General features: G+C 44.1%; 5 protein-coding genes and 1 long non-coding RNA gene across 21 annotated transcripts; 2 read left to right on the plus strand and 4 right to left on the minus strand.

Moving 5' to 3' along the window:
- Nucleotides 1–10,635: 10,635 nt before the first annotated feature.
- Nucleotides 10,636–11,657, plus strand: LOC124482238. Its single transcript, XR_006957720.1, has 3 exons — nucleotides 10,636–10,726; nucleotides 10,879–10,967; nucleotides 11,082–11,657. It is a non-coding gene; the product is annotated as an uncharacterized LOC124482238 (long non-coding RNA).
- A 487-nt stretch (nucleotides 11,658–12,144) lies between these two features.
- Nucleotides 12,145–16,443, plus strand: btbd10b (BTB (POZ) domain containing 10b). Of its 4 annotated transcripts, XM_047041472.1 has the most exons (9): nucleotides 12,145–12,349; nucleotides 12,576–12,720; nucleotides 13,701–13,894; nucleotides 14,070–14,382; nucleotides 14,614–14,716; nucleotides 15,245–15,365; nucleotides 15,504–15,701; nucleotides 15,788–15,898; nucleotides 16,033–16,443. In XM_047041472.1, the coding sequence occupies exons 2-9, from the start codon at nucleotides 12,623–12,625 to the stop codon at nucleotides 16,362–16,364; spliced, it is 1,470 nt and encodes a 489-aa protein (XP_046897428.1). In that variant the 5' UTR covers nucleotides 12,145–12,349; nucleotides 12,576–12,622; the 3' UTR covers nucleotides 16,365–16,443. The 4 variants fall into 4 exon arrangements, with proteins under 4 accessions (XP_046897428.1, XP_046897430.1, XP_046897429.1 ...); XM_047041474.1 differs by lacking the exon at nucleotides 12,576–12,720 and having other exon boundaries at nucleotides 12,146–12,349; XM_047041473.1 differs by lacking the exon at nucleotides 12,145–12,349 and having other exon boundaries at nucleotides 12,632–12,720; nucleotides 13,675–13,894.
- A 1,436-nt stretch (nucleotides 16,444–17,879) lies between these two features.
- arntl1b (aryl hydrocarbon receptor nuclear translocator-like 1b) lies at nucleotides 17,880–29,996 on the minus strand. 6 transcript variants are annotated; one of them, XM_047041467.1, is made up of 21 exons: nucleotides 29,894–29,996; nucleotides 27,996–28,127; nucleotides 27,413–27,595; nucleotides 26,187–26,246; nucleotides 25,843–25,972; nucleotides 25,406–25,426; nucleotides 24,505–24,543; nucleotides 24,342–24,377; nucleotides 24,018–24,175; nucleotides 23,448–23,527; nucleotides 23,238–23,330; nucleotides 22,971–23,088; nucleotides 22,362–22,511; nucleotides 21,914–22,160; nucleotides 21,255–21,361; nucleotides 20,675–20,825; nucleotides 20,262–20,350; nucleotides 19,888–19,996; nucleotides 19,421–19,514; nucleotides 18,714–18,807; nucleotides 17,880–18,493 (listed from the first exon to the last, which is right to left on the minus strand). In XM_047041467.1, exons 4-21 carry the CDS (start codon nucleotides 26,197–26,199, stop codon nucleotides 18,336–18,338), a joined length of 1,887 nt encoding a protein of 628 aa, XP_046897423.1. In that variant the 5' UTR covers nucleotides 26,200–26,246; nucleotides 27,413–27,595; nucleotides 27,996–28,127; nucleotides 29,894–29,996; the 3' UTR covers nucleotides 17,880–18,335. The 6 variants fall into 6 exon arrangements, with proteins under 6 accessions (XP_046897423.1, XP_046897424.1, XP_046897422.1 ...); XM_047041468.1 differs by lacking the exon at nucleotides 27,413–27,595 and having other exon boundaries at nucleotides 20,268–20,350; XM_047041466.1 differs by lacking the exon at nucleotides 27,413–27,595.
- Nucleotides 29,997–57,822: 27,826 nt separating this feature from the next.
- On the minus strand, nucleotides 57,823–59,977 carry rassf10b (Ras association domain family member 10b). Its single transcript, XM_047041936.1, has one exon. The coding sequence runs from the start codon at nucleotides 59,674–59,676 to the stop codon at nucleotides 58,291–58,293; it is 1,386 nt and encodes a 461-aa protein (XP_046897892.1). The 5' UTR covers nucleotides 59,677–59,977; the 3' UTR covers nucleotides 57,823–58,290.
- A 2,203-nt stretch (nucleotides 59,978–62,180) lies between these two features.
- Nucleotides 62,181–106,111, minus strand: tead1b (TEA domain family member 1b). 8 transcript variants are annotated; one of them, XM_047041568.1, is made up of 15 exons: nucleotides 105,936–106,111; nucleotides 105,367–105,493; nucleotides 90,971–91,223; nucleotides 74,959–75,023; nucleotides 73,446–73,508; nucleotides 73,291–73,353; nucleotides 71,222–71,233; nucleotides 70,123–70,257; nucleotides 69,771–69,808; nucleotides 69,422–69,483; nucleotides 69,117–69,241; nucleotides 67,848–68,021; nucleotides 66,470–66,610; nucleotides 66,222–66,374; nucleotides 62,181–65,233 (listed from the first exon to the last, which is right to left on the minus strand). In XM_047041568.1, exons 3-15 carry the CDS (start codon nucleotides 91,125–91,127, stop codon nucleotides 65,120–65,122), a joined length of 1,302 nt encoding a protein of 433 aa, XP_046897524.1. In that variant the 5' UTR covers nucleotides 91,128–91,223; nucleotides 105,367–105,493; nucleotides 105,936–106,111; the 3' UTR covers nucleotides 62,181–65,119. The 8 variants fall into 8 exon arrangements, with proteins under 8 accessions (XP_046897524.1, XP_046897523.1, XP_046897526.1 ...); XM_047041567.1 differs by having other exon boundaries at nucleotides 69,771–69,817; XM_047041570.1 differs by lacking the exon at nucleotides 73,446–73,508 and having other exon boundaries at nucleotides 69,771–69,817.
- A 6,450-nt stretch (nucleotides 106,112–112,561) lies between these two features.
- Nucleotides 112,562–120,639, minus strand: parvab (parvin, alpha b). The gene is made up of 13 exons (XM_047042336.1): nucleotides 120,319–120,639; nucleotides 117,787–117,876; nucleotides 117,517–117,587; nucleotides 117,327–117,429; nucleotides 117,094–117,234; nucleotides 116,183–116,298; nucleotides 116,037–116,095; nucleotides 114,880–114,899; nucleotides 114,693–114,754; nucleotides 114,546–114,614; nucleotides 114,339–114,440; nucleotides 114,167–114,239; nucleotides 112,562–113,476 (listed from the first exon to the last, which is right to left on the minus strand). The coding sequence occupies exons 1-13, from the start codon at nucleotides 120,452–120,454 to the stop codon at nucleotides 113,400–113,402; spliced, it is 1,119 nt and encodes a 372-aa protein (XP_046898292.1). The 5' UTR covers nucleotides 120,455–120,639; the 3' UTR covers nucleotides 112,562–113,399.
- Between the last annotated feature and the right edge of the window lie 1,257 nt (nucleotides 120,640–121,896).

The following is a 121,896-nucleotide window of genomic DNA, read 5'->3' on the forward strand; positions in this document are numbered from 1 at the left end:
CGGGTCGTGGGGCTCATGTTTGAAGCTAGTCATCGAAGATATGCTGTAATTAAGATGGATTAAACAACATTGGGAAACTTACTGGCCACAGAAGACAAAAATCAATGACACAGTCAATTGTTTTCCAAAGGCAAACACGCTGATCAAAATTAATTACGAACAGAAACTACCTACACACTGCTTCCTATGAATTTCAGTTGGGCTCTAACCATAGTGCCAATCATGTTAAATCATTTGGAGGGGAAATCAATAAGCGATGCAGAGCCCTAGGAGCTATGCAACACCAGTCTCTCAATGTTTATTTTATGAGATATTTTTGGGAACCAAACAATACCTTACCCTGCTGAGCCCCAACCTCATATCTGTCTTCTAACATTGCTGGTGTATCTTTAGAGTAACAAAAGGAGGACCGTTATTATGGGCTGTATTCATGTTTTTCATGCTGAGGAAGATTAGTGACTTAAATTGCATTTTGAATTGCTGCTCAGGGATTCGTCGGAGGCCTAGAGAATGAATGACTGAGAGTGTTGAGAGGCACCTCTGTTGGTGTGGATGTGGGCCTTTGTTTGCCAAAGCCCTTAAGAGGGATGCGTCTGTCTCTAGCATACTGTAATCACAACGCTAACCTCTGAATCCCACAATGCCATTTCATCATTTGACAGGACTCCCAAATCACCCTATTCATTCTGCAGCCGCCAATCACAAAACACGGGTGATTTTTCAACACTTACGAGACTGTTATTCATGCATTCTATGGGGATTGTAGGTGCGGTTCTCCCTTCGACAGAAACTTGATCATGTCTGACATTCATTGCTGAGGTAGTTGAGTGTGTTCTTTCTCCCACTGATGCAGTAGCAGTGGTTGAGAGGTTGCTGTGTGTTCATCTGAGCTTGTTGATCATGGTGATCATGGTGATTACTGTAACACCACTGCTAGGGTGCATGGTTAATTATCCTTGTGTGTTAGAACAGAGGGAGAGTTAAACCCCGTGGGCCTAGACCCAGCCTCATTAAACCACCAACCCACGGTACCAGTCACCTTGCCAATCTCTGAGCTGTGGGACAAGTTGAAGTGCCCTCTTGTACATTTACATGAGGTGAAAGTTAATTGAGTTTTCACGCTTGATAAAAGCGACGCATGAAAGGTCCAGAACATTCTCAAAGCATATGAAGGCACGGTGGTAGTCTTTGTGGCAGGGGAGCGCAACTTCAAAGTGCAAAATACCCTCCAGAAAACAACCACAGTCCAAATGCTCAGACAAGCAACTTTACAAAGTTGGGAATACAATAGAATGCTGTGAGAAACAACCGCTGCACTCTCCTTATTCCCTAATGAACTTGGGGAGTAATCAAAGAATGGATAAAAGGACGTTCTCTCCACTCTGATGGCACTAGAGAGATTCAGTCATAGGGCTTTCGTTATATCTTATATAAAAAATAATGGATTAACGTAATCTTGTCAACTTTCTTAAAATTATTCATTTTTGTGTATTTTTTCTTTTTGTGTGTGATTAATTTTGTTTATTGTAAAATATGATTTGTAATCGGAATAATGTTGTGTGTATGGTGTGAAATGTGATGTCGTAAATTGTATTGTCACATGATAGATTGTAGGACCCCAGGAAGAATAGCTTTCAGCTTATGCTGAAGCTAATGGGGATCCAAATAAAACAAATAAACCACTCTGTATTGAATGAGTCACCTTTGTTGGTGTTTGTGGAGCACTATGATAGGTAGAGGGCTCATGTTTTCTGCCATAAAGCCCAGCTCAATATATTCAATGCCTGTCCATCCCCCCTCTAGTGCTGGGGTGGGCACTAACAACAGAAAAGGGGATTTGAGTGAGAGGCAGTTAATGATTTCTATGTCCTTGAAATATAAAAACAACAGCACACGCTTTAACTCTGCATTCCCTAAAATGTCTCTGGAGAGCCACTTTCAGCGACAAACACATGAAAACGCCTTCAGCTCCAAAGAATGACAGCTCTTCCACTCCAGCCCCTGTGAAGTGAGTCAGCTGTAGCGCACGAGAATAAACAGTGGTTCACTGTGATTTTAGCATACTCACCCCATCGCCACTTGGTTCTCTGCGGAGCTTTCAAGGGCAAAGCAAAGCAAGTACCTGGATAGAACACTATCTGGTATCACAGTTATCCACTGATGAGACTGCTGCTTTGCAAACCTGGATAATGCGTTATGAAATATCAAACAGAGGGTATTATTTGCCAATATTATTTCAAAATGGATTTGTCACCTCTGACTGCACCAACATGGCCATTGATCTTACTACACAGTAGCCGTCCATTTTATTCATCCCAAGAATACTTGCTGGTATTACTTGGTGGTGATGCAGTGTGTTATTTTGCATGCCTCAGGCAGTCACCCTTGGTGAATAGCCAAGCCATAAAAGCAATTCATTATTTAGATTGTTAATGACGTGTTTCTCATGTTTAGCTGTGCAAGGATGACAAAAGCAGTTGGAATCATGAGACATTAGATCTATGCAAACTCAGACACTGCAGAAAGTGAATGGCTGAGACAGTTTGAGGTTCATTTCGGATCACCTTCAATGAAAAGAGTTCCGTTTCATTTCATTTCTACTGTGGTGAGGTTATGTCAGCTCATCAATCCACTGTCTCTCTCCTCAGAGTTGCTGTATCACTGCAGACAAAATGCCAGATGTCCTGAGTGCATGACACATTTGGAATACACATTTGACCAATATCATAACAGCTAAAAAACATGAACGCAGTTTGAATCTCAGTGTTCACAAGTGCGTTCTTCCTCTGCAAACTCTGCAACAATGTTTGTCACGCCAGCATTCCACTGCTGACCTCTATTGACAATGCATTTGTCACCCTGAAAGACTAATTACAACTCATTGACTACACAGTGAAGACTGGTAATTAGTGGCTCTGTATAGAAATATATCTGTATTTCAGTTGAGCCTACTTGCTGTTAAACACATTCATGTTGCATGTTTACCTGTGAAAAGAATTGTGAAATAGACGTCAATAAACAATTGTGAAATAGACAGGCTTAGTTTCGGTGACGTGGGCACCCAAATCAATAGTATGCTGGTATAAATCTGGGTCTCACTTCTGGAAGAATGTTTGAGTAATATTTAAAGCAAAATATGAAATTTCTGGGGTTGTAGGACACATGAATCATGGACATTTTTGAACATGACATCCACAACTCAAGGCTAAAATATTCAGTCCCATCTAAATGAGGTCAGTCTGCAGCAAGCTAACCTAATTTGTAGCCCAACAGATAGGCATGATCAAAGGCATGCAGATCACTGTATTTCCTTCCTAGCACCTTGGTTACTGAAGGCTCCCCGTGCTCTCTCTCTCCCTCTCTCTCTCTCTCTCTCTCTCTCTCTCTCTCTCTCTCTCTCTCTCTCTCTCTCTCTCTCTCTCTCTCTCTCTCTCCCCACCTCTCTCTCTCTCCCCACCTCTCTCTCTCCTCGTCTCCATCTTTAAGTAGAATCCTGCAATGTAGTTTTGAGCACAGGATGAGTGGTGGTCTATTTGCTTCTAAATACATGTTCTATATTCATTCAGAGGTCAATTCATTCAAATCATACATTTTCAGAAAGAAAGCATTACCTCCTTGAACTGATTGACCCTGATTTACTTGCTTCTTACTCTGATTTTGCTAAGTAGCGAAGGTCTCGGAGCAGGCAGCATTGATACTTTAGCCATAATTTCTACCATCAACCTCAAACTGACACAGACACCCAACATCCCATCAGGCAGTGGCTTCTTGCTTGATCTGAAAATCGGTGCCATCACACTCCTGTTTCATTTTGATTGTCTACAGAGTGTGTGTCTGGGTCTCACTGCCAATGCCCCAGACAATGGCCCTCTGTGCTCCGACAGCTCTTTTGAAATGACCGTGCGTTTACGAACCCCTTTCTCACCAGAGAATGAGTTTTCTGACTGTGGATTCAGAACTTGATCAACAAATTCACCTCTCACATTTTTACCTCCTTACACATCTCTGGTATAAAGAGTGTATGTTGTCAAACAGTGTATGAGTGCACAGGGAATTCTACAAGTGTGCTGAGTAGTCAAATAATATAGACTTCTGCGTCCTGATCAGCATGTTTTATTACTGTTCCAAGCAGTAACATATGATTCATGTTTGATGCTCAAATTGCCAAAGAATGTCGCGGTGTCATGGTTTGAATAATTAATAATATAAATATAGTTACAGGTTCTATAATTATTAGCAACCTACTAGACGCTTCCCACCACTTAGACTTAGAAATACTCCCGTCCAGAGTCCATACACAGTGTGCTCTGTGAAATTCAGGTCACAAAGTCATCAAAGTAATGGTTTGTAATAAACGGAACAAAAAAGCTCGTGCTGCAGTCAGTGTGTGAGGCAGCTTCTCAGGCTCAGTATTCCACACACGCCAGCAAACCCTTCCCGATCAATATCTAGAGTTTAGACCCAGTCATAAGATTCAGTCCACAGCTAATATCGATCAAACACCACTTGACAGCCTGGTATTAAATTCTAGTGTCCAGAGATGGCACATTTCTCTCTTTGCAATTATGGATAGCAGAGAAGATTTCACTCTAAATGTAAAAACAAGAAAATACAAGCATGCTTATCACACACAAAAGTAATCTTTCCTGCTACATTCCTTGCTTTCCATGCATTTACATAAACATTTTTCCTAAATAAAACTTGTCCTTGTTCTTAAGCCCAATCTTCAACGATCTCCTAACACCATTATGGCTTTCTATGCTTACATTTGAAAGAAAATGCCACTCTGCTGCCCGACTTTTCCATACAGAAGTCAGTTAGCCCAGGTGTTTCTAAGTTTGGATACACCAGCGCTTCAATCAGGGATCCATTCATATTGGGTAACTGAGGGAGATTAAACAGCCACATCTTTCAATCATGATAGAAATGTCCCCTTCATGATGAGCCACTTAACTATCAATCTGACATGTGTTCGTGTCACTAAGCTGTGGGGCAATTTGGCTCACTTTGCTCTAAAGTGACAATGGCTGATCTGAGGAAACGTATGTCTCTGTGTAACAAATACTTATATATATACTTATTATATTTACTTCTTTTTTGTATTGTCTGTTACTCATCATGTCACACCTAAAGTGATCTCTATCCAGAATATTCACTGAGAGAATCTATAACTGGCGAGTTGTAGATGTATCTATTGTGAATGGGGATGATGTAAGGGTTTGTATATCGAAATTCACCCCCATTCGTGGAGAAAAGGTTATTGGGCGAGAGTTTTTTACAGATGAGTAACTTTGGACGGGTGTAGGTGTAGTGCAACTGTTGGAAGGCAGGTCACTCTGTCAGGTGTTTGACAGGCCATTTCTGTAGAGACTGAATCTCCATCTCTCAGCCTACTGGCTGTCAGAGAGCCTGCCTATCATCATTCACCATTGTGTGTGTGTGTGTGTTTGTGTGTACGAGTGCATCTGTGTGTGTGTGTCTTTGTGTATGTGTGTGTGTGTGTGTGTGTGTGTGTGTGTGTGTTAGTCCTCCACAGGTTTTTCCACATTTCAAAAATCTCCCTCACACACTTCATCTACAATGAACCAGGGATCATCAGGGCGAAGCAGAACTCCCAGATGTGCAGAAATAAAGTGCTTCATTCATACAGGTACTTTCTAACTTCATCTCTTTCATGCTTAAAGCAGCAGAGCTTGAGGGCTCTTTTAGTTCAAAAATAGCCTTACTGTCATTATACTAAAGCCTAAATCAGCAGTTTGAATTGCAAATGATCAATATAACAATCATTCAATCATTCGTATCGCTTTAGATCTTTGGAGAAAGTGGAACCTGTATGGAAAAATTGAATGTAATTTTTGTCTGATGGGATTTCTTACTTACATTCCCACATGGCAAGATTGCTAATTCATTTGAAGAATGAATGTGGGGAGAAGATCATAAATCTCACAACTACATAATGTCTGGACTCCCAATCGAAACCAAGCGAGCCGCTTTCCTCACCCACAGAATTCCAATTACTGAACACCTATTGATCACAAGTACCTCCCCTTTACATTGACATAACTGAAATCAAGCTATAAGTGTGCGGGATTGGCTTCAACCAAGAATCAGAGAAGCAGATATACTGATACACAGAGAAGAATGGATCTTATTTCACTGATATGACTGTCCATCAGACATTAAGTTCTGTACAGTTAAGGTCATTCTGTAGACTCATAGGGACATCTGGTGACTTCAGAATGGAATTGCATCTAAATACGCTATATATACATTTGTGCTTGTGTGTTCATCTTTTGGCACGAAGATGATGATACATCATTGGGAAATAAAATATTCACCACAATCTTTAATACAGTAAGAAATGGATGAACTCCATTCGTTCTTGTCATATCTGATTGGCGTTATGCAGGACGGCTACGAGCACTAGAATAGAGGATCTCTCTGTTTTCTAGAGATCCAGCCCAAGGGATCTCTTTCTCAAACGGGTTCATTCCCATCCTTAAGCCCCTTGGTCGTGTTCCTTTTCATATCACATCTAACAATTCACAGGGAAGCCCCAGGTGACAAGTCTAACACCCCTTCACACAGGTAGCTGAGAAAAGGGATCTCAGTCTCCCAGAGGTGTCAGCCCTTTCTCCGTACAGAGCAGTGTTGTCTTTGTCATAGGAACCTGATAAGGACATCAGCCTTCGGGTCATGAATGGAAAAACACAAATCTAAGTTCGGCAGTATTTTGTGAATGTAGTCCATAATAATCCATCCATAATCCTTATAATTTTACACAATTTAGTCAGGGATGAACCCAGTTGTGTTTATAAATCCATGCTGTATTTCAGCACTTTTTAGCATTTGTTTTCATATGTAATTCCATGATTGGAAAATCATCTTGGGACCACTGTTGTTCACCCCAAGTCTGCAACTTTTAATGAACCCCCCCCCCTCCCCTCTCTCTCTCTCTCTCTCTTTGTAGGCTTCTGTATTTTAGAGTCTTGTATCTATGTCTGTATTATATGTCTTCCTGCAAATGAATTGCCCTCAAGAGACAAATCAAGTGGAAAGGTGAATCATTATATTTTTTGAACCGCCCTCTTCATTATGAGTACCAGTGCTCTTCTGTTTCATTATCTCACAGACATGGTGAGAAGCTACTCCTGGAAGACATCCATGCTCACATCAGTGCTTGAGCACTGGCCTGTTTGCTTTTCTATTCTTCTTATGGTAGACAAGGCTTTCTTTGCAGTTTCAGCAGAATTCTAACATAATCTAATGATGGTGCCTGAAATGCAGATTTACCTCAAGAAGCAGGGAACAGAGAAAACATGAGCCCCGAATACAAAGCAGAGGATTATATTTTATATTAGATGTTGCAATTTGACAGGAATTACAAAGAGGAAAGAGAGGGGTTTTGACTGAGTGGTGGCAGTCAGGAAGCTGTGGCAGAGATTGTTCAGCAGGCCTATTATTATGCATCATATGTTATATTGGATATCCTGTGTCTTCAATTATCCTGTTGAAATTAACAAATGGAAAATACTCTAAGGAATAAAGAATATAATCGAACACTTTATACTGTTACAGAAAGGTTGCTCATGTTTAATAGACAACACATGTACTCTCTTTCTCCATCTCACATGTAATTTCAATGTAGGTCTAGTCTGAAATCAACATGGTGAACATTGTTTTATGAGATTTTTGACAAATATATTTATGATCCCAGAGCAATAACAATATCCCTAAAAGCCCTGAGTCACTTGAGTCCATTATTTCCAGACTCCTACAGAACAATAACTTTGACAATACAGTATCACACTGCCACCCTGTGGTAATTCACACAAGCTTCAAAAAGCATGAGCTGGATTGCTAAACCGTTTTGTGAGTTTGAGATCTGTGACAGCATAATAAAAATGATAAGATGAAAGCTTTGGCAGAAATAGGCACAGCCCACAAAGCAGTCATCTTCCATTTAATTCCCTCATACCAAAACAGGGTTCAACGCCCATGTTGACACTACAATTTAAGTGGTCTCTTGAGGTGAAGCAAGCGTGTGTGACATAAGTGTCATTAGTGTGTCATAAGGCCACATAGGTCCCAATGTCACTCTTCCAGCACCTGTGGTCGACAGTCAGATAGCGGGGAACAGCAGATAGGTGTGATGGATGGAAGTTAGTGAAGGTATCTCTCTTCCACAATGAGGAAATGTGGATCAGGCAAATGGCTTTCTTTCTGAAGAAGAGGAGGCTTGACATGCTGCTGGCAGGGCCTAAAAGAGTTTGATATATAAGTGTTTTATAATGTGCTGCTGGTCATTGCAGGCCATTGGACTCTTACCTATTCAAGAGATACATTGTTACCTTAAGAATACACTTGATACATGTACTAAGCATTCATCATGCAGGCAATACTGAGCCATGTGATACAAGTGATGATACAAGTGAAGTGACCTAATTCATGACAAAATAGAAATCCATTTATAGGTTTCAAGGAAAGTGTTGTATGCCCTTCCATACCTTTGCAGATACAATGGGGTTAGAGCAGTGTTTATGTGCTGGGAACAGGCACCATGAGTACTATATCAGCAATGCAGAAACATACATCACAGAAGACCTGTGCATCTGTACATAGTAAAGCTATGTTATGCATGTTACAGTAACATTTTGATGTTGGTATTTTAAAATTTGAAGCTGTCTGACAAAGATATTGACTAAATAATTTCAGATCAAAATTCCAAAACATGCAAAACTAAGTTCTTCATTCAAGTAGTCAAAGCAGTTTTCATCAAGTCATTAACAATTCACACAACTCTGAGGAACCTGAGCAAATGGCCTGTTATTTAAAATAATGTTAAATGGATAGTAAATTATATTCTGCTTATGTAGCTCCCAGATACAAATATAGAAAGGGACCTGCGTGATTTCCAATGGCATTGCTGTCATTGTGACATGAGGGTGACCCAAGTTAATGGTTTGTAAGCAATTCTTCACCTTAATCCCTTTCGAGACCCCCGGCCCTCCACTGTAGCAGCATACCATTAGTGGCATGATTCACATTGTGCCCACATGAGCTAGTCAGAACAACTTGGTGGTCTGTACCACACGTGAGAGAGGCCTAGCCTATCCAGGAGAACACACAGGTGCAGAGCACTTTCAGCTGTTTACATGCAAGATGGATGGAATTTGGAGAAACAGCTCTCCATTGGCTCACTCTGTGGTGTCTTACCTCCTCTCTCCTGCTGTCCCACGACCTCTCTTACCCGACGGTAACCCCAGGCAGGACAGCATTGTATCAGCACTGACAGAAGATGCCTGTAGCATGACAGCAATAACACCTCTGTTACAACCTCTGACCTTTAGAGTATGGGGTGCCTGTAAACCAGTGCTGCCTGCCGTTCACGCTTCCACACACTACATCCGCAATAGAGTTCCAAAGGGTTTACGTCCGTGCAGAGGAGTGACTGAGTTGAGGACAAGTCAAAAGATCTATTCTGCTCACATTTAACACATCAGTAGCAGCATGCTAACGAATAAAAGATAGAAGAGGACACTGTTTAGAAGGAAATCCGTCCTTTGCATGCGATATTCTGTGAAGTGCCATTGGGACAAGTGGATCTGGGTCCTTTGAGGGACCCGCTCCTTCTGTCATGGCATAGCCATTCCTCTGCCACATTTAGAAAACTTTGCTCATGGTTACCTAATGTGTCCTGTGACAGCATGACAAGGTTATCCACTGGCCATACATCATGTTAGGCGCAGGTAGGCCCGGCTCCAACTGCTGACCTACCAGCAGCTATAGATATGGTGCCTAAGCAGCTCAGTGGGATGGATATGCAGCACTTAACCTTTTCACTGCTGCTACCAAAAGTAAAGCCAGTCGAATGTTTCACACTGTGATCGTAAGCTTTATCGGAAATACGGTTTACGGTGCGGGAAAACTGCAGGGTACCTCTTTGGACAGGAACGTTTAAGCCTGAACTCACGGTGCAGTTTGGACGTCATAGACTGGGAACTACGTTCCCCATGAAGTCAGGGTGCTTTTTGGCATGTCACGGGCCAGGGAGTGCACTCCTTAGATCCTTTCCTTCCTAATGTGTCCGAATGCCAGTCGTGTTCTCCAGGGTGATGTTGTCCTGGCCAATACTGACCATATATTTTCTCTTGAAGGTTCCAATTGTGCCTCTGCTTTGGTGTTGTCTATAAACAGCCCTTTTCAAGACCTCATTTACCCCTTTCAGCCATGCAAAGGAGTGAACCATATCATGAACAATGTTCTATAATTAGATGACAGTCAGACACTGTGATTGACTGTGATTACACTGATTGACAGCAGGCTGAATGACTCAGTTCACGTATCCTTGGTTCAAAGGAAAAAAGCTGTATTTGTTCCCCAAAGTTCCCCCTGGGTTTCTTCAGTAAAGACCCTTTATACAGTGTGATGGACGGACATGGAGCAGGTTCAAAAGGAGTGTGACCAGCAAGGCACTTGGCAGAGGTGTTGAAAACTGAATTAGTGGTGAGTGTTGGTGGAGGTGTCGTCATGCAGATGCCATTGAAGGGGTGACATCACCATCAATAATGAAAGTGGCTCATCAATGACCAAGGGGAGGGCAACGTATAAAAAGAAGAGAGACTTTGTCAAAGTACATGAAAGACTGATCAACAGGTTAGACTAGACGTCCTCAGCGGAATACAACAGAAGCAAACATTCTAGAACTAAGGACAGAGACAAACTGGTGAGATTTTTCTTTAGCATTTACTAGCAATGTTAATAAGCCGTAGAACTTTCTTTATGAAATAAGGTATACAATATGTGAATACGTGTTTTGAATACGCCTAATATAATCTAGTATTTACTATGTTCAATATTTTCTCCAAATGTTTGCAGGAGATCAACATGCTTTCTATCAGATCCTTGGACACAATTGTTTTGATACTATTTATCTCCAGTTTACGCACAGATGCAAGGCCCATGAGGTATGTTCGCATTTAAATTACCAAAACACCATTTTATTTGACTGCTGCTTCTACAGAATTTCTGACTCTAGACAGGGTGTTACTAAAGACTCGATTGTTTCAACTTATCAACAGAAAAAGGTCCATCAGTGAGGTGCAGCTCATGCACAACATGCAGGTGCACAAACAGGTGGGGGAAAGACAGGACTGGCTGCAGTCAAAATTAAAGGATATACTTGCTGCCTCACACGCCAAAGCCCAGCATGGACGATCAGGGAAAATCAGTAATCTCTATCTTGATGATCTTATGGGAACAAATCTGGTCACCAGTTGAACCCATTCAAGGGGTTTGTCTTATATTATTGTAAGTCTTAAGCCACACAAGGAAATACCTCCTACTAAAACTGTGCATCTTACCTTGAAACTTAATGATTTATAACATAGGAGTCTGTTGAAGGTTAATATTTGATGACTCCCACTATGTTTCTATTTTATGTATTTATTGATTGTATTTATGTATGTATTTTTTGTCTTTTTATATGATTATTTATTATCTTATTTATTGAGTTGATACATCTTTTTCAAGGGATCTGAATGAACACAAATGCCTGAAAATATGTTCTATGGACACTGCAAGGACCAAAAAACAAAACAAAACATTCAGAACAGGTAGCTCATAAAACAATTATAGATGACCTCTTGCTCTTTTGCAACGACCACATGTCTCATGTTACAATTTGTCGCCAGTGTTTCTTATACTTTTTTTATGTACCACAAGTTTAGTTGTAAAAGTTGTGAAAGCTTATAAATGTTTTTAAATGTGGGCCACATTTCCTAATCATAAAGTGATAACTTTTTTATGTATCCCATCTTGATATTTTTTACTTAAGTAATAAACAGAATACAACTGTTTAATTATCATGTGATTTGTTTTTGTTTGTTTGTATTACAAAGTGAAACTTTGCACTGTGTAGTAGGCTACCGTAACGTCTGATATTCAGAAAACCTGTTGGAGGACTTCATCGCGTATCTACTCATCTGACAAGATGCTGTCAAGTACAGGATGGCACAGTGTTTCTTAAGAATAAAACTGCCACTTTGTAAATAAAATGTGCCAGTGTTCCAGAAACAAGGTCAGGACAATATATTGATATGAGGAAATTTAAACTGGATACACGTAGGCGGAAACAAATGTCATATCGCGAGAATAGTGGTCATCTCGGGGAACGACAACAATTCCTTTTAGGGGAAAATGCTCAAGGCAGACGCATTCTTCAACAAGAGAATACGCTGTTCTTTTAATATTCTTCATTTTCAAATGACAATTTGGAGGATGTGTTCGTTTTTTGGCTTTGTATGACTGACAGAATACCCGAATTTAAAAGGCTGTAAACTTGTTTTAGGTAAGTTTGAAGGGGATACATGTCATGGTTAGCTAGCCTCCTCAACTAGCAAGCTAACGCTCGCTAGCTAGCCCATCCCACTGGTTAGCTATTTTACTAGCTAGCGAAGCTAGGACCGTTGCTCGTCTAGACTAGCGTGAGTGAAACCAGGATGTCACACTGGACATATTGCCTGTAGCCCACTCGGTACAAACCGAGCTAATCCGCTGAATCATTGTTTTGTCAGGATATGAACGGTAAAAAATCCATACTGGATGTCTCAGTGCACGGGTGATGGCAGCACGTTTACAGTCCTATGATAGCAACTCCAGTGATACAGAGAACTGGGAAAGAAAAACCTCCAGACCTCGCAAACTCTGCAAGCACCCGAGGTATGTAGCCAACTAGCAACAACATAGGCTGTGGAGGATATGAAATAACTCCTATATGCTCCTTTGGGCTTTCATCATCTACAAAGTGAAGAATCCAGTTACTGTAATCGTGCTAAAACTGGTATTTAAAGCGTTTTCAATGTGACGTGAAATGGTACTCTGGCTAATAACAATTTCATCATGATAGCTTTAAATGTATTGACACAGACTGTCATGGAATGGTATAGCAGTGGTCCATCTGGTCAGTCTTGGTTCACATTTTTCTTGGAGGTTATATTGTGTAAAAACACAACTATTAGGGAGTCCTTTTGACAACATTATTAATATTTGAATAGTCTGAGTGCTGTTATTTATTCTCGGACACGCAGAGATCGTGCTTATAAAGAGAACATGTCGTGGAAAATCAGTTTTCCATCTATTCCAGCATTTTCACCGCTATTTCCTTTATAAATGTAGGCAGTAGAGTAGCTGAGTGGTCTGCCTACGCAGAAAGGGCTTTTTAAACTCACTTTAATATTCAATCTCTTCACTACCGTCGAACACGGTGTATCTTTTACTTTGCCTTACATGGAGGCTTTTCTAGACATGCTCTTTCTCACCGTGTAGACAGTAGTCTTTGCCTGATCTTTTGGTATTGTTAATTTTCCTGTGCCTAGCCGACATCTAGGCAGTGTGTCATGCTGGAGGTGTCGCAATGGCCATCTTTGAGATGTCAACAGGGATTTTTAGGAATATGCCAGCCCGCCGGGAGACGCTTTCATTGCTGACAGTCAGGCTGCTCCCGAGGGGTCTATCCAATGACAGCAGACTGGGGGTTTGAGTTTCACTGCTGCCGCAGAGATCTTTGTGACCTGCAGGCTGTAATAGTAGGACAACACACAGGCCGAGCGGGGGAAGAGAGAGAGAGAGAGGTACTGTAACTTCATTGGAGGCCTTATCTGCCGTCCTGCTCAGAGTGCTCTCCCTGCCGTCCCGCTCAGCTCCCAGTCCCGCTCGTCTCGGCCGGAGGACCTTGGGCAGATGAGCCTGCACGGGGCCAGCGGGGGCAGCGATCTCTCCCGCGACCGCCGGCGCTCCAGCGACCGCTCCCGAGACTCCTCGCACGAGAGGGGAGAGAGCCAGCTCACGCCCTGCATCAGGAACGTCACGTCGCCCACACGCCAGCAATACAGTGGTGAGTAGAGAAAACACCGGGAAAAACACAACAACATCCTTTTTCGAATCCTTCTACCCGGTAGGGTTTGAAGGTGCACATTTTCAGTAAGGCGACATCCGTTTCATGCAGAGGAAGGGAGTGCCCCGGGAGAGTCCTCACTGTGCTTCTATCTCCCCCCTCCCCCCGTGTCCAGAGCGGGAGGGGGCCCCGTCCTCCAGGCCCAGCAGCCCCCGGCCTCAGAGGCTGTCCCCCAGCGGCTCCAGCTGCAGCAGCAGCAGCAGCGGGGTGGCCAGCAGCCGCCACAGCAGCCTGTCGGGCTCCGAGGGCACCTTCAAGAGCCTGAGCCTGGGCCAGGGGGAGATGGTGTTTGTCTACGAGAACGCCAAGGAGGTGGTGGGCACGCGCAGCATCAGGACCTCGGAGAGGGTCACTCTGATCGTGGACAACACGCGCTTTGTGGTGGACCCTTCTATCTTCACGGCACAGCCTAACACGATGCTGGGCAGGTGAGGAGACACCCCCCCTCACCTTCTGCTTCTTTGGCCTCACATTCATGGCTTACTTTCTGTATTCAGCTCATTGTTAAAAAGGATTTATTTCAAAAATACTTGGGGATCATTTTCAGCCTTGTGACCTGGTGCCTTCCATGTCCGTGGAGGGCATCGTGACGTGAGAAAGTGTTGGGTGTGCTCCAAACTGAGACGTGCCCTCTTTGTGTGTGTGTGTGTGTTTTCTAGAATGTTTGGATCGGGAAGGGAACACAACTTCACGCGGCCCAATGAGAAGGGAGAGTACGAGGTGGCGGAGGGCATCAGCTCCACGGTGTTCAGAGCCATCCTGGTCAGTCCCACTTTCTCACTCAACACACACCAGCGCATTCAACCACTAACCATCGGCATTCTACCCATGAGGAACGCCTCGGGCTTGGCTTCTTGTCGGTCTATCGTCCTGGCTATGCATTGTTATCCTGAAGTGATAAACTTAACGTGGACGCAATTCGAAACGTGTGCAAAGACACAAGGAACGAGGCTGTGTTCATGTGTTCATGTTCACGGCTGATGTGATCATGGAGAATGAGATTGATTGGAGTGGGGACTGTTTCCAGTGGGGCAGCTGCAGAGCGCAGGCTCCGGTCCTGCTGCACCTCTCACTGTGTAGTCTGCAGTCCTCGGGTAGCAGAGATCCACAGCTTTGAGCGGTCACGGCCCTGCCTCTTTGTTTTTAGGAGAGGACACATGGAAAGGGCTGCAATTGCGCAGGTAGACTGTGGGTGTGTGTGTGTGTGGATGCGTCACTGCATGCGTGTGTGTGTTTTAAGTAGGTAAAGCCCATCTGTAATGGCTGTTTGTTTTTCTCTCTAATTGACAGGATTACTACAAATCTGGGATTATCCGTTGCCCCGATGGAATCTCCATCCCAGAGCTCCGGGAGGCATGTGACTATCTGTGCATCTCCTTTGACTACAGCACCATCAAGTGCAGAGACCTCAGTGAGTCACTCTCCCCTCCCCGGACCCAACAGTCCCCTGTCAACCCATTAGGGGGCACTCTTTTCACAGAGAATATGCGTGTGTGTGTGTAAACGTAGTACACATCACCTGACTGCCCTGCCGTCGCGCTGTCTCCAGGTGCCCTGATGCACGAGCTGTCGAACGACGGCGCACGGCGGCAGTTTGAGTTCTACCTGGAGGAGATGGTGGTGCCCCTGATGGTGGCCAGCGCCCAGAGCGGAGAGAGGGAGTGTCACGTGGTGGTGCTGACGGACGACGACGTGGTGGACTGGGACGAGGAGTACCCACCGCAGATGGGAGAGGAGTACTCACAGAGTCAGTACGCACGCACACGCACACACACTGGGACTGCACTCAACCAAATGACTTTGTTCGATGTTCCGTTCTGTTTGTCTTTTCAGTCATCTACAGTACGAAACTGTATCGGTTCTTCAAGTACATAGAGAACCGAGATGTTGCCAAATCCGTTTTGAAGGAGAGAGGACTGAAGAAAATCAGATTAGGCATTGAAGGTACGATATAAAAAACGTGTGTGTGTATATATATAAACACACACCCACATATATATTATATATATATATTAACTCTAATCTCTGTATGTCTGAAGTTGTGATCTGAGTGTCTGCGCTGCTTTTGTTCCTCCCAGGTTACCCCACGTATAAGGAGAAGGTGAAGAAGCGCCCGGGGGGTCGCCCAGAGGTCATCTACAACTACGTCCAGCGGCCCTTCATCAGGATGTCCTGGGAGAAGGAGGAGGGCAAGAGCCGCCACGTGGACTTCCAGTGTGTGAAGAGCAAGTCCATCACCAACCTGGCGGCGGCAGCCGCAGACATTCCCCAGGACCAGCTGGTGGTCATGCACCCTGGACCCCAGGTGGACGAGCTGGACATCCTCCCCAACCAGCCCCCAGGCGGCCAGCACTACAGCAACAACTACAACAACGAGCCTGACCCCGACGCCCCCTCGCCCGGTGTCTGACGGCACCTTCCTCCTCCCTCGTTTCACCTGGACCCCCCTCCCTCCCCTGCTCTATGCTCCCTCCCTCCCTCCACCCTGGCCTCTCCTCCCCCTGATACGTTCCCTCCTCCATCCCTACACCACCCCCCCCCCCCCCCCTCCATCCCCACACCCCTTCGTCCCTCCAGCATGCTGCAGCATGGAGCACCAGGGGCACCATGACCGTATTGCCTTGACTCGTTCTCCGCAGCCTTAGAGCCTCACAGACCTGGTTGACTGAAGACAAGGAGGAAGAGCGACCACAACACACCACTCATGACAGGGAGGGCAGACGGCTCTTTTCTTAGATTCTTTTTTTTTTTTTTTTTTACTTGACCAAAGGAATTAATTTGACATCAATTAAGCACACCCACTTTTGTAATTATTATTTTAAATATTATTAATTGTATTATTTACAATGGTTAATGTATCTCATTTGATGAGTTGGGCTGTGCACTGTGTGGTGTGTCCTATGTTCTCTCCCTGATTGCACTAGTGTGGTTCTTGACTTGTGTTCTACGAGGCCAGTCTAGTGAACCTGGTTTAGGGAGTTGGACCAGGGTCTTCACTTGGCAATGGAGCCTAACTCCTGATCATATTACCACCTCCTTAAGAGTGAAAGGATTTCCGGTTTCAAGTCCCTCAGATAACCTTTGACTCAAGTGAAGAGTCACAGCAGGTGGTCCTCCATCAGTTTGGTAGTTGAATGCCAGGCTCTTTCCTTAGCCAAGATGTTCAGCAGAACATAGAATGTTGTGGTCCTTTTGTTCAAAGGGTTAGGGTTAGGGTCAGAACATAGAATGTTGTGGTCCTTTTGTTCAAAGCTTGAAATTCATTGTTACAAAAACAAACATGGAAATCATGAAATAAAGACATCGAACTGCATAATTGTTTTTTTTTGTTTATATCCATGGAATGCTACCATCTACAGTAAATAGGACATTAAGTTAGACAATGGGATTGCTAGGCTGTGGATGATTTTAATTTGGTGACATTTTCCTTAAGGTAAAAGATGTGCGAAAATAGCAGCCGTAACCTAAGATGTGTTACTGTGATACTGTGCCAGAAACCAGAGAGTCAAATAGCATTAACCAGTTTGGCAAAGACTGTTCTCTCTGAGTCATTTGGATCAGAGATTTTGAGGGGTTCTGATTTGGATTAAGTTATCCGTTGCTAAGAAACACAATTTTCCAAAGGGATGTTAAGGGATGGCTCAAAAAGAGTATCGAGTGGGTGGGTGTCCTTGTGGATATGACCTGTTCTGTAAAGTAGGCAGCTGAAGGGGAAGATGGGTCTCCACGAGGCTCGAAGGCTTCAAGAGGTTACTAAATAGTCTCCTGGCAACACCTCTACAAGTACTTCAAGGACTGTCTTCATCCCACAACGCATTATCAGACACACACTGGTGACTGAAGCTCATGTACACTGGAGTGGATTCAACCTCATTTCCAGCTATTCTCACAGCTCCCAGAAAATGAGTAAACATAGAAAAATAACTGAAAATCAAGATAGGGGTTTATTCCCAAAAATATTTCACCGCGGATACAGTACACATGCCATATATACTCATCATACAGTTTAGAATAAACAGAGAGGGTGCAAGATTGTTTTCGAAATATTAACACAGATGCATTTGTCGTGTGAAAACAAATGCCTGTATAAAATCTTGGGCAATGACTGTACAGTGAGTGAGAACAGACATGGTAAAACCACAGAGAACTGGTACGCTTTTCTACTACATTACGGGAGGCAGTCTCACTGCAGTTCCACGGAGGCGTCCTGTGCACCCTGGCCGACACGAGCATCCTCCCCAGGGTGTGCCTCCGCGTGGCCCTACACTAGGGCTGGAGCCACCACCCCCTCTGGTACTGGTCCCAGAGAGCCAGTACAGTCCCGCTGCTGTATGCCAATACTGTGACACCTCGGGAGGCTTGACGTGCGAGCTCCCGGCACTCATAGGGGCCAGGGCAGATCACTGAAGTCCACGGGTCCACCCAGGCCTGCGTCGGCCTCCAGGAGGCTCATGATCACTGCCATGGCAGCCTCGTCGTTGCTGGGGCTGCTGGAGCCTGGCTCGTCCATGATGTCCAGGCCCATGTGGGAGTTATCGCCTACGCAGAGAAACAGAGAGATGGGGAGAGAGAGAGTGAGGGTTGGGGGGGCAGTGAATATGTATTCTACCATCAGCCTTATTATACAGCTGCATACAAAACAGTCCATCATATCCTAAGTATTCTTTTATTTGCATGCGTTATACATAGATTTCGTATCTTAAATCTTATATCGTACACTAGTCAACCACTGACATTTTAGAGAAAAAAAGATACATACTTAGTATGGAATTGTTGGAGCAAGGATAGCCTATGGAGTCAGGGCCTGGGATCATCCCTACTGAGGGAAGATCTGGAGTTCCACCGTTCTGTATCTGAGAGGGAATGGAAATGATGATGTTACAGTCAGGGTCCACCACCGTACCCTCGGCCCAATCATGGTTGACGTAAACAAAATGTACAACTGACAGTGAGTCCATTTAGCTATTTCACACAGATGAGCAGTGAAGAGAGAAGCAGACTTCCGCTCTGGTAACAGGGGAGAGGGAGGGGGGAGGGTTGGGGCTAAGGGGGGTGAAGGAGGGCTGGGGGGGATGATGGAGGGCTAAGGGGGGTGATGGAGGGCTGGGGGGGATGAAGGAGGGCTGGGGGGGATGAAGGAGGGCTGGGGGGGATGAAGGAGGGCTGGGGGGGATGAAGGAGGGCTGGGGGGGGATGAAGGAGGGCTGGGGGGGATGAAGGAGGGCTGGGGGGGGATGAAGGAGGGCTGGGGGGGATGAAGGAGGGCTGGGGGGGGATGAAGGAGGGCTGGGGGGGATGAAGGAGGGCTGGGGGGGATGAAGGAGGGCTGGGGGGGGGATGAAGGAGGGCTGGGGGGGATGATGGAGGGCTGGGGGGGATGAAGGAGGGCTGGGGGGATGAAGGAGGGCTGGGGGGGATGAAGGAGGGCTGGGGGGGATGAAGGAGGGCTGGGGGGGTGGGTCTGACCTTCTTGCCTCCTGGGGAGGAGGTGTCTGGTGGAGGAGTGCTGGTGATGTTGTGAGGACTGGAGCCACAGCTGGAGGGGGAGGAACCTCGCATCCTTGAGTGTAAATAAAGAGGTCAAATCAGCAAGACACAAGATATAGGTCCGCACAGTCACATACAAGCACACCGACACTTCTACTGCCCTCCAGGTGTCCAACGGAAATAACCCGATACACAAAGATCTTTCACTACAAAAGGTGGAAAAGTCTTTATGGTGTTTAGTAAGTATGAACATGTGTTTCTAATGTTTACTGATGACTGCACAAAGTTCAATTTAAAGCTCTTCAGCAAGAGCTGTGTTGATACATTTGACACTGTTACAACAACATCCAGAACCTCTTTTAAGTGTGACACTGAAACCCTCTACGCATAAATCCTTTCATGGCGCCGGTTTTGATGTCAGCCCTATTAAACGACCATACGCTCACCTTTGGAGTTCCATGACCTCTTCTGCAATCATGCGCCCAATCTTCCCCGCCCCTGCTCTCGTGCCACCTGGGATGCCGGGCACGGTCTGGAGCGCCCGCTTCCCCGTGCCTGCGCCCCAACACGTCACATTTAGGATACAAAACACATTCACTCAAGAGTCATGTCAGTCATGTTTTTTTGTCAAAAAAATGACAAAGTTGAGAAGGACAATTTTAAGTAAGGAACAAAATGGTAAAATGTAAGAGTCCACTGCAAATGTTACCCATCGTTTCCTCACTCAAAATGGTCCTTCTCAACGTTTTTTTTTTTAAAAGGAAAGAAAAAGTTGCAGTGGTCTCTTTAAATGTTTCCAGTGCTGTAGCTAGATGCTCACCGTCACCTGTTGTGAGTACGCTGTCCATGCTCTGCGGGGAGCTGGCGAGCTGGGGGTAGTTGGAATCATCCTCATCGAGCACACTGCCGCTGGGAGGAGAGGAAGACAGGAATAGAGTGAGACATTCATCACTGATCATCTTTAGACTGCGTATTCATATTCTTTTGAAAGGCACAGACCATCCATTATCTTTTAAGCTGGACAATACATGATGGAAATGTACATCTTGGAACTATAACTTGCTGTTTATAATGCCAGTACTGTTCAAAATGCCATGAAATAGTCAGACTTTACTGTAACAAAATAATAAATGAGAGTAAAACGCAACAAAACATTAGCTAGCCATTGCTCCTGGGTGTTTCCTGAGAGCCAAGTCCCACATAAGCTCTTAGACCGATGTTTCGAGTACTTACAAGACGACGGTGTTGGTGGAGACAATGTACTCCACCTCTTTGGTCCAGGGGTTCATGAAGCTGAACCAGCGGCTCCTCAGAGTGATGAAGGAGCCATCTTTGATCTTGAACTTGTAGCAGTTTGTGTTGATCTTCTCTCTCATCTGCAGGACTGAGGGGAGGGGGGGAGGGAGAGAAGAGGAGAAGGCAGAAGGGGAGAAAGGACGGGGGTGGAGGTGGGAGGGGGGGAGGAGGAGAGGGGAAGGCAGGACAGGAGGGGAGAAAGGACAAGGGTGGAGGTGGGGGGTGAAGACAGCAGGCCGTGTGAACCTCCATCTGCAGACATGGCCTCTCGGTCACATACCAACTGCTAGTCTGTCCCAGCATTTCCTTCTGTGCACTAGCCACAGTCATATCTCACTCTACTTGCAATATAGGCAGATCTTAATTACAAGAAACACAATAAAACATGATGAGAGCACATAACTTGAAAGGTACAATTATAATTGCACACATACATTTACATTTAATCGTAAATGATTGTATTAGATGCATTGAAGAATTTGCGATAGTTTAGTGCACTTTAAAAGTGTACACATACCTTGTCGATGGCATTCTGCTAGATGCCCAATGTCATCTTGATGGAAATATTCATAAAATGAAGTACCCAGCAACTCTTGGGGGAGATAGGTCAAAATAGCAGTGGCCCTGTAAATAAGATTGTCTTTTAGATTAATATGATCTACTATCTAATATGATCTTAATATAAAATTAGGTTTAAAGTGCTTTTAAACTACACTGCTAATGCTCCAATTGTCCATGATTATTCTGCTAACCAAAGCAAGGATGATCCACTTTGTAGAAATCCCATGTACAGCATTCAGTACTGAACAATATCGGTGCTGCATTCAAGTTCTGTGTGACAGAGGTCAGTGGATTATTTTTAGTTGACATATCTACTCTGCCCTCTGGGCCTCTATTTCACCAGCTGGAACATTTTGCTGATGTTATTTTGGTACGTTGACATGACCTCACAGACGCTGTCGGCCCAGATCCAATCCCTTAAAACCAGGGACTTCCTGTCCACCCACTGGTTTGTTTGTCTGTATTTGTGATTGTAGGTCGGGCACAGGTACTTTCTCATATTACATTTTCAAATCATTCAGATTTCCCCTTTGGATGAAAGCTATACGGCTGACAAAAGCTATACGGCTGACTTTTCCATGTGTCTGTGTTACAGTGAGTACGTCGGTATCTCACCTCTGATCCACAAAGACAAACTTCCCATCTATGGCGTGGCGGGAGACATACTCCGTGGGCTTGACGTGGATGTCATTGTTCATTGGCTGAGGGACGATGTGGGGGTGCAGCCGGCCAATGGCTACAAGGCAGCTGAGGTTGCAGCCCTCGTTGTCGGGCTCGTTGTCCTCGTCCAGGCCCATCTTGGTGGGGGGCCAGCTCTTCAGGTAGCCCGTGCTGTGGATGGTGCAGAAGCTCTTCCTGTCCGCTGAGAAAAAAGGCGGGAACGTCATACGTCAGTGTTACCGGAACAGTCTGCCCTAAGAACTCTCACGGCAACATCTACTAAACAATCCACTTCATAGTATTCCGATGAGTAGCTGTGAAAATGGTAAATCCTTAGTGAGAAGATCAGGTACCGATCGTCGACATGCTCCAAGGTGTGGCAACGTCATATACAGCGGGGTACCTTTCTTCTTCGAGCAGGTGGAGGTGTAGTCCTTGTCCTCCATCTTCACCAGGGGCCTGTTGCACTTCATCCTGCAGATGAAGGAGCGTCTGGCCCCGGAGCACAGCCTGGATGGCCCGGGGCTGATGTCCGTTTTTACGGGGAGCCCAGCTGGAGATCACAGAGCTGCAGTCAGCCACAGCCATCACAACTTCAAAAGATTCATGTAAGTCTATGTGGACACATGGGGCCTTTGATATTCCAACTTTCTAATATTTATATTCTAATCATACACACAAACCAAACTAGTCCAATGTGAAGAGATAAAATAGATCCTGTGTAACCTCACATTTAGATTTACATAAAACAAATGGCGCCTGAGTGAATGTCTAGCTGGCAGCATGGGGGAGGATAGTCAGCTGATGACACAGGGATTCTGGCTGCTCTACTGGACCCTCCTCATTCAGCTGCAGATGTGGCCTGTTGAGGAGTTCTCCACGAGTCACCCAGTCAGCCCCCAGCTCTCTCTAAGGTCCATACACACACAAGCCCAGCCCTCCTGCTGCCTGCTAGCCCTCAGTCCTCCGCCAGGGAACATGCAGCTAGCCTTGAGGCTGCTCGGAGGATTACTTTTGGCATCGATAAGCCTCTCCCGCGGTGCCGTGTCTGACGAGGACAGCTGCTCCTTGACTTTGGCAATGTCTTTAGGATGCAGGTAATCAAACAGACTCTGGCCAATCAGGTCATTCTGCAACACGAGGACATATGACACATCAGACACAGTACTGCCTTCTTAGAGTGTCTTATTACACACACACACATACTACGTCTTTAGCAAAGTCATTGCTGGCCTCGAGTTAGCAATTCATGGCCCAGAGCAAGTGGTGGAGGACGTACTTGACTGTAGTTTAGGATTTTGAAGACGGACTCGGAAACAAATAGGATCTTCCCTCGGTCACAGCCGACAACAAACAGAAAACCATCAGCTGCCTTGAGAGAAAGAGAAAGAGAGAGAGGAGAGAGAAAGAGAGAGAGAGATGAGACTCAATCTGAGGTATATTCATCTGTAATCCAGTCCCAAATAAATGACACTCTACAGAGACTCACTCTCAGGATCAAATGCTTCAGTTCGTCATCTGACAGGAAGGCTGGTTTGTAGTTGGCTTCTGTGTAAGGGTTAGCAGCACCTGTTTGATGGAGAGAGATAATGACTCCATCTACCGTAATATGCACTTGGAGGGAGGCAGGCAGGGTATGAATTACGGGGGGGGGGGGTTTGACCCCCCCAATTAAGACTTGGACCCCCCCAAAAGAGGTAAAACAACAGGTCGGGGGGGGTCGATATACGCCCTGGAAAAAGGTTGACCCCCCCGACTGTCATTGTATAATTTGCACTCTGGAGGCAGGATTGGAAGACTGTCATCCAAAACTGATGGAAAAAGTTTGGAATATTTTAGAGAGGGCTTTGTTTTCAAAGGTGCATCAGCTATACACTCTTTGCATTCTTTCTCCCTTCACACAACTAACAAGTATGCTCCATAAGAATCTCAATATAAGCAATCATGAGAACACCTACTTTCTCAAATATGTAAGACATTGTACGTATATATGTATTACATTGGGCCATATTCTAAACTGTAATTCCATGGTTCCATCAATGAATACAATCCTGATGACCTCGTAGTGTCTTCATGTGCTGGACAGCCATGCGCAGGACAGTGAGCTTGTCCAGTTTGCGGGACATGGCGTTGCAGGTTGGCACTAGTGACGCCAGCACATCTATGAAGCTGTTCATTTTGTCCCTGCGCCTCTTCTCAATCTGACTGTGAGCCTCCCTGGTTGACAAAACACATGGAAAAAAACAAGACCTGCTTCAAACTCTCTTACATTGAAACACATCTTCAATACAAGCCTGAAGTGGCTTTGTCAAATTCAAAACCACATTCTTCCCCACAACTAATAAAGCAGAATGTATTATTGTCATGTATAATGTATAATTACCTGGCATTCTTAATGCGGCCTTGTGGATCGCAGTCTCTGTAAAAAAACAGATCACGGTTTCATTGAGTATGTGTTTAGTTTACTTGCGGGTGATGCATCACAACACAGTACCGGTAGCTACAATGTCAAGACTTGAATTGTCATGAATTGTAAATGATTGTACCGTCCAAGCTGCTTGTCCATGTCGGTGTCTATGCTGTCCCTTTGAGAGAAATCACATTGAAAACCACATTCTTAATGCGGCCCAATACAACATCGGATTTATGAATAATACAACTGATCTGATTTATGACTGTTTAAAAAATATATGACTGCATGATACCCCTGCAGTATGATCAATGATACGGAGTAATGAAACCAGATTAAATGTACGAAATGATTTAAAACAAAGAAATGCTACTCTGGATGCTTTGACTGGCATGCTGCAGAGATGCATTAGCGGTGAGATTGATTGAGTGATACAGGCCATAGGTTCTCATCTCGTCTGGTGAACAGCTTAATGAGATTTTCAAGCAGAAATGTATCGGTGCCCGGTGTTCGCGTGCAAGTTCTTCATCTAACCATCTGTCCAGAGCTCAACTGCTCTACTCCGTGTAGTATAGCGTGCTCATTTCAGATGCTTTTATGCCAAGCAATGTTTTGAACCTGCGACATTTTGATCTGCAGTCAAATGCTCAACCAATGAGCGACACCCATCCCCACGTAAACAACTGGTTTTGCCCAACCCGACTACAAACTATCTACTGTACCCATACTCACTGACCCGTCACTGTCGCCAGCGTATTCATTTCCGTGTGGCATTAATTTTGATTGACCTAAGTGGGGGATGAGGAATCTCATCCATGAAGCTTCAGATCTAAGGGGACACAATTCAGTTTGTCTGTTGTTGTTTGTTTTTTTTAAAGCAGATGAGGAGGGGGAAATCAGTGCATGGTGCCTGTAGTGAACTTTTAACAAAGGAATCATAACATATGTCGCTAATCATAGTGTATGTGTGTTTCTACATAAGGATAACAGAGGGGCAACTAGCTAAACAGGGTAGTGAAGATTACTTTGATACTTACTCAAAAGAAAATCCATCAATTCTGTGAAGGCAAGGACCCATGTATTACAATAAGCACTGACATTGCATTTGTGTTTTCTAAGTTAGTAGATACGGTCAGATATGGTCAAACATGTACCACATTTTCATCTAAACGGTAGGCAATCTATGATTGAAATACGTGTTCTATCGAGGACTGTATTTTGGGAGGGAGAGTATGCAAAGTATGGCGATGGAGGACAAACCTCGCTTTTCGAATGACCCAACAACAATGAAACAAGCAAAAATCACAGCACATGTAAACACTATAAAAAGCACAGAATACCACAACGGGAACACCAGCATTCACTCAAGCACAGGCAGCGCCTGAAACATGGGTGACTGACAAGCAGGGTCCTCAGAAGGCGGGTGGGGGTGGGCTGGGTGAGGTGACTCTGGGCTGAAGTCAGTGTTCCTTACTGGTAGTCTGTGGTGCTGCCTTTCCTCTTCCGGGTGTAATCCATGTTGGTTGTACCAATGGAAGAGCCAGGCGACATGAACTCATTCATTGTGGAGGAAATGTCCATTCTTTGGTCTGCCATTAGGTCATCTATGGGAAAAATTACATGTAACATCTATATATAACGCAATACAGTATTATACCGTAAAACAGCAGCTGTGTCTAAATGAATACAAATTGCAATCTAATGAAACCTTCAGAACAATGATCTTAATTATCTTATGACTGTAAATGATCAAAATACCAATGACCTTAATCAAATTTACAGTTGGTTGAAAAGGGTAATATTAGGTCAAGCACTCACCACAAATATTCATAGGGGCAGTTGTTACATTTTATTCCATTTCCTTGCAGTTAACTAAATCTGAAAAGCAAGACATCAGAACAGAGCCATGCAGGGTGTTTAGAGGAAACCGTAGGCCTTTCATCAGACAATACAAAGCCTTCTGACCCAACACAGTACGGGAGAAGATGGAGAGATAGCGGGAGTTATCTCTCAGGCACAAGCCTTCTTTCAGGGATCAACTTCATTCATTTACATTTTGCTGGATGCGAATGATGTGAATCAGCAGGCTGTTGACATCCATAGACATGATCTAGGCATCATCATGTTGAAGACATCGCCTTCAGACAGCAAATCAGAAAAGAGGACTGAATGCAGGTAGAGCTCGGCTAATGTTACCCAGAGATTACCGAGCAGCCTTTTCATTAAGCACCTTTCTATCCACCAGTGCCATTATCCAGACCAAGCAGGTGGCCTCTTCTTCACCTCTCTTGGAAAGATTCAATTACCTGCACAAAACCCAACACTGAGAGCTCCCTGCCTTTTCCAACATAATGTCCTTAAATGACAAAACATGCCAATCCGTTTCCTTTTAAGCCTACTAGACTGAGTTTTTTTTTTTTTACCAAACAATATGTTTCCCAAACCCGGAAAGCCTGTTGTGTATATGTTCCTCTTAGGTCCCTCAGAGGACCTTACCGCCCTGTTTATCACCACAAATCACAGTGGTCCTGTGACAAAAGCACACCAGAAATAATGTTCTCTAAGGTTCTTTACAACCTTAGATTCTCCACTGACCCAGACCCTCATTTTGTCTCGAGTAACAACAGATAATGTGTCTATAGCCATCCTTAGGGTCATCAAGACAAGAAGACCAAGGTCCATGTACCTGCTACCACTGCTCCGTGGTGCCATTTCTGCCCCGAGGCTGTCTTTACCGCTTGGAATAACTCTGTTGCAGATGTCCCCAGGACATGTCTAAAAACAGAGAAGGGGTAACACTGCATTCATTTCAGATAAGCTAATGACTGGCACTCGTCCAGTTCCCTAGGCAGGAACTCCTTGACATCCAGCCAAGGAGGCCTGTCCAAGCTCCCCACTGAGCACACAGGTGCCAGGCCACATGCCGTACTGGACAGCCAAAGTCAAACCAGAAGCGCACAACAATACAAATTGTGAGTAAACCTTTAGGCTAGGGGCTGTATCAGTTGAAGTGTTCTCTACCAAAGCTCTGCAAAAACACAAACCTTTACTACACCTGCATTTAGCCACTGAAGAGGTGAAGCAAGGAGAGATTAGTCAGGGCCAGGTGTGACTTTCCACGGCACCTGTGATTCATCTGCACGCAGCACTAAAACTGCTATCCTCCACAGTGCTTGTTGTGCCACTACAACCGACTCTTCCCTCGAGCAGTTCTGCTTCCGTCAGACCTACAGTGGCATCACAAGAGGGATGCTGTGTCATCCAAGCATCGCACGTAGCCTCGTGTGAGTTCAGAATTTGCTCCAGTTTTGTCTGAAAGTCAAGCTTCAGTCGGGCAGAGCATGCACTTTACATAGCCAAGGGGTGATTAGAAGCACTCTCTGAGGTAAAGACACTGAATTCCGCACGCACACACACTCACATGCGCAAACACACATTTCATTATATGGACCAGTATCCAAAAAACACACATTATTGACTGCAATACTGAGTCAAGCATGACCATGCCTGCATCACAGTATTGTACATCATTCATGTCCTGTGGAGATGGATGCGAGTCATAAATGTCACGGATGACTCATTTAAACCTAACTCCACTCATCCCCGATTCATCATCAATCATTCTACCTTTTGTTTTGAAGAAGTCTCAGAATAACCCAGGGCTCTTTGTCCACCAACCGGCCCTGGGTACTGAGTGGGCTGGCCTTGTTGACTCTGCCAGTGTCTCCCTCTAGATTGTAGAAACAAGCCTGACAAGACCTGGGGAAGGAGATAGAATGACAGCGAGAAAGACAGAAAGAAAGTGAAAGAAAGAGCAGGGGAAAACAAGAGAGCATGATCCATGGGGTCCGATCAGTCTGTTCAGATTGCCATGACCAGCTGGGCCAGGCTTACATGGGTGACAGATGGGGTGATCAGGAGATGGTGGACTGTGAGGTACGGGAGACTCAGTCACAGCTCCACTGCTCTCTGTCTGACACCCGCCGCACACCACAACGAACAGGGTTCCTGGTCTTATGGCTAAGTCGAATTGGGATTCTAGACAATGACAAGGCTAGTAGGAAAAATGCCCAGAATGCTCCATTGTAAAATACACAACTTCATCTTCATCAACGCACTTCATCTACATCTTGTGAACAAGTCCTCTTTCCAGTGTAAATGACAACAAGGTGCTGCCCTCCTTCTCCACATTGTGACATTGGTGTAGCCTTGTGAGTAGGGCTGGTTTAACCTTACTGAGAGAAGTTGTCAACACCGGACGCAGCTACTGTACCGTCAACAGCAATGTACAAGGAAATAATGAGAGGATACTTCCCTCTGCTTGTAAACATTCCCCTAAGCATTCCCCTTTGTGTACACAAACACATGTGACGTGCACCCAGACACGCTGTATAAGTTATACAGTACACTACATTTTTCTGTTTTCGTTTTTTCTTCCTGGTCATATCCGAGCATTGGAAGGCAGGGACACCAGCCATAAAGACTGAACACTACAATAAATGAGCATTCAATTGATGATGATTCACCTGATTCAATTGAATGGGTTGTTATCAAGCTCTGTGGAAGCCTGGTAACGACCATTCATTCAAATCAGGTGTGCTGGATCAGGGAAACATCTGACACATACAGGACAGTGGTCCCTGAGGGCCAGGATTTGACACCCCTGCTCTAGATAATAAATTATACCAAATTACGCATTTACTGACTTCATTTTCGAGATGTTACTCTTAACTTTAAGATATTACAGATGTGTTTAGGCTACTATGGACACAAGTGGTTGAACTATTAGGCTATTGATTAACTGACTGATAGTGAAATTCACCAAACACTAATCAATCGTTGTGACAAATTATGACAGCTAATTACTGCTGCAGTTATATATAATTCAAGACATTCTGCACTAGAACGTGTACTGCATATAAATGTAATATGGGGAAACCCGCTTTCTTTGACGTTGACCGTGGATGTGACGAGCGACATTTTTTAAGACAATATTGCCTTCAAGTCGTTCACAAATCGTTTAGGCAAACTACTAGTACATTGACTGGAAATTATAACAATGACGTGAACCCGGTGTCGTGCATGTATTTGTGTAATCTTGGCATAACGCCCAACAACGCATCAACGAATAATGTCCAAATGTCACATTTTATTTTATTCTATAGTCTGTCACAGACTACGCACATTCTGAGTTTAACAAGGCTGTTCTTCCCGACCTTACGCGACATTTTAGAACGTATTTGAGTGTCTAGATGACCTAATCATTATTATTAGATAATAATTAGCCTACAATTAACTTGCTCTATTGTCTCACTGGAATAAACGATTGCTGCACTTGATCACGACTTTAATGGTATCGTGTGCCTTTAAAAGTTAGCCTGTAAACCGATGACTACGCCTGTACTCGAGAACATACAGTATGACTGAAAGCGAATAAGGAACATACTACATCCACATCATTGGCTAATAACTTAATAAATTAAACGTTATAGATTACATGCCATTTATCATGCTGAAATACTTACGTTTGATAGGGCAGCACATTCACTTGCACGCGAATAGATCTCTTGTAGACAGAACAGGCACACTATGACCTACTTTCCTCTGCCTGTAATGATTGTTGCACCACTAACCTACTTTCTGAACCAATAGGCAGCTCCGGAGATCAAGGAGCTTGGATTCTGCCAAATAGGAGCCAACCTGTCTCAAATATAAACCAATGAACAAAGGAAAGATGACATTTTTGCCCAATGAAATGTATTTGGCTAAAACAATCCACCAATCGTAACTGCCTAAAGGAATTCTTTCCACATGGGCATGTCAATAATAACAACAGAAGAAAGTGTTGGACTGCAATATCGCGGGTAAAAATGCTAGATAAACATATGTTTATGATGGATCTGATTATCCAGTTAAATGTTGCTAAGCATAAGCCTTTTGTTTGTTCTCCATTGCATATTTTAATAAAATGTTGATGTTGTTCACAGAATGGTCTCGTATACCAGTACACATTTCAGTAAATGGCCTACCTTAATACTATCAACTACCTGTTTACCGATACAAAAATCTGTTATGTTATCTACTTGTGCCTCGTAAAAACAGCTTTCTTTCACAGTAACAGGTTTTCGCCACTGGTCGGCAGCAGAGTATCTCATTATGCACGCCAGAAGGGCAGAGAACATAGCCAGGTCCATTTACACATAGCTTGTCTCATAAAAAGTAGACTTTGACATGGAAATATTAACTGGATGTTTCACGTCTCACACAGAACCACATAGTGTATACAAAATCTATATTTGCATGCAATATCATTGCTTTGACTGGAGAAAACATCCAAATATGCAATAGGACATATTTTCGATGCTTTAGAATCTCCGAATGCAATTTTGTATTTTTAAGGATTGGGGAAGGTTGAGTCTGATTATGTGGTAGAGTAATAGGCCAATGGTAGCTGTTACATTAGGTTCAGAAATGACAGATTTGGTTTGGCATTCCTCATCCAATGCAATCCAAAGATATTTGCTTTGATCTCATGTCTGTGCAAATATGACATATTAAGCTGCACCTGCGGATCAGTTCAGGGTGTATCAGCTGCTTGAACAGGGAGCTTGTGTCACAGCTTGACTTGAGGCCTGTGCTGCATCACCACTGAAGCGACTCTTTTCATCCGGTTCTCCTCATGTGAACCCTGCACCCGCTCACCCCTCAGTTCTCTCTGCCACGCAGAGAGGTAGGCATCTCGTCATCTCCCACCCAGGAACTCAGCAGGCACCAAAGCTCTCCCCAAGCAGAGCCTTGCTCTTATCGCAAAGCCTGCAGCTGCCACCTGGCCACATGCTCCACATCTGAAACATAACTCAGAAGAAGATCTATTGTTTTTAGACTACGATTTGCTGTAATTGTAGAATATGTAATGGAGTAAGGGGGCTCTAATTCCTCTCCTATCTCCTCTGCCCTCCTCTCCTCTGCCCTCCTCTCCTCTGCCCTCCTCTGCTCTCCCCATCCTCTCCACTCCTCTGTCCTCCTCTGCTCGTCCCTCCTCCTGCCCTCACTCTGTGCTCAGGGCAGCTGTATGAGATGGGGCCTGGAGTGTGAAATGAATGTTGTGTGCCACATAGACCGGCGCTGTGAAGCAGAGCGGCAGCATGGTCCCAGTGAGACAGCTGTGTCCAGTGAAAGGGCTGGTCATGCAGAGACTGTACGCTGGGCGTAGATGGAGATTCTCCTATTTCTGTATGATGGAACAATGGTTCACACCTCTGTCCAAGGCTCTTGCTCCTCTTGCGGTCGTTCAGTTACACACTCATTTTGTTTTGCACAAAGATATTTTGATCTAGACAAGAAGATGAAGGCTTATTGCTGCACTGACTGACCTTTTGAGGTAAGATGGCCGTTCTCCAAGGGCCTGCAGTAAAAATAGCCCGAAGATACATAAAGGGCCACCCTGACTGTTTTTTGCTTTTTTCTTTGCAAGCTGATCTTGTAGGAAGTGATGGTGAAAGGACGGCGTAGGACAAAAGGTTTTGGTGGCATCAAGAAAACAAAAGCTTGACGCATCACGTGTCAGTGAGCACAGCGGCCTGGTCAGCCATCTCCCATTTTCAGTCAGCCAGTCTCCCTCTACTGACACTGGAATCCCAGGAAGTAGACACTGCTTCTCCCGCCAATCATCTGCCAGCGTTTCTCTTTCCCATTTATGCCCTGAGAAAGGTTGTGGTAATCTGCTCTGAGGCTCAAGGGTCAGGTCATCTACCGTGAAAGCTATGATTAAAAAGAATAATTTAAAACCATCCCGCACATTTTAAATCCATGCCTGGATGTACAGTAACATCATGACTCCAGCAGTACCTTTGTTTCTCATTGTATGTTTTAAAACAATGTGTGCAGTGTTGGATGATATGTGTTCATCATGCTTCACTGGCCTGTTGAACAACCGGCTCACCCTGGGCTCAGTTTTCTGTGCCACTGAACTCAGTTCGGAGCTGTGTGTGTGTGAGGTGTTAAACACTGATTTCAGAAAATGTGTGCTATGCTTACATTTTTTCATTATCATCATCTGCCAAGGGTGAAGTACTCAAACCATGTATCCCCTTTGGGCTGCAACAAAGCCTGGATGTTTTCCATTGGAATTTGCCCCCACCCTATCCAATTACATTCGGGCACTTTTGTGGCCATGGGAGTAGTGAAAGAGAGAGTTGATGAAAGAAACTCACAACAACTCTAGTGCACTTAGTTGTGCCGGCTTTTATCTTTATCTGAGACTTGCCTTTTTATTGTACATCCAACATCAGTTAAATCTCCCTCAAATTAGAGGTGCCCTGTAGAGAAGCAGAAATTAGGTCTTGTTTGGTTTGCTTGCAACAGTGTTTGATTTCTATGTCTAAATTGTGTCTAAAGTCCACAGTTTGAAGCACTGGTGAAACTCTTTCTTGAAACAAACCACCTCTCCTTTCCTCTCATCCTTGCTCTTCTCTTCTCCCCTTTCTCTCTTTTCAACAGCTGGTCAATGACAGTGTCTTGTATCTAACTTAATATTTTTTTTCAGGCAGAATGATGAGAACAGACACAATTATGATGTTATTTCATTAGAGCCACTCCACCCATCTGGTCTTTTCTGAGTGAACGTGTCATATTACTGCTCGTCAGGATGAAGGTGAAGTCGAAAATGTAGAAAAGCTCTTTAGTTTGTGATCTGTTTAAGGTCCACGGTCATTTTTTTACATCTTGTGTAAGAGGGTGTTTCTTAGCAATATTTAATACCGGTATTTCCTTAGTTACTGTTTAAGTAAGTCCATTTACACTATAAGCTTTCCCAATGCATTGGGAGGTTCGGGTTTACACAACAAGCCAGTCAACACAAAACAGTGATTGTTAGCTTCAAGTACTGTCTTTTGGGAGACCAGGACTGACGGAGCACCATTGCACCTCTCCCATCTTCAGTTTCTATTGTTTCCTTTCTTACCTGGGTCCCTCTCGTGTAAGGATGTTCTGAATGAATAGGCAGGTCTGAATGGTCTCATGCAGGTCTGAATGGTCTCATGGACTAAGGAGCCCTTGCTTTAGCCATGTTCTTTTGCTTGCATTGTTCATTGATCATAAAATGTGGGTAACAGTACCTCCATCTCAAACGACATGATTTAGTGCTGGCATGAGAGTTTAGAGATTACTGAGGCACACAAAGTTATGTGTAGAAGATACACATTAATCCTGATATCTCAACCTTTGTGCCTGAAATAGTGACGACTACCTTTGTCTTTGATTGGCCCTTCTGTCATCCTATGGCAAGCCTGGATGAAGCAGTTTGTAGCCTGTCAGTGAATTCCAGGTGAACAGCAGGAGCTCCAGCATGTGTAGCCTGATCCCTAACATCCAGACAGAGGGTCAAGTGTTCTAGTTAGTTGAGTGCAACTCTAGACGTGGTCTCCTGTCCGCACCTTTGTCTCTGGTGACCATGCCTTGGCACAAGTTGACCAACTAGAGCACTGTGCTCAGCATGCTCTTCCTTTTCTCTTTGTGATTCTTTTTTCCCTGAGAAATGTCAGCGTATTTTTTACATAACCCCCTGGGAGAGAGGGTACAAAATGACTCGATGTGTTCATTTGTTTGGTAACACCCACCAGTACAATCACAGTAGATTCAGAAAAAAAGCATTATCCAAAAGATTGTTGTGTTCGACTCTATTATATTATATTGAACATTCATCAATACCTTTTTCCCCCCCAGCCAGGTTCATGACTGTACTGATATCATAGCATGCACTTTTTTGAGTTGGCCTTTTAACACATACAACCTGTCTGGACAGGTAGACCTATCGAACCCTTTACTTCTCCAACTGCTAGAAGTCCCAAAGACACGAGACCTCGACCTCCTCCAGAGACATCAATTAGGAACCATTTTGTTGGGGGAATTAGACAAGTTGTCAATAGAGCAGGTCTCCAGGAGGTCTCCGGCGACACTCATATTTCCCTGACTCGACATGTCAGCTGCTGAGGGGTAGTAGAGGCTCACAATGCTGCCTTTCTTCTCCAGCAAGACTCCCTGTAGTCAGGCTCACTTAGTACCTGTACGCTAAATTGAGTTGTACAGTATCCATGGCAAAGACGGATGATGAAAACGTTTTTTTGGATGAAAATGCCCTAGAGCTGAATATTAGCTAGAAAAAAAGCTGAAAGAAATGTGTGTACTTTTTGTTACTTTCAACGTGACGGAACGTTTATGTAAGGAGTAAAACTATTAACAGGGCAAATTACACACCCACAACATTTAGCCCATCTCACTCAGAAATCCTTCAACACAGATGAGATTATGTATGAGCCATTTAATTATGGTTTTGCTGTTCAGAAACTATGACAGGAGAGATTATAGTGTCACACAGCTTAGTCTTATTTGCTACTGGCAAGCCTATTTGGTTTCCAGAAACATCCATTTACTCTCAGGATTTTCGCTTTTTTGTGCGAGGATTGGCAGTATCTTGCCATTCAGACAAAATGTAAACATTCCTTGAAAGTAATGCAGCATATTCCAGTTTATGAGAAGGACGGGCCTGAATTCCCCTTGATATCATTGTTGCTTAATCTTCATTGGGAACTGCAGGGCACGCACTGTCTGGCAGAGGTGAGTCACAAGACAAAGGAAAAACTCCCTGAGAGGCCCCCCTTAGAATCCAAGGGCATGTTGGGATTGTGGGTCTGAAAAGGTTGTGGTGGAAGAGGAATCCTGGTAAGAGAGAGTTGAATCTTGAGAAAATGCCAGATCTGGCAGCTTGTCTCAGAGCCTGGTGAGTAAGGTCTGCCTATTGTCTGCCTGGATGGCTGTGGGAAAACATAAAATGAGAAGGAAAATATTGCGGTAAACCAAACCTTAAATAAAGATAGTCATAATATTCTCCCAAATCAGATTGCAGCATTTGCTTCGACATGCTGGCGTTTTTTTCTTTTTCTATGACGTTATTTTCAAAATAAGTATTTTCGTAGTCACAGTAAATGGAAAGAAAGAAATTTGCTGTATGTTTCGCATTTTGCATTAAGTCCGAACCTCCGTAAAGCATTGATCGACATGTCCGTCAGAACAAGAGGATTGAGAGTGGTGACGTTTCCAGAACAGTTTTCTGATGTCTTTGTTCTTTTGCTGTTAGAAGGCATCCAGCTGCCAGCCTCCAGTCCACTTCTCTGCTAATGGGAGTTCCAGGATGAGTGTGTGCGTGTGTGTGTGTTTAGGTCACTCAGTGACCCTTGTCCAGCTTTCATCAGGCTGATTACAGGCAAGTGTTACCTGCTGGGAGATCTACAAGTCTGTGATGCCACCTGAGCTCCTGCTCCAGTGAAGTGGTGACCCTGTGCAGAAACAAGTGATCCTTCTCATAGAGGTATCTCACACACAACAGTTTCTCACGCACAACTATGACTCAAAACGAAATAGGTGTTTGTCCAAATCAAAATAATCATTCCCCATACATAGACAAAGAAAAGAAAATGCACACAAAAAACTCCCACATTGCACATATTAAACCAATTATACCAACACATCCTGGTTTGAAGGAATTGGGGATTCTGTCTGGCATATGGCGGCTGGAACAATTCGATCATTGGAAGGGCTTAAAGCCTACATTTAGATCAGCAGAGGCCAGCCGTGGTTTTGTAAAACTGATATACAGTAATAGGGGCCATTTTCTTACAAACCTTATGTTTCTGTCTAGGTTACGGAAATGTCCCCTGAGAAACACACTGTCAATTTAACTGCGTTGTAATGTGTTTATATCGTTTGTGCACATGACAGCCATTGTTGACAGCCGTAGCCTATTGGTCGGGGAATTTGACTGGAAACACCACCACAGCATTTTTGTTAATTCCCACTCCATGTCAGTCAACCCTCTGTGTTCTGTCACAGGATACTGAATGCTACAAAACACTCAAGATGAATCTGACTGCAGAAATGCCATGGTCACATTTAGATCTCATGCACTAAATACTTCTCCACAAAGTAATGCTGATTTAAGTATGGGACAAACAGTTTTTGTATAGGAATTCACTCGGATGCCTGGACAACAGGTTGCCGGGACAACCCTTTCTATGTACCTTTCTACCTCAGAGGAGGCCTCGGATACTCATGACATCAGAGTCCTCAAGGGCCCTTTTCCCCTCTCCACATCAACCTGGCAAAAGCGCTCTCTCCTTCTCTATTGGAGATGAAGGTTGAAGTTGAGTTCACTGTATTTCTATACACTCTCATGCAAATGCCTCACCCGCTAGATCGTCTGCAAACACATGTTTTTGTGTTGAGCTGGAGAGTCTGACTTCCTTGATCATCACAGAGCAGCCTGTGTGGGAAAGACCTGGACTGTCCTTGGCCCTCTGTGATTACGTAAGGCTTTCTCAGCAAGGACAAGATAAGATACAGTGATGTGTGGGACTACTATTCCGATAGCCATGAGAAACCTCCCCATCCGAGAGAGAGAGAGAGAGAGAGAGAGAGAGAGAGAGAGAGAGAGAGAGAGGGACAGAGAGAGAGAGAGAGAGAGAGAGAGAGAGAGAGAGAGAGAGAGAGAGAGAGAGAGAGAGAGAGAGAGAGAGAGAGAGAGGAGAGAGAGAGGGACAGAGAGAGAGAGAGAGAGAGAGAGAGAGAGAGAGAGAGAGAGAGAGAGAGAGAGAGAAAGAGAGAGAGAGAGAGAGAGAGAGAGAGAGAGAGAGGAGAGAGGAGAGAGAGAGAGAGAGAGAGAGAGAGAGGAGACAGAGACAGAGACAGAGAGAGAGAGAGAGAGAGAGAGAGAGAGAGAGAGAGAGAGAGAGGAGAGAAGAGAGAGAGAGAGAGAGAGAGAAAGGGGTGACTGAGGCTGTTCTTATCCAGTCAATACTCTTCCAGATGGCAGAATGTCTGAGAGTGATAGATCAGGTTTAATCAACAACAAGCAACATTGGCTGAAGGATGGGAACGAGAGGGAACATGACCTGTTGCCTTGGGCCTCAAGAGAGTTTGGTGCTCAGTTTTAACTGTGTGCAGCACGCCCATTTGGTAGCTCTCTTTTACTTGGAGGCTGCCAAGGTCAGACTTTTCACTGGTATTTCGATGTAGCTCTTGTTGAAGTGTTTTCCGCCAGACTTTCTCTGTCAGGTCAGTGTGTTTTTGTCTGTACTCACTTTGATCTGAGACTGGAAAGCATGTGTAGGAATGCTGGTTCTTCTAGAGTTTCAAAGCGGAGAAATGCCCTCTGGATGCGCAGCCTCCTCAACTGGGTGATCATGTTTACCTGTCAGAAAACCAGACTGTAAGGACTTGGGATTTTTCCATTTGGAAAATAACACACAGTAACAGGGAGCCGAGACATGACTTAATAAATACAAATATCTATATGCCTATGTTTTAAAGTATTTAAAAAAATATATGTTTCAAATGTATTCAGAATAAGACTTTTGTTGAATACAATGTGTCGTCTAGCTTGATGTTAACCACAATGCCTTCATTCCAAGGCGGCCGATATTTTTTCAGACCTCCATAAGAGCTGAAAGCACGGCCTTTGAAGTGATTATCCAGGCTTTGAAATCCTGTATCCTCAACAGGGCTTTGTTTTTATCTTGAGTAAAGCCCACATGTGTATTTGACATCTTTAACCGTATCATTTTCACTTCTGTACTGCAGAGACCAACAAGATTATAACGTCACTTAGATGTGCATGCTGATACTTTTGTGGAAACTCTAACATTTCAATAAAGGCATGGTTACATACAGAACAAATACGACCCAACACAGATTTTGCATAACGACATTGCTTCTGTATTTCCTCCTATTCCGGCAGACAGTTGCTGGTCTTGTACAGTACACAGTCTCTTCTGTCATCTCCTGTTACTGTACTGTAGGTGAGAAGGGTTTACAGTGTTTGACTATGACATAGAGGGCCTCAATGCACGAGCCTGCATGCCCAAGTAAACACAGACTGCTTTAGCTAAGGATAGGCACATGTGACAGGGATTAAATGATCATAGATCACCTTCCCATCAGGCCTAGTTCTGAATCTCTGCGTCATCAGGATACTGTATGCATTTCAAGTCAAGTGATTTATTAATCATGTGCCCAGTGTAACACAAGGTCATCCTGAACAATGAGATACTTGTGACATGGCAAGCAACAACTATGTAGTAGACCTAAACATGTATTTGAAGCACTAGCAGAATTTTTGTTTTTACATTATTAGAGCTGAGTGTTTTTATTGTTTGTTGAAGGTGCTTTGTGATTTATTCATGTAAATGTTCAATTAAAACAGCAGCTGCTGTTTCTACAAATGCTCAGAATCAGCAAACAGCTGCTCTCCTCAAGATATTCTACAGAGACTGCAGAGTAACTGTCCACTACACAGTGCGTTTGTTCTGTGAGTGAAACAAGACGGTTAATGGATTTTGTCACACATTTGGGGGACCTCGCGTGTAATGCATTACAAAATGAATCATTTCATGAGGTGAGAATGCAAGTCAGTGCATCCCCTACACCAGTTTAAATATCCAAGTCCCCTCTCAACACTGTTTGCCTGGAGAGAACTTCATCAGAGCCAGAGGTGGATTGTGTTCACATCAAAGACCAGGTGTGTAATTACAGTCATAGAGAGGTGCCAAAGGCCTTAATTCAACCTCCATCACTGTTTTCTTCCCTTTTATTCATTCCCCCTCTCTTTCTTTCTTTCTTTCTTTCTTTCTTTCTTTCTTTCTTTCTTTCTTTCTTTCTTTCTTTCTTTCTCCTCCTGTCCCTCTCTCTCTATTTCACATTTACTTCCACGCATTCTCTTCTCTGCATTTATCCGGAAGATACCTCTGCCTCCGTTTCTCTCTCCCTCTATTTTACTCAAAATTGCTTCTACCAACCCTCGCACTCTCTCTCTCTCTCTTTCTATCACCCTTTTCCTCTTTCTCGCTCTGAAATTGCAGGGTTTAAGCCAAACCGCCTGGCAGTCACCCAGCTTTGTCAGCGCGTCAGGTGGACTCTGTCCCACCCCCCAGCCGAGCCCCCCGAGTGCATTTCGCCCCGGTGAGAATGACCCACGCTCAGAGCAGATCACAGCCCTCTCACACAGCCCTCAGCCCTGCTCACAGCAAAAAGCATGGATTAGGCCTGAGGCCCGCACACTGAGGTGATGTTACTGCACAAGCCCGGGGCTTTAACACTTGACCTCCCACCGAGCCCTGCTGGAGGGATGTCGTGTAGATGGGTGTGTGGTTTGTGTCTCTGGGGGGTCAGGGTTCACGCGTCATCGTTCTTCCTTACAGGATTGGTCTGTGTCTGCTCTGACTACCCCACAGATAAGAGGAACATGCAGAGTGGAAACATAACTTGTTAGCTTGGAGCAGGGGACAGGGACGACATGCTTTTTGTCTTGTCATTACTGTTCTAGACTTTACTGGGATGATGTATCTTGTCATATTGCTTTTGATTGTGTATCTGAGTTTACAACAAACCTTAATACTACGCTTCAGTAAAAAGCCCTGGTCCTAACATGATTTGGTCTGTCTGACTGGTTAATCAGCAAGCTATATTAATCTCATCCTACATTAAACTCAGTCTTCCGTGTCATCATCATCTACCAACTCATGGCTATGGTACAGTAGGTAAAGCAAGGGGATTGTTCAAACTGTCCATAACGCTGTACATTTTTATTTGCGCATGTTTTTACAGGTTTCCTAAAGCAAATACAATTTGAAAATCTTTTGAGATGGCATTCGTATTAATACCGTGATTGTTATAGTTTCCTCATTAAATCTTCCTTGATCAAATACAGCAGTTATCCAACTTGTTTTGATAGCATGTTCTTAGCTTTACATAATACATCATTGAGATCCAGGTTGAAGTTGGCAAACAAACCTGGAAGAAAGCTAAATGAAATCAGTAATATCAAAGTAAACCCAGTAAATTACCACTGGATGCCTGACATTAGAGACTTTGTCTCTCCCTTGGGGTTCAAATGTATCTGTCATGCTGTAAGAGATTTAGCCTCTCTGTCATCGTGGTCTTACCTCTTAACAAACGGAATCCCTTTAGTTTACACAGTTCTTCATTTTGAAAACAACTAATGGTGTAAGTCTGTGAAAGGGTCAAATAGTCACATCATAAAAGGCAAAGACTTGTTCCCCCATGTCGAGCACCAGGCAAACAAACACAAGCCTGTTATTTATGTATAATGTCAGTAAGGTAAAATACACATTTGGAAACAGAAAATAGCTCCTATAGACAAGTGCTCTATCTGTGAAGGCCCTCCAGCCTCATCTGAACCCATTTGTAACAGATTACCATGTAACAGATTACCATGTAACAGATTACCATGTAACAGATTACCATATAACTGATTACCATGTGAGAGGGAGGGCAGTTAGATAGCACAGTCTGTTCAGATTCTGTGGCATCCATGTGTAGTTTCCATGCATACATCTCTCCCGTCGGAAATGTTTGCTCTGTATAGGGCGGGGTGGCTTGGCTCTTAGTCACTGTGACAAGTTTGTAATGACAAACTATGCTCGTGTAAATACACTCAATTCAAAAGCTCGATGTGCCAACATTGGGACCCGGTATTGCCTATACGTTAAAAGAAAAGATACTCAACTCTCCGCATTACAACGGCATGACCAATCAGACACTACAAATTGAATTAGCGGCGCTGTTCATTCAGGCGAACTGACAACAGGCTTCAGTAACGCACAGTGTGAACTGGGGCTGCTTCCTGACACCAGCCAAGATCTGGTCTCCACTTCCCTGGCTGTCGCCGAGTGCTGCTGGGATGTGTGTGTCTGTGGTGGGCTCCACAAGGGGCCCAGCGCTGTTTGATTGAGGAGGGAGGAACTGGCTGCAAAAGTGAGGGCCCATGTAGAGCTGGTACACAGCAGGCCCTTCCTCTCCACTACATTCAACCATCCATCAACAACACAGCAACCAGGCCTTTCACTTACAAACAGACATCAGATGTTGCCTCATGTCAAACTCTGTTAATATTCCAAGTTAGTAATATGCAAGTAACCATGCTGCATTGTGAAGTGTGTGCAAAGTTGCGAAATGAGAGAAACTCGTTATACATTCCATAGAATGCAAGTAAATGTACAGTACACGCGGATTACCACACACTATCGGTCCAGTTGTTTGAGAAACCCACACAAAAACTGTTTTTTTAAGTCTCTCTCTCAGAGTGTGCCCATCAGATATCTCATGCCTTGTCTCTCACTTCCTATCTCACATACCTGCATTCTCTCAAAGACAGAGCCTTCTAATGGATAGTTAGAGATATCACCCCAAAAAGCCATAGTAAGATAAACAACCTAAAGAAGCTTAGGGAGAAGACACGACATTCTTATGTTTGGAAGGAAGCAGAAAGATGTGGGTTGGACGTGTGTTCACTTGAATAAACAGACGGGGCTCGGCGTTAGAGAACAAAGCCCCTATTCGCTCCCAGCAGCCTCTCTAAGACGAAGCTTCAGGATTGTAGCAGAGGTGGTTAGAGGAACTGGGGTCTGGGCCTGGGGAGGGATTCATTTGACTCTCGCGTGACCTGGTCTCAGCCATCGGAAAACAAGCTATGCATTTACTGTAGTTGGGCCTCCGGAAATTTGACATTGCCTGAGAATGCAACACCTACGTATTAAACTTGACTAAGCTCTGTGGGCAGTGGGAGGGTTAGGGGGGTATTGCACTATTCATACACACACCTCCGGCATGATGAGGTGGGAGTCTGGGGACCAAACAGGCATGTCATATCCTTGCTGTGAGCTAAGAGCCAGGCCCCGGTCCTTCACACCCAGGAGCAGCTGGGTCTCAGATCCACCATCCATTGTGAAAACCCCCCAACAATACATCAGGAGCAAGATAGCGAGAGCCTGAGAGGTAGTGTGGGGGGCGGGGGGTGGGGGGGCAGGGGTGTCTCAGAATGGGCACCCGGCTCCCAGCCCTGAGAGGGCCTGGCATGGCTCTCTGAGCACTTGGCTCTCCTGGCTCCTGACCTCCCAAACAAGTAGCGCACACACTTCAGCTCAGTTGTTTTTTTTTCTCATGGCTGCTCAAGAGCTTTCAGCCAGAGGAAGCCTTTATGAGGCAACGAGTGCTGTGGCAGCCGGGCTCCGGTCTGTCATCTGTAGGTAGTATTTGGCCTCCCATTGTCCACTGGCCGGGCCCATCTGTGGGAGGCAGAGGGCCCTGATTTACAACCTTTGTTACACGGCTGCAGAAGCATTGTCGTTTTACGTTCCAGCGTGGGAACACTTAAATAGGGAGAACCTCCTCCGGAAAGGGCAGATCTTAATTGCTTGTTCGAATGATGCAGCCTTAATGAGGACAAATTCACACGGTACTCACACTCTCTAACTTAGCATTATGCCCAAATCATGTTGAGAGTTGGGAGGTTTGTGGAGGCTTTGTGGTTGAACTGTCCTGCTATCATCTGGGTAGGTGTGGGGCTGTTGTAGCTCCTTGTGAGTGTGAGGCGCATGATACGAACTGGCCTCACGTGTGTGAGATGACTTTTACAGACTCTGACCTGTGAGTTTCCACATCTTTACTAGGCAGTGGGTGTGTGTCTCTATGCTCTCTGACACAAAAGAGTTCAAATATGCCCCTGCTGCCGTAGAAGAGGAAAGCTTGTGTTTAGCTGTAACTTCAGAGACACGCTACGTGTTCAGTCTGTCTTAAAGCGTAGTCGAGTCCTTTCAAACCCTCCCCCTTGAAGGGTGAATGTTACATAATATTCATACCACACATGGTATGATCCACACTGTATGTGGGGTCAGGACCTCTCATCTTCAGGCAGGGTTTGTTTCTCTAATGAACAATTCACACGTTTATGCAGTATTTTCATACGTAATAATCGGGTGTAATTCTAGTGCAGCTGTTGGTGCCTCTTGGATGGTGGAAGGTCAGGGGTCAGAGCTGTGTCTAAAGGTCAAGCTTGTCACTGAAGTGGTAAATGGGGATATGGAGTTCTCTGTGTGAGTTCACCAAACCAGGATTTTTCAAAAGTTATTCAAACCAGTGAACTGTGCTTATGGCTGGGGTCCTTTCCTCTCATTTGTATGACTAGCCTAGCGGTTGCATAGAAATCCGTGTTTTCCTTGGTAAGTACTTGTAGCTCGTTACTCACTAACACTCTTTTCAAGGTATGTTGAAAATCCCTGGTATTTACATTCTAATTAGCATGTCAGTGTGGTCGGTCTAAGGCTCTTTAAGATAGCCTCAAGCTTGTTGCTCAGTTTGAGAGAATGGTGGCTAATGAGTTCACAACCTTGTGCGGGCTGTTGTGCATTCATGGCTGTTCTAAGAACCACAGTGTTTGTGTGTTGTGAAGTATTGTGTGGGGTTAGGGTGAATGTGACGGATCAAATCTGATTATACTGAACTCCCTAGGCGCTGTTCCTCTTTTGTTTGTGTGAACTTGCTGGGGGCTTTGCTTGGAGAGATGCTGCAGTGTTGTCACTGATTTCACATCTGTCATCTCCAGAGCCTTATGTCTAGACACACATCAACAAACCTAACAGGAGACTTGGTGATGTCACTGTCATTTAAAATACAGTTATCTAACTGTATATCTACATATGTCCAACTCGTGTTTTTAAAGATACACTTTCATATTGAAACAGTCTCAAATTATCTGAATTTTGATTTAACTAGCATTCATGAGTTCCATTTAAAGGGAGAAGCCTTTGTCGACTCATCCTGTGGCTGCATTATCTCCCGCCCAGCAGGTAAAGGAATCACTCCCTTTACCCAAACAATTAGATGAGACTCAGGATGTCTGATATGGCAAGAATGGCTTATTGTGTCTGTGTGGTATTCCCTCATACAAACAGACCTGGTTGTTTTGGTGCAAGATAAGACCCTGGTGGAGAGGAGCCTCTGATCAGGGCCACAGTACTGCCTCAAAGGCAAGCCGAAGTGACTGAGAGGGCCTGTGGAGGATGAGACCACGAAGGTGTCACTGAGGGTCACAGTGTCACCTCTCATTACCGAGTCTTTATCTGGCCATGAAGCCCTTTCTGTTGTAACTGCTTGCACTCACTATAGGTGGTTTTAATTGTTTTACAGTCCTACAAGCCAATAGGGTTGAGCTCCAGTTATATGAGGTTCTTTATTGGTTCGAGACCCACTCTTTAGACACGGTCTGTGTTTATAATTGAGAAACAACAGTTTCTCGGGATTAACTATCTTGAATGCTGACATTTTCGTGATAACAAGGTTGAAAACTGAATTTGGAACATGACCAAAATGAAAATAAAAAAGCTCAAGGGGTGTACTTTTCTGATGTAATAAGGATTACGCAATTGTCTCATGTTTCCCATGTACAGTGTGGAAAGCTTTGGTTAACAACTGCACCTGGTCAAAAAGGTTGCTAAGCCTGTAGGGAATTTGCACTTCTGACCTCTCCACAATAGCCCTAAAATCACCTATACGCAAAGAATTGTCCGACTGTGGTCCATTCAGAGCTCAGTGTTGATTGCTGATCAGATCAAAGAGTGTCAGGATTCTGAAGTGGAAAATGTTTAATTACTGTCATAATTCACAGTATGCCCCAAGATAAATTATAATTGTACTACTTGACATAGTGTCTTCCTTCTGTGGGAACTTGCCTTAAGCGTACATCGTATGCTTCCATTGTAAGCATGTGCACACATCAAGCATTTAATTATTCTCAGTCATATTCCACAAATGCTTCTCATATTTTTTTAAGTAAATCTAGGCTACACTGCTTGTGGCATACAGTACTATAATTACATCTGGTCTAAATTGGATGACACAACCAAAGATTGTTCAATTATGTTACAGATTCCATGACTGGTGATCACATTTTTGACTATAACATCAGTGTTTTAATGTGATTACAGTATGCCACATCCTCAGCGCTTGGCTCCTATTTCAACCTTGTGTGTACATTTTGTGTGTGCTTAAGACGCTGAAAGAATGTGTCCTACAAAATTGTAGCAACACGATCCTTCCCTATTGTTGGTGAAACTACACTTTCCCCATTAAGTGATAAACAGAAGGACTGCAGTGATTGTTCAGGTGTAAGATCTGGTGAGTTTCGCCCAAGGCTGACTCCATTTACTTTTATTGAGAAGAAGATCATTCTGCAAGCTTCAAAAACACCCGGACGTTTCAATGTGTAACTGATACGAAGCGCATCCATTAAATCTACTGTTGTGCTTGATAAGAAAGTACCTCGTTGGAGGATCTAAGCCTGCATGCTCATCTTCAGAAATGGCTACCAGCAGTGGTTTTTCACCTGTGGGTGTGGCCCCTTTGTCCCTCCATGGATCTACTACTTGGTAGTAGATCCATGCAACCAAGTCTTTCTTCACTCACAACAGCCTCCATGGACAATGTCTCTGAAGAGAGAAGCCAAAGGTCAACCCAGAGCATCAGAAAGGCATTTGGATGAGATGGGCAGGCAATGAGAAATAATGTTGTAGGACAACCTTTTAGTACAGAGTTCGTTTTTTTTTGTATGACTTGCCACGAGTCGAACTCTGGCATCCTTCTTCACAGACATCGTGGAAGCTTCTAGAACGAAAGTGCGTGTCCATGGAGGCAGGGAATACTTTTGTTATTTTCTGCAAGTAAGAGTATTTTACCCTGCTAGTAGGGAATAGCCATAGTAGCTGTACCCTTTAGCCCTGCTGCACACATCAAAGAAGCCTGTGTCATCGGGTGAGCTGGACCAAGAGGCCTACAAGCTGTCTAAAGTGTTCACACACAACCACTGGCACGTGTTGCAGCGTTAAAATCCAGTCATGCCCATAATTCTAATCTGTAGTATTTCAATAATCCAGTAAGCATCTCGTTAGTAGATGACTGTTATTCTACAGGAATTTCTACCTTGCCAGGTCACTACAGGGCAAATGATTGATTTAGAAAAGTACAACCTGTTTGATTTAGCATGCCTAGGTTGCTTGTTTCCCCGTGGCCTGGGTGTAGATGTAAACCACGCAGGTGTATTATCTCCTACTGGCAGAGATATTCTCAAACCGGATCAGACATACATTGTGTGAACGCAGACAAAACATCCAGAGTTGTCCATTTTGGAAAAGGAGTGCGTACGTGACCTTACTGATCTGCCTTTCTTCATGTCAGAGGATGAGCGGCAGGATTCTCCTAAAACAAGAGCAAGCAACCAAAGGGCCAGGGGTAGAGAATCATTTCTAACCACAGGATTGAGAGAACTAGATTTAACTCTTCTTTCAGCTCACGGCTCCAGTGTCTTGTTTGCTTTTCAGCACAGTGGCTGTTATGCAGGAAATGTATAATCTTAAGGGTCTCAACAGTTCAAATACAGGCTGATCAATGCTACAGCACACGGCCGCACAGTGACTTAGTGGGGCCCAATGCAGAGTATTTATCTCAGATTAGATTAATTCAGGACAAGATTAACATAAAAAAAACACTGAATGAAAGCTAAAAGAGGAGAGTTTCAAACTGAAAATATTAGAGTTTTCTCTGCAGATTTGTGTATCAAGCCTCGAGGCTACCAAATACAGTACTAGCCAAGTACAATTATATTTAATCAACATTATCAGATTAGCTCTAGACTCTGAGGTAAACTGGCTGGCGCTGGTTTGGTTGGCAGGTCACAGCTAGTTTGTTGTCCAATCTATCAAGTCCTCACAAATCATTCCTCCTCTCATTTACCTCAGAGGGAATTATGAGTCCTTCGCCCGAGACACAACTTCCAGCACCGCAAGTCCTCCTGCGCCCAACCCCTCCACCCTCCCTGCCTCCCCAGGCCATGCTTTTCACCAGCGTCCTGGTGGTGAGACTGGGGTTGGAAAGAGGCCCCTGGAGGCAGAGAAAGCCAAAGCAAGTGTTCAGCAATTCTCCCCCCAACAATGAATCACATGAAATGAGAAACTTTTTTGTCTTTGTTTTGATTGGACTTAACCTTGTTGTGGCTTGTTTGTGAGCTCCACGCTGTCAGCGCTTGGTGGTTGAGTAGACACACTCTCAAGTTAAAGTTTGTGTACCTTTCCAACTTTGAAGTAAAACAAAGGTGCATCAGTGTCTGCCAGTGTCTGAGGTTTAATTTATCAGTCTGGCTCTTATCTTCTCCCACACAGGAATTCACGGTCGCATAAGCATGTAGGTTACTCGAGTGGAATCCCCCCCGATTGGTTCATGTAGCCCATTGCTGGGGAGCAGTTGAACTGAGCTGCTGCTGGGGACAGCCAGGGTTGTGTTACCTTCTAAACTGGAGCCCTGCTAATTGCCCCCCAGGCAAGAAGCTGTGTTAAGCTGATTAATATGTAATATCATATTAGATACGTGAAACTATGAGTCATCCCAGCACATGGATTATCCTAGCTCGCAGCACGTCCTCATATGACTTCACACTGGCCAGTGATGTTCACAGTACCTTTGCCCTCTAGTACAAACCAACCAGAATATCCACAGATGACGGGACTAAATTGATGCGTAAAACTCTCCTTCCACATGGAGTCTCTGGTTTGTCCTGTTGAAATCACACAAGAATTCATTGACTGTGGCTTTGGTCTTTAGACGATAATGAATTATGCCTGAGGGCGATTGTCACGGCCACAGCCGTGCCCCCCTATTGTTTTTGGTTTTGCCCTGCCCTAGTGTTTCCCTGTCATTGTCGTCACCTGTCTCGTTCAGTTGTCGTTAGTTTCATTGTGTTCACCTGTGTCTTGTTTGTTTCTGTGTATTTAGGTTCCTGCTTTGTGTCCAGTCTTTGTCTTAGCATTACCCTTTGTCCCTGTGTGTACCCTGTCTGTTTCCCGTTTTGAGCATTAAACCCTTTGTTTTTGGACCATGCCTGCTGACTCTCCTGCATTTGGGTCCTACCCCTCCACACATCGTGACAGCAATAACAACTGTTGCCCCTGAGATTGGGAGAGGCTGTGAGTCTGGTGACATGTCGAGGCTGCTCTGAGTCTAGCCAGTGTGACAAGTGTGGGGGAGAAGGAGCTGTAGCCTGCAGCCCCGAGCCAGACCCGAGGTCACACTCCTGTCCTGCAGGATTAACACACCTGTGTCTGTCTCAGCTCGGCCTAATGAGAAATCACAACTGGTGGCAGTCAACCAACAGGAGACCCAGCCACCCCTTCCTCTTGATCTGGCCCCCCAGCCCAGCTAGCTCCCAGCCCTGGCCCCCCAGCCCAGTTAGCTCCCAGCCCTGGCCCCCCAGCCCAGCTAGCTCCCAGCCCTGCCCCCCCAGCCCTGGTCCTCCAGCCCCTGGTCCTCCAGTCCAGTTAGCCCCAGCTCTGGCCCCCCACAACCCAGCTAGCCCCCAGCTCTGGTCCCCCAGCTCTGGCCCCCCACAACCCAGCTAGCCCCCAGCCCAGTTAGCCCCCCCTGGGCCCCCAGTGCTGCTCTGTGAGACCTTAATGGAAGGCAGGCTGGGCTCCCTGGTTCCTACCTTCATTAGTGCCTCCACCACAGGGCTCCCTCTCGGGCGAACAAAGTGTTCTCTGCAACGCAAAGTGACACATTCCGGGGATTAGGGAGTGCTCAGAGAGCGTGCCATTAAAAGAGACGCAATATTTCCTGACATCCAAGGGACCTACATTTACAATGAAATGTTCCGTTAAATTCAACTGAAGGGTTGACGATCTGAATGTGAAGTTGACTGGAACGTTTTGATGAATACTACACATGGTGAGCTCTGTCTGATTGAGCTACCAGGAAACGGTTATTGAGTTTTTATGAGGGGGTAACACCTTTTTATCTTTGAACTTTAAAGGGGCCTACACCCAAACTGGTAGAGCCTTTTAAGTGGTGTATTAATAGGTGTTGAGGATGTGAGGGTGCCTGGAACTTTAGTCTGCATATCTCTGCATCTCTGTCCTGTGGCTGGGAAGGGGTGAACACAGGAAAGCCCTGACACTGTGGGAGATTGGCCATGCCCGGAAAATGACATCAGTTCTCCTGACCTCATGCTCTGCTTTTAACCCTCCATGTCAGTCCTCTTTTAACTATTGCATGTCTGACCAGACGTCAAGCCAAAAACACAACACTAACAGCTATGCTTGGATCAAGACATTTGATGCGTGATTGATTGATTTGAAACGCTCCATCCTTCTATCTCAGCGCTAGTGAAGGTGACATGATGATGTGCTGATCGTGAGGAGACCTCTGGCCCCAGAGGGGCTGCAGCTCGTGGCCCTCGGCAGGACGCTCTGCTTCTGAAGGACCAGAGTCAGGAGGTCCTGCCCCACCAGGCCCCTCGGAGCACGCTGTCTTTATCTGGCCCCACTCCCCAACTGTTGCCCTCCACAGCCCCTCAGTAGAGCAAGGAGCAGGGGTGTACAGAAGCCAGACCTCCGCCTCCCTGACCCATCCCTTTGGAAGGGTCCGGAACAAAGCCTTCAAAGCCTCCTCCGTGTGTCCATTTGTCAGCGCGTGTGTGTGGAGAGAAGAGAGGGTACATGTGATTTGCACTTGAGGGAATGCTAGGACCGTGTCCTGGGTTCACGTTTGTCGGCGGGGCGTGACGCCAGCAGACGTTTTTCCGGAGGTGGAGAGGAGGGAGATGTCAGGGAGCCCTGCCTCTGAAGCCAAAGGGCCAGAGACTGTTGTGACTGATCAAGGCTGGGAGACCTATAGGATTGCTAGGCAGTCTGTCTAGTAAGAATTCTGAAGTGGCGGACCCTCCAGATTGTTCCACTCTCTCTCATTGTGTGTGAGTCGTGTGTGTTCTGGGGTGAGTGGGTTCCCTGCCTATTGCCCACTACAGTACCTGCTTTCTTACAACTAGCGTGGGAAACACACTCCATGAGAGCCAGGCCAGTAAAACAAAAGGGAAAGTAATATCCTTGTGGTTTGCAAGAGAAAAGCACGCACAGCAATCTGGCGTGTTAAATGTAAAAAGGCTTTCCTCCCAAGTCCTGTGGCTAAATGATGTTCTTGTGTGTAACAATGCGTGTGATGAAAACAGAGCCACGTGAGAGCGCGGGGAGCTCAGAGGGAGAGTACAGGAGGAGGCAGGAAGAGCAGCATTCACAGGTCATGTGATACAGTCGCTACTCTTGTTTGAAAACGCCGCTGCTCCAGATTCTCCTCCGACGCTACGGATTTTAGACGGCTCCTATTTCTCTGAGGAGATGGAGCAAGGTAAGGAGAAGTGCTTGGTTATGTAACGCCTCAATGTGTTAGTGTGTATCTTTAACATTTTGGGGGGGACTACAACTAGGTTCAGAAAGAAATGGCCTAATTGTCTCGCTGGATACATACATTGTCAAAACATGTAGAACATTTCCTGTTGAAGGTCTACAATGCAATATGTCTTCCTCACTGTCAAAAAGCTGCTTGCAGGCACCTTTTCAAAGTTTGTTCATGTTATGAAGGCGTCAGTCAGTTCATGCCAAATATGTGTAAGCCTGAATACATCATTCAATTCTTATCCTGGTGCGATTTGTTGGTTACACATTGGAAATACACTGTCCATTTGTCATGTCTTTTTTTTCTTCACAAAAACAATAATGTATTGAAACGCAGATAAGTCAACTGTGTATGACTATTGTCTTGACACCTCAACTATGCTACTGTCCCCATCCGACCACATTCCACATGATGGCCTGGGTAAACACTAGGTTTCACGTTGAAAAGCTTCCCATATTTCCACAAATGACTGCCTGTCATTACTGCATTAGAATGTTTGTTAAGGTGGAGTCACAGTGTTTTAGGACTGTTCTTGTGCACACTTTGTCTTACATTATTTGAGCTGATCAGAAATGCAAATCTTACAAGGCCTCTGATTCCAGAGGATGTTTGCACATGTTTGTGTGATTACGGGCAAAGGTTAGTCTGCAGCCTTGACTGATCTGAGACACAGAACCCCCACAGGGAAGGGAATGGCTTTGCACAGCCTCTGATCTCTCCACATCCCGCCGCCCCCAAAAAAGATTTGTCTCTGTGACCCAACTCAGTTTTTGGCTGTCAACACGAATTAGGCTTTCAGTTATCTCGTTTCCCCTTTCACTTTCTCTAATCCTCTTTTCTTTCCTCTCCGTCTTTACAGAACCGGACGACTTGGCAGCGGGTTCTCTCCGAGCTTCTGTGACCCTTTCACGGAGAGCAGTTTGTGGAGCTGGAACAGTCTGGAGAAGAGTAGTCAGTCCATCAGCTGTGGCAGGCAGGCAGGCAGACAGGCAGGCAGACAGGCAGACAGGCAGACAGGCAGACAGGCAGACAGGCAGACAGGCAGCCTGGGGATGGAGAGGTGTATCTTGGGCTTAGAGGGAGCAGCATAAGCCCTGCTCTGTATGGGCCCCTGTGCTTCATCAATGGCCTGTCATCCTGATCCCCCTCAGCAGGCCTGTCTGAGCAGCACAGCTGTAGAGCAGGTCAGATTTGGATGGTAATTCCTCTTCCTAAGTGGAGGGGAGCCAGACAAAAGGCCGACAGGCTCCAGCAGCTGCCCAACACGGCACGTTATCAAGTCCAAGTTGGGACTTTCTGGCATGTCTTCCTGCCATGGACATCTCTGTCTGAGGAGGAACACCGTCAGAACCCACACATCAGGACCATGAAGGGGGATGAAGGTTGGATTTAAATGTTTGCAAAAGTTTGAGAAACTCCATCCCAGACTCCTCTTTTTTTACAAAAGTTAGTCCCGTCTTTTCTAGTTTAATCTCTGTCTCTATTATAAAACAGAGCTATGGTCTCTTGTGTATCTAGCCTGTGTTTAGTTGTCAGGGTCTAAGTGCTGTTACAGCCTGAAGGAAAGCAAGTCTCTTACTGACACGTAGGGGCTTCAGTTCCATTTTGTGTAACAGCTCTTCTTTTATTCAAAGGTAGCATTGTTACACTTTGAACAAACACAAGCAGTGTTAATGATTGATAGAGAAACTTTTTGAATAAGGATCTTTCACATCGGTCGACCATTTGGAAAAAAGCTATGGCAGTACAAGGTTGGATCAGAAAGTCTATACGTAGATGGCGATTTTGCGATAGAGAATCATGACAGACACTAAGTTCTAGTTGTAACTAAGTTCTGATGTGATTGAGAACTAAATGTGAGGCATGCAGCGCTTGCTTCCTCAGATGCACAGTTTACGTTATTGTCCTCGGCCCTGTCTTTGACTTGGCCAGAGTGTGGGCTGTGACTCAGCCAGGACTCATGTGTATACTCCTGTCACAGAGAGGCACACAGTGTGTTGTGATGGCGCCACAGAAAGCTGGAGCCTTTCATGCACATGTTTGCCCACCACCTCCCTACTCCTCCCACCACCTCCCTCCGCTACCTCCCTCCTACACCTCCCTTCTCCTCCTCCTCCTCCTCCCACCTCCTCCCTCCGCTACCTCCCTCCTACACCTCCCTTCTCCTCCTCCTCCTCCTCCCACCTCCTCCACCCTGGCCCAGAGAGAGCCTGTTTGCTCTCCAATCACTTCCTTTCTAGTCCCTTTTCAAGGGAGCTGTCAGGGAGATGTCACACACTAAGCGAGACAAACAGGGCCTCACACGGTCCGCCTCACAGAACCCGCACAAGTCACAGCCTCCGACACAGGAGGGGGTCTGAGACACATTCTTTAATATGAGCTGGCTGGAGTAGCACACTCTCCAAACTCTCTGGCCACACACTGAAGCTGTGTTGTCAGCTTCCAGTAATCCCTCTAATTCAAAATGCTAATTAGAGCCTATTCTCCTCAGCCGTGCCCCTCTCCCTTTATGGCAGTTGAAATGTTGCGACATTGGAATGCTTGTGAGGGTGTTTCAAGAACCTTCATTGCCATACATTTGCCACTATCACTGCGACGATAAAGGTCTATATGGTTTCAAACTGACAAATAGTCGAGATAGAGTGAAGATGTTGTTGTCGGACAGCTCTAAAGTTCATGAGATGAAGAGGTCCCCCTAGGCTTCCTGGTAGGCCATGCGTACACTGTAAACCTCCCACCCTCTCCTCTCAGCCAGCCAGCTGTTTACACTGCTCACTGACTCGCCTGGCTGTTTTCAGACACTGATAAAGGGAGCATAGCTGAGGAGAGATGTCAGGAGGGAGGATGAACCCTGTCCTGCCGTGTGTTTTTCTCAGGGCTTCTCGTGGTGGAGGGCAGGGCAACATTAAGATCCCAGCACTCAGGTCATAAAAGTGAGAGGCCCCTTCAACGCCTGGACAGGTCCATAGTGTCTCTGGATGACCCTTTATCTGGGCTGGTTGTGGATGTTGAACATTCCCTGACTCTATAGCCGTGTCTGAAAGACCATTACCTGCTACAAGGAATGTCAAGGAGTGCCTTGTCTCCCATTCTTCAGGATCTGGGAGGATTCGTGTGAATAACTAACATGAGCTCCGTATCCCCGTCTGTATGAACAGAGTTGCATCAATTCCCCAAGTCACTTTTTTCACTGTTTTCCCCTCTGTTCTGTTCGACAATCGGGAGAATTTCCGGTGGGCCGCTCTGCCCGCTCATAAATTGGGCCGGCAGACGGCCTGCTTTCTCTTTTGTTTTACACATCGAATAAAACGATATGTGTTAAGTTTGTTAAGTTACTGTGTGACCGATAATTAAGCTAATAGCTACACTAGGTTTTAATTTAAATAAGCGCATGATCAGACCGTGCATTAAAAAGAAAGTCTGTCACTTCATAATAATCTAGATACCTGCAACGGTGGGAAAAATGTGTTTTCTCAAAACCCCCGAATCTTTCAGGGAAAAAAAGGGGGTTGTAATTTCTGGCAAATATACCAATATGAGTCCAACGTAATGTTTATATTACATAAAGACCAAAAAACTATTTTGCATGAAAAATAAATAAAGAATCTCGCTCACGCTCGCAGTTCCGATTTCAGCTCACATCAAAACCTTGACTAGGTCTTAGGTTCGGGCTAAGCCCCGAATGTTTACAACGTATGGCTCGGCCCCTGGTGGGGATGGGCTGGTTTTGACCATGACACTCCCGAGGTGAAAATGGGTCCCACTCTGGCCCCTGTTGGAGCCTATGATAAAGTTGGCATTCTGTGTTTGCACAGTTAGTCTCTCATCTTCTGGTCGACTGGGTTAGTGAACTCACTGTTTGTGTCTGTGTAGCTTTCACAGCTGATGCCTGTCCTCATCAGTCTAATGGCTCTGTTGTTTTTCTTTATTGTTGCTTTTCATACAGAAGGGTGTTAGTATACAGAGTGGCCTGGTAATGAAGTTAGGTTCCGTGTTGGAAAGTTCCAGATTGTTTGAGTCGGCTTTTCTTGTTTTTTTTTCTTTCTTCTTTTGGACCGCAGTTCCAGTTTTTATGCCAAAGGTAATGACTGTGATCTGTTGACATTTATATGATCATATTGCCTGAGGGCTGTTGTGTTCTTTGGTTAACAGCAGATGAGTGGAGCACTGTGGGCTGTATGAACACTGACAAATAGGCTTCTTATGCACAGTATCTGTTCACACTGCTGTCAACGTATCGGATCTCACTTCATGGCATATCATTACATGTCAATGTTTGATGTGAGGACTGCACTTCGACTCAAAAGACTTATTGTGAGAGATGAACACGGCCCATCCTCCCGTCCAGTGTTCGTGGACGTGACCTAAATGCAAATGCTGTCATCATCAACCATCATCTTATCGATCTAGAGAGCTCAAATCCATAGACATCAGTGGGAACAAAGACATCTAGCTCTTCAAATCATCATATAGTATATCCCTGTGCCTACACCCTTGTCCACCAGGACAGCCTTTATCTACCCTGCGTTGAAACTGTTTACCTATGGAAACAATTATTTTTCCATTCCATTGACTTCTTCTATGGAACCCTGAGATTTATAAAGCCGAGCATTTACTTGCAGGTGTTCAGGTTGCAGGCAGTAATGTATACTGATGCCAAATCCTCTCTGAGAAACCACAACCTGACACTTGATAGCTATTGTACTAGACATTTTACACAACATGTTTACTGTGGGTGTGGTATGTACTGGAGGGAAACCTCTCTCCCCATGTGAACAGCAGCCCTGGATGTTTGGTGGGAGCGGTTGTATACGTGCTGTGTTTGGCTTGTCTGCTAAGTTGTCATGGTACCCGGGTGCAATGTACAATGGTCCCATATGTAAGTCATGCTGTAGAGCAGCCAAACCCTATGGATGAATCATTGTACAACATGTCAGGATGCTTTTAGCGCTGTTTAATCGGCAGGAAAGACGGTTTGGCACGAGAAATTGTCCCTTGCACGGTTAAACAAACAGACGTCCCCCCCAGTGCACACAGTGTCCCATGACTTGATTGACACCTGCGTCCCATTCTGGGTTCAGTGACTCTGAATCCACTGGACCGTCAGACATCGCAGTTGTGATGGGGTGACAGTGCACAGAGACACAACGGTGCAGGCAGAGAGAGCGAGAGCGGGAGACAGAGATTGTGAAGGGAGGGGGAAGATGGAGGGAGGGAGGGATGGAGGGGTGTACAGTAAAGGGCAGAAGCAGCTCGTTGTGGGGGTGAAACCCAGACCACCAGGGTCAGCAACAAAAAGGTCTTCCGCTCATATGCCAGTCGTCAAATATTTATGATTGGAACTGTGTTAAGCGACCTGTCATCGTCACCCAGTACCTGGGTCTTTACGGACATGAGGTGGGGGGTGGGGGGCGGGGGGGGGGGGGGGGGGGGGGGGGGGGACTGGTGGCCACCAGTGGAACAGGATCTCATTAGAGAAGATGGGCGACTCAGCACAGGGGAGTGGAGGGGACCCATGAGGGATCAAAGACATGGCAGTAATTGCGTCCGGTTTTCTATTGGAAAGACGAAGGAGGTCTCCGAGTAAGATTCCTTCCCCGACCTCCTCTCTGCCCAGACAGTACAGGGTTACTGACTTTCCCACAGTCCCCATCAGGGAAGGGAGTCCGGCTCTCCCGGGTGAGGCACATCTACCAGACACTGTGTAAGATGGCACAGAGTTCTTCCAGCATATCTTGATGTTCTCTAAAGTAGCTTATGACAACAGTCAAACTTTATTGCAAATTGTGCTCGCACAGGAGAAAACACAAAATCCACATGCCCTTGCATGCTGTTTCTGTAGTTAACATTGCGTCTGTGCGTACATGCTATTGCAAATGGGTGTGAATGAAAACAGTCGATCGAATAAATCACGTTTTACGTCCGTTAAATGTCAGACTGGTTGGGTGGCCCTGCCAGTTCTTAGAGAGAACAAGCTCCACTCCTAGCCTCATAAAGGACTTCTTTAGGCCTCTGCAGGGAGGGAGTTTTACAGCATTCTTCCACACTGAAGCCTCACCGATCCTTGACTTCACTGAGGAGAAGAGAAATAGAAGCTCCCATAAACTCCAGCCAGAGCTCCTGGACTGACATTCAAAATGAATGATGTACCTGCTCCAACCTCAGATGGGCTCATATGGACGTTTTTTATTTGGATTTATATTATACTGTATATCCTGCACACAGTGCTATTGGATTACATCTCCTGCACATAACACCAATTGTCCAATCTCCAGTCCTCTAAAATCCATTTTAATTTCCATCTGGCGCAGGCAGTGGCCTGGCATACGTTCCTTTAATCCAGGACGACCCCTTTCCCTTCCCCTGCAGAGGTGTGCTAATACTTCTGCCCAGATATTTGCTGGCTGTCATGTGTGCAGACAGACAGACAGACAGACAGACAGGCAGGCAGGCAGGCAGGCAGGCAGGCAGGCAGGCAGGCAGGCAGGCAGGCAGGCAGGCAGGCAGGCAGGCAGGCAGGCAGGCAGGCAGTATACAGTAGATTTCCAGGCTGACAGATGCTGACAGACACATGCTGACAGTATTATTGGATATCTTCTGGTGGGCCTTTGATCACAACCGATTTTTCTTGATCTTGTGTTCGGGTGGTGTTAGGCAATATGGCAGGGTCATAGTAAAGGCAGGGAAAGGATCATCCGCTTAACCGACCTATGGCTAAGCAGGGATGAATGAGAAGCCTGACTGAAGGCCAATCAGCAGTGAGATACAGTGTAACATCTGGAACCATCATGTGATCCCCCACCTGGGCCCCTCTCTAACCTCTGACTCACACATGAACACTGTTGTTTTTCTGGCTGAGAATCTTTAACCAGGGTCAAACTGAGAGGGATTCCCTGAACCCATGTGGAGGAGTCCAAATCCCTCAATGACTCCCCTGGTTTAACCTCCTTACTGTATCCCTCTGTCTGTGGTGTGTGTTGGGATGTGGGTTACGTAAAGACTCTGGTTTGAAGGCTGTGTGATTAAAGCATCTGCTAGTTGGTTGCTTCCTAAGCTCACCCAGCAGAGCACCAGGATGATGACATGGCATAATTCCTCGTGCCACTAAGTCTCTGTCATCTTTTTGGTCTCTCATTTGTTTTTCGCACACATACTGTACACACATAAACACACATAAACACGGGTGCATAAAGTGTGTTGACATACACATGCAGTCCCGTGTTATCATAAAATACATATCTGAAATCAAATTATATTTAATTTCTATATTTGTTAGAATAGCAAGACTACAAGGAATGATCTATTCGAAAGCAAACAGCACATGAATAAACACCATAAGTAATCTTTATTTTAGAACATCATACACCCTTCATATTTAAGACCAATAGAAGTCACTGTCACAGACACTGCTTCAATCCTTACAAAGACCTGTACATGTGTGCATTGTTATCTTTATGGTCTTTCTAATGTCACTTTTTGTTTACTTTTGAAACACATCAGAATTTTCCCATCCCTCAACCATCAATACTTACTGTATCTGTCAGAATACCCTGACATGTCACATCCTAGTACTACAATAGTTGCAGAGAAAAGGCAAATAGCAACCGTGTGTGATATAGCTATAAGTGCATATAAGTGACTATTTGAGCTATTCATGAGGGTAAACTACATGAAAAAAGTTAATAAATGTAGAGACTTTTTTGGAGAGGAACACATAACTATTTGTGGTGTACATGTGTCAGTCATATCCCTGAGTTGCTGTGTGGGTCCAAATGTTCAGTCTGTGAATAAAGTCACTGAGGATTTAGACTAATGACTCGCACACAGGGGGATTATCCGAGTCCTGGCTGTGCATGGAGCTCAGGCCTGTGTCTGAGTCATCGTCGTTGGGGTCACATTTCTTTGAGAGCCCCCTGGCTTGCTCCACCCACTCACTTTTTGTCTCCAAGGGACGCAGCATTGTTGTCTCCGTGACGACAGGAGTCGAGTCCTTATCTGTACGAGCTGTCTCTTCTGTGTTGTCCTCTACATTTAAAGAGTTCACTTTTTCCAGCAAATCCTGGATCTCTTTTTCCTTTGCTCCCCATATCTCCTGGGTCAGGGTTAAATCATTCCTAATGGCTTCTAAATCCGTATTCAGACGAAGTCCAATATATAAACTTGTATCCAGTTGCGTTTTGATCCTTTCCTCCTCCAGTAGCAACTCGTTCTCTGATGATGTATCTGCCCCCTGGACTAAAGTTGTGTCCGGAGCAGGAACAGTTGATACGCTCTCCCCCGAGCTGGATTCAGTGTCTTTACTTGACAGCTCTTCTTGTCTCCGCTTTATCCACCTCTGATTGAGTTCCTCCTGGATCTCGACGGTGATGCTGTCCATGAGCGCTTCATGCTCCGCCAGTTCCTCTTGTAGTTTGACCACCTCCTCACACCTTTGGGCATACTCCTCAAACTGGGCAACAGCCTCCGCCGAAAGGGGTTTGTCCCGCTCCCGGCCGGAGAGTGCTTCGGGGTTCGCATCCACCAAGTATGTGTCCTGCACATAATTGATCCCATGCCTTTTTATTCTGTCATTGTGAACTTTTGCCTCATACTTTTCAATCTCCCTGTCCAGTTCTTTAATTCTCTGGATTTGTTGGCGGATAGTATGGTCCTGTGAAATTACTAGATGAACCAATGTTTCCATTTTCTCCGCCGATGACGCGTCCTTGGACTCCGCTTGGGCCCTCTTTTTATTTATTTTGTCCAACTTTCTGAATGCTTTTCTAACAATCCGACGTTGTTTCTCCGGAGATAACCCCATGGTGGCTCTGGCTGTCCCCTTGTAAACGCACGGGCTCTCTTTGCTCAGCACAACGCGCGCCTCTGCGCTTCGGGGTCCGTGGTTAGCCAAAGAAGCCTCGTTTTTGACCAAAACAAATCGAACATTTTCTTGCTCCTCTCCCCAAGCGCCCCACAGGCGGAGAATTTTCGTTTTGTTCGGCAAGATTCTCTCAAACCCTCTCCATTTCTCTACAATGCAATAGGACTGTGGAGATCCAGAAAGCATGGCTGCAGACACACATTGTTGCAGGTTTTGATCCTCTTGGAGAACTTTGACAACATCAGCACAGGTGGTGCGTTTTGACAATCCGGAGACAAGTTTCTCCTCTCGGCAAACCCACACCGATATCTTATTTTCCTCAGATTCCATTTTGAATTGGAAATAACAAAACAAAAAACGCAATCTAGTGCGGTTTACTTTCTGATGAAGCAAACTGACGACGAAAGTCTGTTGTCCTTTGAGAACTAAAGTGATTGTAAATCCGCATCAGTATATTTTAAAAGCAATAGTCCATACATAGAGACTATAAGAATTTCTCATTTTACGCGTGCCCTGAAAGTGTATCCATGACGTCCCGAGCTGATCTTTCTTGAGTTGTTGGAAGCGGCTATGAAGCCCATGTGTTCCCTGTCGCGGTTTGCACAACTCTGAATGAGTTTCGTAAGTCAACAGAGCAAACAGCGTTCGTTGCGCGCTGCGCGCAAAATCACTGTATGACTGGCTGACTGTCGGCTTGATCACATGTCCAAATCAATCTGTGGCCTCTTCTCAATAAACTTCTCAACTACCATACTGTTTTTCTCATAACAGCGCTATGTAGTAGGCTACTCAATATAATATCAGCAGCAACTATAACGATTGGGATGAAAACAAATGTGTTTAAAGCGATTTGTTTTTACAAATGCTTAAACGTTTTTTAATTAGATCTCCCATACATCATTATTTTTGCGCAATATATTCAGATTCAAAACAGCCTATATACTGCAAAGGCTACAGTAGTAGTGAAATGTAGGCCTATTGTTCAAGAAAAAGCACCATATGTCTTTGTCCTTTGTAATGGCAACATACGTTGAGAGTACACTTATGTAACAGTTTATAAATAGTTTATGCAATGAATGCGCAAGATATTAGACTGGATAAACCAATGGAGGATTATCTTAGAACACTAGCAAACAAGTTTAAATCAACAGACGTCGCAGAGCATACAGTTTAATAGCTTGAATATAGGATAATATAAGTTAAACTATCCCTAATCTCTGACACTGTAGGTGCAAAATGGCCGACTCAGGCTGATGAGAGAGGTTAATGCACACTGTAAAATAATATTCAGTCTGTCAGCTTGATCTTGACCTAAGCCAACAGATGGTGAGGAAAAAGCGATTTGTATTGAGCCAACTAGGTTTTGACAATGCTCTGCCTGCCCTACCCCATTTGACCTCTATCTTACATCAAGACTTTTAAGTAGAACACCTTCTAGTTTAAGTATTGCAAACAGATCTGAAGAGTAGCATGTTCCAGATGGATCTAAAGGATATTCTTGGTTTAAGAGGTTACGCTTTTAGAGGAATTTTGATGTTTATGTGCTTAAATTAGCTTCCAAAACACATACATACAGTCTTGATTAGTGAGGGTGATTTTGAATAACTCTCAATAGTGATGTCGAATCACTATTTGTGAGATTTGACTGAGGAGGTCTGAAGTAGCAAGTGAATGCTTAACTGAATGACAAGAGAGACTTATTCCATCACCCTGTAAGATTCCTGGTGGACGATTTTAGACTGACCATGCATTGGAGCAAGGGCTATTGATGTAGACAGTTATGGTTTTGTGTGATGTTAGGTCCCTTGCTGCTGTAAGTCCAATGACAGTCAATGGTTTCACATAACCACACACACTGAAGACTGCATAGATAAAGTGTGCATAACGACTGATCCTATTGAGTAGGCTAACCTGGCCTCAGCGCACGTACAGTAAGCAGGCCTCGCTAGAAAACCAAATCTGGCAGGACTCAGGCCCCCAGATGATTACACCGCATTGGTGCATGGATTTAAAAAAAAAAAATACTCCGCACACATGATCCAGAGAGACAGGCGGGGGGGGCACATCTGGTGAGGCGCTCAGTGTGATTGTGTCTGTGTGCTGGGAAAGGCCTTCTGGTGAAGACTGAGCTGTTCTGCCTGATTCAGCATTACCACATCATCCAGAGGTCATGTGAGGGAACAGCAGTGCTGTGAAAGTAAAGCAAGGTAAAAAGGTTTGGGAAAAAGGAGCCTAAATGAATATGTATTACTCCCTGACACACAGCCATTTTGCTCTTTCACACTCTTAAGTGAACACAATGAGCAACTGTTCATGAGCTCTGCTGAATGCCAGTACCTCAAGCTTGAAGTTTGCAATCCAGTGTCGCTACCATTTTTTATTTGACAAAGGCTCCCTCTGGTGTTAGATGTCATTACTGTACGTGCCAAAAAATGAATTGGGGAAAAAAAATCAAATGTTTCTGTCAGGGAAAGATTTACAAATTCTTAATGACATTGGTTATTATGAATTTGACATATTAAATTAGTGTCTATAGAAATGAGTCCCAGATAGTACAATCGAAGGAAAATGTAAACAAGAAAAGGACTTTGGAGCACAGGGTGCCCAAATCATGAAGCAAGAATGGCACCATCTACTGTGAATCAGTGGTGAATGCAGTTGATTATCTTGAACGCTTATGGAGTGTGACAACTACATATGAGAATGTCTTACGTGTTTTCAGGGTCTTTGTTGTTACCCTTTGTGGTTGTGACATCCACAGGGAATCCCACTGGGCTCAGTAGTATATGTTGTTCATTGATGTGAGTCTGGAGAAAAAGATGGGAGAGACTATGCAGAATTTACGTCCTGATTTATTTAACTTCAATAATGTATACATACAAAGTATCTAGAAAGCTACAAAAAATCTACCACTTTTTCAAGAAGGCATCAAAATGTTACGGAGACAAGACCATATGCAGTAGAGAACACATACACATAGCAGATTTTATTTTCCCTCCGTTGCTCCAACGCTTTACCGTCATGGATATGAAAAGATATCACACTTCTGTACCAAGAAAAGCCAGGATATAATTTTATACAAAGCACCTTTTTACAAAAAAATCTCTGCACACAAATGCAATAGTTTTTTTTCAAGATACTATCAGAACTTTGTGAGTTCACCTTTAAAGCCAATATCTTAAATGGTAATGAAACAAAAAGGTACCAGTACCTACACTTAGACAAATTACAAACAAATAACAACAAGAGCTAAACTGCTGATATGTTTGTGTCTAGATTCCTTTACACATCCATTATTTGCCTGCTTGCTTCAGACAGTGGGTCCTCCAGACATTCATCCTATCAAAGGCATCAGTTCTGCGGCCACCGGGGACGAGGGAGGCACGGTAGAGTCAGTCGTTCTCCTCAGGATGGAACTGACATGTCAATGTACCAGCAGTGCAGCAGTAACAGCATCACCACCCTCTCAGGGCTTGGAATACAACCTACGACATCATCACAAAACCATTGTGTACATGTAGAACAGGAAAATAGGTACATCCCAGCAAGTAATCAATAAAACATGAACAAGTACACAGGGCATAAACGAGAGAACACATTGATAAAATCAAAGGAAAATTTCTGTTACTTTGTGACAGACAATAGAGTCATCTCATCTCAAAATAAAACACAACATAGGCCTACTGAACACCACAGTTTCAGGGCTGTACTGAATATACTGAGTAAATTAAACGTAATCTGCATCTTCCAGAAACATGGTCTGCAAGGATTAGCATTTTCTTAGAATAAGATACATTTAGATAAATATTGTTTCTGACGAGAGTTGTGGGAGTGTCTGTGATGCTAAGGGACTATGTTAGCCTCTGTGACTTCTGACAGTTGGTTGAATGACTCATCATCCTCTGGTTGGTTAGCTGCTAATTACTCCCAACAGGTTTTGAACACAATTCAACAACACAAATACAAACAGAGCACTTTTTAGATAAAAAATATCAAATCATACTGTAGTAGTAAGAATCAATATATATATATATATGTCTATATATATACTGTATATATAATTTTATTTCATGCCATCCACGGACAATACCATGTAATTTTTACAAACCTTCAGAAAGGCAATGCGGTGATTAGTTTCACGTACATCTCTTTGTTTTTGGTTCAGCAACACTTAATTCAATATTTCTCTGTCTTTTTGAAGCTGGAGAGATCCTAAACCAAAGGCACTTCCTCGCTACAGTGCAGGACATGACAGAATGTATCTGTATTTTTGGTCTATTAATAGAAAAGGCAAAGTGAGTTATTTGATGTTCTGTATACCATTAAAAAATGGTACCTCACAAGTCTGGTGAAATTTTGTACCAGCATGTAATCCTGGCAGTTAATTTGTCTTGACACAACTGATTTTAGTGTTAAAAACAAAAAACATTCTCAGAAATGAATCAATTCCAATGTTACCACATACACTAAGGCACTGTGCACACTGTTACACTTTGGCAGGTGGTACTGCAGAATCCCCTACACAATGTGAAAATAAAGTCTTCCAGCTTAGTAAAGAGATCACAGCTTTAGTGGCATCTTTTGGAATTCACACAACCATCATAACATGTTTAAGGCTCAGCATTGTGGTAGGCCACAGAGTCAGAGTGTTGTGTGAACAGAAAGGCAGCGACACTCGATCCGACTCTGTAGAAATGACACTGCAATAACCAAAGAGACAAAGAAAAAAAAAGGTCAAGAGAGATTGAAAAATGCATGATGTGTCCAGGAGCAATGCCACTGCATTCTGAACAAGGCCTGCTGTGTAGAAGTGATCCATTGTTTCACGATTCTTTCAAGATTCTTTGTAAAACACAGACCGAAGTGTGAATCACTAAGGCATGTCATAGAAGGGGAACCAAGTGCTCAGGACAAGGTGACAGTCCTCTCAAAAGTAGTGCTTTCATGTTTTCATAATAGAAATGCATTTAAAAATATTTTCAATTTTTCCCAAGAGAGGCTTCTCCTTTGTAGCGTGGGGCTATGTTAAGGTGGTATTTTTTGTTGCTATGTATAACTGAGTAAGAAATGCAAAGGTGAACTGTGTTTGTATTCACTGTTATTTTAGTATCTGAGGTGTGGGGGTTCCAAAACAGGGACGATTCCCTTAAAGAGATGAGTAAGAATATAACTTGGAAACAATGACCACTCGCCTTTCACTAACTTGATATGATATGTAACATGTGAAAGTAATTGTCTTTGGAAAACCTATTGTTTGTATACTGTATGTTTGTGTATCTATTGACGCTCACAACTGATAATCTAAAGGAATACAGTGCACACTCATAACTTTATGTAGTTCACATAACCCCCAATAAGAGAAAAGGCTAACACATTTGTGTACATCACAGGGCCAAAAAATCCATCCATATGCTGTATGTCTGTTGACCAAATTAAACCCCAACCAAAAGAGTTTTTTTTCGATACTGCCACTTTTATATGTACATCCTACGAACAGAGACCAACATCCTTTAAATGATAGAATTACTTGCGTATCAAAACATGAAACAACTGTACCACAATTCACAGCTGCAGTCAAACATCAAACACATATATTAAGAAACAAAACAGGGAATGAATAACAATAATACGCTTCACCCAAAATCGTGAATAAGAAGCATTTGTAGGTGTGATTTTCAGATAGAGGCACTGCCACTTGTTTTGAGGTTCTTAAGTCTATGTGGAGGGGAGTTGGGAGGGAGGGGGGGGGGGTCGGGGGGCTGGGTCAGGGGTCTCATTCCTTCACCAGTCGGTAGATGTGATGCTGGGCGCCGTGCTCGCTGTTGGACACCTCGAACACACACGCCATACACAGCAGTGTTTCCTGGGTGTCTCTGTTGGTCACCACCTGCAACACACCGAGACATCAGTTACACTCTATTATTTCACCCTCTCTGTCTCTCTCTCTGTCTCTCCCTCTCTGTTTTTGTCTCTCTCTCTCTGCCTCTCTCTCTCTCTTTCTCTGTCAGTGTCTTTCTCGATCTGAGACGCACACACACGCATGCACGCAAACAATTTGTTTTGTTTTTATCACTCTAAGAAAATTAACCAACAAATATTCCAAAAACAGAGATAAGCCGTCGAGTCTGACTATATCAGCCTCTCGGGGAAAATACATTAGCAAAAGGGCTCTGACAATCCGAGAGACGCATAACAAAAAATAGGTCAATATGACATTTTGAGAAGAAGTAAAATGAACCAAACAAAAGTAGGCCACTGTTGAGGGTGCACACTGCACACCCATGCATGCATTAAAACTAAAATGAAAAGGTCTTTCTCTCGGGGCAGTGAAGAATAGAGACTTAAGAGCCTCCATGTGATGCCTAATAACAGGGGTTCCCTCCCCCTCTGCACCCCTCCTCCTCCTCACTCCTTTTCTCCATCCCTCCATCGCACCCTGCAGATAATGAGACTCCTCACACAGCATTCCATCCCCAGTGGAATGTGGGGAATGCAGGACTAGGGGAGAGCAGGTCATCTCGGAGCCCAGTGAGAGGCTCCATTTCAGGCTGACTAGAGCCACAGGAGCCCCGAACCCTCCCTCCAGCCAGGAGAGAGGAGGAAGGTCTTCTAAACACGGGCCTGAGCCTCGTTGGGTGTGCGTGCATGCGCGCATGTGGGTGGGATGAGTGTGTGCGTGCATGTATGTGTGTGTGGTGCGTGTGTGTGTGTGGTGCGTGTGTGTGTATGTGTGTGTGTGTTTGTGGTGCGTGTGTATGTGTGTGTGTGTGTGTGGTGCGTGTGTGTGGTGCGTGTGTATGTAAGTGTGTGTGTGTGTGTGTGTGTGTGTGGTGCGTGTGTAGGTGTGTGGGTGTGTGGGTGGGAGGCATGTTTACCAGAAGGATGGTGAAATTCTCCAGCACGCTGTTCATCATGTATTTCTCCGGCAGGTGTTTGAGCTTGTGGATGAAGTTGATCATGTATTCACACATGGGAGAGCGGCTTATCCTGTAGACAAAGCGTCCGTTCTCAAACCGTGCATACTCCGTCTAGCAGGCGAGAGAAAGGGAGCATGTTAAAAAAAAAAACGCTTGATCGTCGTTCATTTTGCAAGTCTCCATAATGTCTGTTTTCCAGCGCTTACCTCCACCTTCTCCACCACCTGCTTGCCGAATGAGCACACCTTGGTGGAGCAGGTGATGGTCATGTTCTCAGAGCTCTCGTACTGACTGGTCACTCCGTAGAATGCCCCCGAGTCATCCTGAATGTTGCAGTTCAAGTCAGCCTGGGAAACAGAACAAACACAACACTTCAGTATTCAAGGTCTCAAAACAAATGCATAAGCGGGTGGCAGTCAACAGTTGTTTATTTATATAACTTGCCGCTGTCGTCATTTGTCTACCGTCAATCAGAAAAAGACATTACAGGTTTTGCGAGTATGGAATTGAGAGAGATTGAGTTTTTATAGAATTGTTTTGAGTATCAGAGCGTCCTACATGTGAGGCATTGTGAGGAGTCGTCAGCTCCTGGACGACATGGCATGTGATGGCGTAAACAACAGAGTGGCAATGCTGACCCCTAGTGAGCAGAAATGTAATCCATTTGCACAGATTACCACAAGGCAAAATTAGCACAATCGAACACATTTATCAGCTGGTCAAAGTGGAATTATTCAGTTAACCAGTCCATACCCTTTCTGTTTGAAGTGAATGTATTAAATTTCATTAGAGCACTTGTGAGACCCCCCCCCCCCCCCCCCACCACCACCACCACCACCTTCCTCTCCAAATTACCATGTAAATGCATCCGTGTTTGGAACAGGATGATAGCTAAGGAAGATTAAATGAAGTTATGTTAAAAGGCTGATTTGGGCTCATGAAAAGGACGCACTCCCCGAGGGCAGTGTCTATGCCCTCAACATCATGTTCATTACAGCTCCAAATAGAGGAGCCTTCCTTGTACCACATTCCCCTCCTTCATTACGCAAAGCAGTTGTACTTTCATTATTGTGTAGATTCTGCCTTTTATTTCAAATTTAGATTCGCCGGTCACTTCAAAAGGAATTTGAGCGGGCTCGACCAGGCTGTGACGAGAGACACTTTGTTGGCTGCCGCTAGTTAGCATTTTGCATCAGTGACAAAATACATGCAATGTTTAAACAGCCATTAGGAGTGCAACCAGGTCACTCTATTGTTTCGAGATATTAGACTGAATTAGCAAGTGCTTTGATCACAAACTCTCCTGCTATGCTAGTCCAAATATAACGACGTGCATTCTGCAGACAAATAAAGAGCCATCTTAACTGTTTGGATCCATTCACAATTGTTTATGTACTAAGTTACCCATGGGCGTACTGCTTTTAAAGGCTATGAAAAAACACCATTACATTGAATATTATATTTTGGTCAATGTGTATTAACACAAACACTGTTAGCATTTATTGATTATGAATAATAGTAGCATTATTAAAGATTCAGTCACTCAACCAGTACAAATATGACACACAATAACATGATACTCACCCAGAACTTTACAAGGAAGAAGGAGTTCTGGGGTCCCTTGCCAAAAAGCTCTTTCAGCCCTCCTTTCTTCTCTGGGAATTTGTCATAAATCTGACGAATGTCCACAGACTCCAGCAAGGCATCGCTGTAGGAGTGGTTGGTCTGTCCGATGTGCACAAAGAGGTGCTTGTTGTACTGAAAGGGGAAACATGGAAACACATTTGAAGAGACCTTACTTTATGATTTTGTTCTCACAGATATATTATAATCGACATATTGCAGTTGCACGACCCTTTGTTGATCAAGCCAATAGCAATAGCACTGTGTAAACAAACATATTTTTATGGAACTGTTTGATGCTTTGTTTTTCCCCATCCGCAAAGCATGAGCTTTAACCATAGCAAACTTCTCTGTTGTCCACAGCATGAAAACAAAACATAAAAAATACCAACAATTCTGGGAATTTTGACACAATCAAATCTGAATCATTGTCATAAGGTCTTTTGTAGGCACAATATCAAATTGCATTATGATGGCTTTTTCTAATTCACCGCTGCCCTTTACTTCTGGACTGGTCTGGGGAGGGACTCTCCAGACTATAGCCTTGGGCCACATAACCATTTCAAATATTCAACTAAATGTAAGATTAATGATGGTTGTCATGCGATATCAATAGCAAAATAAAATTCTCGGGGGAATGTAGACAAACCAAGACAGATTGCTCCCGTCCAAAGCAAACAATAAAAAATGTGAGGCATGAGATTGGGGCTGCTGGTCTGCGTGTCTGTTCACAAGACATGACACGGCTCAGAGTACTTTTCACAGCTCCTGTTTTACTGTACACAGGGACACACAGGGAACATATCAAGGGAATTCTACCTATTTAGTCAATCTATTCAAAGCCTTGATTAAGGCCATTGCCAAACATATTTTCAATGTATCTCATCATCTTGTCAGTAGGACCTTCATGACCACGACGGAGGCTACACTGATATTTCATAGACGACAGACGGACAGCGGTATGATCAGGGTCTCTTCACTCACTCTCTCCTACTGTCATCTACTCTCCCCTGCTGTCATCTACTCTCTCCTACTGTCATCTACTCTGGTCTACTTTTATCTCTTCTCATCAACTGTCATCCACCCTTTTCTTCTCTTGTCTACTCTCACTTACTCTGGTCTACTCTCATCTATTCTGGTCATCTCCTCTCATCTACTCTGGTCATCTACTCTCATCTACTCTGGTCATCTCCTCTCACCTACTCTGGTCATATACTCTTATCTACTCACCGAGTCAGGGTCCCTCTGCTGCTCCAGAAAGGCGGAGAACTCCACCAGGCGGAGTTTGGACGTGCCGATAGAGCGGCCTTGCCACGCCGGTACTGTGGGCGCGGAGGCCGTCGTGGGCTCGTAGCCTGCAGCAGCACAACCAGGAGACACTCAAGACTCATCCAGCAGGCACTCCCAAACGCTACACACGCTACAAATGCTAAGGAACTTACACAAATATATCTATTATCATGTAAGTAAGTCAAAAGGCATGTACTCTCCACCATTTACTTTTTGTTTCCAACCATGGCGTTTTGAAGTCTTACTTGAAATGGCTGTCGTGACTGCTGGCTGGATAGGATATGACTGTTGGGCAAAAGGCTTGATGCTGAAACAACAGAGGAGTGGTGCGTGAGAAACATCCAGGGACGTGGAATGCATAACACACTGGACTGTTGAGGACAGAAGAAGTAAAGTGCTTGTACTTGAGCCCATCCACCTACCTCTGGAGCATAGAGCTTTCCACTAGTGAAACCATAGAGTAAGATATTAAATTAAATAGTTCAAAGGGTAGCGATACTGAGCGGGATATACAAAGTAGGACAAAGAAAAAATTTAGCGATACAGGAATGAGCTCATGTCGCTTCTTTTGTAAAACCAAAATACTATACTCACTCTTGAGAGGATCCTGGCTGTCCAGTCGATATCATGCCCTGCCAAAACTAGAGAATTAGATAGATAAATAGACAACAAAAATAACACCTCCAAACAAGCAATGTGCTGCTAGCTAAGAGATAGCAGAAAATACATGGTCCTTTTCACCGCAGTTAATGCATGCATTATCTCTCATAGCGTTTGTTCTGATCGTGTGCCTATCTGATAGGGCCAGTAGCACAAAGCCTTGCCGTGTGTAATGAGATTTGGCCGAGGTGTCAGTGTGCTAGGCTGGGGAGCAAGGGCATACAGGGGGCCCAGTGGGGCTGGTAGAAGTGGACCGACAACAAGGGATCTCGGCAAGGCATCTTACCCCTGCTGCTCCTGGGAAGGCTGGGCGTGGGATGCCTGGCAGGCCCAGCTTGTTGTGGATGGCGGTCGCAGAGACGATCTGGGCCGAGGACATGGAGGCCATGCTCTGGAGGGCTTTGTCCTTCACTGTCTGATCCTTTAACGGCAGTCACAAAAGGCTGAGCACTCACAGGGCGCAGGGACCAGGGGTACGCGGGAGAGCGCTAACAACAGCGGATCTCTCGACGCACGCACAACTCTCTCACCACACAAAGCAATACAGGTCGGCACCCACAATGACAAATAGCAAGCATGTTAAAAGAGATCGCTGCAGCCATTAAAGAGCTTTTTTATGTTGTTGAAGGAATTCGGCAAACTGTGAATGGAGAATTAAATTCCAATATACAGAGGGTACACAGGTATACAGAGGTATGCACTTCAAAAGCAAGTTTTGGTATAAGCTCTGACTCCTCCTTCCTTTTACTTTCATGTACCCTCCTTCAATGGTTATTGTGTCAGGAAAATATTTTTCAGAGCGAGAGAATGGGGGGAATAAAAACGAAGGACACAGGCTTTGGTTCAGTCTCCCCTCATTCAGCATCCTCATTCAGTCTCTTCTCCAAGAAGAGACTTCAAAAATGGTACTTCTGCTCGACTAAAAAAGTTATTGTGCCTCAGCATTTCATCCAACTTGCAACAATACATTCCACTTTTAGTTCAAAGGTCATAATATAACAACCAAGTTAACTTGTGTCAGAGCTGAAGGTAATACCAGGCTGACAAGAGACTGCTAAGGCCTTCTTTCCACGGCCTTTCTGGTTTGCCCTGTTCAACAACAGACCAAAGTAAGTGCATTTACAGTAAGGCAAAATAGATTCAATGTTAAAAATGGATCATTCCTGATCCCACAGAAATAATGAGCTATTATCTGAGGCAGAAGTGGAAGGTGAGCATGCTGGCAGGAGCTGACTGAAGGTGGAGCGCTGGGAAGCTGGGATGACAGACCCACAGACTCTGCAGGTAGACACAGTACGGCACTAGCTACTATGGAAGAAGCAGCGCTGCTGTGAAACAACAAGCCTGGCACAAGCAGAACACAGGCAAAAAAACTCCATACTTACCATACTTGTAACCTGAATGCAAACAAACAAGGTTTTGTTGTCATTTTACAGTTCCCTCTGTTGAACCATCAAATGAGTGTGCATTCAGAAGTCATGTACATGAATTGTTATTCTTAATGATCTGCACCCTCTAGCAATGATTATCCAAATTGTGTTGATTGCATTTACAGTAAAAGACAATATTTCAAATTGTGAATTTAGGTTTGAGTTTGAATCGGCACCAACAAATCAATGTAAATTTAAGATAATGGATCCATTTTTGTAATGGTTTAAATTAACACTGGAATTACATAATTGCCTGTAAACAACAGTAGGCCTATAGTCATAAATAGTTAGCATGATCCATGCTGGCTTCAATAACTTTTTCAACACAGAAAATTGGATTAGCAAATTCATCATGGAAGGTGGGTCATTTTGGAGAATGTTCTTCTCTCAGTAATTTCATAGGATGGGATCACATTGGTCATCTACAGCATCGTTTGAGAGTGCCCGGAGAAAGGCAGCATAATGACTGTCATTTCACTCAACATGCCTCAGATAGGAAAGGAGACAGTGCCGATCTACAGAGATGCTCCCAGTAAATGGAGGGGATTTCTAATTTGCTTTAGATGAGAGTAGACAGAGACCCATACAAAAGCTGTCTGTTTTTACTCAGACGGCAGCCTGTGTCCCTGAAAGAGCAGGCATTCACGGCTGGCTAGCTGACACACACACACACACACATACACATACACATACACACGTACACACGTGCGCACACACGCACACACACTAATGAGGGGTCATTAATCCATCTGAAAACTGGGAATGGGATAAATGTGTGAAAGTCAAAAGACACTGCTAGTAGTCTTCCCCTCATTAAATAAATAAAATAAAACACAAAAACCCTTTAAAACACACCAGCACAACAAAATAACCCCTGCATTACTGTAATGTATTGGATGACAACATATTTTCTACGTTTTGCACCTTTTATATTTTCACAAAACATTTGTGCATTAGGAATATCTGATATTAGACAAAGACTCAACACATGACTGGCTTAATATTAGACAGTGGGGATGTTCCGACATGTTCTGTGAGGGCTAATTTACACTGAAAAAGGAGGAAGGAAGGCGACTGACAGCCATGTCACTGCAGGAGTTATCACAGACGCACTGAAGGAAGCAGAGTAAGCAGGGAAGGCGTTCCTAATGCAGCCAGTCTTTCAACAGCACAGAAGGAGGATCTGTATAGGTGACCCTTCCTTTAGTCTTTAACCTAGCGCCTTAAAGCATGCCCTTTAAAAGACTGTTCACTCGGTGGGAGGTCCTGATGACGGCCTCTAAACTGCAGCTCTCAGCCACTCACCAACAGCCAATGCATTTTGCCACATGCTTCCCCACATACACATACAGGTGGCCAACCCCTGCACCAACCTCAGACTCTGGTCTTACTAACAGTCATGCCACACAAAAATAGACAAACAAACGTTGAACCTGACGGGTGTATTTGCTTTAGGTGGCTGTAAGAATTCATGCCATTGGGCTCAGATTTTTTTTTTTTCTGTCCACAGTCTTTGGATTTTGAATATGGGCATGCCCTTCCTATTCCTATGCATGTCATTCATATTCATATGAATTTAAACTCACATTTACGTAAATTAAGCGGTCAATCAAAGCACATTTTTTGGTTGTTTTGATAATTGAATAGATTCTTACAGCTCTTCCCAAAGTAAATACGTATCTTCTAACGACAGATACAAATTGTGTTAGTGGATGGTGAGTGAGTAAAAGAGAGAGAGAGAGAGAGAGAGAGAGAGAGAGAGAGAGAGAGAGAGAGAGAGAGAGAGAGAGAGAGAGAGAGAGAGAGAGAAAGAGAGAAAGTGAGAGAGAGCAAGAGAGAGAAAGAGAGAAAGAGATGGAGAGAGAGATGGGTTAGAGGGAGGTTACATTATGGATTCAAAACCGAGCATGGTGAACAGGGGAATAGGTTACGGCAGTTAGAGCACCAGGCATTCACTGTCACCAAGGGGACACATGAAGTAAGACGCACAGCAACCACAAGCCCAAAAGCAGAAAAGCGCATACCTTTAGCTTGGAATGAAACTCACGAGATTTCCTTCTGGCAAGAACCTGAATGTGACTAGACACCTGCGGGAGGGGGGGGGAGGAGGAAGACAAAGGAACAGCCTGTAACCATGGCGATGAAAAGCCCCCCTGCAACTGGGCAGACCCAGACGTACCTTGATGGCAGCTTGGATTTCTCGAACTTTCTTTCTTGCTAAGACCTGTATGTGACTAGACACCTCCATTTATCAAAACAAAAGAAGAGGGGGGACAAAACAAGAAACCAAAAGAAATACAAAAAGGGATTACACATCTCTTTGTTGAAAACACTTCAGGGGATTTTAAGGGGCCTTGTCAGCCAAACAGGAGAATAGAAGGCTCTCCAAGCCACACAACAAGGTCACAGCCACCAAAGCATTGTGCTGCCTGTTGTTGTCACCTAAGTGAGCTGATTAAGGAGAATGCAGGCCCCTTTAACACCCATTAACAGGCCACAGATGGGATCTGCTGTGTACTGAATGAGAATAGGCCAGTCTAGTGTCTTTCAGAGAATTAAACCTGGCACGGGCCAAGTTTAACTTACACATTCACAAGAAGCTGGAGAGATTTCATGCACTATTCGAATGTATTTTTTGGGGGGCCAGACATAGTGAGTTATTGGGAAATAATGTGTGTTCACTCATTCATAGGATTGTCAGTGGTGGTGAGGTGGTGGTGTGTGTGTGTGTGTGTGCGTGGGTGGGGGCGTCAGATTTACTGTCTGTGCAAATTGTATTGTAATCAGGCCAATCATATACAAGTGTCTGTTGAGGCAGCTCGCGGGGGAATGATCAACACTGGTGCATGCATTTGTGTGTGCGTGTGTCCGTTCAGAGCAGAGGGGCAATGGACATATGGCAATGCATTCTCTTGCAGTACAGATGGCTCTGTATGCAACTTACACATTCATTCAATCTATGTCACTCCTTAATACTTTTCCAGCCATGTATCTCGAATCCTACTGTAAAATTGGAATGCAAATTCTGCCCCAACTTTCTGGAGCACTCTGAATGGATCTTTTCACTCCCAGACTCACAGTCACTCTGGACACGGCGGCATGTTTCATGGCACTACGAGCCAGTGGTCATGGGGACTTCCTGCTCAGTGAGACTGATGGAGCTCATGGCTGGAGCTCTCTTTCAGATACCCCCAGCTTGGCCATGTGAGCAGATGATGCACTTAGTCTATGAATAGCCACTGGACTTAGGTAGCGTTTGTAGGTATTACATTTAAAAACGTGTTGTCCAGGCGTCCGGTTTGACGGTAATGGATCTCCCCATGGGTGACAGAATGGGAATGCATGTGCTTGGCTCCAAAACATGGACGGGTGAGACAGTGTGTAGTCACTGATATGAGTGCATTTGATTCGTTTATTTACGGGCAAGTAAGAGTGTGTGTGTGTTCGTGGGATTTGTCAGCATCCAGAAACATCCGGTCACATTGTTCTAGGGCCTTGAAAAGCCTCCCATCGGCCCCAATTATGCAGCAAAGCTACATGCATCTTGTGTGTGTGTGTGTGCGTGTGTGTGTGTGTCTTTAGTACACATCCAGTCTCTTCTCCTGCAGAAGCACAGCCAGCAGGCACAATCATGTATTATGGCTCTCTATGGTCTACGGTGTCATGCAGGCCACGCCCCTCTCCTGTCTTACCTGCTTCCTCGTCCTTGTTTTCCCCGTCCGAAGCTTGATGTATCTGGCTATCAACTCATTGCGACCTACCAATAAATACAACAAATACAAAATTAGGGCTCACCAATGTATGTTATTAATTGTAAAAAAAAATATAAGCAATTTGGTTTAATTTCGTTTGGTAAACCTGGGAATGATCAAAAGCGGCAGAATGCATGTTCCATAATCAAAGATCAGCTACTTTGACATCCCATCATATGTGTCTGTCAGGTAATAAACAAACCGAATTCCATTTAGATGTAAAAGCAGCGTGTTGAATTAGCATGAAAAAAGACCCAGTCTTTCAAATGAATCTAATTTAATCCGATTCTCTTCAAAGCCTCTCGCTATGAAAGGAAACAGATCCAGACATTCATACTGTTACAGAAAATAATGGCAACGGAAATATATTCATTTAAAACAGTGTTGTTCTCACTAAATTATAATTAAACCATGGCTTTGTAGTGATTTCTAATTAATGGCGGCTCCAAACATTCTTCTGCCTTCAGCTCTGCTCTAATTGCTGCAGCCATGTACAATGACCCCTGCTTACCCTTTTCATATGGTAATAACATACCGCCACCCCTAAACTATTACGCAAATTATAGGTAAGGAGCCACTCTAATTATGTGTCCAGCTGTAGTCAACCAATACCATGGACCTGCTTTCCCCCCTCTGTGTAATGGAACAAGTCCTTTAAACAACCTACCCAGCTTCTTTCCCTCTCAGCTCATTTAAAGGCTGTGTCTTCGCTTCCTCTCACTTAGCAACAGGACGACCCATGCCGAACCGAGGAGATGGTTTCATACAAATACACAAATACGCATTCTCTATTAAGGCCAGGATGAATGACACAAAATGCTACATGTGAGGATGGTTAATGCAAGCGTTAATGAGCGTAGCAGAGACGGGGCGAGGCTGGGGTTGAGGCCGGGGGAGAGGCTGACTCTGGGGCTAGGGCTGGCAGAGGGTGTGCAGCATGCAGCTCTGTTGTTTGTGTAATGGGCACACATAGGCAGCCAGGTTGAAGCCTCCACCTGCTGTGAGCCCAGGGAGTGCGCTCTGTTCAGGTGTGCCAGATGAAAGGCAGGCCAGTCTGGGTAGAGCCCCTTGAGTTACTGCCATTAACAACACCTGTCAAGGGAGAGGGAGGCGCTCGCCTGCTTGCTCTCCCTAAATCTTCTCCTGTCACCCCTCACTCTCTCGCTCTGTCTTTGTTTCTCTGTCTTGCTGCCTGTCGTCCCACTCTACCTCTTCTCTCTCTCTCTCTCTCTCTCTCTCTCTCTCTCTCTCTCTCTCTCTCTCTCTCTCTCTCTCTCTCTCTCTCTCTCTCTCTCTCTCTCTCTCTCTCTCTCTCTCTCTCTCTCTCTCTCATGCACACACATTGTCACTTCTGTCGACATATTTTACAGTCATAAGTATACCAGGAGACTTTACCGTTGCTACAATTATAAAAAAGGATGTGATTGAGTTTCAACTGTGTGAGATTTGTATTACAGTAGAAAGCATAAGGCAAAAAACCTAAAACCTATTCACATGAATCCAAGATGTCTGGCCTAGCACCTGATTGCTTGTGGCAGCCACACCCAGACAGGTGTTGAGTAATTCAGAGGGGCCAGGTGGGTGGAGGCTAAGACCTAAGGCTGTTCCAGCCAAGGCCCCACCAGGCATTGACTTTAAGGCATCTTTCACCAGGAGTGCTTAGGTGAGGCCAGGGTGCTTGAAGTAGGTCATGTGACTTACTAGACAAATAAACAGCATCTAAGGATTTTCGACTGCAGCCCTGTTGCCCAGCGTGCCTGTGCTGTAATCTTTCCCAGATGAAGCTTGGGGCCTCGCTATTTTCAATAATTCACACACTGTGTACACATAACATGACAATAAAGGCATTCATGCACACGCCTGATTCCCAGATCAAAGCTCACAAATGGCCAGCTGTAAGCATGCTTACTGTTGAATAATTCATTCTTTTCACCGGGACTGAAAAAGAAGGGCGCTCAGCGTGCCTGAGCCGGCCTGCTTTCTTTGCTGTGTTTGCGCTGCAAAACAACATTTGTAAAAAAAGAAACGGTGACTGACCACATTCAGGATTCCAAATCCACCCCCCAGACCCTCCCCCCCCCCCCCCCCAGGGTGTTTGGAAAGGGGGCAATACTCTGTGTCCCGTAAACTAATCAACATGTGTCACTCTCTACCATGAGGCCAGGCTCTGGGATCGGTGGCAGGCAAATGGTGTTCCCTGGTGAGGATTCTTATTAAAGTTTTAAACCCAGGCCTTTCATTCGGAGGCACATGACGCAGTGCCCCATGTCGCTCACTCATTGTTAGTCTTTACGTTTCACGGCAGAGGCAGTTTCATGTTTACACTGGGGTTTTAGACTGTCTTCCATTCAAGTAATTCATATAACGTCATTAAAGACCACGTGGATTACATCTTTCAGAGACCATGATTACATCAAGTCATTTTTTTATGACAAACGTTTTACATAGGTTTTTACAGGCATACATGTTCCAAAAATACATTTTAAACATATAAATGGATGATTATTATGATATAATGATTCATTACTTTATAATACATTAAATGACTCAACATCTTTATCATTAGTCTCAAACAACCCCCACATCAATGTCTAACTGTTCCAGCATATAGCATTTACCATCTCAGTGCAGCACGGACCGTAGCTAATCAACTACAATAGCCACACGGAAAGTTACAGTGAAAGCAATGTGACAGGCTCTTCCATCCGCGTGTGCACTGTTAATAAATCAGGACTCTTGCCCTCCTGGCTTGTTTAAACTCTAGGGGAGGTAAGAGCCAGCGCTGCCACAAGCTCTTCATCTTCCTCTGTGAGCTCGACAACTGGGATGAATTACGGCCCCCAAAGACAGGGAAGCAGCCAGCCAGTGACCTCTCAGTCCTACACCGCCCCTGTTTTACTCCACAATCTGTCAACACGTTGGCTTGCACCTCTCCCAGGCAAGACTGGACTGATGCGCCACAGCGCGTACGAGCCGCTCCCCTCCCCTTCGGAGAGGGCTGGTGGGCGACAGGACGTCTGCGTCGCAACAGATGATGTCTTGCCGCCCCGGTTACACAGCGCATCCCTGAACAGCGGAAAGGGGGAATTGGAGAGGCTTTCTCTCTCGCTCTCTCTCTGTCTCTCTCTCTCTCTGTCTCTCTCTCTCTCAGAGACAAGAGCGAGAGAGCGTCACCGTGTTAATACCCACCCGAGTCGACTGACGGTCACGTGACGATCTGTTTGGGGAAACACTCCTAGCCTATTCTGGAGGAGTGAATGGCCCAAGGGAGCTGTGAGGAGGAGGAGGAGGAGCAGGACCGAGTTAACTCTTAAAGGAGTGGTCATGTTGTCACTCAAAGCAGCAGGAAAAGGATTAGATATTTATGGGGTGACCCCCAGAGCCCCCTCATGCTGCTGGGCAGCTGGGGGAGCCTATATTCCGTCCCCCCGGTCAGAAAGGCCTCTCCTGAATCTCAATAACCCTGGATCTCCTGGACCATATCAATGGCACTCCAGCACCAGCAGTCTCACAAAGAGCCGGTGGCTCCACTCTTCTCAGGATTGTCCCCCCAGCAGCTGATTCCTCATTCAGTCAGAAATCCAATTTGGCCGACAGCATTGCTCCCTCCTTCGAGGATCCTGGGGCAGCCTCGCCCCGGAAAGCCTGCTGGGTGGGCCACAATGGTGCCTCCACTCTGTAGCTAAGCTACGGTTACAGTCCACACACTGACGGACAAACAGAACTCAGCAAAATCCCTATCGCCGGCTTACTCTACACTTAACAGGTTTCATAATTCTATTACAGTAAAAAAAAAGGGAATCGGCGCATGTTTGCCGTTAGCGTTTACAGATATGTATGGTATGTACCAAAGCTGCGGAAACGCAGACGTAATCAAGCATGCCATGAGAAGACCCACGTTTTGAACGGAACACTGCTTTTATGACCCAGAAAATCTATGAGGTGTGTCAATAGGCTTGAGTGAGCCGAGAGAGTGCGAACGGTTAACTGGTCTGGCTGGAAAGTCCCCCCCCCCCCCCCAAACTCTCTCCATCCCTTTCAGACTGCTAGGGTTTACACAGCTGCTGTGTCTGTTAGAGCCCCCCCACCGCCCTCCCCTTCCTTCCTCACAACCCCCCCCCCCCCGTGCGCCCCAGTGTCTGGACACAGTCTCCCCTCCTTCGACACCTCCTCCTCACCCCGACGGCTACCCCCACCTGTGCTCGTGGAGCCAAGTTCGATGGAAGAGACTGCTCCAGGCTTGTTTACAACTCCTCCGCTCTCCCCGTGCTCATCCTGAACATGTTCCATCTCGTGACGTCACACGTCCAGCCCACATGAGCAGCGTCTCTCCCCCTTATCTATGGCAGTCATTTCCTCCAGATGACGCTGGGGTGCGTGTCGACGCACGGGTCGAAGTCAGGCCCCTTCCGCACAAACTGGATGTGAAGGGTACCACACTGAGGCCTTGTCCCAGATGGACAACAGTGTTTGGGGGGAGAGGGGGAGTTGTAAGTCATGGACCATAGTAAGGCTGATGTACTCAGTAAAATGAGTGAACGTATGTCATGCATCGTGTCAATGGAGAGGTCAATGGGATAAGGGGTCCTTATTAAAGTGACTTTGTGTATTAAATCTGCATACACTTTTCCACTGCCTGTGAACAAGGGAGCTTTGTCATTTCAATGAAAGGATGAGTCCATCAGAAAATACCCCTAAGCCTCATGCGGCACTATAGCATAAGGCCTAAACATCAGGTCGAATTTAGGTTATGGCGTATTAAACGTTTTAACTGCCTTGGTTACGTCCTTTGAGCGGCAATAGCAACTCTTTACACAAGCTTTTCTGCCTACTCCTTTTAAAAGCACTCATTTCCTGTAGAAGCACTTTTGTTTAACGCAGGCACAACCACAGTCACATCTGGCCCAGTGGTCGCCAGTGATGTCAGTGGATGTGAGACGGCGCTGGGCTTGGCTCGGAGTCAACCAGCGCTGCTCGCTCCGGTTCTCTCACACACGCACAGGATCACTTCATGTGGTTTCATCTTCTCCGCTCAGATTTTCTCTTTCTTTCCTTCTCTCTCTTTCTCCACCTCTCACTCTCTCTCTCTCTCTCTCTCTCTCTCTCTCTCTCTCTTTTTCCACCTCTCTCTCTCTCTCTCTCTCTCTCTCTCTCTCTCTCTCTCTCTCTCTCTCTCTCTCTCTCTCTCTCTCTCTCTCTCTCTCTTTCTCCACCTCTCTCTCTCTCTCTCTCTCTCTCTTTCTCCACCTCTCTCTCTCTCTCTCTCTCTCTCTCTCTCTCTCTCTCTCTCTTTCCCTCTCCTCTGAATCCTCGGCACAGTCTCAGAGAGCACAGGGGGCACCCTGTCACCCACGCCCCGCACTGCCAAGCCTGAGAAAACTATCATTAATTCTCATTACAATGTCATTTTCCCAAGTGCCACTTGTCGAGTCTAAGAGAAACCACTAGTGAGATTTTGCCCAGGCTTAACCTTAATTAGATGTGTGAGAGCTTAACATGCTTAAAGACGCAAGTCTGCTCCATAATTATCTCAACCCAATATTTATAACCTTGTGCTGCTCAAAGAACGACTGAGTGAAAGAACCTTTTACACCGTTTCCTTTCACACCGAAAACAATAATTTGCAAGCGTGAAAAAATTAAAACAAGAGAATAACAAGGTACAAAAAGTGCCTCTCTTTCAAGACTGTGTTGATTCCATGTGTTTATTACTTGTAGATTTGTAAATGACATGACAGTTTTCCTGCGACACCAGTATTTACCCTGTACAGGCTGCAATAACCCTTCATACGGGGTTCCTTCCCTAGAATGTGGAGTGGGCCCGGGTGATGCCTGTGTGTGTGGAGTGGTGGGCCCAGACAATAGCTCTGGTTTTCCTGTCATCCGTGATAGATGACTCAAGGGTCTTGGTCTGACATTAGCATCACAATAGACTAAACCAACAATATGGAGGCATTCAGCAGGAGGGTCTCTGGCTAGGGTTGTGGGTGGGGAGAAGGGGCAGGAAGCTTTTTACTCTCAAGAACAACGGCACACTGGCAACACGGCCGACCAAGAAGAGAACCTGTCACTAACAATAAAGGAGACTTGTAGCTTGGAAGTGACAACAGGTGACAAACAATGGCTCCCATTTATGAATTTTTGGGGGTGTTGGCAGTATTTATAACCTACAGTGTCTGATAAAAAAAATGACATCATTATAAAAGAATAATTTGATTGAGTTACATTGTTGGTAATGGAGGGTATATTGAGATCCTGCAGGTGTTTCTGGAGGAAGGTGTGTCTCTAAGTGGCTGGCTCCACCCCCCTTATTCCCTGCTCTCCCATCGGTGATCATTAAGGTCAGAGGGGCTGGCGGCTCAGGGCCTTATGCCACTGAAATCCATTTAGAAAGACAGAGGATAACGTCTGCTGATCCCAACATCTGACTCCAGGCAACCAGCTGCCCATTATGGCTGGCTTAACTTCCCGCATTGTGGGGCCCCGGATTTGAAGCGTGGGGCCCTAAGAAAGACTTCAAGGCTAAAGTCAGCACGCCTGTAGCCGTGACAATCACACACACACTTGGGCTATTCTTAGGGTCACAATAGTTTTACCCCCCTCAGCACACACACACACACACACGTCACACCCATCTCTTCTGGCTTTCAGATACTAAAAGTTCAAACCTATACATCTTTGAGAGAGACTGTGTGTGTGTGTGTGTGTGTGTGTGTGTGTGTGTGTGTGTGTGTGTGTGTGTGTGTGTGTGTGTATGTGCAAGTTAAGAAATCCGCCTCCTGCCCATTTTCACCATGTGACACACACACACTCACACACACACACACACATACACACTCACACGTGTCCTAGAATGACCCTCTGCACTCCACTTATACTCATACAAACAGATAATCTCCGTAGACGCTGTTTACATAACAAGATATTTCAAGCTACCCTGACTTATGAACAGTGCAGAAATATGTAAGGTAACCATCTGGTCAAGGGAGATAAAAAATTGATAAAACACAAACTAATCATGCTCCCAACCTCTTATGTGCAAAATCCCATGAAAAATCTGTAATTCAATTATGGTCATTTCACAATAATGTTATACCACAGTATACAGTATTATACTGTATTTCATTTGAATGCGTGGCAGATACGTTCACTACCACTATGGCACAGAGTTTGTGTTCAGTGATGAGACACGTACCAGGAATGTATTGACCAACATACTGGACAACTGAGAGGGATTGTAAGTCCTTGGAACATTTCTTGTAACCTAAAATAATTCCTTCCACAGCGTTGTATCCTCTGAACCACATCAGAAAATGAAAACAATTGAAGCGAATCATGATGCTCCCTGACCTTGTTTGCAGTTGTGAAGCCTCTACTAATTGTTTATGTCTGTTTAATATATATATATATATATATATATATATATATATATATGTTTTTTTTACATCTTTGAGTTACATATTGCTAAATACAATCTCCATCAAATGCACTTTGATTTCAAGTGATTCATCTCGCCCATCTTCTTCTGGTCTCTCTTCAGTGCCCCTGCACTGATTGGTTTTCAAAATAGCAGTGGGCTTGTTCCACAGATGATTACAGGAAGGAGGAGCCTCTCTACTGCTTTGGCTGTGTTTGCGCTCTAATGCACATACAGAACAAATATCACTCCTGCAACAAAAAAAAAGAAGAAGAAAGAAAAAGAAGAAAAAAAAAACCCAATCTTCCTCGTTCCATCATTGACATGCCTCCTGATGTCCACCGCTCCCTGTCATGTGATGCAGCTGGTGTTTAATAGTGTCTCACATACACGGGTATGTATCCAGGATCTACAAGCATTCAGTGGTAATAGACCATCACTTTCACCCGCAGGAAGTGGCTAGCTGAATAGATTCTGCCGAGCTCTCGCTTTTACCCACACACCTCCATCACACTGGATAAGGAAACAACACAGAAGTCTGGGCTGTTTAGTCTTAAGGCCTGATTAAATGACCAACTGCTCATTAAGTGTCTGAAAATCCGACTGTTGATCTATTCATCGCTCCTTATAATGCCATTTGTAATTAGTACCTCCTTAAAACTCCATTTATTTCTTTGGACGCCAAAAAGAAATCAATACTTAACTGTATCTGCCCTTTAAGTTGGATAAAAGCCTCTCTTAAAGGGTCATAGTTCTGAGTGTCTGAGGTAATGGGCTAAAAGGGGATGTGTTTTTTTTCAGACGGCGAACAAGACATCTGAAACCTACAGGTCACTACCCTGAGCCTGGTTGGAGACACCCAGAGCATTACGGCAGCCAACCTCTGCTGAACTGTGACTGAGCTAGGACGAGGCAGAGGAGTCCAGGCAGCTCCTTATCACTCGGGAGCCGCGGCCAGGTCTATCTCTCCTCTCACTGGCCCGGTGCTGCTCACACCATCCTACGGCCGTGGCCGACTTCCATCTCAGCATCTCCGAGCAACACGTTCACATGGGACCAATTAATGCTGCCAGCCCTTGTCTGAATCACTCTATCAATTAGGAGCCACTGAGTATGTCATCACATACATTACTGCAGAGGCAGGCCTGGCTGCTGGGGTCGAGGTATGTCTCTCAGGAGAGGGGGAGGGAGAGAGAGAGGGGGAGGGAGAGAGAGAGAGAGAGAGAGAGAGAGAGAGAGAGAGAGAGAGAGAGAGAGAGAGAGAGAGAGAGAGAGAGAGAGGGGGGAAGGAGGGGAGGTGAAATGATGGTGAGGGAAGAGTGGCAACAGTGGGACTGGCTGCTGGACTAATCTGTGAGGACGGCGGTAATTAGGAGTCCCCCGAGGAATCCTAGCAAGGAGCCGGGTCTGACGTGTGAACATGACACTGGCAGCTAGACTGTCACAGAGATCCCCCCCCTCCTCCTCCTTGCAACACAGTCAGAAAGTTCAATCAATATTTTCAATCTCTCAGGATCAATCCGGCATCTGAACTCCGAGAGAAAGCTGTTAGCAGTGAGCGATATGTGTGAATGAAAAGAAAAACTTTGTGGACCCTGAAGTGTTCTTCTGCCTCCACTTCTCCCGTCTCTCTGCCTTTCCCTCCCATTAAAACCCCTCTCACTGACAAGCTGTAAGGGAATTGTACTCTTCGGTAAATTGACAACAACATTTCTAATGTCATGAACGAAGCTATGCAAATAGGTTTATTGTATACTTTTTCAAAGGCAAAGGGTCTTTGAATGTCTACAGGAAGCCCATGAAACAACACTCAAATGAAAGACAGACGTGCCTTTCTGTGAGAAAAACAGCCAAGGGCCCTGGGAGACTGCAAGGTTACAAGGTAAACCTCTTCTTTAAAATGCCAGCAATGAACCCAGTTATGATTCAGACTTGTAGCCCAGAGTAACATCTAAAAAGGGATTTGTATAGCAACAGCCACAAGTCGGCCGTGATCACTGAAGTGCACTAGTGTACATCTATAGAGGTTCAGATACCATCCGTACATTGATTATACAAAAGGATTTCATCAGAATAAAATGATCCAATCAGCGCAAAAGCAATTTCATCAATAGGAAAACAGTCTTGTGCGCGTCAAAGCTAATGTCCTCTTGAATGCTGTTCATAAGAGACGCTGCATCTTTAAGAAGAGCAGAGATCCAGGGTTTAAGTCAAACAAAAGCAACCAATTGGAAGCATGCAACCTGAAACCAGCTCAGCTTGGGGAGTCTCGCACAGCCAGCCAGGCAGGGACACACCCCATCGAGGCCCCGGCACAAGCAGCACAATCTGACGCACTTAACAGCCAAGCTCCTCTCGTAGACAGAGGCTACATTAGGGTGGGATCGGACTCTTCCCACAGTCAAATCACTCCGGTTGCCCCTGTCAACGGTGTGTGTTTTTAATCTCACAAGCCTGTTTGAGGCTTGTTTGCTCACTCTATATACATTTCATTTGAGTATTGTTTATGTACAGTATAATGAGGGCAGTAGCTGATGTATTTTTAAGCAAAAACCTAAACACTATTTCCACTTATACAGGGGGCACGGGGGGACATAACGTGACAAAATGAACAAGCGTTCACCAGCATTTGTAACTGAAGGGTTTGGTGATGTGTAAATGTAAGCAAAGACATGATGTAGATCATCCACACGTGCATCCACACGTGTTTTTACGAAGCCTGTAATATTGCTTTTAGCTTGTGTGATCAGTTGGCTTTAAAGATATATCTTTAGAGTTCATCCTGCTAACAAACCAACTACAGTACGCAGACCGCTTCTACATTACAACCTGATCATTCCCTCAATCACAAGCAGCAGATAAACACAAACCACATACAGTAAGGGACGTTTGGGAGGATTTCTCAGCATTCCACGTTGACACGAAAAAGCTTTCCAACGAGTTGCAAGAAAGCAGCTCTAACTTGAGCCTCTTTGTCGTGTGGTGGAGAGTAAGCCGTCTCTTTTGCACTATTTAAGCTCCTGTCAATAGCATCACATCACACACTGGTCAACAAATAACAACAACAGGAGCCCCAGGCCCTTGGCTCAGCCTGAGCAGCCAAGCGTGGCCTGACTCCCCCAACAACCTGGGGGTCTGCTTCCTTCAGCGCCCACCCAGCCAGGAGACAGGAATCTCAGACAAGCGGTAGCCTGCCAGGCTTGTGTCATACCTCACAGGCCGGTTCACCTGATGAACCGCATAGGTCCAGCTTGCACACTGGACAACAACCTCACGGGGTCTCACTGAGCAATGGAGACGCATTCAAATCAATCGTTTAGCCAACCCTGCTGCAAATGAAGAAATTACGACACAAAAGCAACAACTGGGTTTAAGTCAACAAGACCTGTGATGTTCAACTGTGTTTCACCTGGCCTCGCTAATGCTAGAAACTCAGTCTATTTAGAACCTCATCTCTCTCTCTCTCTCTCTCTCTCTCTCTTTGTCTCTCTCTTTCTCTCCCCCTTGCTCCGTCTCTTTATTGCCGGAGGCACAAACAACAACAGGTGCAGACAAGCAGTGGCAGGATTGTCAGCATGGAGCTTTGTTTAAAGTGACAGCATAAAGGCCACATGAAAAAAAGGTACCATCCTCAAATTTTACAAGCTGGGCTGGCATGTGCTTTTGAGCCTGTAATACTGCAACAGTCTATCTCTTAGAAAACTAAACTGAATTTGAAGGAGCAAACAATTGGTGGCTGTGTCCCTAACAGTAAATTAATTATGGCGACTGGACAGACAGACAGACAAACCGAGGTCTTCCACAGTGACCCGTGAAAACAAAATTACTTTGGCCTGTAACAACCTCTGAACCCGTACAGCTTTTGAATCCTTCTCCCTAACACATTATCCACGTCTAACCAGATGAGAGTACACTCACATTATACTTTTGAGAGTGTACTTCTTATATTGGAAAAGAAAAGCATAAAATAATTGGAATTTTTGGGGGACTGCGCATGCGTGTGAAAACACAGCAGTATGGCTCAGGAACAAAGAGGGGATTATTCTAGAGATGTGTGATGCCTTTCCGCCCTGAAGTTCCACACTCTCTCCATTCTGTGTGAATGCAGGTGACTCAGGGAGCCTGAGCTGATCCCAGAATTCCTCATTATCTGCCCAGCAGGGGACCCCAGGTCCGCAGCGTCCTCTCGCTCCGTCTAGGAGCGCGCTCCGCTAGCGAGGCGAGGCGAGCTCCAGAGGAGCCCAGCGCTGGGCTGTCGGGGCAAAGCCAGGTCTGCTCATTATGCCTAACTCATCCTTGGCATCGCTGCAAACCAAGTGCCACTTAGTACCCCCCCAGGAGGGGTGTAGACCAGGCCACTGATGAGATGACAGAGCACACGGCATTGCGGTAATGGGGAAGGAAGAAAAAAAAAGCTTTGCATCAAAAGACAGAGAGGGATAGAGGCCTCCGAACAAGATCACAATACCTCCTACTATCTAGGCCCTGTCGGCAGTGTCCAGGAGTGCGTTGTCCAGCTGAGCGGTTGGATTCATCTCCATCCTTGTCGGACCGGCATTGTAGTCATCAAATTGAGATGACAGAAAACGGTAAACATTTCCCACCTCAAACAGATGTACTGCTCATGTAGCCAAGGCTAGATATGGACCAATCACAGCCCTGCAAAGAAACGGCTCAGAGTTTCGGAGACAGATGGTCGTTTCACACATCATAATCATTACTGCCTGCCTGGGCTTTGCTGCTCTATCCAAAACATATTGTGATATTTAGACTGGTTTATGATAGCAGACACGCTGCTTTGTCTACAGTGATGTAAAGTGTCATAAAAATTGCTAGTGTGTGTATCCAACCAAACAAACTTGAGGCTTTTAACACGTCTGCAACGGAAAAATAGGCCTCATGCAGCCCTATACAGCTATGAGCGGAGAGAATGATGTATGTATGCGGACTTTATATATGGATAAAATGTTATCCCCAAAAAGATGACATACTATATCAAGGTAAGGACAAGAAATACAGAAATACAATCCATTGACTGACACCCCGATTTAACAGACAACACTGTATGTGTGATGCATGTCATTTCCTGCACGAAGCCCATTTCTGAAGCTAGGTTAATGCAGCTCCACAGCAGGGGGTGTATATAAGTAGGCAGCCTGAATGGAGCCCTCTGCCAGCCATAAAGGGTAGATGCCACTTTCTCACTGTGCTTGTCAAGATCCCCTCATCAGCCTAGGGCCAGAGCCAGGGCTGGGGGCCCTGCTTGGCTTCCACCCTGCAGCTGTGGCCTTCTCTACCTCAGCCCCAATCAGCCCCTGAGTCTGGGCAGGAAGCCAGGCCCTAGCGGACCCAGGGCATCAAGAAAGCCCTTCAGGTAAACACCATGATAAGCTAAGAAGCAGAAATTAGACATTGTTTTGAACCGAGAGGCAGTTGCTATAGAGACTGCTGCTAATTAACTGCTCTCGGCCCCTGGGTAACAAAGGGCTTAAGGGCACTCAGGACGGTTCCTCTTGTGATGGGCTTTGTGTTCAGAATGTTGTGCCATCCCATGGGTCTCTCATCACTCAAATACCTGCGCCTCCCTCCTATCAACCCTCCTTCCATCCTCCTCTATTCCAAGATGCCAGGAGAGGTTCCGGGCTTGTCTGTGGGTGTCTTCCTATCCCCATGTGGACCAGGATTACTGGGGGGGGACGGGGGACGGTGGAAGCTGCAGCACGGTTGGCAGAGCCTCGCCCTCTTAAAACACAAATCACTGCTGTGTCTCAGACAAATCAATGCCCTCCATCAGCGTGGAGGGGCCACTTCATGGGTTTCTCATCATCTCTGGTGGCATTCTGAAGTGATGCCCTGCAAGCAAGGAGCGCCTCGCTAATGGCAATCGGAGGCACGCCGCGAGGAACAGACCCATGTTCACATGGTAAACAACAGCGCTCAGTGTTTTGAGTGGGTGTGGAACAGGGGAGCAGGGCCAGCTTGCTATGCTGGAGAGCGACATCGAAAGATGGGGGGCCTCTCTTGCCGTGAGTGATTCCTCGTGAACAAGTGCGCCCCAGCCTCTGGAGATCAGCAGTTCATCCAATGACTGTAAACAATGCAGCAGGCCTCCTATAGCTGTCTGAAGGGGCTAGGGGACAGGAGAGAGGAGAGAAGGTGAGAGATTCCTGGGGGAGAAGAGGAGGTCTGCTCGTGAGATTCCTCCCAGCTCCCCAGTCAGACACTGTGTCTCCTGTTAGACAACATTAGCTTTGTTAAACTAGTTGCATGTCTCCTTGCTATTTCCAACACTAGGGGCCTGACCCAGGTCGCACACACCGCACTAAACATAGCGTATCTACAGGTTGACTTCTCTACGTCAAGATCATCAAGATTCATTCACATTTTAAATATTAATTATTCATAAATGTTGTCTGGCATTCTGATTCGATTTGTGTCCTCTATTGAACACGCTTATTGTTCTATAATAACTACTGATGAATGAATTGATTGATTACACATACATTTATCATACTTTTCCACATTAACCTTTAATAATTAACATTCACTATCCATAAATTAACATTCACCACCCACTGTCTCCTTTCCATCTGGAAAGAGCTTGCTTCATGGCTGAGTGAGTATTGGAGCTCACAGTTCATAGCGTGATGAGTTTGGCACTAGGACCCAGCAACAGCTGCAGGGTTGAGCAGCAGGCCCTTCCCACCAGACAGAGCAGCCACACACATACACACGCACACACACATACACACGCACACACACATACACACGCATATACATGCATACACACACACATGCATACACACACACACACACACTAGTTCCAATCTCCTCCCCTCCATGGAGACCCGCCAAACTTTGTGTTAGTGAGAAAAAGAAGACCACATCCAATTTCTCCAATTTACAAACAAAAAAACTACAAAAAAAACCCTGGCCTGTCTCTTTCAGACAGCCATACATTGGCAGTCAATCCTGTTTCAAATGTTATAAGAGCATAACAACATGTGTAGGTTGTGGACACAAACACCCCATTAGCCACAGTTACATCCCAGTCAAATGTTTGCGCTCTCTCTCTCTCTCTCTCTCTCTCTCTCTCTCTCTCTCTCTCTCTCTCTCTCTCTCTCTCTCTCTCTCTCTCTCCCTCTCTCTCTCTCTCTCTCTCTCTCTCTGTGTGTGTGAGCGTGTGTCTGACAGGTCTGTCTTTGTGCACTGCTCTGAGCCACCGTGAAAGAGTACTCCCGGGGACACAGAGGATTTTGCTCCTGAGTAAATATGCAACCGGATACTACACACATCTGGTATGGTTGACCTCCACTCAATCCCCCTGCTCTCGGCCAGGTCAAGGTACATTCAATACCCCCAAACAACAAAACCACGGACAGAATAGAAGAAAACAATACGCTATATGTACTTAGTGTACTACACTGACACCAAGAAGAAGTGTGACTTTCAGACTTTTGTGTTTCTTTCAGAAATATGTAGAGTCACCGTGCCCGTGGTAAGAAAGAAGAAGTGTGATGTCAACTTGTCATTGACATGTCAAGGAGCATGAATCAGACATGCGTCGAGCCAAGGACACAAATCTAATCTCCAAATCCAACTTTTGTTCTTCCTGACTTCATATCATTGGCTACCAGAGAGCAGAATCCTCACAGCTTATTTGAAGATGTATTTGGTGATGTCCTGCACGCACTAGTGAGTCTAGTACTTTGCGCTAATCATTTAAAACTCGGTAGGCAAACGTATTTGTCATGCTCTAATCCAGAACAGGGGGAGTGTGAGCGAGTTTCTTTGGCACTCCCAGTCTGAGTGGAGCAGAGAGGAGTGGAGGGAGAGCGAGGGAGGGAGGGAGGGAGGGAAAGGGAGGGAGGGAGGGAGGGAGGGAGGGAGGGAGGGAGGGAGGGAGGGAGGGAGGGAAAGGGAGGGAAAGGGTGGTGTGGTCTGAAGCAGTCTCTTTGTACAGGCAGCTGAGGGTCTGCGCAGCGACTCCTAGACTTTACATTTCGTTTGGCCGGAGGGGTCACATGACAGCTGCAAACGAACGCCCCGAGGGGCTTTCTGCTTTCACTTGACACTGACAGGCTGTGAGATAGTCCAACACTGCAGAAAGAAAATATTCCCTCTTTCCATGACATCACCCAGCCAGGAATGGGGGAAGGGAGGGGGGTGGGGGGGACGGGCACAGCTGGTGGCAGCCGCAGTACCATCTGCTCCAGACTAATAGTTCATGCTGCTTTACTTATAGAATCTTACTATTGCAGAGCAGGGAAATTAATGTATGGTCATCCCCTAGAAAGCCGAGGGACCCCCGATTGAGGGCTCGCAAATTAAGTGCTAACAAACTATTTTCTGATTGACAATCTCACTCACATTCGGTTGTTTTCTCATCTTTTTTCTCACATCGTCACATCTCCAGTTACCAACGGCATCCTGGTCCGTTTTCAAAAGCATGAAACGAACCGATATAAAAAAAAAAACCTAACCTTTAAATGAAAGAACGCAGACACACGCACACGCACACACAGGTGGCACTCACCATACATCTTGCCCTCGTCAGACAGGATGATCTTCCTGCGGCCGCAGGGGGGGTAGATGGCCAGGGCCTCCTGGAAGCTCTGCTCGATGTCAGGGCTCCACACCCCCTCCGCGTCGTTGTCCATGGGCTTGTCCGCCGAGTCACTCATCCTCTCCATGTCCTCGGCAGGGCTCTCGCTGCCGCTCCAGCTGCTGGGATCAATGGTGGCGCTGGGGCTTTCCAAGCCGAAGCCTGGACCAGACTAGGGAGAGACCTGGAATTCCCAATAAACAAACACAAGCCACCCGTCAGCTCTCCAGTCCAGAGCGCAGACATCTGCCTGCAGCAGGACAACCCTCAGCCCAGGCACACTGCTGCCTGCTGGACAACAGCACGGCCAGGAGAGCGCCAGGGCGGACATGGGGATCAGCCAGACAGTTGTTGGGCTGATCTACCCAGGATGTTGTGTTTGGACTGGGGGACAGTTCTGCCAGGAGTGACAGCACTTTTGCCATGAGAGTATATGTATTATTTTGGCCAAGAAGCTGATTTAAAGACACACACACACCAGCGGGGACGATTTCTGGTCTGTCACATGGCATACGAGGTCATCTGAACAGTACTGGGGAGAACTGGTCTTTAGGTTGGGGAACACAACTCAACGCAATAAATATGTAACCCAATGGACAGAGATTTATATTTGCGCACAAGTAGTTCCTTCAGTATTCCAGAGCGTCTCACCTTTCTGTAAGGCCACAGGAGAGAATGCGGGCTGTTACTAGATGGCTATGTGAGGATGTCTGAGAGTTTAATGTGAAATGACAGAATCCCACTCAGCCAGTGCACCTGGCACCTGGCAACTGAGCAGAACCTAAACCTCTGTTTAAAGGAGGTAAATCTGAACCATACCAACCTCAAGTGAAGTTGGGTAGAGAGTTTATGAAGCACAGAGAAAAAGAGCACATCATAAATCCCCCACACTAAAAACAAATGGCACACACAATTACTCCTTAACCGAACAAGAACAACCATTTTTACATTTGGAATTTAAATGATAGACAGCAGTGGGACTTAAAGTAATTCTCAATTTTGATGTAGGCCAAGTAAACAAATAACTGAATTTCATTTCCATTAAAAATGAATGCCAGCTGATAGATTGGGGGCAAAATACGTGGAAAAAATCTAATTCAAATTTGTGGCAGTGAAGAACCTAAACTGAAGTAGCTATCTAACTCAATCAACATTTCCAAAAAAGAGACCCGTAAAAAGGTTTTGAAAACAAACATTATCTTTGTTTGCTGAAAGGTTTAGTCTTAACAAAAAAAAAAACTTGCTCAATGTTCTGTACTTCTCTCATCCCCTTACCCTGCTCCAATCTCTCAGTCCACCTCCTTCCTTAGCCTACTCTCTCCCTCCCTATTTTCCTCCCACTCTTTCTCTCCCTCCCTCCCCGCTACCTCCCATTTTCCCTCCCCATCTTCCTCCCTCCCTACATCCCACTCTCCCTAACCTCCTCTCTCCCTCCCTCCAGACAACCGCTTCCTCTGCCGGCAAGATCCTATTCAAGCAGCACAAGCTGTTGTGGAGTGGGACTAGGAGCATATGTTTCTTCTAGAATGTCGGTTCATAAAGGGGGAGGGGGGGGGATGGGAGCAAGCTGTTGGGGGGGAAAAAAACTCTCCCAGAGTGGAGAGAGCTTTTACTGAATTCCGTTTTTGTGTGCTGACTGCTGACACTGCAGAACTAACTCACAGACTGATGAGGGAGGGGAAAACTCCTGTTTCCACCACAAATGGGCTGGGTCTGTGACTCTGTATCGCCCTCTCGTTCTCTCTTTCTCTACCATGACTCTCCTCCCTGAATCATGAACTACACTGATAATCACTCCCAGAATGGATGTGGACATTATGTGATAGGAATTCCCCATCGCTCCCAGAAAGAAGACTTCTTTCCTTAGTCTACGAGTGAAACCATCCACATTTCTACAGCTTTGAAAAACATAATTGGTTAACTCATGTGCCTTACCGTTTGTACTAAACTGCTCTTCAATGACTTGACACAACAAAATTATATATCTTTGCCACATTTAGCTTGGCCAGAGCTAAGCTAAAACAACTTCTCTTTTTTTACGGTCTATACCAGCTCAAGATTTCCCTCGGAACTACAGAGCCAGCAGTGTCATTAGGACGGATCCACAGTGAGCATCCAAGCAATCCAACCAGCCTGATGTTTCGCCTTTCTTCCACAGGTGGTTTCCCCTGGCGCGTCACTCCAGGAAATGAATACTAGTACGGTGAAACACGCAATGAATTATTGAACCCTCTACCCCACCCCCTGTCCCACAACAAAAAACAACTGCACTTCAACCACAACTACAATTCACTCCACCACTAGGAGAGTAAAACAGACCTTGGATTCTCTGACAGTAACATAAACAAACAAAGCAAATGTTAGGTAAAATCCTGACATGTGAATGGGGAAGTAAGCTCAATTGTAGTTTCTATGTGTAGATACAGTAGTTGTTCTGGCACTGCCTGCCTGTCATCCGTTTCCCAAGACTTAGCCGAGGTAGGTGGACAAAAGCATGTGCTGTTGGATTAACCCGAGAGAGGAAAACTAAGAGCGTCTGCTAAATGACTAAATGTAAAACAGCAGAACCCTCTGCATGCCATGTCACCACAAAGGCATCAAAAGACCAATGCATCCCAGGACATCAAGTGACCACATCCCCACTGCCAACGGAGGCAATTCAATCACCAGTCACACAAATCCAAATACTATATGTAAAATGTTAAACCTATTTTCACGTTATTATTCTCACTATAACCAAGGTTGCATCTTTGCCAGTTCATTTTCTTTAGGCAGACTGGATGAAAGAATACATTATCAAGAGTAAAAGCATCATTAGGAATTAGAGTAAAAGCCCTATCTATCTTGGTTCGTGTAGTAAAGATCTTCACCTTGCTCTGTCATTAAGACATTGAAGTCTATTAACCTGGACATGTGTTAGAGAACATCCGCAAAATCAATAGTCTTAAACCCTCTCCGTCATGAAACATGGGCCGTACTCACTCCACAGTCATTTGGCTTTACTATAAATCTGCTTCAATTATTTACCTTTCCTGCACCCTTTTTCTTAAACAACCTGTCTCAGGAGGACTGGGTTCTAAAAGGATCTCAGCTGTGTCTCCAAGCTGAGGAAGGGTCTCCTTTTGCCATCAAGAGGAGAGGTAGGTTGGGTCAACTCCACTACATTCTGTTCTTTAACCTCCGCTTCATTTGTCTCCTGACATCACACAACAGTAGCTGAACGGCGTTGAACTGCATGACAATATCATGAAAGCATTTCTTCCTTTATTTGTATTTATTTGACGTACATTCAGTCTTTCCATGTACAGCACGCAGGTTTCTACATCATATTAAACATTATAAATATAGTGAATACTATAAACCTATTGGATCTATAGGGCAACATCAAATTCTTATGGTAAAAAAAGAATGGCTTCGAAACTATTTCCTCACAGGCCTGTGAATTGTCACATCTCTAGTCTAAGTTGACAAACAAACACAAGGGACATGTTGTTTTTAAACGCCTCTCTTTACTTACGAACGCAGCATGGACCACATCTCCCAAGATATACTCCTAAATGGTCTCCATAAGGTATTTATCCATGCCCCTTTCCCTGTTCACTTACTGAGTGTCACTTATTGCAGAAGAGCTTCAAGGTATTTCCCAATGGGTCATATTAAAACCATCTGTCAAATATGCACCAAATCAACATGTGAATGAATAGTCTTTGTAGTTGATTTACAACAATTAGACAGTTCGACTATGATATGTAGCACAAAATTATTTCTGAATAATCAGAGAATATAATAAGACTCAATCCTTCAGCCGTTAAAGGTATGCAATGCAGGACTAGCTGGCTGTGAGGTTTGGGCCAGGCAATAGACGACTGTTGTGATTAGAGCAATATGTCTCCAGATGATTCTGAAGTGCTGTTGTTTGTCCAGGCTGTTGTGGCAGATGGGGGAGAGAGATTGGTCATGCAACAATCAGGGCTGCACTTCATTCTCCAAGCAGTGAAAACATTTCAAACATTTCAAACAAATGCGGAACAAGGCTGCATACCACAGTGACCTCAATAAATAATCTTCCACTCCTGATACTCTGATAAGACACTCTGTGTGATAACCCTTCATCTATATATATTTATATATATAATTTGTATTTGTACGTATTTTGGGGGGGAGAGGGGGTGAAGAAAGGGGCAAGTTGTAAATTGTAAACCTTCAATTTACAATTTGCCTCAAGAAATAGGGTGTCGTTAGGAAATACTTTGTGTCAGTAAGTATGTCCAAGAAGAAACAAACCAATGTATCATTTTCAATCATTAGCAAGCATTTCAATACAAATATTGCACAAGTCTGATAAACCACTTCTTAAATTAGCTGGCAAACAGCGTGCCTACAAAAACAAAAAGAGGTTTAATAAAAATGCACTGAGGCTCTAATGTAGCGGTGGGGTTTGGTAGAAGCTCTTCAGTATGAATCCATTAAAACATTACACCTATTAGTACAAAAATACTCAAACAATACAGACACCTGCATCTTCCAGCAGGTAGGGAACATGCTGGCCTTTGGGTCGTTTTAGCTTGCAGGATTTTTTTATCAAACAAACTAAATAATATGAATCTCCCAGATCACTGTTCGAGCCATACCTTTTACAAAGTACATGATGACAGCACACACAATAGGTAACTCTCAACAAGCACAACATCAACATATTTCCTCCACCTATATTTTCAACTATTGACATACAATGGATTGAAGCTCTATAAAAACATGTCAAAGCATACACTGAACTGCATGTTTAAGCTTTTCAACTTTTACAAAGATAGTCAATGTTCAAATTGTATTTACTAGGCAAGATAGGCAAGAAAGTCTTCCAAAAGAAAGCGTATTCACTGCCAATGACCCTAAATGATATCTTCCCACAAAAGACTCCACCCGTGTCTGTGTTCCCAAGTTAAGTTCTCCAGAGGCCCTTCCCCTTGCTGACAAGTCTAACTCACTGAAGCCAGGATGTGTTCCTACACGCCTCTTTCACAACTCACAGCCATCTGCACCAACACACGCACATACACATGTACAGAGATACACACATACACACACACACACACACATACATACACTTCCAAAATTGGGGATTTGGATCCATCCAAAAAAAATGATGGGAACTTAACAGGATTCAGTATGTGGTTGTTGTTTGATGGTAGGATTTTTTGTATATGTTTTGGTTGACAGACAAAGAGAGAGAGAGAGAGAGAGAGAGAGAGAGAGAGAGAGAGAGAGAGAGAGAGAGAGAGAGAGAGAGAGAGAGAGAGAGAGAGAGAGAGAGAGAGAGAGAGAGAGAGAGAGAGAGGTGGACTGATATCGACTAACTGAGGACTGGAATCCATGTAGACAATGAGCAAAGACTACAACCATGAGAAAACAACAACGGCATGTTTCGTAGCAGTCCTAGAGTCCGAAGAGTGGCTAAGCTGAGCATTCCAAGATATATGGATCATTATGGAATTTCACTGTCATTACTGTACATGTCACTCTTCCAAAGCCATTGAATGTTCTGAGATAGTGCATTGAAACAGCCTTAACAGCTTAATTAACCTCCTTAAGTCCTAATCTATATTAAACCTGACCATAAATGATGAATACAAATACAAAGAACATTGCTTGAATGATTCAAAAGGTTTCTGTACATTCGCCTATCGCAAAATCCAATTTAACTGACCTAGAAAATTACATCTCTTGAATCTGCCTTTCCAGAATCCTCCAGAAAGGCTCCTTTCTGTGTGAGAGTGAGCATGTTTAGTTCTGCCGTGTGGGTCACACGTCCTTTATTCCCCAGGAGTGGGCTGTTCTGACGAGGGAATCATTATCGGCCCATCACAGATCCTCCCATGGAACATGCCACACTCCTTGTTAATTCCTCATGCTCCTGCTCTGTTTATAGATTTTACACATCCTCAGGACACTGTGCTACTAGACCTTGTTTGTTGGAAAACCTCATGGATTATAGAGTGTTAGTGTTCGATGAGTGCAAATGTAAAAAATAACTATGTTAGAGAGCGATGTTTTTTTTATTTTATGACTTTTCTGCTCATGTTGAGTCAATCCTATCAGTTATGATAAAAAAATATCCCTGCACTTGCTCGGATTGTAATTAAAATATACAAAAAATACGAATGCTTGTTTTCTCTTCCTCTTTTGCCACCATTCTATTCACTCCCTGTCGTCCTATGATATCCTTCTGAGCTACAATAAGGTTGAAGCAGCCTACATTGGATTCTGACTTGATGCCCATTGAGCTGGTCTCCTAGTGTCTGAGAATCTGAACACTAATTGTGTTAGGGAGAGGTAGGAATTTCACCTGTAGACATACTTGAAGCCACAGATAATTGCATCCTCCTATCTCTCCTATGTCCGCACCATGGAAATGGTCTTATTAGCAAGATAAAAGGAGAGGGGATCAGGGCAACAAGTGACTGCATTGGCTATAGTTGGCTATAGCTGTGACCAGGCATTATGGGATATGACACTTATAGCAGATTATATAAACCACTCTCATTTACCCTAAACTGGAATCCAGCTCTTTAAATTAAGAGAAGCCATTTCACCCTTACACCAACCAAGGTAATGAAATAGCAAATGAGAGGTCTTAAATGTAATTTTCCATGTGGAGTCCTTTTGTGCTGTTATCTCGGGGGGTGCGATAATGATTCCGTGAATGGCTTTTGCGCACCCCATAATGACCCATAGCAGTTAAGGCCGCACTGTGAAGAACTATAATTACCATGTGATTACAAAACTCGATGTTCACTGTGTGTTTTAAAACCCTACTCTGGCCTTTGGTTAATTATTTTAGTAATGCTGAAAGTATTCCAAAACCTTCATGTTTGAAACAAAAAGTAGCCCATTATGCATATTTACAAGGATGGAACATTACTGAGATTCCACTTACTTGTACATTTCCTGTCATCAAAACACATTCATTATCGGTGGAATGGCATGTATTAGAATAAAGAAGCAAAACAAGCCTCTGTTCGACACAGACCTTGGGAAATAAAGTTTCAGGCAACTGAAGAATATTTTGAATAGGATTAACGAAATAGATGAAGGTTCAGTTAAAGTGATAAAGACTTTAGTAGTATTGAATTTCTGAATATCTTTGTTTAGAAAAATGTAAAATCAGAGTTTCAAACAAATAAACAATAGAATCCCCCACCCATAATATGAAAGTGCACTTCCTCCACAATGTGTCTTGACACTTAACCTTGTACAGGAGAAGAAAAACAGGTGATAGATGGGGGAAATGACCCTAACAATCAGCGTAATTAGGGTAAAATTGCAAAGCGGTCTGTATTAATACAGTATACAAGCATGTCCTGTTGTCCACAGGACAAAACGATTGATCTACTTTGTATTGGATTTTCCTCCAGGTCTCATGAATAAATCTCTAGGGCACAGAGTGCTGATGAGTGAATGAACAAGCTTTTCAATACCAATCTCCAGATGCAGGCCGCGAAAGGTCCAGTGCATTCGCGGCTAATGCCTCCTCTGTTATTGGCAACTGTCAAGCGTTTATTTCATGCTTCTTTAAACCAGCAGGCATGGGTGCCGTGAATCCGTCTGATAATATCCCACTCAAATCTGAGGCCTGGAGCCTCACGGCCAGCACCCTACCAATGGGCCCCTAGGGGATCAATCTCTGCTCGCCGCAGAATGGGATTGATTTACAGAGACTGTCAAGGCAGCTCACCCCACCTGCATCAGTCTGATGGGAGTCAGGTGGCTAGTGCATACGCCACTCTGTCACCCCATCAACTGTGGAGGCAGCGCATGCTGAAGATCACTATCACTCTGCAAGAGCATGCCAATCATGTCACTGCTGATCCAGTGTTCCTCCAGACCACAGAGATCCTGTGACTAAATATCTGAAATGAGACATAAACATTTTCCAATCCAACAATAACAATGACACCATCCATGCATTTGATGACTTGATTGTCCTGTCTCAGGCTGTCACAAATATGCGGTGCATTCCGGAGTCTGCACATGCACACATCACAGTAGTGTGAGGAGAGACAATAGAGAGCACATACAGCTCAGGAAATTAAAGCTGTAAATAAAGGTCTACCAGATAAAGGATCCCTTGACAGTTATGAGAGCAGCGCAGGGATAGAGGGCTGGAGGACTGTAGGACTGGGGGACTGGGGGACTGGAGGGCTGGAGGGCTGGAGGGCTGGAGGACTGGAGGACTGGAGGGCTGGAGGATTGGGGGACTGGAGGATTGGGGGACTGGAGGGCTGTTCGACTATAAGGGTGGAGGACTGGAGGGCTGGAGGACAGGAGGACAGGAGGGCTGGAGGTTTGGGGGACTGGAGGGTTAGAGGACTGGAGGGTTAGAGGGCAATGAGACTAGAGGGCAGCAGGACTGGAGGGCAGTGGAGCCAGGAGGGCAGTGGAGCCTGGCCATGGAGTCTCGGTCATGACACGTGTGGACGGGCATGAAAACCTAATCATAGTGATGGGCCACCATCTGCATTCAGTGTTACATCCCACCCTCTACTCTTTCCTAATCTCCTCTTTTCCCCAGCCATGCCATCCTCTCTACTTTGCTCCTCTCCACTCCTTTCCCCTCTGTCATGTCCCTCTCTTCTCCTCTTGTACCCTTCCTATCTCATCAAAAAAGCTGTCTGTTTGGGCTTCCATCTGCCATAAACCACCCCCTCCTCCTGAGCAGCTAGTGGTGAAAAGGTCAAATGGAATTTTCTCAAAACTATTTTGTTTGCTGTTCATTGTATGGCGGATGCTGTCCAGTTTATTGGTACTTAAAGGAGAGCTTGGCCAGATGTGACACATCGTCTTCACAGAGCTCCAAGGTAATTTGATGGGCAAAAATTCCTTTCCGACCTACCATGGTAAGTACATATTGGGCTGTTGTATGAGACAAATAGCATATAAATCTGCCAGTGGATCAAATTGAAACACAACCTGACCTAAGGTCTTTTGTACTTTGAAAGGAAACAATAAACAGCATTTCAATAACCTACTTCAATAAAGTTTGCATTCAGTTTATAAGCCTTTCCAATTAAGGATGCAGCGCTTTCACTATTATTTTAAAGCAACTATTAAATCTGTGTTCACTTTGCCAACACCCATTTCTCTATTGAAGACAAAAATTGAATGCAGTAAAAATTCCCTCTTTCCGCTTTTAAATTCCTCACCTTCAAAACAATATTACAGGATGAATATTGGGCACAAAGGACTGTAGATATAAAAACAAGATTTTGGTTAGAACATCTAGTGACTGCCCAACAACCTTCTGAGGACATACATTGCTGTAGTACTTGGTCAAGTAACTCCAGCATGCACACAAAACAAATGGACCAAAGCAGGATGCATCGTTCTCGGATGGAGCAGTTAAACTGTTTATGAGGTGTAATCATATTATCTATCCCAGCATTCCCTGCTGTACGTGCTCTCTATTTACATACACACTGACTTAGTAAGTTAAAGAAACTGAAACGCTGAAATGCTGTGCCCCAGATAGAGTTCAACCTTATTCACTGGGCAGAGCCTGCATACTAATGTTGAGGACCACCTCCGAGTGTTTCTGTGTTTCGGACGAAGCCAGGGCAGCTCGGGGGCAAAGAGAGCCTGTCTGATCTCTGTCAGCCATGATAACAATACAGCAGCCATTAATGAAAGGCCTTGTAGGGATTTATTACAAGGACTAGGGAATACGGTGCCAGAGAGCTTGGACGGCCCACATTTGAATACAGCCCACAAATTATAAACAGTTTCAGTAAATGAAGTGACTGAGAACCTTTGTTCCACGGGTGTACATCTCCTCAAATATATTTTGCTAGTGGAAGGCAGCATGCTCTAAACCACGGCTGCTAGCCCCATAGCACAGCCAATACTGGGCAAGGAAGTTATTGAAGCCTGGATTTCCTGCTTTCAGCTGTGGCCAAGAACTAGAAGGTTTATAGTGGTTTCAGGAACTGACTCATCAAATGAATCATGGATTAAATATTCCTTTTCATCTGTTTCATGATCGTGGGATAGCTCATTTAGCTCACTTTTCAGAAGTTACAAGAGTGAGAAAACAGGGAGGCTATGTCCAACAATGTCACAATGACTTCTGTGTCATTATTGTTTAATGACACAGTGATTAAGACATAATTTGTTTCTTCATTATTTTCTTTCCTGAGAAGCTGACTGAGGCTGACATATGGTAAGAATTATGAGACTATAATTGCAAAGTGCTGAAACAGTGGTTTCTTTACTGTATGACTTCTAAAGATGAGGAAAGCTCTTACATTTTATGTTTCTCTCTCCCTCTTATTTCATCCCACATCTGCTTTGCAAGTATATCCCAGTACAACACAATACAGCATCGTAGTTCATCTAAAACACGTTCATGGTCTTTTTTGAAAGTAAACATCATGACAAATGAGAATAAACAAAGGGATATATACATATACATATATATGCTGTTTGTCACAATTACATATATGGAGAAAAAGTGCACAGTACTTTCAAAGGCAGTTGACAAGGCCAAAGTGCACTCAGTAGCTGGCAGTCATTTTATGGCTGCAGTGCTGAAGCTGATTTACTTAGATGACGTCAGTGGCTTTGAGCCAGCTTTTTCTTTTGGTGGCACTCTACGCCGGCCTCTCTGAGGCCTAACTCAAACTGTTGAGCAGCAGACCATACTCAACAATTCCCTTTCTGAAGCAGGGTTTAACTCAGGGCACAGACAGCCAGCAGCGATGCAGCTGGTCTGTCTTCTGATGCAGCATGCTTCCTCCCCTACAACAGGTACACCAATGCTTTCAGGTGGCCCTGACCCTGCACATTTACACATTGTATTCAGTACATACATAACAATTGACAATGACACTGCCAATAATCCTGTGTTCATTCAATCAATGACTCTGATGTCCTTGTTTTTGTCTTGTCATAAAATGACAATACCTGCTAGGCATTTTTACAAAAAACTGACATGAATGATGATTCTTAAGATTCTTAAGATTCGGAAATGCAACAAATGTGAAGGGAAGCAATAGTGTTCTTACGGAGAATAGTGTTCTACAACTGTGTCCACTGTCTACATAAAATGTGTAAAGTAACAATTTCTGAAGAAAAGAAAAACGAACATGGAACATCCAAAAGTTTCCATTGCATTCTTTTTTCCTACGTTGAATCTTAATTTGCTTCAACCACAGATGTTTTTTATTAGGAAATTATGTCTTTGCAGACTATCAGAGTCAGGATGTGCCTGTTTGCTTTGGGCTTCATCCCAGCAGAGTGCTGCTTCACAATGCCTTGTGGCTACAGAGGGTGAAAACCCACAGGCTGGTTCTAAGTGGAACACTACATGAAGACTCATGTTCTGACCATTCCTCTCTACTTACTGCATGTACAGTAGGGCCATATTATTTCATTACATTAATTAATCAAGAGAATAATCAGGTGTGAAGTGTATATCACTATACATGATGCTGGTAATTAGCATATACCGTAAACTCAGAATTTATATGACACATACATTATGACACAACTATGTTTTGTGCCATTATCAGAACATGCCATTATAATTCAGCAAGCATCAATTATATGCTTTTTCCAAAATAGTACAAATTCGTTTTTAAAACCCTTCGGGTTCAAGATACAGCAGGAGACGCTGAACATCATTTCCTATATATACACATGTAGTTCTCATCCATCCTTCCCTACGGACCCCACGATCACTACACACGCATACACCCACGCACACACACACATACACCCACGCACACACACACACACAAACAGTAACATTTGTTAACAACAGTTGGTGACGGTTATATGAAGCATATTAAAATACTATTGTATTGTTAACTGACAGATTATCTGGAGCACACGAATGCTATATGATGCCATAGCCACAGTGACCTTTTACTGGCATAACGATAGCATGGACCTGACAGAGTGAAAAGCAAATCGTCAAATCGTCATTTGCATGAAATCTCAGAACAGTAAAAGCAAACGTTGTGCCTTCATTGTTTCATCTACAGGTGCAGAAGACAACCCGAACAGATGTCAGTCTGTGAACCGTTTGTGTGTTTGCTCTCTGCAATTCAACAAGCTTTCCACAATCTCAGTTTGGACCACTGACTGAAAAGACAATGGTTCTCTCTCTGCTCTCAGAGTAACCCAATACACTCAATGCCTTAGAAATGCACATTATTCTCTTCACATTTCACAACTGAAAGACTACATTCTTCTTCTTTCAACCCTGTAAAAGCACTGTTAAAATGCAATGTGCAAAACAACAGAGGTTTAATCATATTCTGTCGGCCTATGTGGGCTGTGCTTCTCAACTGTCTATCAGAACTCCTAAACTAATAGGAATGTATCTCCAGATGTTAACTGGGATTTTTGTTTTTTAATAAAATTGTACAGTCTAATCATGCATCCATTGTAAAGATATTATGGGCAGAAGGGTACAATCCCTTATCTCTCTGATACGTCCTAGTCTGTGATTGAATATAAAAAATACACGGATAACATATGTTCAAAAGAAGGGGAGGAAAGAGAACAATGTTTGTTTAGCACACACGTGAGTGAGCCAATCAAAAACATACTCAATGTTATTCTTCTGAAATTGCCTGCGACCAATTTCCATTCAATCATGGATTAAATATGTACAAATATTACTAGTAATGTGCTTCGCTGTGTCATAATATGATTCTATTTATAATATTGACTTTATTATTGGATTTGTTGACATTAGTTGGAATTTTTGTAATACTTTCAGATATACTTTAGCCTCAGCACGTGTTCAGAGGGGAAGGAATTCATAAGCCCACTTTCAAAAGTAATGAGCTAAGTGGTCAAGTAGAGACAATGTCCTATTCTTGCACTTGAAAATGCCATGCAGGCCAGAGTCCAACAGGTCCCCTTGTTTGCATAAGCTGAAAACAATGCATCTATTGCTCTCCTTTATTTGTGATCCCATCTAAGCAGCAGATGTACTTCTCAACATGGTGATGTCACGTCAGGGTTAAGTCTGATAGGTGGCAATGTGTTTATTGTAGTAAAGTATACCTAGTTACAGGAATCCACACGTTAAAAAAAAACATTCAGACTCATTTATCCCTGTTTCCACAAGAGCCAGATTGAAATATAAGACCATAATTGACTGTATGAAAGGTGGTCTTTTTTCTAATCACACAAAGCATGGCAGAACACTTGCTGGACTGCTGCAGAGAAAAACTTTGTGAGTTTTGACTTGAATCATACCCAATGAAATTAACAGAAACAAGATTTAAATGAATACTTTGCATATACACTATAAGTAAAAGCGTGTATTCTCTTCTGTTTGTATGATCTTAGTGTTGTTTAATGTGTAGTTTAAGCAAGGGCAGTCCAGCACCAACTCTACATATTGCATGCTTTCAGGGGTCCACAAATACATCTTAAGATAGACCAATGCACCAATGCACAGATAAACAAAAAGTGAGTGCCCCCCCTTTCCAACAGTTTCAACATAATAAAACTCGAGAAGTTAATGATGTTGGCCTGCAATGAATGCTAAGTCCACATCACAAACTTTGTAAATGCACAGACTATAACAACACTTTAACGTCACAAGTGACAGGCTATCATTTCTTCGGAATCTGATCAGTTTCTCCAATGGTAAAAACTCAAAAGTGGCCTTGGCTGCATACTACTCTAATCCGTGCAATTCTTGTTTTTAGCTGAGCAGGCAACAATGTATTCCGAAAAGGAGACGGATATATGGAAAATGGAACGGAGCGTGAAATGCGAAAGTATAGGCTACATAAAAATAAAACAGACTTAACTTTCGTGTACAACTATTTGACATTATTTCAATTTAAACTGAGTAGAAAAAGCTTTTTTTCACGCAAAAAACAAACATGACATGGGTTCTTTTTTAATACTAGGGGTTTCGTTTGAACCATGTTTAAGTGCAAAAACAGAAAAAAATGCATGTTCAGCTTTGTAAACAAAACGACCTATGGCACTTTTAAATGTTTGGTGTCGTTATTATACTATTTACAGATGGAACTGATAGCGATAAAATAGTAACATTATTGTACGCAAAACATCCTACTCTGTGAGTTGGTACTTGGGGTTTCTGAATTCAAAACAACCAGTCCCCCACTATTACAGATGATCAAAACAGACACATTATCTAAAAACGTTGATCTAATCTTTCCTGCAACATGACTTGTCTTATTCAGATCTGTTACATCGATTTTACCATTAGGGAAATGGAATGTAAAGAATTTGTTGGGATTCCTGTAAATGTAGCCACAAATATAGAAACATGTACTTACAGTAACTTCACAGCAAGAATAGGAAAACCCCAGGCCAAATGTGTTGAAGCAACAAGTCTTTCAGGATAATGTTTTTGCCGTGCTCCGAAAATTCTCAAGTGAAATCTCCAACTCCCGACTGAGCCAACTATAGAGAAGAAAACAGGAACATTTTGATCGGTCATCTTGTCCAAAATTGTGATTCATAAAATAATGTAGCATTCGTCCAATCGTTTCCCGAATCCTGTTCGGAGTTTCTGAGGTTCATGCACAAGACTTACTGCATTATAATAGGGCGTATGGTCGGGCTTCTTTACAAAAATGTAAAAAATGTCAAAGATTTTCGTGCTATGTCAGTGAATACAACACTGAGTGGACAAAGTGAGAGCACCCTGTTGCAACAGCGATGAGAAACGGCCACCTAAAATCTCACCAACAGATACTTCCCAGTCTTATTCTTATGGTAACCTAATATGAAACCGAATACATGTATTAAATGATAGTATAATTACCTTTTATTCACGATGAACTAAACCTTAACAATGTTATCTGCAACCATTTTGCATATCATTAACTACATAGAAACTTACCTCCAACACCTCCGTTATTGTTATTTCATTTTTTTTTAAATCGTCCCCCTTTTTCTTTCTAATGTGGGATATTGTAGTTTTTGTAAACTGTGTAAAGTTATTCTTGTGTTTCTGGACCAGCCGGGTATGTGTACGTGAATCGGCAGCGCACCGACAGAGATGCGAAGAATGCTCGGAATGAGAACAGGAATGAAATGAACGCGAAGAGCGAGTTTGCATTGGGGCGGAGCAAAGGTGTCGTCATTCCAAACCTAACAGTCAGCGGTAGATAGGAGGGACAAGGGACAAAAATCCCCAAAGATGACCTCACAGAATACGTTGAATTCAAACTGGATCCTAAAAGAGGAGGGACATTAATCATTTCCAGTCTGATCATGCTTTGGTTTGATACATTCAAACTTATATTTGTATATAACTTTCAACAAATGTATATTTTTCAGATTCTGAACATAATTACATATATAGAAAATCATGAACATGAAGTTGCTAAGTCAAAAAGAAAACAACTGCCTACACAGCAAACTTTACAACATGTCTGTTCGTGTCTTAACAATCTACCCATGAGGGGCTGGTGTCTTGACCCCAATCCATTTAAAGGGAGGGATCTATGAAGATGAACGGCTCATCAATCATCCATCAGCACGGGAAAATCTGTCTGCACATGTTTAGCAGAGACAAGGGAGAACTGAAGTGAGGGTAAGGAGAAAGAGCAGCATTTGTTTTCAAGCATACTTTCAGATAAAAGTTTTCAAACTTTCATTCTAAAAATTTAAAAAAAAAATGGTGATAATAGCATTTATAGAAGTGCACGAGATGACGTCTAGTAGCAGACAGAAACATAAAGTTGCAGGAAACACTACACTCAAGAAAGATGCAATTAGAGCACATAACACTGTTTATTTCAATCAGTTTGGTCCAAAACCTTTTTTGTTGTTGCTTTATAAACCTTGTGGTGTCTCCCAAGACATGTCGACTTTCATGCTCCTTGCCTAAAACAATATTTTATTATAATATTATTTGTTTAATACTGTAAGATAAAGCAAATGTTGATTTGCCTCACCCTTTTTTACTTTCAGAATGAATAAATAGCTAATTTCTGAAGATTTCGAGGTTTGACAGAATGTTTACAGACGTGGTTTAGCTCCATATTTCTGTATCAAACCCTCTAAGTTTCATCATGACCTACCTTTTCTGTCCTGAGCTGGGATCTAAACCACCAACATAGTCTGCAAATCTGCTTTCCAAGGCCCTCTTATCTTATCAGCCTCTCTCTCTCTCTTTCTCTCTCTCTCTCTCTCTCTCTCTCTCTCTCTCTCTCTCTCTCTCTCTTGCTCTCTCTCACTGTCTCTCTATGTTTATCGCCGTTTTCCCTCCATGTCTTGTCTCTCCAATGTCGACTCTATTCACTCAATGCAAAACTATTAACCATCAAAAGACAGTCTTATCTATGCAAATGTGCCACAGGCCCCGAAGACCCCAGGGAAACAGTCTCTGCTTCTCTCCAGGGCTGAGCACAGCAAACGTGACACTAGGCCAACACCTGAGTAGAGGAGCAGCCGTGATTCATTCACAGCCACGGGGTCATCTGTCGACAGTGTTTCACAAGCTCCTTGTTAAACATTAGCCTGGCGTATCCAGGAAGCCCACCAACGGATCCCAGCAGAATGGCAAACAGTAAAATGGTTCATAACCTTACATCAGACCCTGTTCTCATCCTCTTATCGGGGGATATGACTCTCCTGGCAGATTGCATTCGGGAAATGTGACCATATGAAAATGTCTCAGTGTCTGTGAACCCAGGTGGGAGTGCATTTTGTTTTGTGAAGAGCCAAATGATTCATGGTTAGAGAACATCTGAATTCTTGCCTCAGTCTTCTTTGTGCTAATATGTGTATGACATTGTCATCTTTACGGAATTACACTTTACTTTTGCTTACATTATACCTATCCCATAACAAAGACTCCATTACTCTATTATGGAGCAAAGTAGCAGTGTCCCTAACCATAACCCTGGCATGAGGGACACCCAGGGGCTGCAGCTGCTAGTTATCTGTACACGTGAATCATCAACTTAGCCCCACCCAAGCATCTGCACGGAAGGACACCCAGACCGACCTCTGCATCTCCGAGAGGCCTCACTGCGGAGGGTGGAGGGAAAACACAGTACTCACAGCCGTTGAACTGTTTACCCCAAAACAGTCAAAACATCTCAGGTTTCTGTCTCCTGGCTACCCCCCCCCCCCCCCCCCAGCTCTGCCAGCCTTCAAACTATTTATGGCTGGGTGTGGCCACAGCAACCAGGAATAGGGGTGGGGGTGGGACAAGGGAGGACCAAAACTATCACTACGGAAATCAGTGGGTTCTCAAGAAAGAGGATCACGCAATCGAGGCCCAGGTGATGAAAGGAAATGCATTACCAATGCAATGCCACTCAAACTGTCATTCGAATCAAGTATGTGGTAACATAGAATCATCTTTGCGGAGCAACTCCATTTGACGTACATTGCCTCCAATATCGGGATTGTACTGCAATCAATGCAGTTTTCAAAAATGTAAAAAATGACTGAAACTTGCTTTAGAGCCACGATTACCCATCAAAATGTCGGAAATCTCAGTCATCATGACTCATATATCACTGATGTCATTTGCAATAGACAATATCTTTCCTAAATATAGATGCAATGCTTTGTCTGTAGCTACTCCTTTCAAGGGGTTCTGGGATGCAACACATTAGCAGTCTACCCTCCACAGAGACATCCAAAGAGTTATCCTCCTCTGACCCCCACAGCAGATAAGACCCTGCAGGTCTGGTGGGGCGGCCCGGGCTTTGAACTCAAGCCTGCTGGTCCCTCTGCTCCAGGGGAGGCCTGGAGGGGTGACAGCGGGGGGCAGGGGTCTGGAAGGGTTGGGGCTGCTGGGGGTTGGTGGAGTGGAGCGGAGAGGTGAATCTGCCTGGTTTAGTTCACTTCAGTGCCTTGCCCTGCATGGCCTATGACCTCTCACCTGATCAGATGGCTCTGCTCAGCCAGGTGCAGACCATCACTGGCTCTTTGGTCTGACTGCTCAGCCAGCCACACTGATTGGCTTTATTGGAAGATAAGAGAAGGCCATTTGCCAGTGCAAAGAAGAAAAACGTTAATTTAAATTCTTTTCAATCCCTGTTGCAGAATGACAGTTCCCTTTAATGTTCCTTTTAATTTATGCGTGGGGTTACATAGAAAGTTGTTATGAAAATGAAGTCCTGTACAATAATTAGTCACCAAATAAATTACTTTCCACTTTTGAAGGTTCAGAATGTTTCCCCTATTTAATCTTTCAGAAATGTTTTTCCTTTTATGTAAATTTGCTGCAATCAAATGCATTCAGGAATGTTATCAACATTTTTATCATTACATTTGAGTTTGTCATGCAAACAAACATGTGCAACAGTACACGCCACCTTGTGGTCACTTATAATATATATGCTTTTGTAAACATACTGGATTCTGTCCAATATTACAATGCTTGACCCTCATCTTCCTGACATAGTATTCTGTGCACTGTGACTGTGAATAATATTAGTGAACAAGATATTGCTGATAATCACACAAAGTAGGACTCAACATAGTAAAAATACATAATGAAAAGAGGCATCGTGAAAATCTTAAATTAATATCCCATTTCAGAGACTCAAAACACACAATAGTTCCATGGAAATCAACCATTTTCATTTTGCTGGAGTGAATTTGTACCTTTCTTGCTGAAAAAGTGACAAAAGGGCAAACTTGAATTACAACATAATCCAGCACACAGATGACAGGCCTCATCAGAGACGCTGAATGACAGGGTACAACAGGACCTATCAACGAGGAGAGGGGCAATTTCACTTTCTCTCTCTTTCTCTCTCTCCCTCTCTCCCTCTCTCTCTCTCCCTCTCACCGGGAGGACACACTTTGCCAGATCGCCAGTCTCCTGGCAACAGCTGAGGTTTTGATGTCTAAATGTTTGTGCACTAAATGTCTGCTTAATTCAATTCCGTAATGCAGTGTTTGAAGATATGGATCAATGCCTGCTGCCTTTGATGGGCATGTTGGTACTCAGAGGCATGTCATTGTATCAGTCTTCCACTGTAAAGGACAAAAAGAAACAAATCACATGATGCAGCCAACTCGTCCACACGGGCCCTCTTTATGGAAGTCTATTGGAGGAGGTCTGCAGTGCACTGTTTTCTGAGTCACATCACAGTAAAGTGCAGCACGCAAACATGTTGGGAGGCCAGGCCAGGCTGTCCACTTGGTACCACAAAGGACCTAAAATGCCATTATACATATTGTAAATCATCCACAATATGTCTTACACTCATCAACTGCATATTATCAATGAACTATCAACCGCAGGTCTGATGATATGCAACAACTGGTCAAGGTTAGGTAGATTAGGTGAATGCGTATTGATTGATGTACAGGGTTTCTAAAAGGATCCCCGTAGTTTGAAGTGTCACTGGGAATTGAATGGCTTCTTTGATTTAAAGCAAAACCAATAACTGACAGTAATCACATCATTGTTCACAACTCAGAAACGTGCTACATGTCTAAAATTGGAGGTCGGTACTGTAAATGTGTTGGTTTGTTTCAGGGCTATAATGACACCGTGTCCCAGAGACAGCACACTGTGTTGTGATTCAGATGTGTGGTAACATCCATTGAATGCATGTTTTTTTCTTTTTCTTGAAATGTAACATTGCCAGTTGGATTCATATAGCATGTGCAGGAGTTTCCATCCATCGTCAAATGTGCCTGCCTATTCAGCACAAGGTATCTGCCAACACACCACAGCCATTATAAAGAGATTATGGCATAACCAATGTTTAAAATGTGATTAAAAGCAGATGTGAGTGCAGATAGTATCTGTGACTGAGGATTTGACCATATCACACGAAAACATCTTTTAGAGAAGTGCTTCATGTCCTTCCATCCAAAAGAGCAAAGTGCTGCTCATCTTGCAAACAGAAAATCTATCCTTTTAGAAATAGTTATGGACAAGAAAACCTTGTCTTTTGAAGCTACACTGAAGTAAAGTTACAGATTCAATACTACCATGCAAAGTTGATTACAGTAAGTAAAGTAAGTTCAAATACTGTACTTAAGCAGTTTCAAGATGAGTTCAATTGAGGAGCGATTCACTCCCTCAGAACTCAAGGTACAAATCGATGGATAAACAGATGGAGTGCCCTACCCTGTAATAAGTATAAACCACTTATCAGCAGTATCAGTCACTCCTTACCTCACTGTTTTCTTTTTTTGTGAAGTTTTTTTTTTTTTTAGAGTTTTTTCTTACAGTAAGAGCAGTTGTTATCCAAGGGAAAGTGGGGCTGATCCTGGTTGTGCCTCTCAAATGCATGGAGGCTTATTTGATATGATGAATGGATGCAGAAAAAGTGATAGGAGGGTAATTGCACTTAATGGCTGGAAAAGCTCCTTTTGAAGACACCTTTGGGCACAGCTCACTGCCTGATTATGGGCGGTCATTTTGTCGCTGATGAAAATGCAGGGCTCTTAGTCCCTCGGTTCCACTGATGATAGCATGGTCAGAGATACTCATCAGAACAATAGGATATCGAAAAGGCGGTGTCGCAGTCCAGTCTTAAATGTCAGAGAAGTGATACTCTATCCTTAGGCTTCGAGCTTCAATTTATTGCGATAGTTGTAGGTGTTAAAACCACCGTGGAAAAGAAAGCAGGATAAAAACAGCAAACCATTAAACGGACTCTCAGATATATGACAGCTTCTCCTTTTTAAGAAATCTTTTCAGTCCACAAGAGAAACTATTTGAAATAACTGAAGAAATGGGCCTTATAGCTTTGTTCTGTAATCAAAGACTGAAGCGCAGGAAAACTCACTCATCACTGTTCTCAACTAAAGTCACTTGACATGACAAGCTAAAAGCCTCTTACTAATTTCAAGTGTGTCTAAATTGAAAGGAACAGTAGAGAGAAATAACATCACCATTTCTAAAACGAAGCCATTTAATGAAAGGTTAAATTATAACCTTGTCATGTATTGTGCATGTGTTGTTCTTCTCTATGTGCTATAGATGTCATAAGAACAATGTGACATTCCTATTCACTGCTAACCATTTGACAAGTCATTCCATCAGTCAGCTGGAGTTGGTAGGGCCAGTGATAATTTCATTAATTACAAGCTGAGTACACTAAAGACCAGTCTATAGTTTAAACAAAACTCAGATTAACATGCTGAAAAGCCATGGTATTGAAATAAAATGCAATATTTGAGGACATTATTATTTATTTTTTGAAATGTTGTAAACCCATAGTTCTGTGCAATTGTTCATATTTTGCATTGGGGTTGAAATCTTGCTGGACATACAAACTCAAACACACATCCACAAAACACATTCACGCCGAGTAGAATCACACCATTTATTAAATATGTATTATAAGATGTATTTAAAATCTATAAAACCTACAAACATTCCAACTACAAAAGTGAAATTACTTATTTCAACCTTAAATATCCTGCTGCTTTCAGAGCTAGAAGACACTAGAATATGATCAATGCAGTTCATGGTTCACAGTAACAAAAAAAAAATCGGCCTTTGACCTTAAAAACGATTACCTCCACCTGCTGTTGTTTTCATGAAATATTTATTTGACAGAATGACAGAAATAAAAAATATTTAAAGATTCTGCCTACGATCTTTTAACAATGTATTTTTCATATCCGATGCAATCCAAGCGACATCTCTGTAACAGTTTACATTAATCTATTTAACAAATGGGCATATTTTTGGAAATACTAAATAACTTTAAGACGTACAACTTAACATGCTTTATTGGACATATTTTGGCATGATTATGCAGTTTAATTGTATAAAATAGTTCTGTCACTTACAACTAGACATCATACAAATTGTATTTCTGGTTTATTGGTTCAAGTAGACATAACAATTTGCTTACTTGTTTTTACCAAGTAATACAAATAATATCAATAAAGCATTTGCTATCTTTGGAAGAGGGCAATGATACATTAAGATCAAGAGGTCAGCCTTAAAGGTAAAATAAGGAACAGCACAGTGTATCTTCATGTCCTGTACAGTGCAAGACCCAGCATCAATGTCATGGCACAGCTTACATTATATTATTTCCTTCACAAATCCATAAGGTCCTTCGGTATTGGTGCAATTCTATAGTTGTGATTCAAAGTAGACTTCAGGTCACCATTCACACATTACAAAGACTAGTAACCAATGGTCCAAATGCTAGCTAACAAGACAGCATTATTGAATAATTTAATATATTGACCATCAGTAATTAAGCTTATCTTATCTTATACAATAGGAGTGCAATAGGAGTGTGAATTGAGCAAGCAAAAGTTATAGGATTAGATATTGGGGCCCAAACATCACTCAAAAGACAGCTTTCGCTACACAGCCAGAAACGTTTTACGATGGTGAACAGATTCTGCTTCACTCCACATTTCTGTATTTGGTGAAGAGGTTGTACAATACCCTTAAGGTGGATTTCAGGTCACAGTTCACAATATCTGCAAGAACAATTGTTTTAAGAACAATTATTAAAGACAAACGTCAGACACTGAAACGTTCACATTGAGAAACCAGACAGATCTACATCATTGAGCAATGAGACATACGAAGACATTGTACAATTCCTTCTTCACAGATAATCTGCAATTATAGTTAACACAGTAAACAACCACTTTGTTTACAGTAACAACTACTTTAATTATACAAATATTTCTGACAATTACTATATTATTGAATTATTGACTTATATTTTATTAAATACATATTTAGTGCTAAGGTTAAAAATAAGCCAATGAGTAGGTGAAGTTTCCTGAGCACTAGTCAAAAATAACCTTCCGTGTTACAGGCGAGCAGTCACCTTCTCATTGGTGCTTGACTGTAACATTAAAACTATTACAAGCCTCAGTTCAACGGACCCACATGCCAATGCCCAGAGGATCAGCGTAATCCCACACCAAATAGGCTTGCATCCTCTGTTTTCTCTGTCTGTGTCTCTCTGATTATAACACATGCACTGACATAACCATAAGAATATATCCACATAATGTCATTCAGCCCAATCCAAACAATATTTTATAGTAGTTATAGTCGTTGACGGTTTAAAATACTCTGGATATATGTACTGTTTACAACCTACTACAATGCTTTGAGATGTCAAAGATTGGAACTGAGTGTGTTAAGATATTTACCCTCTGCTCTGGGCTTGGGCTTCTCCAGACCTCCATCTTGCATCAGTTCAAAGGAGAAGGCCACGTTGTGCACCTGTAAGGGACACGCTGCCATGAGTCCAGCCAGTCTAGTCACCTGATCTCAATGTATTGTAAATTCACCCACAGCGGTGGTTAATGGGTTCCTTCATACCTTTTGGTCAAAGTTTTCTGGGGTGAGGAAGAAGTTGTGTAAGGGAACAAAGTAGCCTTCGAGCAACCCCATCAGCAAAACCAGGTATACACCATCAGCAAACTGGAAAACATTTCACCAATGTATAGTCAGTATCTTATGACGTATTTCTCCTGGACAAACAAAGTAATTGATGATTAATAATTATAATTCAGAGGAGTGTCGCACCTGTGTGTCAAGTTCAGACACCTCAAGGTTCAACTTGTTCAAGTGCTTGTTTACAAATGTGATCAGCGTCTGAAAGACAGTAGGAGGCTTGTTTACTTTTGTAAAGCGTTCAACAGCCAATATATAATGTTACAGTACGAGACCTACCTTTTTTACCACGTTCAGCTTGTCGGGCGCGTGGTCAAACAATGTATCAAAGGCATCTCTCTCTGAAAGAGGGTGAAATGTGATGACATCAACATTGGAGAGTTTGTGAGAGTTTCAAGTTTGTGAAATTGCAATATGTAACGAGAACAGAGAAACGTTTGATTAGAGGATTGTTAAGACTACAAACCATGTCTTCCTGATAAAGCCCTGCAAGAAAAGTTACAAAAGTATTTCAGCATCAGATCACACACACACACACATCAGAGGAGAAAAAAAACATGAGACCGAACTTCAAATGAAAGACAGAAGAAAAAAACTAAACAAGGAGCTTGTTTAAAACCAGGGAAGAATATTAATTGAATGCAGATGGTCTTAACTAGAGGGCCAGGCTGGAACACAAACAAAGAGATGTGGAGCTGAGGGAGGGGCTGTGGGTGAGTCCCCTGGAGCAGAGTGATCAAATGTGGCTGTGGTTGTACTGGGGCCTGGTCGGAGGCCTGGTGGACCTGTGCCCAGGCGCCTGGCCTTCATGGTCCAATCCTTCCCGGCAGAGGCATGCTTCGGCAGCTGCTGCCCCTCACAGGATCACAGCCCCAGGCCTGGGCCCCCAGCTCTTCCCCTTCTTATCTGCTGAGATGATTTGCACCCGTTGGAGCCTTATTAATCAGCCGCAGCGCGGTAAAGCAGTGGTGGGTTGGCAGAAGCACACCAGGCATCGCAAACTCCTACCTCCACTCCCCCTCCCCCCTTCTCCCCCGCTCTACCCCTCCTGGACAGTGCTCACTAAATCTGCCCATCAGCATGGGGATCCAACTCTCCCATATCGGACCCCCTAGGTGCTGGCGTGGCCGAGCTGTCTTCACGCTTTAAAGTGAGGACAGGGGAGGCCAGTCAATTTCTCTCATCAGCCTCTCGGTTGTTTCAACTGCTTCAATGCCCAGTGGACTCATTTGCTGCTGATTTGTTCAGAGATATTTACAGACATTGTGTGCTTGGCTTTCTAATCACCTTGTTTTGTATGACCTTCAGAAGCAAAAATGAGTTTTTGTGCAGGCAGTAAAGTACAGTACAAGCAGTAAAGTAATTTCCTAAGGGAATAACAAATCATGGATTTGCTAGGTAAACATTTGTTGTTTACAAATACAAAAATCTAAAGAGGAGAATCAGTATTGTTGGTAAGGGGAAGCTCTCAAAGCTTGTTGTCTGTTTTCAACAGCTCAACAAAGTCATAAAAACAGAAGATCATCAGTAGATTTATCCAGATGAAGTAATAACAAGTTGAACAGCAAAGGTTGAAACGGACAGTTAACAGTACAAATGGTGGAAATACACACAAGGACGTACTCTGTATTCCCGGTAATCTCTTCCTGAATCTGACGAGACTGGAGGATGCCTTCTCGTTTCTGAAAGGAACGCAGGAAAAAATCTTTGTCTTTTCTGTTTTGCTCTCTACCCAAGCTCTCTTCTGGTAACAGTCAAAGAATGAGTACCTGTACGACCACCACTTGGATGGACACGTGGTCAGGTAGTCGGATTGGAGCACGGAAATGCTGAGCCAGTGCCACCAACAGATGGAGGATGGCCACAATGCTTTTGGCATGAACCGCTGGAAGAAGCAGAAAGGGATCAACTGAAAGATGAAGTCAAAGCTGCAGTCGTTCTTACTGTCTTTCCTCTGTGCATTGTCACTGTTCCAGCCAAAATGCTATTTTTCCTCTGTAATCAACATAGGCAATACTCTCGGCATTCCCAATGCCAAACTGAAGGTTAGAGAAAGGTCACACACCAAACTATAAGGGTTCTGTAATCTGAGTGTGTCAGGGTCAGCTATCTGACAGGTTTCTGCTCCAGTTCAGAGTAAAAGAACCATCCTGGATCCATCCACCAAATATAAAAACCAGACATGCCTCTCAAATATGATAATCCAACATTGCAATCACTGTTTACTGACCATAGAGGCGGATAGGAAAGCCAAACAAAGGGCTTAGTAGGCCTTTGATCACGGTAAAAAAGGATCCTATTGATTTCTCAAGTGCTTTTTAGATAATCTATGAAGGGTAAAAGAACAAAGAAATCTCAACTGGAATTGAAGAGAATTGGAATTACATTAGAATAACAGGCATATGAGGCTGAATTTGAATAACAAAGTGAAACAGACAAGGCTTCCTCAGATGAAGAGCAAATGTAAGGATTGATTTGCTGTCCTGCTGTGTGCAGTGACCACCCCCCACACTAGGTGAGGTATGGATTATTTCCCTGTTCCGAAAGTCAGAGGGACAACCAGGCTGCACATTAGCAGAGAAGTTCTCTCTTACCTGGCAAGGTGACTTATTAACACAGTATTCTTAAGAGTAAACCGCCACGCTGGAACATTCTGTTAAACACTGCTTATGTCACTTACAGTCAATAGTCCATTTGACGTTTCTGGTGGAGACCTTGAGAGTGTCGTTGATCTTCTCAAGGACTGTCTGCAGCTTCTGTTTCTGAGCGATCTCGGACTGCGTCACCTCTGCAACGTTCAGCTTCTCTCCTTCTAACTTCTCTACAAAACAGGGGGAGGAGTTTGAAAGCCACATGTACCAAGGTACGGTTGCATGAAGGGCACAGTGAGGTAGTAAGGGAAGTCTGGAATACCAAAGAGCTTCTGGAGAACCTGTCCGTCGTAAAGGTCTTCAGCTAGGTCTTTGACAATGATTCTCTCGCCCACCAGCACATCATTGATCCAGTCTATAAGGACCTGCATACAAGCACACAGAATTCACACGTTTTAGATTGGACCACTTCACGGCAATGTGTTTTCAATGAAGTATGGAATGTTTCACACCTTCATCAGTTCCTGCAGTTTGGGATCATTCCTTGAGTTGGGGTCCACCATAGTGCGTACCTCATTCTCCTCTGAAGGTTGAAAACATAGAGCACCCACCAGGCCACATGCACACAAACAGTACACACACACACACACACACACACACACACACAGAGAGACAAACACAAACAACCACAAACATACACACCTCAGATCATGACTGAATCATGGCACACAGCTGGGAAAGAGAATGTGCTTTTGTTAGTAGTTAGGAGCCAAAGGCCTCACCCAGCATGGTGTCCTCTGGATCCAGCTCAAAGGGGATGGGGCTGAGGGGCAGGTTGATGGCATTCATCCCTTCCTCCTGGAGCTCCGACACTGTAGAAACACCACACCTTCAGTGGCCACACTCAATGTGGCACACGCTAATTATTACAAAGAGCACCGTGGCCTCCGCTGTGGCGAGAGGCGGGAAAAATATATCCAGCAGGGAAAATCTGAGAGCAACTCAAATCACATCAGTGCCACACAATATCAGTCCCCGTCATCTCAGCAGAGAGCCAATAGCAGACAGAAAGAAAAAGAGAAAGAGAGAGATGGAGAGAAAGAAAGAGAGGTGGACTCCTATACTCTACCTAAAGATGTGTGCTCTCCACTCATTCCACCCAATTTATGGCACTTTTCCTCAGGTTAAACTGTGCTCTTCATGCCAGGCAGCCAGTATCATGGCACACTGGTCTTACCAGTAGGAGCTGGTTCCAAATGCACCTGCTAATTATAAGTGGTTACCCTTGGACACGTCTGGGATAGACAGGAGAGATGGAGAGCTTAGCCTAGATGTGATCTATAAGATAAAGCACCTCATTGTTGTGAGTGACAATCTACAGAGACAGTCAGAATAAGCAGTTCACATAATGAGCATAAAGGAGAATTTGAAAGTGTGAATGGCATTAAATGGCAATTATTGAAATTGTCCTTATCTCTGATAGATCAGCCCTATTACCGGCAGTGTGTGAAAATCTACACCAAATACTGTACTGTGCTATTATGATTTTTAAAATATATATATATTTTTGTTGAACTACATATGTATTCTCCAAATTCTTTGATAAAAAAAAATGCTCTCAACATGAATCATTATCTTTAATATCCACCAGCTCCATGGAAAATACATTTCATATTCAATAACCACAAATCTATTTGAAATAACCGAGGTTCTAATGCATTTGTGCATAGCCGTAGTTCATGCAAACAAACATAACCTGAATATCTATGCACGGTACTGTACATATGCCTGGTAATGACAGCACAGGCTTTTTAAAGAGATTTTAAGGTCACTAGCTAACAATTACAATAACAATAGTGCAGGTGGGCGGTATTTATGTGATGAGTGGTGAGTTGAACCAATTCAACTCAGTTACATGAGCAGTAAGCGTCCCATCAATACATCCATGTGACATTAATCCACACTATCCTCACACAGTATTGCCTATGTGGTAACAGTGTGTGTGTGTGTGTGTGTGTGTGTGTGTGTGTGTGTGTGTGTGTGTGTGTGTGTGTGTGTGTGTGTGTGTGTGTGTGTGTGTGTGTGTGTGTGAATGTGTGTGTGTGTGCGTTTTTATGTGGACGCGTATGTGTGTGTTGGTGGAAAAGGCCTGCAGAAAGGACCGCTCCACATCAAGGTGTTTTCAGCTTCCCTCAGAGGAGAGGAAGTAGGCCCCCCAGCGATATCAACATCCTGTCACTAATCAACACCAATACCTCCCCATGCTGTTCATGCCTAGCTCACTGAGGCAGAGACCGGCTGATGTGATGACTCTTGGGTGTTCTGGGGTTCTTCCATGAACTGCTTCATCTATTTACAAGCTTCTTCAAACTGATGAAGGTCCGGTCCTAGACAATCAGTAACATCTGTTCTAATGCATTCTCAACATGAATATAACCAAGTTCCTTTGTTTTCTATTCATATTCAGAGGCTGCAGCTTTGCAGAAACATCCCTCTGGGCCCAACTGTTTGCATACCCATCTCCAGGTAACCATATCCTATTCAACCATTGAATAGGATACAATACAAAGTATTTCACAATTTACTCTAAGCTCAGACTGACAAACTGTCGAAATCAAAGGCATACTGAAAGCATATATCAGACACAGTGGAAGAATCTCAAATGTAACGAATAACAGTTGTGAAAAAAAACTGTTCCTTAATGTAAGATAAGTAGCCTATACAACAAAAATACCTGTTTGGAAAGCAACCTTGTATCACCTCTGCAGTTAACATTGAGACAGGGGTTGGAAAGAGCATGAGATTCTTATCATTCCCTTATGATTCATTACCATGGGCCAGGCCATTGGGCCTCTTTCCTTACATGGCAAAAGGCTTAGCTGTGTGAGTTGTAAACACAGTAACGGTCTGTGCTTGGGGTTAGACTAGACCCACTTCATGAATCATCATATACAATAAGGCTTCAGCTATTTTGATCAATAAGATGCACTTGTTAAGGAACTGGGGCTGTTGTGACAGGACAGGCCATAATAGTCCCACTTAGGGTCATCAAGTGACGTATTCAAATGTCAAAAGATAAACAGACACACCCGATGAGAGCGTACAATAAAAGTATTACTAATAGCGTTTTTTAAGCTAAAACAAAAACACTTTAATTCATAGATCATACATGACTACGTAAAAGTACATACAAAATCACATTTGAATTGTTATGAACGTTTTATGTTTAATGTGCCAAACGCATTAAAACGTACATTTCACATGGGATGAGGATCAAGTTTAATATAAAAAGTTGCTGATACAGGATCACGAACCTTCTTTTGCCTTCTTTCTTCTAGCCAAAGTTCCCCCGAGTTTTCCGAGAAAGGAGTCATCTTTTTTTCTGGTGGGTGGTGATTTTGGAGTCGGGGATTTAGGAGAAGACGGTGATTTCTGAGGCGATGAAGCCATTTCTTGTTTCGAATTGCGTTCTTTTTTATCAGAAGGTGCTAGTTTATGTCATTGAAATACTTTCTGCTTGTTAAAGTTCATCTAACGGAAGCGGAATTCCAAGTATGCGCTTTGCAATGAGACGTCTCCCTGTTATTTGATTCCCGTGGTTGTTCCCGTCTGGTTCCCACCCATTTTTCCTTACCGTATAGGAAAATCACTAGCTCTTTTATAACGGTATCACTATTGCCTCCGGGATTTACCTTTTAAACAGATATAAATGGTTGGATGTGTACTATCAGGATTTTCCACAGATTTTTCCAGGTTTCCTATATATAAACTCAAATATAAAAACTCTCATTTGTTGCGGTTTAAATAGATTTCTGTTTTCTAGTTCTGTAAATACTTCCCTATTTAAATGTGTAGCCCATGGCCTCTCTTTTTGATACAATTATTTTAACTAACAAAACCATGTCAAGATGTACAGGGGACCTGTCTGGCGTGTGATGTCATTACAGAGACATTTCCCATGTTGTCCTGGTGGACAGTCTGTCGTGGTCCTGATGTTCCAGGCATACATGGTGGCCCTCTGGCCCTGCTGTCTAGCCCAGGACCAACTCCATCCTGCACCGCTGTTGTTTGAACCTTCACTAATCTGACCAGCCCTCTCAAATGCATTTCTCAATAGACTAATGTTATGTTATTTGACATGAGATGGAAAGATAAGCGAAGAGGCCTGTTTTTAAGATTACATTTAGAAATTGCAGAATCATGTTGTCCCGTATTAGCTGGCATTACACTTTGTATAGAAAGAACACTCTTATCAGCCTATTGACATATTTATGCCAGTGGTATTTTACTTGTAATTTGTCTGACTGACATCAGAGATGTTTTTACAGAAATTATAATAAGAACTGGAAATACAATATCAAAGAAGCCTAATTGTTACATAATAACCACTAATTAAATATGAGTAAATGTTATCTGCTCCACTGATTGTTGAAGTGGAATTGATTTGCCACCTAGAGTGGTTACATGTCCATGTGGTGTGTATCACTGGTGTAAAATAATCAGTCTCTTCTGGAACATATTTATTGTACCAATGTGCATTTCTTTCTGCAGTGGGAAGGTTACTTCCATTTAAGGGAATGATTTGTATGAAAGTGCTAAGTTAATGAAATGTTACATTTATAGATTCATCCCTCCCCTATTTCCCAGTTTTTATTGCCTCCTTACAGCTTCTGTAATTTCAATGCAATTTCAACCACAGATTGCTATTTTGCTTGAACACTAATCATTGTTATTGTATAACCTGTTTGCAAGTCCGTTTTTGTATTTAAGATAAGGGCATTTAAATGAAATATGAAATGCTTGTAGGGTCAGACCAGCATCTGTCACATTGCTCTCCACAGGAAGAGGGACAAGGACAAACCCAGCAAAACAAGTGAGGGTGGCCACTGCAC

This window comes from Hypomesus transpacificus, chromosome 19 (assembly GCF_021917145.1).
Source record: "Hypomesus transpacificus isolate Combined female chromosome 19, fHypTra1, whole genome shotgun sequence".
NCBI lineage: Eukaryota > Metazoa > Chordata > Actinopteri > Osmeriformes > Osmeridae > Hypomesus > Hypomesus transpacificus.

Bases quoted from the DNA above. Each gene is read 5' to 3' on its own strand.
- btbd10b (XM_047041472.1), top strand. From the start codon at position 12,623: ATGGCAGCACGTTTACAGTCCTATGATAGCAACTCCAGTGATACAGAG. The intron at 14,717-15,244 runs GTCAGTCCCACT...TCTAATTGACAG, and splicing joins CGGTGTTCAGAGCCATCCTG to GATTACTACAAATCTGGGAT. The intron at 15,366-15,503 runs GTGAGTCACTCT...CGCTGTCTCCAG, and splicing joins CATCAAGTGCAGAGACCTCA to GTGCCCTGATGCACGAGCTG.
- arntl1b (XM_047041466.1), bottom strand. The intron at 23,089-23,237 runs GTACGTCCTCCA...CTCGTGTTGCAG, and splicing joins AAATCCTAAACTACAGTCAA to AATGACCTGATTGGCCAGAG. The intron at 20,826-21,254 runs GTATGTGTACAC...CCCTCCCCTCAG, and splicing joins AGCAGAATGCCATCGACAAG to TCCTGCAGATGAGAGAGAAG.
- rassf10b (XM_047041936.1), bottom strand. From the start codon at position 59,676: ATGGAATCTGAGGAAAATAAGATATCGGTGTGGGTTTGCCGAGAGGAG.
- tead1b (XM_047041567.1), bottom strand. From the start codon at position 91,127: ATGGAGAGGATGAGTGACTCGGCGGACAAGCCCATGGACAACGACGCG. The intron at 73,509-74,958 runs GTAAGACAGGAG...TGATAAATGGAG, and splicing joins AAACAAGGACGAGGAAGCAG to GTGTCTAGTCACATACAGGT. The intron at 73,354-73,445 runs GTACGTCTGGGT...CCCCTCCCGCAG, and splicing joins AAATCCAAGCTGCCATCAAG to GTGTCTAGTCACATTCAGGT.
- parvab (XM_047042336.1), bottom strand. From the start codon at position 120,454: ATGGCTTCATCGCCTCAGAAATCACCGTCTTCTCCTAAATCCCCGACT. The intron at 117,430-117,516 runs GTGTGAAACATT...GCTTGTATGCAG, and splicing joins AACTGCAGGAACTGATGAAG to GTCCTTATAGACTGGATCAA. The intron at 116,299-117,093 runs GTAAGTGACATA...TGCTTCTTCCAG, and splicing joins CGTCAAATGGACTATTGACT to CGGTTCATGCCAAAAGCATT.